This window comes from Kogia breviceps, chromosome 1 (genome assembly GCF_026419965.1).
Source record: "Kogia breviceps isolate mKogBre1 chromosome 1, mKogBre1 haplotype 1, whole genome shotgun sequence".
NCBI classification, from domain to species: Eukaryota; Metazoa; Chordata; class Mammalia; order Artiodactyla; family Physeteridae; genus Kogia; species Kogia breviceps.
Window position 1 is genome coordinate 114,622,188 of NC_081310.1, and position 119,192 is coordinate 114,741,379.

The window sequence follows — 119,192 nt, forward strand, 5'->3', positions numbered from 1 at the left end:
GTGCTGGAAGTCATCCTACACTTGGGATGGGGAGGGCATCCACGCAGGGGAGGGATGGCAATGGTGGATTGGGTAGGAACAGGGAACTTGTTTAAATAAGCAGAAATATTAAGGATAATGGAAGCCAGCTTTCTCATTTTTAGAGGAGATGTTACACATCAGAAAGGGAAAAGACTAGAATAAACTCTGGTATTGGGTTTGAATATAGGGTGTATTGAGTTTTGGTGTGAACTCATGAATTTCAACATAAAGAAATACAGGGGAGCACTGTCTACTAAGTGAGCCGTGGAGCAGCAGTTCCCCTCTTTCTCCAGTGCAGTGCATGCACCTAGCATCCAGATTCAGGCACTACATTCTCCACTTAAAGGAGCCAGGAGTCTTTGGAGAAATGACTGATTCCATGGCTGGGGAGGAAAAGTACAAGATGAGCAAGAAAGCAAGGAAGTACTCAAAAAATAATAATTGCATGTCAAAAGGACACAGAAACCAGCCTTAAGGGACTTACTGGGCAAATCTGGAACAATCTGAGCATCCAAATAATGGCTTATAAATCACTGAATAAAAGAGAAAACTGTGAGTCTATACTGATATGAATGAATGAAGAATGGCATATGTAAGAAATTTCAAAGTACCTCTCCATAAAATATTTTTTAAGTACAGTGGGGGAAAGAGGAGTTTTAAAATGGAGAAGCCTGGCAGAATTCCTCTTAAGTGAACAAAATGGGAGAAATCGAAGTCTTCCACCACTTGATAGGATGCATTGAGAAGAACACAGCATCCCTTCTGTGATATTTCTGCCAAAGATGCAAAACCTGAATGTAATCATGAGGAAGTATAAGATAAATCCAAATTGAAAATTGTTATTTTACAAAATAACAGTCCTATAATCTTCAAAAGTGCCAAGGCTACCAAGGTCAAAGAATAACCAAAGAACTGAAGACACATACATTAACTGAACGAACTGAAGTGGATCATTTTGCTCTCAAGAACGTTATTAGAACAGTTGGTGAAACGAGTCTGAGGACTATGTGGTAGTAACATCAGTGTTAATTTCCTGATGAAGTATTAGGGGGTGATGGGTCATCAGGTCAGTGACTCTCAGATGAGTCAGGAGAAGATTATCTATAATGTACTAACGTTTTTATAAGTTTGATCATTGCAAAGTTAAAAAAAAGTTTTTTTAATGATAGTTCCAAAACCAAAAAAAAATCAGACTTTGGCTTTATCGATTTAGAAAATTTTAAAAATCTGTTTGCTCCATTTAGGAACGTCTTAGACCAGATAGTAATAATAAAGGTATTAAGCCTTCTGGGTTAGCAAAGGAAAAGAAAGCAACAGAAAAACAATATTTTACACGCCTGCACAAAACAAAGTATTTCACTTGACAAGCTCAATGAAAGTAATAGGTAGACCTAGATGGTTCAACAGGAAGGTGGGGATAAGGGGTGTGGCTCCACTCCAAAGTGCTCTCTGAACAGAATCTTACCTGCCAAATAACTTCTGAATGTGGGAAATTCCAGAGAAGTCTGAATTTTAAAAGAATGTACAATAAGAATTGACATCACTGCTTAACTGGTTGTGAAACCCTGAGTTAGAGCAGGCGTCAGCAGACTATAGCCGTCCCATTGTTACCAAATCCAAGCTCACTCTACTCGCCACGTGACAGACCAGTAAATCGAGAGACAAGGTGTTGAGGCAAGGAATAGCGACTTTATTTGGAAATCCAGCAGACTGAGAAGGCGGCGGACTAGGACCCCGAAAAAACCATCTTATGGGGTCGATGCCAGTTTCTTTTGTAGAACAGAAGGGGAGGAGGTGAGGAAGTAAAGTTAAAAGACCATTTATGTTGCAAAATAGGAGGGGATGGGGACTTCCTGGTGGTCCAGTGGTAAAGAATACACCTTACAATGCAAGGAACTCGGGTTCAGTCCCTGCTCAGGGAACTAAGATCCCACATGCTGCAGGGCAACTAAGCCTGTGCACCACAACTACTGAGCTCACACGCCTCAACTAGAGAGCCTGTGTGCCACAAACTAGAGAGCCCACGTGCTCTGGAGCCTGTGTGCCACAACTAGAGAGAAGCCTGCGTGCCGCAACTAAGACCTGACACAGCAAAAAATAAATAAATAAATAAATAGATCTTTTTTAAAAAAAAACAAAAAATAGGAGGGGATGTGTTAATTTCTTTTCTGCAGCCATTCACAGATGGGCAGGGTCAATGTCTCTCTGTGAGCTGAACAAAAAAGCCTTTTAGTTTAACGGTCAGGCAGAGGGGCAGGGTTCCCTGTGTCAGGCTATTATGTATGCTTACAGCTATAGACTGTAATTTGATTACAATATCAAAAGCAACAAAAAGCAAAGCTTAAAGTAAAAGAAACAAATCCAACATGGAGTCAGAACTGGCTCTTCCCTGTTACACCATGAGCCAAATCTGGCCCACTGCCTGTGTTTGCACATGTCACAAGCTAAGAATAGTTTTTACATTTTAAAATGGTTTTTAAAAATCATGACTAATATTTGTGACTTGTGAAAATTATATGAAATTTAAATTTCAGTGTCCATAAATGAAGTTTTGTACACAAACCACCCTGATTCATTTATGTAATGTCTATGACTGCTTTCATTCCACAATGGCAGAGTTGAGTAGATGCAACCAAATGGCCCACAAAGTCCAAACGGACCCTTAAACAGAAAAAGTTTGCTGACCCCAGGCATAAAGGTTGTGTTAGGTATAAAGGGAAAGGTGTCCAAAGGCATTTGATTTGCATTCTATTAGGTAAGAAGAGAAAGTCTCAGAGCAGAAAGTGAAGAATGAAAGCATTGGAAAGTAAAGAATATCAAACAGAGTATTCTAGTCTAAGTAGCACATGCTAAATCCACCTAGGAGTCACTCTGGGATTAGGAAACCTCAGCAAACTGATAAAGCAATTTTAAAATATTTTAAAATTTATGATTCCAATTTAGAGTCTGTAATCAATTTAGACTTAGTAATCAATTTTAAGTTACCATCAATTTTTTGTATATATACAGTATTGGAAGCTCTACACTATTGGAACTTTTAATAATGACATTTTGTTTATTTTATTTGTTTTATTCTGTTTTTGTTTGTTCTCCACTGCAACCACCAGATGGCGAGTTTTCACACAATGGTTGTCACACAGGGTCTCTGGCCAATAAAGGATAATAAAATACAGGTTCACACTCCCTTCTCTGAAACTCCTGTGTTTTGAAATTGAGAATATTTCAGATTTTTAGGAAATACACAAATATACAATTTATTATGTTACACTTGTTCTGGGGCTGTGGAGCAGCATTCCATAATCAAACATGTTGATATTTCTTAAGTTTATTAATACAGAATAAGGGATAAATACAGACTAACAATAGCCTTCCATCAGTTCAGATCAGGTTTTACTGCCAAATTAATTTGTGCCAAACTTTAGGGGAAGACTTTTTGATTTTTAGTATTCTTTTAATTTTGGAGTTGTAGATAAAGGTTTGTAGCTCTAGCATAAGAATAACACAGTGTTTGCTGTGTAAGTGACTTCGTTTTATTTATTTATTACGGTACGCGGGCCTCTCACTGTTGTGGCCTCTCCCGTTGCGGAACACAGGCTCCAGATGCGCAGGCTCAGCAGCCATGGCTCACGGGCCCAGCCGCTCCGCGGCATGTGGGATCCTCCCGGACCGGGGCACGAACCCGTGTCCCCTGCATCGGCAGGCGGACTCTCAACCACTGCGCCACCAGGGAAGCCCTCAGTGGTTTCATTTTAAATGCTTTACACAATTAGCATACTTTAGATCACCTCACAATAACCCCATGGGATAGGTACGACCTTTATCACCATTTTATGGATAGGGAAGTTGAGACAGTGAGGTGAAGTAAGTTGCCCAAGAGTATACAACTCCTAAATTGGTGGAGCTGGAATTAACCCAGGCAGTCTGGCTCCAGGGTTCATGCTTGACTCTAGGTACTACCAATTCTAGGAAACAGCCCCAAAGCAGGATTCTAGTATCAAGAGTCATATATACTGGGCTGGTTAAAAATAGAGATTCCTAGATCTTGTCTCAGACCTACTGAAACAAACTCTCAGGGCTATAAGGAAGTCAAATATCTCTCCAGAATCACAGTGCAGTTGATAGGTAGAGCTAGGATTTGACCCGGGTCTTTCTGGCTTCCTGTGGCCCTTCTCTGGAGTCACCGTGGGACTCCCCAAGGGTACTTTCAGGCAGTAATCCCATGGTACTCATATCTCAGCAGAAGAAACTTAGCATGGGCATGAAGACCCAAACTGCAGGTGCCATGACTTTCCTAATACTTCCTGAATGCAAGCCCCAACCACCTAAGGAACCTGCTGCATCCTAGTGCCCCAGCCTCTGCTTCTCGAAGCTAGAGCCAAATTGGGGCAGAGTTACCTACTCTTGGGACCCCAAAGATTCACTGATAAGCAGTTGGGCCCTTGTGCTCTGGTTGTTTTTAAATCACGAAAGTTACCACACATTTCATTACTGATTCCTCTATTTCAGCACTTAAACACCAAACAAAATGCCCTTCTCTTCAATGACTCTCTTGCCTTTGTATTTCTGTCTGGGCAAATTACTTCCCAATGGCCATTTAGAAGTGTTTTTTAGTCAGTGGAAGTGTAATTTGGAGCTGAAGGTCAACTGAGCAAAGCCTTCTCTGAGGTGCACTAGCTCTCACTGCTTGCTTTTATGCAAATTTGTCAACAGAGGTGATTGGTTTGTGTAAACTTGTTTTCAAGGAGAGACTAATTTATCTCCAGTCTAATGGTAAGATATGAGAAGGAGAAACCTCTCACACATACAATGGGGAGCAAACCAGCACTTGCGGCTTTTTCCTATCTGTGCTGTGGGTTTCCTAATGTCCAGCAAACAAGCTCTTTGCTCTTTTCTAATTTTCCTCTCAAAATCAAATGAAATAGGGACTTCCCTGCTGGTTCAGTAGCTGAGACTCTGCGCTCCCAATGCAGGATGCCCAGGTTTGATCCCTGATCAGGGAACTAGATCCCACATGCCGCAAGTAAGAGTTCACATACTGCAACTAAAGATTCCACATGCCACAACTAGAAGATCCCACATGCTGCAACTAACACCTGGCACAGCCAAATAAATAAATAAATAAATTTTAAAAATTAAAAACAGCACCTTAAAAAAATCAGATGAAAATATCACTAAGTAATATGAAAATGAAGATGCTGCAACCCCTACCATTTTTTCCCAGAAGTATTTATAATATTTATATTCAACTGATTTTTTAATTGAAGTCTTCCTTTTTCATTGTGGAAAAATACACATAACAAAGTTTACCATCTTAACCATTTTTAAGTGCACAGTTCAATGGTATATATATTCACATTGTTGTGGAACTATCACCACCATTCATACCCATAACTCTTCATCTTGTGAAACTGAAACTCTCTACCTATTAAACAGTAACTCCCCATTACCGCCTCTCCCCAGCCCCTGGAAACCACCATTATACTTCTGTCTCTAAGAACTAGACTCCTCTAAGTACCTCATATAAGTGTAATAATACATATTTGCCTTTATATGATTGGCTTATTTCACTTATCATAATGTCTTCAAGGTTCATCCATGTAGTAACATGTATCAGAATTTCCTTCCTTTTTTAAAAAATTTATTTATCTTATTTATTTATTTTTGGCTGTGTTTGGTCTTTGCTGTTGTGCGCAGACTTTCTCTAGTTGCAGCGAGTGGGAGCTACTCTTCACTGCAGTGCGCAGGCTTCTCGTTGCGGTGGCTTCTCTTGTTGCAGAACACAGGCTCTGGCATGCAGGCTTCCGTAGTTGTGGCACACAGGTCAGTAGTTGTGGCTCGCGGACTCTAGAGCACAGGCTCAGTAGTTGTGGCGCACGGGCTTAGTTGCTCCGCGGCATGTAGGATCTTCCCGGACCAGGGCTCGAACCCATGTCCCCTGCAATGGCAGGCGGATTCTTAACCACTGCACCACCAGGGAAGCCCAGAATTTCCTTCCTTTTTAAGACTGAATACTATCCCATTGTATGTATGTACCATATTTCGCTCATGCATACACCACAATTTACCTTCCAAGTTTTCCCCTGGAAGTTGTAAGCATTCAACAGACTCCAGAGTTCCAAAAATAATTACATCAGACTATTCTGCCAGGGCAAATGTTGTCTAGGTGGGGAGCCAGATTCCTGGGGCCTCCTACTCCACTGTATCTTCCCAGAATCCTCTCCCACAATTCCTACCATGTTACCACTTAAATATCATTTGAATATGTTCCACCATCTCCCCCCTACCCAAGTCAAGCCTCCAGAGAAGACCACAGCCTTAGCCAATAGCTTGACTGTAACTTCAGGAGAGGCCTTGACAAAGACTCTCCACTTAACCAAACTCTAGTCAGGCTCTCTGACCCTTCTTCTTGTCTAGGCCTTGACCTTGGCCCCCATCCTTGCTGGGTCTGCATAGCCCAGTTGTAGCAAGAATCCTGCTAAGTCACTTCAGCAAGAATTCCCTTACCCTTGATATCTGATCATATTCTTCATCCCCTACCCATGATATCTGATCATCCTGGCCTGCCTTCAGCAAGAATCCTATTAAGTCAGCTTAGCAAGAATCCCCCTACCTTTGATGTCTCCTCTTAAGTAATTTTTCATCCACTGACCCCTTCATTCCACTTGTTGGCTACAAATTTCCAGCTGTCTTTGTCGTATTTGGAGTTGAGCCCAATCTCTCTCACCTATTACGGTAGCATTGACACCTATCACAATTGTCCTGGATAAAGTCTTCCTTACCATTTTAACAAGTGTCAGAATAATTTTTTTTTAACAGCTTTGAGCTAGAGGCACCCAGCTAAGCCATCCCCAGATTCTTGACCCATAGAAACTATGAGATAATAAATGTTTGGTTTTTAAAAAAACTCCAAGTGTTTTTATTTTTTTATTATTTATTGATATATTTATTGGCTGCATTGTGTCTTCATTGCTGCATGTGGGCTTTCTCTAGTTGTAGAGAGCAGGGGCTACTCTTCGTTGTGGTGCGTGGGCTTCTCAGAGCGCAGTCTCAGTAGTTGTGGAGCGTGGGCTTTGTTGCTCTGCAGCATGTGGGATCCTCTAGGGACCAGGGCTCAAACCCCTGTCCTCTGCATTGGCAGGCGGGTTCTTAACCACTGCGCCACCAGGGAAGTCCTAATAAATGTTTGTTTTTTTAATCCTCTAAGTATTAGGGTAATTTGCTCCACAAACTAGAAACAAATGCATGATGTATCCTGGATACTATGATGCACTGCTCAAATTCCCCTTCCAGGGCTGGGGCTCTCATTCTTCTACTGCCAGGAAAGCTGGATACTGGTAGTTCGCAGCTAAGTCCTCCAGTTATTACCCTTGGTAAAGAAAGCTACCATGTATAAAGATATGCATACCCCTTCCCTAGGGACAGTCTGCCATCCATGGATCTGTCCTGCAGGTATATAAAGGCCTGGCCTCTTAGCCTCCAGTGCGGGACAACTCTGAGGGGTCATCTCAGTTCTAGAGTGCCCTGAAGGACACACTGAGACCTCTGTTGCAGCTGTGTCACAGTTCAACTTCTCCCTCCACCCAATCCTGTGTCTTTCACCTCCTGGTAGGTGTCATTACCAGGAGCACAGGGGCGGTCTCCATAACATCTCCGAACTGCAGATCTCTGTCTGAGAGCCTGCTTTCTGGGGACCCTGACCCAAGACTCTATGTGACCTGGAGCAAATACTTTAACTCTATGTGTCTTGGTTTCTGCATCTCCAAATGGGAGAAATATAAGTGTCCATCCTATAGGGTTGTTGTAAGGATTCAATGAGTTTAAGTCCTTGGCATGGTTCCTGCCATACAGTAAGCACACATAAATATGTGTGCATGCTGTTATTATTACCATCTGTACAAAGACATTTCAGGCTTCTCCTTCCCCCACCCCTGCTGTCACCCTCAGAAAACCAGCAGGTGCAAAGGTTGTGAGGTAGTAGCAAGTTTGGCATGCTAGGGAGATAGGATGGAGGGCATGAGGCTAAAGGAGAAGAGTGGTAGGAGATGAAGTCAGAGAAGAAGGCAGATCCCTGTTGGCCCCATGTGGGCCTTGCATGTTAGGGTAAAGAGTTAGGATTTAAATCTAAGTGAGGTGGGAAACCATGGCAGATTGAGAGTAAGTGAGTGACACGAGTTGGTCGGTGGCTCTAAAAGCTCTGGCTTCAGGGATAACCAGTTATTGGGCAGCAGGAGGGTAAGTGAGGAAGGCTAGCATGACAACGACCATGAATAGGGAGCTCTGGGATATGATTTGGTAGGAAAGTCATGGATGGACTAGATGTGAGGGGTGAAGAAGAGAGGAGTTAAGGATGTCTCCTTGGGGACTTCCCTGGTGGTACAGTAGATAAGAATCCGCCTGCCAATACAGCGGACACGGGTTCGATCCCTGGTCCGGGAAGATCCCACATGCAGCGGAGCAACTAAGCCCATGTGCCACAACTACTGAGCCCGTGTGCCACAACTACTGAGCCCACGTGCCACAACTACTGAATCCCACTTGCCTAGAGCCCGTGCTCGGCAATAAAAAAAGTCACCGCCCACAACCACAACGTTGTGAGAAGCCCACACACTGCGACAAAGAGTAGCCCCTGCTGGCCGCAGCTAGAGAAAGCCTGCGTGCAGCAACAAAGACCCAACGTAGCCAAAAGTAAATTAATTAATTTTTTAAAATAAGATGTCTCCTTGGTTTTGGCTTGGGGAAAAAATGAGTGGTTGGTAATACCATTGATTTAGGTAAGGAAGAGCAGGAGAACAGCAGGCTTGGGTCAATAAAGGGAGAATCCAGAGTTCTGTTTGTAACATGTTAAGTTTGAAATGCTAATGGACATCCAAGTGAGATGTCAAATCAGCCCTTTGATGTATGCTTGGATCCTCTTCTGACCAAGCCATACTGTATATAAGAGGCTAGGAAATTATAAATTAATCTGACCTGAGACAGAGTTAGGCTAGCTGATTCCCTTGGAAGACAGGATTAATATTATTTGCCTTATTTATTAATTTACTAACTAAGTAAAACATTATTAATCTTTTCCTCTTCTCATAGCCGTTAATGAAGATAACTCCACATGGCACTGCAACTAGAGGTTAAGACCTGGCCTGTAGATGCTCCAGGGGTCATGACTTTAACATTGAGCACTTCAGTGACTAGCAATATCTTGGCCAGAGCTAAGATGGAAATAGCCAGAAATAGGCTCACTTTGCCTCCCATCATGCATTTAGGGGTGGATGAATGTGAAGCATCTTGCCCAGTACCTGACACCCTACAGACACACAGTATATGCCAGTTTCCTTCTACAGAGCCCAGCTGGAAAAACTACCATGTTTTTTTTTTCTCCAAACTTGTAATGCATTTATTTATGAATTAGATACATATAATTTTATGTATTCCATGTAACATAAATAAAATTAGGATCTGAAACAATGAGGTTAAAAATAAACATTCTAAAATTTTATTTTTATATCTTCAATGGCTTTTCTTGAACAGCCCACTTGAATCCTGCTCTAAGGGAGCCTAACAAAACAAACAAAAAAATGATGAAAAGGAAATTTTAAAACACCCTGATGGGGAAATAAAAGTGGAAAGCCTTGAAAAAGTTATTAAAACTACACCTCAAATGGAAATGAACTTGAGACCAACCACAGAAAATTCTTGAAGTCACTTCTGGAAAGTTTTTCTCTGAAAATGAATTTAGAGTATTTTCACTGTGATGAAAGAAAAATGAAAATGTTGGTTCTACACATTTCAGGTAACCTATGTTTTTGCTTCTATCTTCAAATGTTCCTCTTTTATGTTAATATAATAAGCCATTAAAAATCCTCTTAAATGTTTGTAAGACATAAATTCTCTCTAAAATTTAAGAGTTTTTAGAAAAGCCATGTAAAATAGGTCCTATTTTCCATTTTTCTTACTACAAAATTTGAGTTATTATCACCAAATTAAAGATGTTTGCAGGAGGGGGTTAGATTGCATGCCAAATGCTTCAATGGTGAGAGTGCTTAGAAAGTACACTCAGAAGTTCTCAAGTCATTCATTTTGAGTATATTTTCCAAGCATAAAATTTTTCCTCCAGTTTCACATTCTTAGTTCTATTCTGGAAAAGTACTTATGTCACCTTCCTTTTACAATATATTTAAAATACAAAGAGATAATTAGCTATAATTTGTTATTGACAACTAGTCCATACAACTTATTAAAATGAGAAAGATCTTTATCAAATTAGTATGCTGAAGACAAAAAGTTTGTGTGGAAGAATTTAAAATGCTGGAAACTTTTATTAACAAAAATTCACTCTGAAGACTACATCATTAAAGAGATAAGACTTACTAGGATAACGGCTTAGCAGTACAGGTAGAACATCATTTTATTAAAAATAAGTCAAGAGACTTCCTGGTGGCGCAGTGGTTAGGAATCCGCTTGCTAATGCAGGGGACGCAGGTTCGAGCCCTGGTCCAGGAAAATCCCACAGCCGCCAAGCAGCTAAGCCCATGCACCACAACTACTGAGCCTGTGCTCTCGAGTCCGCGAGCCACAAATACTGAGCCTACGTGCCACAACTAGTGAAGCCCATGCACCTACAGCCCATACTCCGCAACAAGAGAAGCCGCTTCAGTGAGAAGCCCGAGCACTGCAATGAAGAGTAGCCCCTGCTCACTACAACTAGAAAAAGCCTGTGCACAGCAAGGAAGACCCAATGCAGCCAAAAATAAATAAATAAAATAAATAAATATTTTATAAAATAAAAATAAGTCAAAAAAGGGGAAGTTTGCCACAAATATGACAAAATTTTCACTATCAATATAAAAATTCAAAAACTGATTTAAAATATACTAAGTTGCCAATAGAAAAATAGGCAATGGATATAGAAAAGTCATAGAAGATAGTTAGTAGGTAACTAATAAACATATATTCCAAGTTTAATATCAAGAAAAATCCAAGAAGTGGAAACTAAAAATATTGGCATGGTATAAAAAGGCACTCACATGCTGCTCATGGAAATGTAAATTGGGGTCACCTTTCTGGAAAAAAATTTGGCAATATGCTTTGATCTGATAATTACATTAGGAAATTATTTCAAAATTCAGAGAAAGATTTGTGTAGGAAAATGACATGACATTATTTTCTTTCTGCACAGAAAAATACTGGATAAAAATGTTCTTTATGTTAACAGCAGTTGTCTCTGGGTGGTAGACTACAGATGATGTTTACTTTCTTCTTCATAACAAGCAATTTTTTAGTCCCCCCCAAAATAGTTACTTTTTAGAATTCCTTTAAACAAATATCACCCAGCTCTTTTTATAGAAACAAATAATACGTGTTTGCTATTTCTAGTCCAAATGGACAGGGCTCCTATTTTAATTCTGGATTTTTACCTCCTACTCACCAAAAACCCCCATAGGAACACAACCAGAAAGGCCCTCTAGTCAGAGATAGATCTAAGTTCAAATCCTAGAAACACCATTTATGGCTGTGTTACTTTGGGCAACTTTTCTAAATCTCAGTGCATTCTTAAATAAGATTACACAATTTTAGAGATTAAGATAGCTCCAATACCACAGAGGGCCACTCAGAAAGGGTACAAAGATGAAGGTGCAATTTTGCAGGGAGGGAATAGGCTGGGACTATAAAATGAAATTATAAGAATACAGTTTGGGATTCATCCTCAAGAGAGTCATGGGGGGCTTCCCTGGTGGCGCAGTGGTTGAGAGTCCGCCTGCCGATGCAGGGGACACGGGTTCGTGCCCCAGTCTGGGAAGATCCCACATGCCACGGAGCGGCTGGGCCCGTGAGCCATGGCCGCTGAGCCTGTGCGTCCCGAGCCTGCGCTCCGCAAAGGGAAAGGCCACAACAGCGAGAGGCCCGCGTACCGCAAAAAAAAAAAAAAAAGAGAGAGTCATGGGGACATATGATCTGACATGATAAACATGAGACTAAAAGAATAAGTTTTTCTTCATTCTTCTGTACTGAACACTTCCTATGTGTTGTACACTAGGGACACAGCAGTGAACAGTATAAGAAGCAAACAGTATAAACAAGATCCCTGATTCCTGACCACACATTCTATGTTGTCAGGGATGGAGGGTAAGGTGGGGTGGAAGCCAGGCAGAAATAGACATCCAATTAGTGGTATGTGCCATACATAAAAAGTAATAAGGTAGATGGGGGAGGGGTGCTTTTTAAATAGGGTGGTCAGGGAAGGCTCCCTGCAAAAGGTGAGCTGAGACTTGAAGGAGGAGGAGCCACGGAAGATCTTGGGTCTGAGGGCAGAGCAAGTGCAAAGTCAAAGATGGGAACAAACCTGACAGTGTTCACATACAGCAAGAAGACCACTGTATAAGGAGATGAGACTGAAGTTAGGAGGGATCAGATTTTATGGGGCTGTAGGATGAAAAGGAGTTTGGATTTTATTTTCATTGTGATAAGAACCCATCGATGTTTTCAGCAGAGTAGCATGATCTGGTTGCGCTTTAAAAATTACTCCAGGGAGTTCCCTGATCGTCTAGTGGTTAGGATTCAGTGCGTTCACTGCAGAGGCCCAGGTTCAACCCCTGGTCAGGGAACTGAGATCCCGCAAGCTGTGCGGCGCAGCGAAAATAAGAAAATAAAAATAAAAATTACTTTGGCTGATCTGTGGTGAGGATTCTAGTAACAGGTTGCTACATACCTTGAACTAGTTAGGGGTAATAGCACTAGTGGTGGCAGAATCAAGCAGAATTCCCACAGAGGTTGATTTCAGCTCTTTCTTTCAAACCAAGCATAAAGTCTTTTGTAAAACCGTCCCTGGTTCTCCCAACTTCACTGTGCCACCACTGAACTTCATACACAATCCTAATCAAGTACTGCAATCATGTGTTTACATAGCTGTCTTTCCTGATGGACACATTCTAGGAATGGAGGCAGGAAGCATGTCTTATTTATCTTTGATATACCTAGCCAAGTGCCTGGCACATAAAGAGTGCTCCTTAAACATCTGCTGATTGCAGTAGTGAACAAATACATTTAAAACATTTGAAGCCATTTGTATTAGTCTCCTAGGGCTGCTGTAACAAAGTACCACCAGCTGGGTGGCTTAAAACAACAGATATTTATTCTCTCTCAGTTCTGGAGACTAGAAGTCCAAAATCAAGGTGTCGGCAGGGCTGTGCTCCTTCTGAATGAAGGCTTTAGGGAAGAATCCTTCCTTGCATCTTGGTAGTTTCTGCTGTATCCTAGCAATCTTCGGGGTTCCTGGCTTGTAGCAGCATCACTCCAATCTCTGCTCCCTCTTCAAATGGCCTTCTTTCTTGGGTGTGTCAGAGGCTCTGTGTGTTCTCTCCTCTTCTTAGACAGACTTCAGTCATTGGACTTAGGGCTTGCCCTAATCCATATGACCTCATCTTTTTTTGCGGTACGCGGGCCTCTCACTGCTGTGGCCTCTCCCGCTGCGGAGCACAGACTCCGGACGTGCAGGCTCAGCAGCCATGGCTCACGGGCCCAGCCGTGGGATCCTCCCGGACCGGGGCACGAATCCGTGTACCCTGCATCAGCAGGCGGACTCTCAACCACTGCGCCACCAGGGAAGCCCCATATGACCTCATCTTGATTGCGTTTGCAAAGATCCTCATTCCAAATAAGGTCATATTCTGAGGTTCCAAGTAGACATAAATTTTTGGTGGACACTATTCAACCCATTACAGCTTTCAACACCAAAATGGATTGCCTTCTAAAGTGGTAATCTTCTCATTCCAAAAATGGTCAAGCAAACACTGAGTAGCCAAAATCAGGATGTTCAACAGAAGAGACTTCTGGATTGCCCAGTGTGTCCTTTAACCTCCTTGGTTTCAGTTTACTTATCTGGATGATGAGGAGGCTGACTTCCACAGACTCTTCTAACATTGATGTTCTATGATTCCAGGTCATAAATATTAGAGCAGAAAGCTTATCTTCTCAGCTCTGAAATAGGCAAAGTATTTTTTGTAAACCATCTGCCTCCAAACTCACTTCATTTTTCCATTAAAAATGCAGTGCATTCCTCCACTATAATTCCATTTTAATAAACCACTTTGAATACCTACTATGTGCCAGTGAATAACTCTTTCTGACCAACATATAATAAATTATTAGCTAACTAGACCTAAGTTTCTTCATAATTTTATTTCTACTTAAATGACATTCCACCTGAGAATGTAAGTTACTTTTATTTTTTAACATCTTTATTGGAGCATAATTGCTTTACAATGGTGTGATAGTTTCTGCTTTATAACAAAGTTAATCAGCTATACATATACATATATCCCCATATCTCCTCCCTCTTGCGTCTCCCTCCCACCCTCCCTATCCCACCCCTCTAGGTGGTCACAAAGCACCCAGCTGATCTCCCTGTGCTATGCGGCTGCTTCCCACTTGCTATCTGTTTTACATTTGGTAGTGTATATGTATCCATGCCACTCTCTCACTTTGTCCCAGCTTACCCTTCTCCCTCCCCATGTCCTCAAGTCCATGCTCTAGTAGGTCTGTGTCTTTATTCCCATCTTACCCCTAGGTTCTTCATGACCTTTTTTTTCCCCTTAGATTCCATATATATGTGTTAGCATACAGTATTTGTTTATCTCTTTCTGACTTATTTCACTCTGTATGACAGACTCTAGGTCCATCCACCTCATTACAAATAACTCAATTTTGTTTCTTTTTATGGCTGAGTAATATTCCATTGTACATATGTGCCACATCTTCTTTATCCATTCATCTGTTGATGGACACTTAGGTTGCTTCCATGTCTTGGCTATTGTAAATAGAGCTGCAATGAATATTGTGGTACATGACTCTTTTTGAATTATGGTTTTCTTAGGATATATGCCCAGTAGTTGGATTGCTGGGTCGTGTGGTAGTTCCATTTTTAGTTTTTTAAGGAACTCCCATACTGTTCTCCATAGTGGCTGTATCAATTTACATTCCCACCAACAGTGCAAGAGGGTTCGCTTTTCTCCAACCCTCTCCAGCATTTATTGTTTGTAGATTTTTTGATGATGGCCATTCTGACTGGTGTGAGGTGATACCTCACTGTAGTTTTGATTTGCATTTCTCTAATGATTAGTGACGTTGAGCATCCTTTCATGTGTTTGCTGGCAATCTGTATGTCTTCTTTGGAGAAATGTCTATTTAGGTCTTCTACCCACTTTTGTATTAGGTTGTTTGTTTTTTTGATATTGAGCTGCATGAGCTGCTTGTAAATTCTGGAGATTAATCCTTTGTCAGTTGCTTCATTTGCAAATATTTTCTCCCATTCTGAGGGTTGTCTTTTCATCTTGTTTATGGTTTCCTTTGCTGTGCAAAAGCTTTTAAGTTTCATTAGGTCCCATTTGTTTATTTTTTTTAAATTTCCATTTCTCTAGGATGTGTTTCAAAAAGAATCTTGCTGTGATTTATGTCATAGAGTGTTCTGCCTATGTTTTCCTCTAAGAGTTTGATAGTGTCTGGCCTTACATTTAGGTCTTTAATCCATTTTGAGTTTATTTTTGTGTATGGTGTTAGGGAGTGTTCTAATTTCATTCTTTTACGTATAGCTGTCCAGTTTTCCGAGCACCACTTATTGAAGAGACTGTCTTTTCTCCATTGTATATTCTTGCCTCCTTCATCAAAAATAAGGTGACTATATGTGTGTGGGTTTATTTCTGGGCTTTCTATCCTGTTCCATTAATCTATATGTCTGTTTCTGTGCCAGTACCATATTGTCTTGATTACTGTAGCTTTGTAGTATAGTCTGAAGTCTGGGAGCCTGATTCCTCCAGCTCGGTTTTTCTTTCTCAAGATTTCTTTGGCTATTTGGGGTCTTTTGTGTTTCCATACAAATTGTGCAATTTTTTTGTTCTAGTGCAGTGAAAAATGCCATTGGTAGTTTGATAGGGATTGCATTGAATCTGTAGATTGCTTTAGGTAATATAGTGATTTTCACAAAGTTGATTTTTCCAATCCAAGAACATGGTATAACTCTCCATCTGTTTGTATCATCTTTAATTTCTTTCATCAGTGTCTTATAGTTTTCTGCATGCAGGTCTTTTGTCTCCTTATGTGGTGGGCTTATTCCTAGGTATTTTATTCTTTTTGTTGCAGTAGTAAATGGGAGTGTTTCCTTAATTTCTGTTTCAGATTTTTCATCATTAGTGTATAGGAATGCAAGATTTCTGTGCATAAATTTTGTATACTGCTACTTTACCAAATTCATTGATTAGCTCTAGTAGTTTTCTGTTGGCATTTTTAGGATCCTCTATGTATAGTATCATATCATCTGCAAACAGTGACAGCTTTACTTCTTCTTTTCTGGTTTGGATTCCTTTTATTTCTTTTTCTTCTTTGATTGCTGTGGCTAAAACTTCCAAAACTATGTTGGATAATGGTGGTGAGAGTGGACAACCTTGCCTTGTTCCTGATCTTAGAGGAAATGGTTTCAGTTTTTCACCATTGAGAATGATGTTGGCTGTGGGTTTGTCATATATGGCCTTTATTATGTTGAGGCAAGCTCCCTCTATGTCTACTTTCTGGAGGGTTTTTATCATAAATGGGTGTTGATTTTTGTCGAAAGCTTTGTCTGCATCTATTGAGATGATCATATGGTTTTCTCCTTCAATTTGTTAATACGGTGTATCACATTGATTGATTTGCATATATTGAAGAATCCTTGCATTCCTGGGATCAGCCCCACTTGATCATGGTGTATGATCCTTTTAATGTGCTGTTGGATTCTGTTTGCTAGTATTTTATTGAGGATTTTTGCATCTATGTTCACCAGTGATATTGGCCTGTAGTTTTCTTTCTCTGTGAATCTTTGTCTGGTTTTGGCATCAGAGTGATGGTGGTCTCGTAGAATGAGTTTGACAGTGTTCCTCCATCTGCTATCTTTTGGAAGAGTTTGAGAATTATAGGTGTTAGCTCTTCTCTAATTGTTTGATAGAATTCGCCTGGGAAGCCATCTGGTCCTGGGCTTTTGTTTATTGGAAGATTTTTAATCACAGTCTCAATTTCACTGCTTGTGTTTGGTCTGTTTATATTTTCTATTTCTTCCTGGTTCAGTCTCGGAGCATTGTGCTTTTCTAAGAATTTGTCCATTTCTTCCAGGTTGTCCATTTTATTGGCATATAGTTGCTTATAGTAATCCCTCATGGTCCTTTGTATTTCTGCAGTGTCAGTTGTTACTTCTCCTTTTTCATTTCTAATTCTATTGATTTGAGTCTTCTCACTTTTTTTCTTGATGAGTCTGGATAATGCTTTATCAATTTTGTTTATCTCAGAGAACCAGCTTTTGGTTTCATTGATCTTTCCTATTGTTTCCTTCATTTCTTTTTCATTTATTTCTGATCTGATCTTTATGATTTCTTTCCTTTTGCTAACTTTGGGGGTTTTCTGTTCTTCTTTCTTTAGATGTTTAATTACACTAATTGCTTTAGCTGTAAGGTTAGGTTGTTTATTTGAGATGTTTCTTGTTTCTTGAGGTAGGATTGTATTGCTATAAACTTCCCTCTTAGACCTGCTTTTGCTGCATCCCATAGGTTTGGATTGTCGTGTTTCCATTGTCATTTGTTTCTAGGTATTTTTTGATTTCCTCTTTGATTTCTTCAGTGATCTCTTAGTTATTTAATAGTGTATTGTTTAGCCTCTATGTGTTTGTAGTTTTTACAGATTTTTTTTCCTGTAATTGATATCTAGTCTCATAGCATTGTGGTTGGAAAAGATACTTGATATGATTTCAGTTTTCTTAAATTATCAAGGCTTGGTTTGTGACCCAAGATATGATCATCCTGGAGAACGTTCCATGAGCACTTGAGAAGAAAGTGTATTCTGTTGTTTTTGGATGGAATGTCCTATAAATATCAGTTAAGTCCATCTTATTTAATGTATCATTTAAAGCTTGTGTTTCCTTATTCATTTTCATTTTGGATGATCCGTCTATTGGTGAAAGTAGGGTGTTAAAGTCCCCTACTATGATTGTGTCACTGTCAATTTCCCCTTTTATGGCTGTTAGCATTTGCCTTATGTATTGAGGTGCTCCTATGTTGGGTGCATAAATATTTACAATTGTTGTATCTTCTTGGATTGATCCTTTGATCATTATGTAGTGTCCTTCTTGGTCTCTTGTAATAGTCTTTATTTTAAAGTCTATTTTGTCTGATATGAGAATTGCTACTCCAGCTTTCTTTTGATTTCCATTTGCGTGGAATGTCTTTTTCCATTCCCTCACTTTCAGTCTGTTTGTGTCCCTAGGTCTGAAGTGAGTCTCTTGTAGACAGCATATATACAGGTCTTATTTTTTTATCTATTCAGCCAGTCTATGTCTTTTGGTGGGAGCATTTAATCCATTTACATTTAAGGTAGTTATGATATGTATGTTCCTATTATCATTTTCTTAATTGTTTTGGGTTTGTTATTGTAGGTCTTTTCCTTCTCTTATGTTTCCTGCCTAGAGAAGTTCCTTTAGCATTTGTTGTAAAGCTGGTTTGGTGGTGCTGAATTCTCTTAACTTTTGCTTGTCTCTAAAGGTTTTAATTTCTCCATCGAATCTGAATGAGATCCTTGCTGGGTAGGGTAATGTTGGCTGTAGGTTTTTCCCTTTCATCACTTTAAATATGTCCTGCCAGTCCCTTCTGGCTTGCAGAGTTTCTGCTGAAAGATCACCTGTTAACCTTATGGAGATTCCCTTTTATGTTATTTGTTGTTTTTCCCTTGCTGCTTTTTTTTTTTTTTTTTTTTTTTTGGTGTGTGTGTGTTACGCGGGCCTGTCACTGTTGTGGCCTCTCCCATTGCGGAGCACACGCTCTGGACACGCAGGCTTAGTGGCCATGGCTCACAGGCCTAGCAGCTCCACGGAGTGTGGGATCTTCCCAGACCAGGGCACGAACCCATGTCCCCTGCATTGGCAGGCGGACTCTCAACCACTGCTCCACCAGGGAAGCCCATCCCTTGCTGCTTTTAATATATTTTCTTTGTATTTAATTTTTGATTGTTTGATTAATGTGTGTCTTGGCATGTTTCTCCTTGGATTTATCCTGTAAGGGACTCTCTGTGCTTCCTGGACTTGATTGACTATTTCCTTTCCCATATTAGGGAAGTTTTCAACTATAATCTCTTCAAATATTTTCTCAGTCCCTTTCTTTTTATCTTCTTCTTCTGGGACCCCTATAATTCTAATGTTGGTGCGTTTAATGTTGTACCAGAGGTCTCTGAGACTGTCCTCAATTCTTTTCATTCTTTTTTCTTTATTCTGCTCTGTGGTAGTTATTTCCACTATTTTATCTTCCAGGTCACTTATCCATTCTTCTGCCTCAGTTATTCTGCTATTGATTCCTCCTAGAAAATTTTAAATTTCATTTATTGTGTTGTTCATGATTGTTTGTTTGCTCTTTAGTTCTTCTAGGTCCTTGTTAACCTTTCTTGTATTTTCTCTGTTCTATTTCCAAGATTTTGTATCATCTTTACTATCATTTCTCTGAATTCTTTTTCAGGTAGATTGCCTATTTCCTCTTCATTTGTTTCTCCTGGTGGGTTTGTACCTTGCTCCTTCATCTGCTGTGTTTCTCTGTCTTTTCATTTTGCTTCACTTCTGTGTTTGGGGTCTCCCTTTCACAGGCTGAAGGTTCATAGTTCCCGTTGTTTTTGGTGTCTTCCCCCATTGGCTAAGGTTGGTTCAGTGGGTTGTGTAGGATTCCTGGTGGAGGGGACTGGTGCCTGTGTTCTGGTAGATGAGGCTAGATCTTGTCTTTCTAGTGAGCAGGACCACATCTGGTGGTGTGTTTGGGGGTGTCTGTGACCTTACTATGATTTTAGGCAGCCTCTCTGCTAACGGGTGGGGTTGTATTCCTGTCTTGCTAGTTGTTTGGCATAGGGTGTCCAGCACTGTAGCTTGCTGGTTGTTGAGTGGAGCTGGGTTTTAGCATTGAGATGGAGATCTCTGGGAGAGCTTTTGCCATTTGATATTACGTGGAGCCAGGAGGTCTCTGGTGGACCAATGTCCTGAACTTGGCTCTCCCACCTCAGAGGCACAGGCCTGACACCGAGCCAGAGCACAAAGGCCTTGTCAGCCACACAGCTGTGAGAGCTGCCATGGATTGGGGCAGCTGAAAAGCGCAGAGCTGGAGCTGAAGGTGATGGCTCCTCAGTGGCTGAGGACGTGTTGTCTACCGTGTTTTTAGTACAGCCCCTGCAATGCTATTGTGACTCAAATATGAAATTTCATTTCATCTCGTCTCATTTTTTTTGTTTGTTTTTTGGCTGCAAGGCTTGTGGTATCCTAGTTCCTCTACCAGGGATCGAACCTGGGTCCCCTGCAGTGGAAGTGCAAAGTCCTAACCACTGGACCACCAGGGAATTCCCTTCCTCTTGTCTCTCTCTCTCTCTCTCTCTCTTTAAAAAAATATATTTATTTATTTATTTTATTTGGCTGCGCCAGGTCTTAGTTGCAGCAGGAGGAATCTTTAGTTGTGGCGTGCGGGATCTAGTTCCCTGACCAGGGATGTAACCCGGGCCCCCTACATTGGGAATGTGAAGTCTTAACCGTTGGCACACCATGGAAGTACCCCCTTCCTCTGGTCTCTTGAACCATGTTTGTTTCTGGCAAAAGAAGGGCCTTCTCATCATAGGCTTCACCTCTTGGTAGTAACAATAATTCTCTTTTAGAAAACAATGATTTATAGTTTTTAAAATGGTTTCCCATAAATTAGCTTATTTGGTCCATAGCCTCAAAGAGAGGTGGGATTACCCTCATTTTACAGGTGAGGAAAGAAGAAAGAAAAGAGAAATGCATGAAGACACTTCTACAACTTCCACCTTCTACTGGGTTGTAATTTACTAAAAGTTTCTTAGCCAATATGGGGGGCAGGGGGGTGGGGAGTGGGGAGGTGGGGAGTGAGTTCTCCAGCTGTGCTTCAGCTCCCTCACATCTGGGATTCCTTTTCCTACCAGGTGCCACATGGAATACAGTTCAAGGAGTTTTTGCCAGGGTGAAGTGAGGCCTCTCTGGAGCTCAAAAGTGGTGCCAACTTAAGCAGCTCTCCTATTTCGAATTCTTGAGCTGGTCACAGCTTGGAGACCTTGCATTTCATTCAGGAAAGATTTCCACACAAGCTGAGACAATTCTTATACAAAAGGCATGTTACTTCTTTTTTTTCTTTTAAGTGAGTGAGTTGTTTTTTTAAATTTATTTATTTATTTATTTATTTTTGGCTGTGTTGGGTCTTTGGCATGTTTTTTGTTTTTTGTTTTTTGTGGTACATGGGCCTCTCACTGTTGTGGCCTCTCCCGTTGCGGAGCACAGGCTCTGGACGCACAGGCTAAGCGGCCATGGCTCACGGGCCCAGCCGCTCCACGGCATGTGGGATCTTCCCAGACCAGGGCATGAACCCATGTCCCCTGCATCAGCAGGCGGATTCTCAACCACTGCGCCACCAGGGAAGTCCGGCACGTTACTCCTTTTTAAAAAAATTTTTTTTTTCATGTTACTTCTTTATATTAAGTTTGAACAAATGAGAAAAACTGGAAACAACCCACATGTCTATCAACAGGTGACTGGATAAACAATGGAATACTATTTCTGTACTATTTTTAAAATAAATTTATTTATTTTATTTATTTTATTTTTGGCTGTGTTGGGTGATAGAACTGGTGGCAGTCAGTCTTAGAACGTGACCAAAGCTTCTAAGCTTTTGGTAAACTTTAGAACTTGACCAAACTGTGGTCACTTAAACTAGATGTCAGGTGTTGGGCTGCGTGAGATTTGCTGGTATTATCTAAGAAGCCTCTCAACATCGGTCCTTTTCTTGCAAATTACTTAGTTTTTCCTATCAGCTTGACCCAGCCCAGCTTGGATGAAATGCTAATTTATAAAGTGTATTATTGGATTTGAGAAGGAACAGGGGCAAAATATAGGAAGATAGGTAGGAGGAAGTGCCAGCACAGCAGCTTTGGGCTTATTCATTATTTTGCAACAAAGACTTTTAAAGCACCTACTAGGTGGAACCTTGGCAGAAATCATGCAAGAGTTGCATCACAATGATTTTACAAGAATTGAGATGGGGGTGTGGAGCAGCCAAAATGTAGTTCTGGAGAGACAAAGAGGAATAAAATGCCTTTAAAGATTTCAGAACATAGTGACAGGTAATTATTACGCGTCACCTCTAAGATGTCAAATGGGCACCTCAAACATGACATGTCCAAAACAGACATCTTGATCTTCCCCCTAAATCCATTTTTCTTTCTCCCAGACTCCTCTGTTTTAATAAGCAATACAACCACCCACCCAGTGCTCAAGCCAAAAATCTAGGACTCATCATCCTTTATTCCCTTCTATCCTGCTGATAGGATTCCAGTCTTTCAGCAAATCCTGTTGAATCTACCTACACAATATGGAAATACCGTATCAACCAATCTGCCCTGGTGTAAACCACCATCATTTCCACCTATACAGTCTCTTAACCTGTCTACCCTCACCTATTCTTGTACCTACACTCCCAATCCCTTCTCCAAAAGCAGCCAGATTGGTCTTTTAAACACCAGACCATTACACCTGCCTGGTTAACACCTTTTGCTGGTTTTCCATTTCACTTAGAATAAAATCCAAACTCTTATCCATGACTTTCAAGCCTCTATATTTATCTGGCCCCTGCATTTACAATGGCCCTCATCTCCTACTATTTTTCCCCTGGCTCACTCAGTTCCTGCCATGGCACCTCGGAGCTTCTGCAGTTAGTTGGTCCTTCTGCCTGTGTTACTTCTGTGGATCTTGGTGTGGCCCTCCCTCACTTCTTTGAGAACTCATTCAAAATCGCACTCTCAGGCCTGCCTTCCCTGAGCAGCCTATCTAATATAGCCCTGCCGCACCTCCCCCACCCCCATCACTGTCACCTTCCAATCCCTTACACTTCTTTTCATTTCTTCTCAGCACTTCTTTGTCTAATTGTGACTGCATTGTCTGTCTCTCCCACTAGGCTCTATGTTATGTACCATTAGTGCAGGAACTTGATTTTGTCCCCCATTCTATCGCACTGCCTGGAGCCTAGGAGGCATTCATTAAATGTTTGTTGAATGAATGATTAATTAATGTTAAAACTGTAATTGTTTCATTGATTTACTCATTTGTTTCCCACATCGCCCCCACGTGAATGTAATCTTCGTGAAGACTGGGATCGTGTCCATTTTGTTCACTACAATATCCCCAACCTTTGGACAGGGCTGTAAAAGTGACAAATGCAAAGCGATGTTAAAGGAAGGGGAGGGGCACTAAACTGACTGAAGGGGCTAAGGGAACCTTCACAGATAAAACGACCTTTAAACTGGAAAAGAAACTGTAGAAACTAAAAAGACGTAGGAGGACTAGATTTCAAACAGAGGAAATCTCGCGAGGTGTTGGGCAGCCAAGATGGCTCTGCCACTTGCCGCCACACTTAACATGGCGACCAGGGAGCGTTCCAGGAGGAAATCACGCGAGAGTTGCATCACCGCTACAGTCTGTGAATTGAGCCGGAGGTGTGGAGCAGCCAAGATGGAGCCGGCGGTCGGCAGTCCCGGCCTGCTGATCATGAACAACAAGCAGCCCCAGCCGCCGCCACCTCCGCCGCCCGCAACGGCGCAGCCTCCAACTGGGGCACCGCGGACCGCCGGGAGCCTCCTTCCCGGGGGCAAAGCCCGAGAGTTCAACCGCAACCAGCGCAAAGACTCGGAGGTCAGGAGCTTCGGGGGGCGAGGCTAACACCAGGCAGGCAGCGGCGGGGGGTCCGGGCCCGGGGCCACTTTCGGGTCCAGGCTGGGTTTCCCAGAGATTCGGCAGGGGAGTTGTCATTTACAGCGAAAGGAGCAGGAAGCTAAGGGTGGCATTCCCCGAGGCCGGAGGCGTGAAGGCGGGGTCCCCGCCCGGAGCTTCGCAGACCGGGAGAACCTCCACGAGCCGGTGTCAGCTCGTTCGCTCCTCTGCGGCCGGGGCTGTGAGCGCGACCTCCGGGTCCCAGCCCCTGGGGAATCCGCCCCCTGCCTCAGTTCAGGGGTGAAGAGTCAGTGGTCTGCGTGCGCTCCAGAGGGCGGGGCGGCTGCACCCCCGGCTTCTGGTCGCGTGGGTTCCGCGGCGGACGGTGCCTGTGGGTAGGGAAAGGACTGGCGAGGGTTGGGAAGGCACCTGGAAGACGGACGGAGCTAACTAGCACTAATAGTGTACACTGTGCGCCTCGAGGTTGCGAGAGTAGGAGGGGGAGCAGTCCTGTTCACTCTGACTTTAGCCACTGCAGGTTCAGGCCACGGTTTGACAGTGCCCGGTGGTTGGTGTGCCCAGTGCGCCCGATGCTGAACTGTTAAAAATTAGAAATATATATTTAAACATGCGTTAGGGCTCAGCATCCCTCTTCTCTTGCTAGTGGGCTGTTCCTCCCATTCCGGAGACACCGTAGTCTGGAGCTGACTAGTCACCTCACCCCGAGTTAAAGGATTACTCCCACTGCCTCCGTCGTAGAATTCATGAATGAAGAAGACACGCACGTTGCAGCGCTTTAGGGCTTCTTAATCTAATCACCATGTTCCCAGAGCACTAACTGTGAGGTTTTCTTCACCTGAGAGGACGCCGAAGCTGATTAGCAGTCAGGTGCTCATTAATGAGAGGGAATTCCTCATTGTCCAGACATAATGTACCAGGTCATACCAAAGAGTGATGATGCTATCTTTAGACATGTGAAATCCATTCCTGTCAAGCTTTTGGTTTTTGTTGGCAAGAGCAAACCTCTGATAAAACATCAAAATTTGGCACGTTCCAATCAGATACATTTTGAGCTTGAAGTGAATTATTTGAAAAAGCAATGAAACTGACTTTTTAGTAGCCCTTGCATGGTGGCTTATTGCACATCAGTGATGAATTCTTAATAATTTTTCAAGTATGGCGGATTATGAAAGTGGTAGGGGTGAATCCAACTTCATCATGAGAGGAGTCCTAATTTTTAAAATAGTTAAAAAGTTTCCTAAGTGGCCATTAAATGCACTTGCTCTTTCTGCCCTTTAATTTCTATATAGACCCAACACGTGGAAGGTCAATCAGAGAACACATTTAAGCTGAGAGCCCTGCCTAAATCTGTTTTCTTACAGATACTGATGTGGCTCTTTTTTGAGTCATGGCTGAAATCAGTAGGCTGGGAGCATGAGGAATGCCTGCAGGACAGGGAGGCAGATATTTGATGAGAGTCCACTGTGTGCTACACAGTTTTGATTAGTCCTTAAAAACCTTCAAGATAGATTTTTGTCATCCTCATTCCATAAATGAAGAAACTGAAGCTCAGGAACGTATGAAAGTGTGCACACTGTTGCGTCGAATAAGGAGTAGAGTGTTTTTCGTGTTATTCACTGTTTGTGGGTATATCATTTTGTGGGTGGTCTTTGTCTTCCCAAGTAGATTGTAATTAAGTTCGAGGACTACCTTTCTCTTCACCTCTTCTTTTTTCCCAGAACAAGGCTTCCAAGATGGTGTGTTCTCAGTACTCACCTATCCCCAGCAGTAAAATGATTCTGTTTGTCATAGTCTCTCCTCTGTGTGGGAGGGAACCCATTTCTGTTCAGCCGCTGCCTTCTCTGTCAGTTCTCACTGAAATTTGAGAGAATGGCAGGAAGGCTGAGGGTTCAACACTCATTTTGTTCTGAGCTACTGATAGCCCGCTAGCCAGAAAGAAATGAGGCTTCCAAAATCTTAGCACCATGTGGAATGGTCATTTCACTGCACAGAAAACATGGAAGCTTTAGTGTTCATTCATCCAACCAGTATTTATTTGAATATAAGCTATTCATTCATTCAGTCAGTCAGTCAGTCATGCCAAGTAGTGTGCTTGGCATTGTGGAATAATTGGTGAGCAAGATGGACAAAATTTCCACTCTCGGGAAACTTGGCAGTCTCATGGAGAGGCAGACACTAAACAAATACACATGCGCATATATGATTATGAATTATGATAAGTGCTGTGAAGGAGCAGTGCAAGGTGCTCTGAGAGGGCTTATTAAGGAGACCTGAACTTCCCAGGAGACAAAATACTGTGATACAACATCAGAAAAGTGGAGGCAAAGACATCCTGTAACACATCAGTGTCTCTGGAAGCGTATGTGTTTGTTCCTTTGGAAAACACAGTGATTTTTGCATAACTCTCCTTTTCTCAACAGGGCTATTCCGAGTCTCCAGACCTGGAGTTTGAGTATGCTGACACAGACAAGTGGGCTGCAGAGCTCTCAGGTAAAGCACAGGCCTTCCTATTATTTGGGGATGCTTTTTTTCCTTATTGGCCTTTAATAAAATTAGGAGTGAGTGTCATTTTGGAGATCATTTTTTCCCCCTAGATAGTCCTAGAAGTGATGTGTATATGTAAAACATGTTAATTACTGGATTCAAGCCCGTTGTATCTCATAACTTGAGCTTGTCCTTTACTTTTATGAAGCGTCTCTGCATGATCAGCTTACTTGGCTGTGGCCCAATCCCAGTGTGGACATTGATGTTCCTTGGCCATATGCAATCCCCCTGACAGTGGTCTCTCCTAGAACAGGGGTCCTGAGGAGTGCCAGCAAGTGTGCCTGCATCTGTGCCCATCTGTCGCTGCCACTGCTGCTCACGTGTAATATGAAGTCAGCCTGAGCTGATTCTCATGACTTCATAGCACAGGCCCTATTCTCAAGCCACTTGAGAGACACACTTTCACGGTGGCGGTCAGCCTCTGGCATGGCATGGTGGGGTTGACGCATGTTGAGCTGGAAATGCCTGGCTTTATGCCTAACTGGCCTCTGGTTATCGGCTGCAAGGGAAGTCAGCATTTTCTCCTTTGTGCACATCAGAGCACTAAGACCCCATTAGTAATTAGCATAGTCCAGGAGTCACTGTGACTCAGGGATAGAGCTGGGCCTAGAAGCATACCTTCTCTGCTACATGTGACACCTGCTGTAGGACGTGGACATGGAGATGATGACACTTTGTTCTTGACAGAGCTTTACAGCTATACAGAAGGGCCAGAATTCCTGATGAATCGAAAATGCTTTGAGGAAGACTTCCGGATGCACGGTGAGATGATTTCCCCCACTTCTTGGCTCTTTCAGCTTGCATTATGAGAGCTCTGCAGGGCTTCTCTTAGTCATCTGAATGACTTAAGTCATCCTGGAGTGGCCTAAGAAATCTGCTGAACCTTGACTATTCAAGGCCAGATGTGACATTTAGGGTGGGCTTGCAGGTAACTCTGGTGGGGCCTTTTCAGAATGTGAGTATTGGGGGGAAAAAACTTTATGTGATTAAAATTGCACCCAAAATAGCAGTGTTTCCGTCTGGAAATTCAAATTCATAGGGCAGCAGTGTGACCTCATCCCTTATATAGAGAGTAAATTATCTTTCTGAGTGTTCTGGTTCTGTGGCAGTCCTGAATTTGATGGGTTAACATGGTGTCTGTCCCACTGTGAGGATTTTTCTGGGCTCCAGTGTAAGTGGTCTCTTGCCCGGCAGTGACAGATAAGAAGTGGACTGAGCTGGACACCAACCAGCACCGCACCCACGCTATGAGGCTCCTGGACGGCTTGGAGGTCACTGCCAGGGAGAAGAGGCTGAAGGTGGCTCGAGCGATTCTCTACGTTGCCCAAGGTCTGAGTGGACACCCAGGGACCCCTGGCACCCACTTCAGTGATGCTGCCCAGTCAGATATGGACAGGGGCTCAGTGAGCTGTGCCCTGTGTTTGCAGGCACCTTCGGGGAGTGTAGCTCGGAGGCAGAGGTGCAGTCCTGGATGCGCTACAACATCTTTATGCTCCTGGAGGTGGGCACGTTCAATGCTTTGGTGGAGCTTCTGAACATGGAAATAGAGTGAGTTCTTCTGAGGGGCTTAAGTAGGGAAAGGGCAGTGGAGGGACAGAGCTTTCAGAACTGGTTTTGACAGGGTTATATGCGCCACATGGGGTTCTGTTCTAACCAGCCAGATTGAATAACGGGAGATGCTCACCCAGACGTTGAAGACCAGTGAGGGGCCTCGCAGCCCGCTAATGCCAGAGAGCTCACCAGACACTGCAGCTCCTGCCCAGGCCCACAGTGCCCCTCAGAAAAATAAAAAGCCTTCTCATTTTGAACCTTCAGACTCCATTGTGTTTGCACCGGAAATTTCCCCTCAGCAGGAGGCCAGGCACAAGTCTGACACATGGGCTCAAACAAAGCCTGCTCTAGCCTGTGTCTCCACTAGTCCTTTGTTTGGTGGACAGGTCAGCTGCTTCTCATCTGAGGAAAACACCTCAATAATGAAAGCACTCATTGCATGCTTATATGTCCCAGGCATTGTTCTAAGGACACTACATGTACTAATTCATGTTAATGAATTAGCTGCTATTACCATCCCCATTTTGCAGATGAGGAAACTATGGCACTGAGAAGTTGAGTTCCCAAGGGCACATAACTAGTAAGTGTTAGAGCCGAGATTCAAACCTTGGCAGTCTGGTCTTGGGCTTGAGTCCTTAGCCACCGGGTCCTGTGGGTTCTTCTGCAATCTAAGCGCATAGCGTAGGGTTTTATCCCCCTGTTGGGCGGCACTTGTCGGGGGAGCCACTTCTCTTCCTTCCTGGGGGAAGGCACTGACTCTCACATCTCTCCTGCAGCAACAGTGCCGCTTGCAGCAGTGCGGTGAGGAAGCCGGCCATCTCCCTGGCTGATAGCACGGACCTGAGGTGAGGCGAGCAGCAAGCCCGGACTCCTTGAGCTCTAGCTGGAGAGCCAGGGCAGGGCAGGGCATGGGCGGGCACCTTTGGGTTTCCTTGCTGTGTGTGCTTACCCTCTAATTTGCAGGCGTGATGGACTCAGTGTGATCACTAGGCCCTGCTGAGGGCTCTCCCTCCCTAGGTGGGGCCCTGGGTTGAGACTCCCAATGGAAATCCGGGGTGAAGATGCTTAACAGAGCCACAGTGAAATGTGGCCTCCTGCCCACACTACTGCTGGGAAGCTCGGTGGAGTGGCATTTTGTATTTGGACAAAGCACATGAGGTGGCTCCTCCTGCTTTTACCTTTCCGTGCACAGCTTGGTGCCTGTTTGTGTGGGGTTAGTCCTGACAACTTCATGACTTTTCCTGGCTGTGCCGGAAGTAATAGCAACTGCTAAACAACAAGATCACCTTCCCATTTTTATAAGGATTAGAGTCTGACTCTTTTTGTGAGTTTGGAAGTTTTCAGATTAGATATTGGTGGTGTTCCTCACTGTAGTTACGGTCCCTGGCCATCGCCCTGCTTGCTCCTGATTTCCCCTCCATCATGGTAAACACTTCCTTGCTCTCGCCTTGATCATCCACTGCTTTGTCTGATCCAACACGGGCTTCCATAGCTCACGCCTGCCTCTGTGTTTTTCTCATTCCGGGAAGCTCAGGGTAGTAAATGCTTTTGGCCGTTCGTGTTCATATCCATCCATTCAGCAGCCACTTATTAAGCACCTGCTTTGAGCAAGCACTTTGCTAGAAACGGAAGACGATCTGGTCCCAACCTTAGCACCAGAGACAGAGAAGGAAGCACCGCAAGGTGCTCTGTGGGACTCTTGAAGTTTTAGTTTTTTCTACATTACAGCCCTCCCCGCTAGCCAGCCTTGGTACGCAGGCCTTTCTCGTGTCATGTGGGATGTGAGGAAGCCAGGGGTGCTCCCTTGACCCCCCCATCCTGCTTCATTATAGCTGGCTCTTGTCGCCAGGGTCTTGCTAAACATCATGTACCTGATTGTGGAGACCGTTCACCAGGAATGTGAGGGTGATAAGGCCGAATGGAGGACAATGCGACAGACCTTCAGGGCTGAGCTGGGTAGGACTCTGGGGATCCTGGCTCAAGGCCCTGCCTGGGAATTGAGGCTGGAGGGCTTTGGGAGGGTCCTGTTCCTGCCTGTGGTCCTGATACCTTTGTGTACCCCAGGTTCCCCTCTGTACAACAGCGAGCCATTTGCCATCATGCTGTTTGGGATGGTGACCAAATTTTGCAGCGGCCATGCCCCTCACTTCCCCATGAAGAAGGTTCTCTTGCTGCTCTGGAAGACAGTATTGGTGAGTGCGTCCTTGAAGGGGAATTCCCATGCTAGGGGACAGGGCAGGAGGGAGAGTTTTCACTGTATATCCTTTTCAATATTATATGAATTGACAAAAAAAGTGTCACTTTGGCCTCACTGCAGCCAAAGAGGACTTGGCCTTTGAATCAGAGTAGATTGTTGGCTCCCTGGTTCTTGGAAGCTGTTTTCTGCAGTCATAGGACACGTCTCTCCAGACAAGCTGCTCTTGAACCTGGAGTTTGCAGAGTGATTTGAGGCAAAATTAGAGCTGGTATAATTTGGGGCCCCCTCAGTCAGACGTCACTTGAAAGAAGAAAGAGTGAGTCCTGTGCCTACATTTTCCTCAGGGTATGGTGTGAAAGCTGGCTCTTCTTCTAGCTAGTGAAGGGGTGGGTCCAGGAGAGTGGGCTGGCTAGCACCCTTGGCTTGGGAGCCATTGTCAGCAGCCAGGCTCAGGCCAAACCAGGAGCCCTTCCCGCCAGGAGGAACGACCTGGGAAGACAGCGGAGCTGGAATCTGGACTCCTGCTCTTCCTGGGATTCACCTTCCCCTCTTTCAGGATGGGCCAGCTCTGTGGAGCCAGGGCTCAGTGAGGTTAGGCCTCTTTAGAGTGCTCTACACGTTTGATCTTGGCCACATAAGCCTGTTGATTCCCCACTAAGCCTCACTGAAGCCAGAGAGGAAAGCTGAATTGCTCAGAAACAGTGAAACTAAGCAGCCTAAAACTGCTGAACACTGCTGAGGTTTTGCTTCTAGGGGGATGTTTAGATGAAGGTGGGGTTTTTTTGTTTGTTTTTTAATTTGAACATCCAACACTGTATTTCCAATTTGACTTTGAAAGACTGGCATGTACAGCTTTTGAAGCATTTGAGTCTCACCTACTTTTCTAGGAACTTGAAGGGTTAAGCTCTTCAGATGGCCTTTGTCTCACTTGAGGAGCCTGTCGTACACACAGAGCTAGGTGTGCCTCTGCACTAGGCTCAGTCAGCCTGCGCATCTCCACTCCTTGCCCCCTTTGCTCCTCTCCCAGGCCAATGTTGCTCGTTTCTCCTGGGGGTGCATTCAGTCCCTTGTTCAGAGGTTGTGTGGGTCTCTGTAAAGATATGGGTCATGGTGTCACAGATGCTTTTGAGCTTGACACAGACAGGCACCCGCTTACGGACATGTTGTCCCGGCTCTGCGCCTGTCTGTGACACAGTGCACACTGGGCGGCTTTGAGGAGCTGCAGAGCATGAAGGCCGAGAAGCGTGCCATCCTGGGCCTCCCCCCGCTGCCTGAGGACAGCATCAAAGTCATCCGCAACATGAGGGCCGCCTCTCCCCCAGCCTCTGCCTCTGACCTGATCGAGCAGCAGCAGAAACGGGGCCGTCGGGAGCACAAGGTGAGGGCGACAAGGTCCCTACGACTCCTGAGAGTTCTCAAGGTGCACAGGTGCAGTGGCATAGTCACTGGATGAGCCCCAGGTTGTTGGAAGGTTGTTGAAGCCCCTCTGATCAGAAAGTCAGAATGAATGCCTTTACGGCAGAGACACTGTGTCCCCAGGCCAGGGTCCAGTTTATAGTGGGCTCTCAGAATGTGGCACTTTTGAGGGACTGGGGCAAGGACTGATTTGTCACTTGGGCCCAACCTTGACTTCCTCTCAGGTTTTTCTACTGCTCCTGGCTCTCTTCCTACCACCTTTCTGTGTGATCACTTCATTAGCCTCCCTGCCCCTTTTTATCTAGTTCGTCAGTTGGCTCTTGTCTGCTCTCCCGTCCCTCTGCTCTCAGGCTCTGATAAAGCAGGACAACTTGGATGCCTTCAACGAGCGGGATCCCTACAAGGCTGATGACTCTCGAGAGGAGGAAGAGGAGAATGATGACGACAACAGTCTGGAGGGGGAGACGTTCCCCCTTGAGAGGGACGAGGTGATGCCTCCCCCACTGCAGCACCCCCAGACTGACAGGCTTACCTGCCCAAAGGGGCTGCCCTGGGCTCCCAAGGTCAGGTGAGTCTCAGACCTTTGCAACACTCTTTGCTCCTGAAACCAGTGCTGTCACATCCCCACGCCTGGCACCAGGCCTGAGTTGTCACATGAGGTCCTGTGCAGGGCCATGCTGGCCTTGGCTCTGCGATGAGCCTCTCTTAAAGTGCCCAGTGCTGGCCCTGGGGGTGTCAGGGTGCTGGCCTTGCACAGAGAGGCCCTTATATGGCTCTTGAGTCAGTAACGTGGCTTAGCTCTTGGTTGGACATGATACTAGTGAAAGGGAATGGGAAGAAATTAAAACAAGGACATTTAAGTGAACCCATCTCCACCTACCCTGGGGTTGTATATGATTTTTGACAGAAAATTATAGATTAAGGAAGAATTTCTTTAGAACCATAATTAAGATGTTTGAGATATATGTGCATGAATCAGTGGATGTCAAGGTTCCTGGATGTATATAAATGGTATCTGTTTGAAAGGGCACCAACTTAAGAAATAGATGAACATGTGAAAAGATATAGGGGTCATTTCCTTGGTCCAGGTTAAAGCCCCAGTTTTCAGTGATCTGTGATGGGAATACAAAATAAGTCATCAGAAAATGCAAGCTAGCCTGATTGTCTGAGACAGGACAATATGACTCATATGAAAAAATCAGTAGCTTACAGCTCTAATTGTAAAAATTGTGAATATTTGAGAAATTCTGTTGTGACAAACTTGTTATTAATATCTGAATAAAGTATGCTTTTAGGTTTGATATATCACCTTAATTTTATGAATAAACTAGTTACACATGATCCAACAGCATTATGAGGACCTTAAAATAGTCTGAAGATTTCAGTTCTTTGTTTTTTTATTTTCTTTTTTCCAAAAAGAAAAACAATTGTGGGAGACTTTTTCTTTTGGCTTCACAGTTTCTGGACATTCTGTGTTTTCTTAACAATGATGCCTTGAGATAACATTTAAGAAAGCTGCAGTCTTTTCCTTTGGCAGAGAGAAAGACATCGAGGTGTTCCTCGAGTCCAGCCGCAGCAAGTTCATAGGTTACACTCTGGGCAGGTGAGTGTGATCCGAGTTCCTTTTGAAGAAAGGTAGTGGGGTCACCCTCCCAGCCTTTGGTGTTTGGGGACCCAGGCCTAACACAGGGCCTTTGTTATTCTCCAGTGACACGAACACAGTGGTGGGGCTGCCCAGGCCAATCCACGAAAGCATCAAGACTCTGAAGCAGGTAGGTGGCTTTGGGTGAGCTTTTGGCCTAGGTTGGTCCCAAGTGAGTAAAGTGAGACCAGCCCTTTGGGAGAATCCTTTTTAGACTTCTGTCTGCCTGAAGGAACTGGGGGTGGAGGAATAGGTGGACAGTGACAGCATCCTTTAAAACAGTTTTTCATGCGTTTTACTTTTGTTGAGCACTCACTGGGGGTTCGTGAAAGATTATATTATCTGACAGTTGGGGTTTTAAGGGGCTTAGTAAATAGCCTGCCTTTTCCTTGCCCAAGTTCTAAGGCAGTTGAGTTAGGGGAGTAGGCAGAGGGAGATTGACATTCCAGCTTTATCGCCCATGGAGTGATTGGAGAATGAGGCATGAGAACACAACAACAATAGGTGTCCGGATACCTCACTTCCATAGTTAGGCAGACTCTGCCTACCCAGACCAGGCAGTGCTAGAACCCTGCTGAGCCTGGTCAAGGAGCAGAAGAGTTTACAGGCTTTTCTTTTTTTCTGAAGAGAGAAGAGAAGGAGGGGCTGAGACTGTCCTGTTCCTCCTCGAGTACTCGCCAGTCCGGGAGGGGAGGAGTGAGTGTGGGGGGAGGGGCAGGGAGGGACCAGGAGTGCTCTGTGCACTCGTGTCCCTCCACCTGGGAGGAAGCAGCACGAGTGGGGAAGAGGTGTGGCCCCTAATAGCATGTCTGGAATGTAAATGTTTATATGTTTTTGAAATATATTTTTGAAATTCGTAGTACCAAGTGGGCTTCATGCAGGGGCTTTTTGAGCATTTGAGTACTTGATTCTGAGTACTTGGGTGCTTGATTCTGCTTTTTGTTTTCCTCCTGTCATTGTCACTACCTGAAAACCCCCTTTTCTCCTTTAATTTGCTTTTTTTCTGATCTATAGTGTGCTTTTTTACACTGGTTTTAAGAGGTAGGTGCCCACTTAGAAAAATATTTCAGGTTTGGGATTTTAGTTTGGGATCTGTATGGTGACTTAGCGCTCTTTGAGAAGATGGTGTTTGAAGAAAATTGTGTGGGGTCTTTGCCAGGTTGGGCATTTGGCTAGAGAATGAGGGGTGTTTTCCCCAGCGCCTCTTTCCCTCTCTCTCCAGCACAAGTACACGTCGATTGCAGAGGTCCAGGCGCAGATGGAGGAGGAGTACCTTCGCTCTCCTCTCTCAGGGGTGAGTTGGAGGCCTTCCTCTGTCCGTAGGATCCCAGCTGTTCCCAGCACTGTGCTGGGCCTAGACCGCAAAATGCCCCAGGCCTGCCCTCAAAAAGCTCCCAGTCTGGCTCCCACTGTAGGGCTGGCGAGTGTCAGGTACAGGGCTTAAGAGCGCAGACTCTGGGCCAGCCACCTTCCTCTGAATCCTGGTCCACCATTTAGTGGGTGGCGACCTAGGCAAGGTACTGGCTCTCCTGCTTTGTTTCCTAGCCTGTTAAATGGGAATGACAATAGTACCTTCTCCATAGAGTTGTAGTAAGGATTAAATGTGTGTTTACAAGTAAAGTGTCTGGCATGTTGTATTATTCAAGGTTTGCTGTCATTATCATCATTTACATCCATACTTACAGATTCTCCTCCAGCCAGCCAGGAGGCTGGCTCTGGAGAGCATCCTCAGGACCGGGCTTTGTATTTGTACCCATTGTACCCATTTTGTTGAAAGGGAGAAGAGGAAGTCGAGCAAGTCCCTGCAGAAACCCTCTACCAAGGCTTGCTCCCCAGCCTGCCGCAGTACATGGTGAGTACACTTCCCCTGAGTGCTCTACCTGCCATGGGGTCCCCTCCCGACAACACTGGCCTTGAGAGCATGCCCGCCAGTGTCCTTTAACCCCTCCTTCTGCTGCCTGGGCACCTCCAGAAGGACCACCTCTCAGGGCCTAGTGCTGCCCCTGGCCCCTCTCATCCATGCCTTCTGAACAGTCTGCTCCTCCCCAGATTGCGCTGCTGAAGATCCTGCTGGCCGCAGCTCCCACCTCAAAGGCCAAAACGGACTCAATCAACATCCTAGCAGATGTCCTGCCTGAGGAGATGCCGTGAGTATCAAGTCTTGAGTATTGAGTGTGTATGGTTCCTATGAATGGAGCAGGTCAGGGGCAGAAGGGTAGAGGGGAACAGGGAAGTGTTTGCCTTTTGGTCCCACTGTTTGCTCGGTTGTTTGCTGTTGTCATTCTTTGTTTTTGTTGTTGTTGCTGCTGCTATTGTTGTTTTGGCTCAACTTCTCTGCAGATTAAGTTTAGGGTACTCCTGGCTCAGAAGAAAGAAAACGTACTGGGTGAAATATTTAGTTTTACTGCTTGGGGAGGTGGCTTAATCTGGTTGGCCTGGATTCTAGTGTAGACTCTGCCACTGAGTGAATATCTGAGTGAATTGGTGAAAGTCACATCCTCCTCTGTAAAATGAATCAGACTGTGTTTGACATTTCCCCAAAGGCTCCCTTGAAAGCTATGTGATTGGGACATCCAGGACGTACAGTTTTAGCTTCTGGACAAAAATCAGCCAACAGCTGGACCTGAGCTGGGTGTAGATTCTTTCCTATTTGCCAGTGAACTGGCATGCAGAATATTTTTGAATGTCTCAGGGTGATAGTAAAATCCTTAGGGGTTCTTCCTCCCTGGGGCACTGACCTCATCTTTTTGATGTGAGAGTACAAACCAAGATCACTTTGTGCCTTGAGAAGGACCTGGGCACTTGATCTCCTGCCTGCCTACCAGTACCACCCAGCTCTGAGGCCAGTTCCCTGGTGGGTGGGCCCCTTGCGTCTGGTGTGGTGACAGCCAAGTGAGGGAGGAGGCAGGGTTGGCTAACACCAAAGGGAATGTCATGGAGCACCAGGAGGCCATCGTGATGGTCCTTGGGAAAAGGACTCCACAGTCAAATATTGTTTTCCTCTTATAAAGATTTATAGTGAGAGCTCCTAAATTTGCGAGAAACTGATTTACGTAAATGCTTCCTAAATTTATCTGACTCCAAAACCCCTTTTCCCCATAATATGAAACATCTCAATATACTGGTATTCCACAGAACACACTCTGAGGAACACAAGTTCATATGGTGGCAGAAGCTTAGGGGAGATCTTGAGATGAGAAGTTCATTTTTGGAGGAAAAGCAAAGAAATAGGCTAAGAATGTGTTTGGGGCATCACAAGGAAGAAATCAATTGTGCTGAGCTAGATTGCTTGGAAGGTGGGTGGGTGGAGCTGGGCCTAACCTCTGAGATGTCCGTAGGGTGGGGGTGAGGTGGGAGCTTTGCCCAGAGAAGGCTCAGGAATCCCATCTCTCCTGGGACCACCAGAGAGGAGGGTGCTGCACCTGCTTGGGGCCCACCCGGGTGATTGTGCTTCTAGCACCACAGTGTTGCAGAGCATGAAGCTGGGAGTGGATGTGAACCGCCACAAAGAGGTCATTGTTAAGGCCATTTCCGCGGTCCTGCTGCTGCTGCTCAAGCACTTTAAGTTGAACCACGTCTACCAGGTACCTGCAGCCCCTTCCTTCTGTCCACTGGGCCAGGGCCTCAGGGAGTGTTGCTCCTCTAGCCCCAAAGAACAGAGGCCTTGGCCTTCAAACTTCCTTGAATGTTCTAAGACACAGTCCTCCAACCAAGGCCTTTTATCACTGGAGGAAGGAGGGTGAGGTCCTATGGGGCATGCTTATAATTTTCCCTGTTGCTTGCAGTTTGAGTACATGGCACAGCACCTGGTGTTTGCCAACTGCATCCCTTTGATCCTGAAATTCTTCAATCAAAACATTATGTCTTACATCACTGCCAAGAACAGGTGATAAGGACCAGGGATCAGGACGGGGTGGGTATGGCCAGATGGCAAGGCTCCCAGCTGGCCTCTCCCACTGAGCCCGTTCAGCACCCACAAGCCAGTGCTCTGCCAGGCGTCAGGACCCAAAGATGAATGAGACATGGTCCCTGCCTATAGAGAACGCCAGTTTGTCAAACCTGAGTCTAGCTAGTCTAGTGACAGGTGACTCAGTCTGTCTGCCTGGATGCGAGGGTTCTCATCCTGGGCTCCAATACTGCCCTCACTGCCCTTCTGTGCCCTTTTTTTTGAGGAGACTGGCTGGGCGCTTGCTCTCAAAGGAGTTTGGCCTAGTGCACTGTAATGTCTTGTCCCCACCCCATCACCTGGCACCAGCTGTACTTGACATTGACGGCTCATCAGTGTGATACACAAGCTGAGCTGTTAGCCAGACAGTCTCCAGTGGGGGCTTGGCATAAATTAATTGCCTTGAGAAGTCCGCCCCCTGCTCCAGATTTATTGCTGTGAGGGACACTGTGCTCTCTCCACCCCTTACAAGATTACGAGCTTGTCTCTGGCTGCAGAGGGATCTTACAAGTTCACTTGTGGCAGGTATTTCCCCGTCTTAGAGCTGGGGAAACTGGGGTGGTGCGGACAAGGTCGATCACTGCTTCTGCTCCCACAAGAGAGGGAGGGAGGCCAGGAGCCAGCGGCTGCTCCTCCAGACCGCAGCCCTTGCTCAGGGTGGGTGCCTGTGCTCTCGCCCTGTGCAGCATCTCTGTCCTAGACTACCCTCAGTGCGTGGTGCATGAGCTGCCGGAGCTGACTGCCGAGAGTCTGGTGAGTAGCTAGCCTCTTCCCCGGCGGTCCCTTTGGTGTGAGGGTTGTGGTGGAGAGCCTGCCTCCCCCTCACAGGGGTAGAGGTTCTTCACAGGTGCGGTCACTGTTGAGTGCCTGGCTTTTGAAGCACTGTAATTGCATAGAAGGGCTGAGGGGCGGACCTTGCAGAGTGGGAAGATTTGGATTTAGGGCTTATTTCAGAAGTGTGGTCTTCAGGTGCTGCTGACCCAGAGCTCACCTGGTCGAGTTGTTTCCCTCTCCCCACACTGGAACTCTCTGGGGCCATAGCTCTGAGGGAGCCTGGGTGCCCCAGGTAGTGGGGGCCGAGGCCACAGCCCCCAATGTCATGCTCCATGTTTCCTGCAGGAAAATTCTAGGGAGCACCCCTTACCCTCTGCCAGCTTCTGGGATGGAGGTCCCCCTGTGCTGAGGGGAGGAGAGGGTTCCTGGTACACGCGTGGAGAGACTGAGCAGTGCTGACGTCACAGATGGGAGGGCCTTGGAAACTGCGGAGCACCTGCAGCTGTGCAGGAGATGATTGTTCCTGGGTTTTCCCTGTAGGAAGCAGGTGACAATAACCAGTTTTGCTGGAGGAACCTCTTTTCTTGTATTAATCTGCTTCGGATCTTGAACAAGCTGACAAAATGGAAGCATTCGAGGACGATGGTGAGTCAGCGCAGTCAGCAGGCATGAATCTTGGAGCTCAAAGCAGCGTGCCACCCGCTGTCCGGTCCCCTTCACGTTGGAGGGCAGGGGTCCCCAGGGTGGGCTTGCTGCTGCAGCCGCATCCTTCTCACCTAACTTTCCTATAGCCACATCCTTGCATTTTAAGGGCTGATCTCTGGTGCCTTGATGAGTTGAAATGGAAGCTGGAAGAGGCTCAGTCATGTGCTGAAACAAATCTACATATATAGAAGGAATTTTCTGTATCCTCTTACTCTCCACTGGTTCTCCACCAAGGTTCTGAGAGTCTCCTTAACCCTGAGTCTATGGATACCTTTGGGGTAGAGAGGTCCATGAATCCTCTGAAATTGTGTATGTGTGCATGTATGGTTATTTCTGGTGAAGGAATTCATAGCTTTCTTCAGATTCCAGAATATGACCCATAATTAGGACGACCAACCATCCATCTTTGCCTGGGACTCGCCTGGTTTTAGCAGTGGAAGTGTCCCAAGTCCCAGGGAACCCTTCAGTCTGGGGAAAACTGCAACAGTTGGTCACCCTGCCCCTAACCCCAGAATGGATAGCAGCATGGTGGTGGTGCAGGCATTTATTTCTGCCCTCAACGTGGGCCTCCCTTGTAACCCTTCCCAGATGCTGGTGGTGTTCAAGTCAGCCCCCATTTTGAAGCGGGCCCTGAAGGTGAAACAGGCCATGATGCAGCTCTATGTGCTGAAGCTGCTCAAGGTGCAGACCAAGTATCTGGGGCGGCAGTGGCGAAAGAGCAACATGAAGACGATGTCTGCCATCTACCAGAAGGTGCGGCATCGGCTGAACGACGACTGGGCTTATGGCAATGGTGAGGCTCCCCACAAGGCGAGGTGGGGCGGGGGTGGAGGGCCGCGGGGAGGTGACAGCTTTCCCTCTAAGCTTCCCTCTGAGTAACCTGGAAGAGCCCAGCTCCTGCTTCTGTAGCATCAGGATGGGAGCCCTGGGAAGGACTTGGAGAAGCTGCCAGGCTTGGCATCTGTGATCATACCCATTCCTCTCTGTGCCTCCCCTTTCCTTTTCCAGAAATTGTCACAAGACTTTCTCTGTCCTCTCGTTCTCTCTCCCCCCCTGCAGCTGCCGTGGTTCTGGTCACTGAAATTCTCACAGCTCCTGATGGATTCCCTGCCAGTTCCTTTATCTCCATCAGTGCCTCAGACTTTGCTCTAGTGATCTTTTTAAAATACAGATCCAGTGGTGGTACCTCCCTGAATAAAATCCTTCATTGGCTTCTGATTTCCCTAAGAATTAGTGCCAAACTCTTAACATATTTAAGGCCCACACTTTGTCCCTCCCTGTCCTCATCTAATCTGTTCCAGCTTCCCCTCAGCCCAGCTTCCATCACACCTAGGGCTCTGGGCACAGTCAGTGCACATTGGCCATGCTTTCCCCCAGTTTTGTACTCTCTCCCGGCAGCGTACCTCCCCGTACCCCCTAATTGTTCTGTATCTGCATGTATCCCTCCCCTCCCCACCTTGGCCTCTCTGGCAGAGTGGGTCTTCCCGGTGTCCCCTGAGCATGCTACCGCACCCTTACAATTCCTGGCCACAGCACCAGGACCATATGGCTGCATCTGCACTCCCAACACACTGAATTTGTGCAGAGCCAAGGTGGCCCACAGCACCTGGTCAGGGAATTGAGAGAACAAGCAAATGAGGGGATCTGCAGGTTCTTACCTCTGATCCCAGAGAGCCAGGGAGAGCGTGACTTTGAGAGAAGCATGTTGTACCCCTGGCTTTCCCTCACTGGATCCACATAAACTGCAGTATAGCCTCATTCTCTGTAGCTCTGGCTTTTCGCCTTTGACCTGACTTACCTGTGTGTCTAGGAAAGAAGTCCTGTCAGTTTTCCCAAGGGTGGGGCTTGGAGGTTTCCTGCTCCTGGTTGACAGTCAACATTCCAAGCCCAGGCCGGTGTGGCCCTAAGCTGCAGTGAACCCCAGGGGAGCTGCCACAAGGGCTTGGCTCCTAACCGTGGCTTCCTGCTTTGTCCTAGATCTTGATGCCCGGCCTTGGGACTTCCAGGCAGAGGAATGTGCCCTCCGTGCCAACATCGAGCGCTTCAACGCCCGGCGGTACGACCGGGTCCACAGCAACCCCGACTTCCTGCCTGTGGACAACTGCCTGCAAAGTGTCCTGGGCCAGCGGGTGGACCTCCCTGAGGACTTCCAGATGAACTACGACCTCTGGTTAGAAAGGGAGGTCTTCTCCAAGCCCATATCCTGGGAAGAGCTGCTGCAGTGAGGCTCCTGGGCAAGAGACTGAAAATGAAAGAAGGGGTGATCTCCAGGTACCCCAGGGGCTGTCCTGTTTCCTTGCTGCAGTGCTCCCATCCCCCTCCAGGTGGCAGCACAGCCCCACTGTGCCCTTCCCAGCCAGCGCTGGGCTGGCTGGGGAGTCTGCATCTGACCTCTCATTGATTCCCAGTGTCCTGCTCGGGAGTGGTCGCCTCTCTGCTTGGGATCCTCTCTTCCTTCACTCCTCCGCGCCCTCCTCTCTTGGACATAGTTGGTTGCAGCTCATTTGTCATTCCACCCAAGGCTGGGAAAACCTGGGATGGGCTGGGAACCCGCTGCATCTGAATTTCAGGGGTCATGCTGACTCTTCCTGAGACACACAAATCCTTGGCATGTCAGCTTGCCAAAGAGGAGGGCTTAGGATTAGAGCCAGACCAGAAAGTCAGAATCTTGGTTTTTGCTTTGGGGGGTTTCTGATGTCATTCCAGCCTCTTGCTAAGTTTCATCCAGAAGCAATTGCAGAGGCTCCTGCAGCTGCCTCAGCAGTTTGGTTTTGGATGGGGTTGGGACAGGAAGAGAGGCTTCCCTGAACCAGAGGTGCCATTTTTTTTTTCTTGGTGTGCAAGGGTCTGTAAATATATATGAATCTGTGTGTGTTCTCTTGTGTCATGTTGGGGTTTTTAATGTGTTTGTGTATTCTGTTTACATTAAAAGGAAGCAAAAACAATGCCCATTGCCTTGTCTGCAGGAAATATGGCCCCTGAATATCTCCTCCAGCTCTAGAAAGAGTTTTCTTGCCAGCATTGATAGGTCACCCTCTTGTCCCTGCCAAGCTGCCCGCCTTTCTCATCTGAGGGGGAAGGGGACGGGGAGTTGGCACTTATCCCAAGTGTTCTATCCGCACATCAGTCTGGTTTTGCTCCAGGGCTCCCAGCCTCAGGGCTCTGGGTTGCTGGAGCTGTAGCTTGTCTGCACCCCTGGGTTAGAGGTATTACAGTAGGCGCCCCAGGTTTCTCTGGATCACACCCCTGAGCTGGACTCAGCCAAACCAATTTCAGTATTAGGGAGGGAGGGGCCAGGTCAGAGGGGGGGGGTCGACTGTGCTGGACCCTCACTGGGGCAGGTGGGAACTGAGAGGAAACTTAAGTGCTCAGAGCCTGGGGAAGCAGACCATCAGCAGTCCTGGGAAAGGGAGTGTTGGGAGGCCCAGGAGCCCACGTGGCTGAGGGAGAAGCAAAGAACACCTTTGTGGTCGGTGTCAGTTTGAGGCTTCCGGAGCCTGCACCTGGCTTTCAGATCCCTGGGCATATCTGCCTCCACCTTGCTCCATCTTGAGGCTCTGCTTCTGAGGATCTTACAATTCTGATGCTGAGAAAAGGAGTGTTTCCTTTTAGGAATTGCTGAAAGTTCCCTTATTTTACCTGTAGGCCACCCATAGGGGGTTTTAAGTCTCCAAGGGATCTTGACTAATAAAAGAAACGTATTCTGGGGAACATCTCCCCTTTGTTGGCTCTTCCGTTCAGTACGTGTCCACTGAGCCTCAGTTCAGGCCCTGAGCTGGGCTTCTAGGATAGGCCTTTATGCGCCAGTGTGATTATGAGCAGCCGGGTAGGAGCCAGCGGTGGGTTCCATATGTAAGTCACACAGCCTAGGAGATGGGAAGTCCCTGTGATTGGCCTTTGCCACAAAGTAACTTGCACAGGACAAGGGGCTTTGACACAATTTATGTGTGCACAATGGATTCTCTGCTGTTTCTTACTAGGGTCAATAGGAAGTACGCATCTTGAGGTGGCAGTTTGAGTAAGTTGTATTTTCACATTCTTGTTTGACCACGCAGCCTGGCTTACTGAAGCCGTCTGGCTGAGGCTTTGACCTCCTTCCCATTTTTTGATTTCCCCAAATCTCTCCTCTGAAGCTTCTCTGAAGCTTCACCTTAACTAGAGGTGCCATTTTCTCTCTTGGTTTGCAAATGTCTGTAAATATCTCTATAGAAATCTGTGCAAAAAGAACACAGAATATCAAAGCTGCAAGGGCTGTAAAGCTTGGGCAGGTGGATCCTGCAGCTGTGGGCCCAGGGGCTGGCCCAGGAGATGAAGTGCCTTACCATGGCCACAGAGCGTGCTCTGGGCAAATTGGCTGTTTGAAGCCTGGTCTTTGTACAGAAATATCTCTGGAGCATCAGCCCTGCCGTCATACCTTGGAGGCCTGTTCTGGCGGTCCCCGTTCTGGGTGCCCTGAGTGTCCAGGTGAATAGGACACCACACTCTTACTTTCCTTGACAAGCTCACGGGTTGATGGAGAGCTGGTCATAAAAGCAAGTAAGAGCAGTAATGTGCTAGGTACTGAGACAGACATCTTCAGGGCTCCACAGGACCCATTGCTCCCAGCTGGTGCCCACCTACTGGAGAAGCGACAGGGCGAGGGGAGGCTGCAGTTGTTGAGGGGAAGGCAAGGGGGCTCCAGCATCAGGAACGAGGGCTCCAAGAGCGGACGCTTTGTGCTCATGGCTGGGATGAGCCCGTGGCCAAGGCTGGAGCAGGGGTGAGGTATGTTTTCCCTCTGCCGGGTACAGGAAATGCCCAGTTCCTGGGGATAGTGGGCTCTGTTCCCGTCTGGAGCTGCAGAGGGGCTGCACTTTGGGGTTCTAATTCAGGTTGATGTGTAAAGGATTGGGGGAGGCCGGGGACGAAGACTGAATGCCTCTAATGAGAAGCATTTCCTGATGCTGGACTGAGGCTAGAAGCTGGGACTGAAGGGCGATCTGGCTAGGGCCCTTCTTTCCGGGCCTGGTGTCCGGGCCTCTGCCAGGACCAAGATTTAGGGCTTCTCTGGGTGGGCCTCACAGGAGCAGAGAGGAGCCTTAGCAAAGGGAGACCGAGCCTAGCACCTCTCTTAGGTTGAGATTCCAAGTGGGGCCACTTCCCTTTTCTTTTTCAGAGGGGCCGACCAGAGCCCCAGCCTGGCCTTGGGAAAACATCGGGCCTAGGCTGAGGGCTGAGGTTGCCTCTGGAGTGAGGCCATGGGGGCAGGGGCGTCTGGAAACCTGGGGGCTGTCTTAGGGGTGAGACGCCTAGGGTGTGGAGGAGGAGGGGAAGATGGAAGGACGGCTAATGGGAAGCAGGTGGAAGGGCTGCCTGAGACCCAGCCAGGGGACAGGCTGGCTGGGATGGCCCAGTCAGTGGGAGAACCCGTCAACTCACAGATAATCCTAGGGAACAGGCTCCGGGATGCCCATTCATATTCATTATGTGTGAAGTGGGCGGTTGTAAAGTTAGCTTTCTCTTCATTTAGCTGTCACTAGACAGAAAAATATGAGCTGTGGGCAGATGCCCCTGGATGGGAGCCAGTAGCTGGTCTCTGGCCTCCCTGTACCCTCCCCCACCAGGGCCTCCCTCCCGCACAGGGCCCGCTCTGGCCTCTGCCCGCCTCTCCTGCCGTTGCTGCATTGATCTCTGACTCAACTTTATTTTCTTCTCTTGCCTGTCTCTTCCCCACTTCTGCTTCCTTTGCTTTCACAGATTCTTTCCTCTTCCCTCTTTCTAAGCTGTGAGAGAGGGAATCATGGCTTTTCTTGACCATCACTCTATCTCTGGCACCCAGCACAATACCCAGGACAAGTGGGCACTCAATATTTGTAGAACAAACTAATCTTTCTCTCTTCATCTCTCTTAACTTTTGTGAGACAAAAAGTCCAAAATTTTGCTGGCCACTCCTTGGGTGAAGAAGCTTCTAGTGCAGTTCTCTTAGCCCTGGAATTAGAAGTGTGGGTTTGTACCCCAGTTCATTATTGACCAGCTGGGCGAAGGTGGTTCTGTTCATCAGCAGTAGCTGGGGCTGCCTCTCCTTACTGCCAGACTCTTCCCTTCCTGATGCACATGGGGCTCATACCTGGACCTCAGAAGCCAGGCCCTCAAATGAAGGGAAGGGAGGAGAAGGAGGACACTGGTTTCCTCTGGGTGATGCTTGGGCCTTGTCACAGTGACTGTCTTGGCCGGCAAATCCGATCTGATGGATTTGTACTCTCCTTGGGAAGAAGCACGGCCCTGGCCACTGGAATCTTTGTGTGCTTGGGTTTCTCTGGGCCTGGAGGAGGAGGCCCAGGGTCGGGGGAGCTGGGCTGCTAGCTGAGGCTGAGCTGCTCTGAGCAATGTGGTTGTGTTTACTGGGAGGGTGGGAGGGCCAGGCCTGCTTTTTTCCTGCCTTCCAGGAAGATAAGGCAGAAAGCGGGGATGAAGGATAGAATGGGTAATACTCTCAAACCACAAGAAAGAGTCCTGGCTTTTGTCTCTGCCCTACAGCTCAGACATGCTCCTGGGCGTCTGGGAGCAGGGAATGACCACACCCCCACTACTCTGGGGTCCCAGCCTAGGGGAGCTCAGAACCCTCGGTGGGGTCACTGGACTTCCATTGCATCTCCCCTCCAGTGTCCGTTCAGCCACAAGCTTATTTCAGCTCTCTCACTCCCCTTCCCATGCCAGATTTTCCCTTCCAGATGAGCCCAGCAACCCTAGAGCTGGGCTTTTCCCCCTTCCTCCATGTACCAGCCGAAGCCACAGGGACCCCGAGCAGGTGACAGAGCCAGGCATGGCACACATTGAGGGCTGGCCACAGGCCCATCTTCCCCTAGCCTCTAAGATCCCTGCTTGGACCCCGGGCACAGACCAGCCTTAGAGCAACCAAGTGCCAAACCCTGAGGATACACAATCACCTGGTATAAAAAATACTGCCACCTTTATTATTATGCTGGGCAGCACATTTTTTACAAAGTACCTTTACAAAAGTGGGGTTTGGAATCTCAGGGGCTGAGTCTGTGGAAATCTGTTTTATTCTTACCAACAGCCAATGAGTAAACCAAGGGAGCCTAAGGTTTCCATGGCATTGCTCTGGCCTGATCTCATGGAAGAGAATCCAAATATTTGGTGGTTTCTGGTGGAATTTCTGCCCCTTGGAGGGGGAAGAGGACTCCATAGCATGTTGCAGGAGGGGGCACATGTTGCAGGTCAAGAGTAGAGATAGCTGAGCAGGGGAGAAGGGGTACCTTTCACACTGACCTCCAGTTTACAGGCCCTTGTCAGCGCCAGACGCTGGGTGCGTGCCCCCTTGTGGTGGGAGGGGGAAGTGAGGCCGGCCCTAGGTTGTCAAACAAGACTGGTTTCCCCTAAGAGGCAGGGAACGGCCGACCAGTCCTCCCATTTTCCTGCATTCCCTGAATGAAGTGCCAGTTAAGTTGTTTCAGCTGGAGGGATGACAGTTAAACTCAGACAAAGTCTGAAGGAAGCAGGGCAGTATCTTTTTCCCTCTGGCCCAGGGTTTGGGGGAGGGGACCCAGTGTGTGGTAGGAAGAGTCCTACCTGCTTTGAAGCCCCTTTTCTCCTGGGCAGCCTCACCTTATTCTAACAGAAAAGATTCTGTAGCTTGTTCCCTGCGGAAGCCTGAGGGTCCCAGCTGCTCTGCAGGGGCCTCCAGGAACCATCTGGGCCTTGGAGGCAGAGGTGTGTCCTCTCTGGCATCCAGGCCCGGGTGGGGTGGGAGCAGCTGGAAACAGAAACGGGGTTGGGCAGCTCAGTCTGCATGTCCACGTGACAGATCATGTGGTCCAGTTCAGCAGGCTGGGTGGCTCCTTGGACTTCACCCTGAGTGAGATGAGGCTTGGAGACTTATAGTCGCCATCCGGGGAGGGCTCAAAGCTGGGGCCCCCTAGGGCAGGGGAAAAGCCATGGATGGAGTAGATGCCAGGGTGGGCTCCAGGAGAGGCTGGTACCCCCATGAAGCCAGCCACATTCCCATGAGAGTGGGAGTATGGAGACATGCATGGGGAGGGGATGCCCTCTGGAGACATGAGGCAGGGCCCCCTGGGGCTCCCAGACCCTGGACTGGGCCACAGGGAGTTCTGCAGCTGAAAAGAGAGAGAGAAAAAGAAAGCCCATGAATCAGGAGCCTGGGGGACCTGGACCTCCTTACCTAGGGACTCTCTCTTTGCCCTTACGGCTCCAGAAACTTTACAAGAAAACTACACTTGGTCCAGGTCTAGAATCTGCTCCCTCCTACCCCCAACACTTGCAGTGGCATCTCAGAAGGCCCCTGCCATAACATCTCAAAATGAGATTTCCTCTAGTGATTCCTTTGTACCAACTGCTCTGCATACATCATTCATGAGACTGGTAAGAGCCCATTTTGCAGAGGAAGAAGTGATCTACCCACAATCACTTGGAGCCCTAATGCTGCTCCAGGTCTCCCTGGGGCCACAGTTGACACTCTTGCTGGCTTCCCCACGGAATTGCCAGGCCCCGAGTCTGGGTGGGGAGGGGTCTCACCTGGGGATGGCTGTCGGTTCGGGGCAGCATGGAGATGTCATAGGCAGACGTGAAGGGGTTCCGCCCCTCCTGGATCTTCCCATAACGCTCACGCTTCCGCCACTTGGCTCTGCGGTTCTGAAACCAGACCTGGGGACAGGTTGGGAGAGGTTGAGGGGGTGATAAAGCAGCCCTGAGGCATGGAGCCCACTGGGGAGAGAGTTGATGGTTGCATCCTCCTGTGGGGTGGTGGGGAGCTGGCTCCAGGCTGGAGGATCTTTAGTTGCAGAAACTTATAAATTCACATCATCCTCAGGGCCAGCGAGGGAGCTGGGATGGGGCCTAAGAGAGGCCCAAGCCCAGCCTGGGTTTATTGGCCACACAGGCCCTCCCCCGCTCCCCGGGCTGAGTCACTCTCTGGTTCTCAAGCCTGGCTGTGTCTGGTAAGGGTATCTTTGGGGTCCGTGGCCTCAGAGGCCCTGGACCAGTACACATATGTTGGGTGTCTGGCCCCCCTGCCTCATCTCTTTCCCAGTGCTCCCACCTTACCGCATCTGAGAAATTGTAAAGATATTTCTGTTTGGGTCCTGCTTCTGCTTAAACTCTCAGTGGTTCCCTGGAGACCTCGGCCTCGAGCCCAGCTCCTTCACAAGGCCCCTTGGCACTGACCCCTGCCCCTCCCCACAGCCTCATCTCCTGTCAGGCGACAACACTCAGTTCTTCTCAATTCTTCTTAGCTGCCTCTCACCCCAGCTCGCCTTTAAAACACTCTGCTATCTTACTCCTCCTGTCTTTGCTCACGTTTTCCCTGCCTGCGCTACCCTTCCCCCCCCCACACACACACACACATACATCTGAGCTGGGCATCCTCCACTGGACTTCCTAAATACCCCAGCACTGCTCTCATTATACTTACCACATCCCACTACCATTATCTGTTTTGGAATCCACCTTTCCCATTCACTTGTGAGCTCTTGGCGGGTGGGGTGGCATACCTGTGTGCTGTGCACATATCTGGGGTGGATTTGTCATCTGGTATGTGCCCTATGTGTATTGGTGCACGTATTGTGTATTTCTATCATTTAATAAGCTTTTATGTGTCAGGCTCTAGGCTAGACATTGGCAATATCAAAACCAAACCAAACCCCCAAAATCCTCCTGCTTTCCAGGGATTTAGCTGGGAGCCACAACAAAAGAAGCTGCGAGTGTGTAAAAGTAACCCTACCTGAGTCCCTCACTCCCCACGCTGCCTCTCATGCAGGCAGGATCCCAGAGCAGGCGTGGGGCAAGGCTGAGGAAGGACCCGCAACCGGCTCTCCTTTCCCTACTCTCCCTTCCCTGCAGGAGATGAAAGAGCCTGGAGTTGCTGATGACTTTTCTGGGCATTCTTCCCTGTTACCACCTGCTCTCCCCTCCTCGCTCTGAACCTGCCCCCTGCACTGTCCCGTGTGTGGTCCCCTTATTCCTCCCAACGGGGTGAGGTCTATGGGTGGTGTCATGCGTCTGCCAAGCATCCCTACTCTCGGGCTTCAGTCATCACGGAAGCTTCTAGACTAGGTCTGGGGGGCCTTGTGGCCACGCCTCCACGCTTTTAGGGTTGAATGGCCTAGAAGAGCAGTGGGGGAAGTGGGCTCTGCTTCCCCAAAGCAGTTGCACCGGGGCAGCTATTCAGAGTCCCCCCACCCCCACTAAGGCCTGCTGGGGTGTCTGGATAGGTGACATTTGGACTTCTACGGCTTATGTGGTCTGGGGTTACCTTGAATGCTTGGCCTCTTACCCTGATGGCCCCAGGCCCTGAGGAGCCCTGGGGAACAGTTCTGGAAGTCTGTTTTGGGTTCCACCTGGTAGGAACATGGAAGCAGGGAGACCCAGCAGAGAAGGGGAAACAGCCCAACTCGCTCTGATCCTATGCTGAATCCAGCTGTAGGGCCTTCTCTGCTAGGCTGCAGCTGGCCTCTTTATAGACTGACTGCTGGTTCCCATATTCTGCCAGAGCTGGCCCCTGCCCCAGTGCCCTCGGAGCCTCTGGAGGGGCCCCACCCAGATTGTGATAAGCGTAAGCTCTGCCCCTGCTGAGTCTCCTCTGCCGGGAGAGGGACTGTCCTCTGTTTAGAGGTCACCTCCTCACCTTTCCCAAGAGGCCCAAACCCAACCCTTCTCCCAGTGCCTCTTATTTGGCATCAGGGAGCCTGCTGCACATCAAGCAGGTTCAGAGCAAGGCAGCAGTGACCATCTTCCTCTTATGCCAGACTCTTATTGACGCCTCCTTTTCCATCCCCACCTCCTGTCTGCCACCTTCATGTTCTTGCTCACTTCCAGCATGCCTTGGACATGGATTCCCTTCCCTTCTTCCTTTCCCAGCATTCCTCCATCCTCCCACCTTATCCACACAGGCTGGGCTCCACCCTAGTGAAGCTGGCAACAGCCCCACCCTGCCCCGGGGCCTGATGTCTGTTGGGGAAAAGTTTGTTGTGGGCAGGGGCTCCCGGACAGGCTCTACCAGCCACAGTCTGGGAGTTGGCAGGACTGAGGTCACTGGTTCAGGATGGCTTTAAGCATCATGGATCCTGAGACCCCCCCACTCTGGGCAGCTACCTTGGGAGAAGCCCTGATTCGTGTTTTAGCATTTCACATCTTCCAAAATGCACACATCTGTGATCTTCAAAGGTACTCCTTATGTAAGTAGTACTATCATTCCCTTTTCTTAAATTGGGAAACCAAGACAGAGATTCAGTGACATGCCCCAAGTTACCTGGTCAGCTAGAAGTGGCAGAGTTAGGACTCCCATACAGGTCTTTTGACTCCAGGAGCCTGTCACCCCCATCCCATGCAGGAGCCTCAACTTGGGCCGCAAGCCTGTGGCTGCATTAGAGCAGGGTGTGGAGGGGAGCCCAGGAGGGCCGACGGGGGCAGGCCGACTCTGTGGTGCCAGCATCCACCTCTCCCAGCCCCTCCATGGCCCGGCTTATGGTCTGGATGGTTGAGGCAGCCAGAGAGCCCTGTGGCCGGGGTGCCCTCACCTGTACCCGGGCCTCGGTGAGGTCCGTGCGCAGAGCCAGCTGCTCCCGGGCATACACATCAGGATAGTGGGTTTTCTGGAAGACTTTCTCCAGCTCCTCCAGCTGGAACGTGCTGAAGGTCGTGCGGTTACGGCGCTTCTTGCTCTTGTTCTTGGCCAACTCCATGGAGTCAGGGAGTCCCGGGGACAGAGGGACACGCAGGCTGGCCAGGCAGGGGCCTGGGGAGCCTGGCAAGTTAGAGGGCCCGTCTTGGGGGCCCCCTCGGCAGTCCAAGGGCAGCTGGGGGAAGCTGGCAGCTTTGGAGGCCTTCTCCTCAGCTGCAATGGAAAACACAAAAAGGAGGATGGAAACCGAACCGGGGGGTTTTGTGGGTGGAATAGAGGGAGGGGGAAGAACGTTGACGCTTCAGTCCCCGCCTCCCCCTTCCTTTTTCCTCCCGTCCTCCTGGCAGCCACCCTTCAAGGGAGCCTGGCATTCGGAGGCCTGCCTGCTGAGCCTCCAGCTGGGGAGGGGGCCCTGGGGAGCCATGTGCTCTGTGGTCTGGGTGGATCTGCTGGGGATGGAGGGGGGTTCATTTCGGGGAAGTATTCTATGGTGGCGTGTCCCACAGGGTGTGGAGGTGCCAGGGTGGACACCATGGCAGGGCCTAGCACAGGGGCGGGAAGAGGGGGTGGCCTCCTTGCCCCTGACTCTGCAGGCCTTGGCTCCCATGCCCATGCCTCTGCTCCAGGACTGGATAGGGACAGGGATGCTCAGACCACCTTTGGCTGATCTGGCTGGGCCTTATTCTCTGAACCCCAAGTCTCAGAACAATGTCAAATCCCCCTGCCCTGGGGTATGAAAGGCAAGATGGGGCAAAGAAGCTTCAAGAAGGATTGTCAAACTCCTCTGAAAATATTGATGTTTGGGCAAGGACTTAAGCTCCAGCATTAGAGAGCAGGAGATAGGAGACAGGCTATGCTCGGAGAAGGAGAGGTAAGGGACAGTGTGGAAACAGGGCACAGTTCCATAGCCCATCATTCTTGTCATCGTCTGCCCCCGCCCCCAGGAGTTTCTGACGGCTCCCCGATTGCCCAAGATTAACAAGCAGCCCCACTCTGACGTGCTAGCCCTCACTCAGGAAACTTGATGGAGCTCTACCACAACTGGGGCATGGTGGAAAACAGGTCACCCTGATCACCCCACCCTCTCCCTCTGGCAAGGACCCCAGCAGCGTCACCATGAAATCTCTTCTTAACAGTCCTCTGGATGGCAGAAGCAGCGCCACAAAGATGCCCCACTGATTCACATAGCCCCTTGCCTGGCCCCAGGCCCATCCCCAGTGGGGGCCTGGCCCCCAGGAGGCCCAGCGAGCTGGCACCAAGAGGCAGTTTCTTTCCCAGGACTTAGTGTTGGGATCAAAGCTTGGGGGGTGGGGGTGGGGGTGGGGGTGGGGGTGGGGGTGGGGGTGGGGGCAGGGGGCGGGGAGAGAACTGGAGAGATGGGCTCTGGAGTTCTGGGTCTGATGAGTCCCAGTCGGCCTGTGGAGGACAAGTTGGGCAAGGTCCCCCCCCCCAGCTGGAAGGTGGTGGGTGACCTCCCAGGACCACCCAGGCCGTGAAATAAGCTACACTTCATGAGTGTGTCCTGGAGGCTGGGGCCAGTGTATAGTGACAGCCCAAACACCAGGCTTCTTTCATAATTCAGGTGGAGCATAGGTGGGGAAAATGCTTCAGTCCCTGACTTCTATTCCTGGGCAACACATTTTGGTTCTGGGGTGGTTCCACCTGGTAGGACCCGAGGAAGGAGGACTCAATGGAAGTTGAACCAAATAATTTTAAATCGTCAGGAAGACCAGGGACACTGGGAGGGGGCACTGTACACACAGCAGGCCTGAGAGGGAGGGGTCTCGGTATCTTGGATTCAGAGGGAGGGACAGCTGGACTCCAGGCAGAAAAGGGTGAGGGTGGCTCAGGGACGGGGTCAGAGGAGCACTGATGTCACTGCAGAGGGCTCCCCAAAGCTCTGGGGCTTGCTCATCTGACTCTTGGTCCCTCAGTGACTATCTCAATAGGATCTGCCCAGATTGGAAGGGATCAGACCTGGAGCTCTGGGACTTGCCTTCTTGACCTTAAGCCAGCCAGCTACCAGGGTAAAGGATGAAAATGCAGCAGGCCATCTCAGAATAGCTATCCAAAAAAAGAGCCAAGCCTGCCGGCCTCCTGGGACATGGCCTCCCAGGACTGCCCATTCCTCAGCCCTCTCAGAGGACCACAGAACTTCTTCCCTTTTCATTGTCATTGTCCTGGAACCTCCATCCGCCTGGAGGACTCCAGTGTAAGGGCAGCAATCCCCCACTTTGGAGACAGGGGCATGCCTCATAGAACACCAAGCAGCCTCCTGAGGAGCAAGGCCCAGAAGAGAAAAGAGATGGAGGTGGGCTAAACGAAGGGCAGCAGTCAAAGAAAGGCAGAGCAGGAATAGAAGCCAGCAGTTTGAATCTAAGCTTATGGGGGAAAGATGCACTGTAAGCACGGTGCATGTTTAAGATGTGCACAGGCTCTGTACAGGAGTCACCTGCACCTGGTGGGGACACTGGGTAATTAAGAGGGTAGTGCTCCTGTTGGAGATAGGAAGCCTTGGAGCTCAGCACTGGGGTGTCCGTGGCCTGCACAACCGCAGAACCACAGCAGCAGTCTGTTGGGCCTGAAAGACAAGAGTTAGCAGGAACGCCAGCAGAGCTCTGTCCCGGCCCTCACAGCCCGGGCACTCCCCCACGCGGGGGGCTGCCAGAGCCCCTACTAGCGGTTGCCTCGAAGCCTTGGCACCTCGGGAGCCGCATGGCTTGGGCTGCCTACCGGGAGCCCCACGGGCCCCATGGATGGCGTCCATCGACGCCGCAGGACCAGCCATCCGGCTTTCAGCTTTCGCGGCAGACTTGCTCCGCGCGCGCCCTTTCCCAAGCGACCCGCAGAGCTCTCTGAAGCCTGGGCTTCCGCTGCTCCGGCTGAATATCCGAAGCTGGTGTGGACCTACACGCGGTTTGTAAAATCCCAGTGGGGCCTTGGTGCTCTCCCTCGAGGTTCCCAGCCTTGCCCTAGAGGCCTCAGCGGGGGTCAACGGCTGAGGACTCTTCTCGAAGTCCGCGGCCGGCCCGGAGACCGCGGTCAGCCTGATTATCCGGCTCAGGGCCTCAGCGGCGGCGGGCGCGTTCCGAGATCAAGAAGCCAAGCTAGGGGACAGACCCCGGCAGAGCAGGAAGGAACAGCCAGGCACTTCTCCGTCCCTCTGAGCAGCCACGCGCTGAGGGCGCGAAGATGGCTGGCGCCGCCAGGACGCGACCGCGGTGCAGACCAGGTCTGGGCGCTCTCCGCACAGGGCGGCCAAGGGCTGGAGAGGAGCGCCGTGCCAGGCTCTCGAGCGCGCAATTGCCCGGCCTCCCAAGGATCGCGCAGCAGATGGGCGCAGCTGCGCGCTCACTGGTCTGAACTTGAAACGCTCGGAGCTCGTTATTTTAAAAGCCAAGAAATTAAGCGGGCTCCCCCTTTGACCAACATCTCCCACCAAGCAGACCGCGCGGGCCCAGTCCCCGGGGCTGTCCCTCCCTAGCAGCTCAGCTCTGCCACAGGGCCGCAGGCCACCCGCCCGTCTGCCGAGTTCAGGCCAGGGCACTGGGGGGGCCAGGGCACTGAGGAATCCAGGGACGGCCGGGGTCTCTACCCAGTCTCGGCTCGCACCCGCCGCGCCTCCTTTTCGTTTGGTCTGTCCTCTGCTCAACTGGAATCGTTCATTTCCTTCTCCCACTCGTTCCCATTTTGCTATTTTCTACTCTTTTAGGATGTCCTTTTTTTCTTTCGTATTGTCTGCTGCTTCTCTCTTCCTCCGTTCCCTCCTTCTCCATTGACCCGCTTCGTTCGATCCTCCCCTTGCTTTCTTTTTTTCACTCGTTCATTTATTCCTTTCCGTTCTGCCCGGTTCGCCGACCGCCTTTTAGCTCTCCTTCTTTCCTCTCTCCTCTGTTGTTTTGTCCAATTTCCTTTTCCCTCTTTTTGGTGGTTGTTTACACTTTTTGGTTTTCTTTCCACGCATTTCGTTGTTATCACCCTCGCCGTCGCTAAATTCCTCCCCGCCCCTCGTTCTGCTCCACCGCTCTCCGTAGTTTGCTCGGCGCCGGGGCCGGGGCCGGCCGCGATCCTGGCGGTCCGTGCGGGATCCGTCGCGCCCAGCAGGGACTCGGACCTGCAGGGTGGGTCCTGCCGGACGCGGCGCAGCAAGCCAGGCCGGGTACCTGTCCCCGGCGGTGCTCACGGCGCTGCGCGGCCGCCGCCGTCTGTCTGGGATCAGAGGAGCCAGGCCAACTGCTTCTCATTAAGACCCAACTGTGGTTTTTATCAGGAGAGCCTCTTTCAAAGGGCACAGACACGAAGCTCCGCGGACTCGCTCATTTCCTCCACTGACCCCCACACACCTCCCAGCCCTCCCCTCACATTTCCACCGCCCCGACTGGGCGAAGGCCCGAGCTGCCTGGCCTCTCCGAGGAGGCCCGCGAGGCGCCAGCGGGGCGGAGGCGGATTGCAGCCGATCTCGGAGGATCCAGCTCTGGGCCTAAGCTGCGGGATGTGGCAGCAAAGATGAGGCGGGCGCGGGCACCGACATTTCCACAGGTCAGCCGGTGCAGCGGGCGGCGGCGGGGTTGCGAAACCGCCCGCCAGGCCCCGGAGTTCAGGCGCGTTCTTGGGAGACGGCGCGGTCCAACTGGCCTTAGCGAATAAGGCACTGGCCCAGGAGCCGGAGGCACCCAGGGGTTAGGCCCGCTCCCGACGGCCCCGCGGTGACGATCCAGTGCGAGGAAGCCAAGACTGCGAGAAGGGCGGCCATCGCCGTGCATAACGACGGGGAGGCCAGGTTAGTCTGGGAAATAAGAACACAGTTATTCCGTATTGAGAACGGCCCCGGAACTGCGGCACTAGCCGCGGCCACTGCGCCGAGCGCCTAAGGCGCAGGCAGCAGCGCCTTTCCCGGGGAGGCCAGGCCGCAGCCCTCGGCTGAGTCCCGGCTTGGCCACTGTAGGTCGGCGCCCGCCTCAGGGCCCTCAGTGGGCGCCAGACACAAAAGCAGCGCTTCTCTCCCCGCATGGGGGCCAAGAGGTAAGTGTGGCGCCCGGGCCCTGGGCCCGGTCCGGGCTTCTGGGTCGGTGTCAGTTCTAGCCCAACTCCGGCCAGGTACGATCTCTCTTTCCCGGTTCCGGCCGCCTTCGGGCCCGAGTGGGCCCCGGGCCGTCGCCACTCCACCCTCTCTCGACCTCCCGCCTCCCATTCCCGCCACCAGAGGCACGCGTGGCTCTGCCTCCAGCACCGCGCTGGCTTTCGCCCGGCGGGGACCAGCGCCGGTCCGGCTTCAGAGGGAGCCGTGGCGAAGGGCGAGAGAGGTAAAAAGTTAAGAATAGGCGAGCGGGAGAGGGAAGCGGGGTGGCCCCTGCGGGCCCGGGGATGGAAGACGGAGAGCTGGTAGGGGCTGAGCGCTACGCCCCGCGCCGCGCTTTACCTTCCGCGGGGCCCTCGTAGAAGTGGCCGCCGTTGAGCGCCGGGCTGGGGCCGAGGTCCTGCAGGTACTTGGCGGGCGGCTTGGCCGGCTCTGGGAGGTAGGGCTCCAGGGGCCCGCAGGCCGGAAAGCGGGTCAGCCGCGGGCCGCGGGGTGGCGCGGGGTGCAGGTGAGGCGCGGCGGCCGGGGTTCCCTGGGGGCCCGGAGGCTCATCCCCGGCGGCCGCGTAGGGGCGAGGCCCGGGCCCCACGCCGAAAGGCGCGCAGCTCTCCGGGTCCATGCCGGCTTGGGGCGCACAGGCCGCCGGGGGCTCCGGGGCTCGCGCTGCCCGCGCGGCCTGTGAGCGCCCGCCAAGGGGGAGGGACCTGGGCGCGGGGGCGCGGAGCCCCCGGGAGCGGCGCGCGCCGCGGGGGGCGGGGGGCGGGGGACAGGGGAGGGGGCCGCACTCTGACTTAATGCTGGAACCATCCACGTCACGTGCGGCCCCGCGCGGGTTAACCCCTCGGAGCCCGGGAGCCCCCTGATTCACTCCAGTCGCGGTATCAGAAGCAGTTGGAGAGGGGGAGGAAACCACCCCTTCTCGAGGGCAGGGTCCCTTTTGTCTGCCCATCTTGGTGAGTCCCTTGCTTAGAGCAGCACCCTTGGCTCTGATATCTGGCCCGGAGGCTCTTGACCCTGGAGGGGTGAGGCAGTTCGGGGGTAGAGATCACCTCCACCCACAACAAATACTTTTAGGCCCGGTCTTCTGACATTAGTCTGGGATAATGGCCGGGCAGCAGGTAGGGGCTGGGCTGGGACTTTATCAAACTCTCTTTACTGGGAGTTGGAAAAACTTGCCTCCAGCAAAAACACCTCCGTTAGAGAGCTCTTGTTTCGGGGAGAGGAGTCATTGGGAGTGTTGTGTGGAAACAGCTCTTATCTGGTAATGGGGGCTGGGAGCTGGGCACGATCATTTCTTAGCTGTGGAGCCTTGAACTAGCCACTTAGTGTCCTCATCTGACTGTGGAGGTTGGACAGAGTCAATCCTCATAGTCTTTCTGTATATTCCTGGTGGGTTTCAGAAGCAGAGGCAGGGCCAGAGCAGACAGGGGGCGCTCCCAGGGGCAGTTCAGGACTGAACAGAGTCCAGCAGAGGTTACCTTAGGAGGAGGTGGAGGAATACCTAGAGGGTTTTGTGTTTGAACAGTAGGCAGAGAGTGAATGCCTTTTAGTGGGCAAATGATCTGGAAGTGCCTGGGGAACCACTGGAGAGAGGCTGTCTGCAGCTCAGACCTTGGGGCTCTGCTGCCCCAGGCCTGCCACTTTGGAAGGAGGCCAAGGTAGGAACTCCATCTCCTAAGAGTTGGGTCTCCCTAGCCAAAAGGAAGCAGAGGACTAAAGCAGTAGCTTAGAATTTCCAAAAAGTGAAACAACCTCCACCCTACCTAAGATCTGGGAAGAAATACTCAAGGGCTGTAGGACCCTGCTTACTTCAGTGGATTGAGGAGTCCCTAGGTCTGCTTACACCGATTTTTATTTTCAATGCCTCCAGAGACTAGCAAGAGGGGTGGGGAGTCAAACATCGTTTGTATTTCATTTGAATTCTCAATTTTTAAAGGAATCCAAGGGCCCTGGTGTGAACACCTCCCTCTTCCGCTGGGGGCTTAGAGGGGGTTTCTTGGCTGTCCTCAGCCAGAGTTGGGCTGTAAATCAAGGCCAAACAGGAACCAGAAGCCTTGCATCTCACAAGTAGTCATTAAGCCATTATTAAATGTAACGTAATTTCTCTGAAGCCTTATTGGTTTAAACACCACATTGGAGGCATTATGGCCATTAGGGCCCCTAATCACAGACTGCAGACTGGGGTAGTGAGATGGGAGCACCTGGGACTGCTATTTCCAGCCAAGAGGGAGGCTTAGCTTGGAATTAAGCTTCCTCTCTGGCCTCACCAGGGAGATCCATTCTCCAGGATCCAGTGGATCCAGCTCTGGGCAACCAACTTGTATTGATAACTTTTGCCCATTAATAAGGGTTTTTCAATAGTTATTGGGTTAGTAAGTCAACTATACCTCAATTTAAAAAATAACAGATATGGGGGTAGGGCTGTAGATATTGTTGACTTTTTTAGGAGCATGTTAATGTCAATTCAGGACACCTGTTTAACAAAGTAATCAAGCAGCTTACTGTGCAAGATGGAAGTATGACACAGGAAAAACATCATCAACAGTCTAAACAAGGCAGCTTAGCTTAAATGCCAAGTGTTTTGCCTCTGGTGATAACCGTTCTGAGGCTCAGTTTACTCATCATAAAAATGGGCCACACACGTGGACGAGGGATATTTGAGAAGCACTTATTTTGATGGCTGTGATGAACTGTGTTCATTTAAGAGATTGTAATTATCATTAAGAGATCCAGAAACTGCAGCCCAGATTTCTGGGTTACATCACTGAATTGGTGGAAGGCTCCTGACCCAATGGAAGGGGCCAGAATCTGGGGCTGAGCAGAGACCTAGGGACCCGCACCCCTTCCCGAGCCCAGAAGTTCCTCCTGCCATTCTCCCGCTCTTTGAACAGAACCAATTTCCATACTGAGATGGTGTTGCCAATTGAACTGAGGTGGCAGGAAATCACAGATTACATTTAAGTTGGGTTAGGTAGGTGGGGTTGCCCCTCTGGGAGGGTTTTCTTCCAGGACCATGCGAAACAGAGTACTGACAGGAGGCTTTCCTTCTCTCCTTTTAAACCACTAGTGCAAACTCTTACCTTTATCTGTATATGGTCCGGGCAGGTGCATAGAAAAAAAAAAATGCAACCTCAGAGTTCCTAAGTTTTCCCTTCTTAGGAGAGCTGAGAGATCATGAAGTATAGGGGCCCTCATTTTACAGATAAAAACAGCAGCTAACACATAGTATGTACAGTGTGCCAGGCACTATCTAATGTATTCTCTCTATATTGATTTACTTAACTCTCACAACAACCCCAGGAAGGAGGCACAGTTATTATCCCCATTTTACAGAGAGAGACTGAGACCACAGAAGGGAGCCATCTGTCTAGTGTGGATACAGCCATTTAATGGCAGAACCAAAATTTACGCTCAGATCCATGGTTTCCCACCTGACACCAGCTGTCTCTCAGTCATTCTTCAGCTAACGTAACAAAGCTGGAATCATTCGATGTACATCCTCCTTCTCCCAGAGGAAGGTCAGAACTTCCTGAGAGGGAATTTGAGGCCAGAGTGGATGAGGACAGTTGGTCCAAGATGGAGCCGTACTGCTGCCTTTCTGATCACCAAGTGACAGTTTATTGAGACTCGCCATACCCAGCTGTGGTGGCCAGGACAGTAGGTGGAGGGTGGTTTCTGCTAAGCTGAGACCAAATGAAACAGAGCATCTAACACCTGAGAGGTTTTATGACCCACCAACACAGCCAGATGTGGGGCAGGGTTTTAAGAGAATTTGTGAGTTCACCATTCATGCTATTTAATAACCAGCTGAATTACAATAGTATTTTGTCACTGATGTAGTGTCCAAAGACTCAGTGAAATGAGCTGACAGGATGATCCAGACAATTCTGGGTCCTATCATGTAAAAAAAAAAATATCTCCACCTGCTGAGGAAAACCTACTTTAAAAATGGGAATGAAGGACTTCCCTGGTGGTGCAGTGGTTAAGAATCCACCTGCCAATGCAGGGGACACGGGTTCGAACCCCGGCCCGGAGAAGATCCCACATGCCGCGGAGCAACTAAGCCCCTGCACAACTGCTGAGCCTGTGCTCTAGGGCCCACGAGCCACAACTACTGAGTCTGTGTGCCACAACTACTGAAGCCCGCATGCCTAGAGCCCGTGCTCCGCAACAAGAGAAGCCACCAAAATGAGAAGCCTGCGTTCTGCAACAAAGACCCCACGCAGCCAAAAAATAAATTTTAAAAAAAAAAAAAGGAAATGATACTTATTGCCTGTTTCTAGGCAACTGTTTTACAGTGACTGATTGTTTCATTCATTCATTCATTTAATAGGAGGACCTATTATATGACAGGCATCTGCTGGCAGTGGGATACAGCAGAGAGCAAGACAGACATGATCCCTGCTTTCATGGAGTGTAAACTTTGCTGGAATGGAAATGTCTCCTCCACAATGAAAAAAAAAATCGTCATTTGGATGTGAATGAGAATGGAATCTGGTCTCCAGAGCAGAGTTCCTGGCTTCTAGGCTCAACTGTAAGGTCAGTTCTTGAATTAGGGAAACATCAGTCCCAACTTCAGCTTTCCTTTCCTTTTCGACTTCTCTCAGCCTACACCACATGAAGGCGAATGTGCTCCTTTCTCTCCCAGTGGATGTCCAAAAGCAGTCAGAACAACGGGAAAGATGGAACCTCAGATCTGACATTTGTTTGACATATACAAAACTTCCTTTCAGACAGGAAAAACTCAGTTGCTTTTTTTTTTTCTTTGAAGGCAAGACAGTCAGTATTACCCTTGTCCTGTTTAGACTTTGAAATCCTAAATTGATCCCTATGAAAATTCTGGGTCGGGGAGCCCAAGTAGATTGTTTCTCATTAGTGACATTCTTCCTGGAAGGTCAGGCTAAGGAATGGTAAATAAACCTTCAGATCCGGTACTTCCTCCTCATCCATGATATTTAAAAGAAAGAAAGGAAGGGGGGGCGGGGGGCGGAGAAAGCAGCAGCTTTGTGCTGTGGATACCCAGAATCCTTGGCTTTCATTCGGACAATCCAGGCTGAAGTCTGTGCTTTGGGGTAAAATTTCTGGGAAGTTAGGGAGCTATTTTTTCTCTTCTGTTGATCTCTTTCATTGGGAGAGCCAGTTAACCTATCTGTACCTCAGTTTCTCCCCTGGAAAATTGAGAGGGATGATTCTGTAGTTCAGCTTTTCTGGAATGAATGAAACAGTATCCATAGAGATGTTTCTTGAGCCTGAGTCCCCCTGAACCTGTATTTGTCTGCTCATTTTATCCACCCACCTCCCTCGGGTCGAGTTGGAATGGGGGCAGGGGCCAGAGAGGTGGAGCTATGTCTGGGATGTGGCAGTGTCCCAAGGGTCTGGTTTGCCCTGATGTGTGCTTTACTGCCTTTGAGTGAAGGTGAATAGGTTCTGAGGCAAGTGCCGGCACGGACCAGGGGAAGTCATTTTGTGAGGGTGTTTTTGATGAACTCTTTCTTGGTGTGAAACAGAGTGGGGCAGGTTTACACTTCTTGGCAATTGTCACACTTTGATCAATCAGTTTTATGTATTCGTTTAGTCATCAAGCATTTGTTGAATGCCTGCCATGTGCCAGACAGTGGGGCTGTGCGGTCGGGATAGACTCGAGACACAGACCACTTTTTTTCAGGGCTTTTCCACACTGGCTGGAGAGACACAGAGCGACAGACACATATATAGCAGGGTATGTTGTCCTGAGGCAGGAGAGCACAGGGGACTATGGGGGCCATGAGATGGGCACTGTCCCAGCCTTGGGCTGAGGGCAGCTGGCCATGGAACACTTCCAGGTTGAACCCTAAAAGTTGAGTGAGGGTCAACCAGGGGAAGGTGTATGGAGACGGCAGGGAGAGGGGGCATTCCAGAGAGAACAGTCCAGAGATGAGAAAGAGGAAACCAAGTTTGGGGAACTTGGATTTGTTGAATATTGCTGGGGCCTGGGCAGGCAGAGAGTTTGGGGAGGGGGGTGTGGGAGGAAGACAAACAAAGGCAGAGGAGTCCAGAGGAATCAAGGGAAGGTCTGGGGGGAGGGCAGACTGGCACCTCAGGTGTCAGTCCCTAGCATCTGCCAAGCCCAGCTGCAAGTGCTGGATTCTCTAGTGGGAGACGTAGAGGAGGAAGCCCCAGTCCCTAAGGGCCTCCCTACACTAAGCGGGAATGCAGGAGCCACACCCAGAGGGCGGATATTAAGAAAACATGAAAACAACAGCAACAAAAAAGCACACCTGCTCCCCGGAGCCATGAGGTGGAGAGCTGAGTGGAGGGGCAGAGGAGCTGAGGGATGTGGGCGGACAGGTGGTCTGCAAGGCCTTGTGGGGCAGGGCTCTTACCGGGAATGCTGGTCAGGGCACCCCTTGAACTCATTTCAGCAGGAAATCCATTGGTTCCAGAGTGTAGATTCCAGATTTGTTATTTTACAGGGCTAACAAGTATGTAATTATCACATTTGGGGCCCTTCAAAGGAAATGCAAACAAACACCACTGAACACCCTTAGAAATGTGAGCAGAACCCAGCCCAGAGTTCTGGATGGAGCTCACCACCATGTCACACATACATCCACTCCAGCCCAGGGTCTGCTCCTGCGTTGGAGGAAGAGAGAATATGAAGGCCGGGCCTGAAACTTACAAGGGACTGGGAGAAAAGCAAGTGAAGAGGGTGGAAGGACCTCTGCCCAGCATCTTCTGGAGTCTCCTGGGAAGGAGAGGGAGCAGGGTGGGTAATAATAATAGTATCCACCACTCACAGAGCAACTACAGTGTGCCAGGCACACACCATCTCCTATCCCCTTTAACTGTGTTATAAAGTCGGTATTAATATTCCCATTTTACAGAATGAACAAGCTGAGATTGGTCTGTGTATTAGTTACCTAATGCTGCATAACAAATCACTCCAAAACCTAGTGGCTTAAAACAGCAATAGTCAGTGACTGTGGGTCAGGGATCCAGGAGCATCTTGGCTGAGTGGTCTGTCTTGGGGTGCCTCATGACCCCATGTCAGACATTGGCCAGGCTAAGGAGGATTTGCTTCCGAGGTGGCCCGCTCACATTGTTGGCAGGTTGGTGTTGACTGTTGATGGGAGGCTTCAATTCCGCCCCATGTGGGCCTTTCCACGTGGCTGCTTGTGTGTCCTCATAACCTGGCATCTGGCTTGCCCCACAGAGAATGAGTCAAGAGACCAAGGTAGAAGCTGAGATGCCGTTTATAGCCCAGCCTCAGAACTCACACACCATTACTGCTGCCACATTCTACTGGCCGCACAAATCAGTCCTGGTTTTGTGTAGGAGAGTATCCCACACTGTGGCCCCTTGGGTGCCACTGTGTATCCCACCATTGCTGAGTACTGCTCGGATTCCAACCCAGGTTGCCTGACCCCGAAGGCAAGGCTCTAATGTCAGATGCTGGGTCAGGAGGAGTGGCTGCACTGATGGGTTAAGAAGGGGACTTCAAGGGGCATGATGGGGTGCCTGGCAGGCAAGTGGCAAAGCCCACTGGGCAGTGAGACCCACGTTGCCTGTCCTGAGGGAGACTGGGGAGATCCCCAAATGGGACCATACATGTTTTGTGTACTCTGAGTGTTCAGCCGTCACGGCAGGCAAACTCCTAGGGGGCTCCCTCAGTACAGTGAGCTGATATCAGGGCTCCACGGGGGGGCTCTGTGTTCACATGGGTGAAGGAAGGAAGCAGACTCACCTTTCATCTGGGAAGGGTATTCAGATTCCCTGTTTGCCTTGCTGTCAGCTTAGCAGAGGGAACCCTGGCCTTAGAGCTTGAGCTGAGCGATGGGGAGGAGAAATAGTGTTGAGAGCCCATTGTGAGGTCTGTCTGAACGAGGCACTCTACATTTTAAAACTTCATATAATCTGCTCTGGAGGTAGCTATTATTACTTCTACTTTACAGATGACAATATAGAACTCAGAGAAATGAAGTAAGTTGCCCAAGGTGTCACATACTTCCTAAGTGACAGAACCAGGAGGCTCCCAGGCAGGTGGTCTGGTCAGCTTGCACCATCTCCAGCTGGCTCACTGCCTGAGTCTTCAAAGACAGACAAGGGCCGCACCTGCCCCAGCCATTCAGTGGATCTGAGCATCCGGTGAGGCAGAGACCGTGCTGGGCAGAATTGCGGGCCGGGGGGATGCACCCCGACTCCAAAGCCAGAGTGGGTCCTTCTTCTGAGATTTTTTTCTCCTGGGGAGGTGAGATTTGGACACGTGAAGAGTAATCCTCTAAGATAACTGCTAAGGGTGAGACAGGCTGCCCTTGCTGAGGAACAGACGTGAGCAGGGAGGGGCTGCTGCACTCCCAGATCACTTCCAGGTGCAGAAGACACCACTCGGTGGTCATGAGTACATTAGCACTGACCCCTGGACTCCCAGCTGCACACCCTGAGGACCAAGGCAAGGGATCATTCCCCCTCTCAGGGAATCCTAGGAGATCTCTGAGCAGCCCAGGAAAATGTAAAGGGCCAGGAAAATGTGGGCCGATGGAGAGGAGGGTAGCTGCTGAGCGTGGGTCAAGTGGGCAGGGCGCGTCTGGGTACAGGGAGCTCGGCTGCCTCCTGCAGGGGGTTTTGTGAAGGAGTAGCAGACGTGACAACACATAGGCTGGGCAGCACCAGAAGGTGGCACATGCAGAATATGGAGCCTACTTTCTTTGGGGCAGTGGGGAGGGTATTGAGAGGCACTTGGAACAGGGCCTGGCCCATAATAAGTGTTCAGTAAGTGTTAGTATTATTACCGTTGTCATCGTTCTTGTTGTTATTTAGCAGGAGAATGAGAGCTGTGCTTTGGGAATATGATTTTGGTAGCTTGAGCAGAATAATGATAGTAATGATGGTACCTGACATTTATGGAACACTTACTGTGAGCCAGGTCTTTTAAGTACATTGTCTTATGTAATTCCTTATGAGGCAGGTACCATTATTTACCAAGATGAGAAAACTAGGGCACACAGAGCGTAAGTAAATTGCCCCAAGTAGCCAGGGGACATACGAGAGAGGGACATAGTCAGCATATAGGAAAGTGGTCCAGGCATGAGGTGACTAAGGCCTGACTGGGGTGTGCCCAAGGAAATGAAGAGGGACGGCTGAAAGGAAGAGGTAGTTAGTGGGAAGGAGTGACCAGACTTATTGCCACATGGGTGGTGGGGTGTATGGATGACCCGCAGCCCAGAGAACGGGGGCCGCAGAGACAGGGCACACAGACATGGCTTCAGGGGACGTTTTGAACCTCTGAGCCAGATTTCCATCCTGAAAGGGGTCCTTCACTCAGTACACGTTGTCAACTGTAAAGCCAGTGCATCTACAAGGCCCCAGGCTACCTGCTGGATGTTGGGGATCTCCTTAAGGGGCAGAGGAAGGAGGGCACCGAGTGGATTTTCTGGGCTCTGGTACCCTGTGATCAGTGCCATCCTGGTGACAGCACGGGGCATCCCAGGTGCTGAGTGAGAGTGGGCCTGGCTACTGACTCTCAGGCCCTTCAAAGAGCCCTGGCTGCGAGGCTGCAGGGGCTGTCGGAGTTAGGGAGCCCAGGCCTGGGGATGATTCCCGGGAAGCGAGCAGGATGCTTGAGGTGCGGGGAGAGCAGCAGAGGAGACCTTGTTCTGAGTCGAAACCTTGGTCCCTTTAAGTGGGTGGAGAGGGCCTGAGCCCTCAGCTGCGGGAGAGGTGGTTCCCTCCACCAAGCTCCCAAACTTCAGGACTGAGATGACAATGATGATTTTAGAAGCAGATCCATCCTTTGGGACTGGGGGCGCTCTGCCAGTCCTGGGGAGGGGGCGCGGGGGCGAGGTGCCGGGTTGTTAGTCCGCTGTGGGCGCCTGAGGCTCTGCTGGTGGAGTGAGAGCATAGTGTGTGCACGCGTGGAGTACGGGTGGCTGGGTCTCCCTATTCGGGAAGATGCCGCGAAGCCCTGCGTTTGCTCTGGGGGCCCCTTGCAGCATAAATAGGCAAGCCCTGGATTTCGTGGGGTCCTCAGAGGGGAGGGTATCTATAACCACACACAGACCCCAGGGCATCTGGGGAAAGGCAGCTCTGTAGGCACATTCACACCAGATCCATTGGACAAAGAGACCGGATATTTTGCTGTTTGATAAACTTCGTAAAACAGTGGAGCTGAGTGATTTTGCTGCTGCCTGAATGGAAGTATTCTAAGAACCCATGCCAAGAAGATAAATAAGGCTGTGGCTCCAGGAGAGGAGCTGAAACAAATGTGCGGCGAGAGGTACATCAAAGTAAAACTAGTTCTCCTGACGACCGGGGTTCTCTGTGTGACGGAGCGTGCGCATGTGTGTGTCGGGCCAAGTGTTTGGCAGATACTAGGCTACATCGAGGGGCCTGAAGATGTACCCTGGGCTCTTGCCAACCCCTCTGAAGGCCTGCTTGAGATTTAGCTAGGATTAGGCCCAGCCCTGCTTGGTACAAAGGGAAAGAAGCATTAGCCACTATTGGAGATTCAGGCCCTGCAGTCAGCCAGCTGGGGTTAATTCAAACTGGAATATGTGTACTGAGAGGGCAGGGATTCCTCAGTGGGCAGGGTGACCAGTCCCTATTGGCCAGTGAAAGATTTATCCTGCACTGATGACAGGGGATACAAGCTTGAGTGCGAAAACATCAGCCCTCTCTTATGTGGCTCCAAACACCTCAAGGAATGAGGGGGAGATACAGGGGCATGGAGATAGAACAGAGTGTTAGATCTGGATGGGAGTTTAAACATCATCTAGCCCAAAGATTATCAAAGTATGGTCCTCAGGACAGCAGCAGTAGCATCTAGGAACTTGTGAGAAAGGCAGATTACTGGTGCTCCCTGAGACCTACTAAGTCAGAAACTCTTGGGGTGGAGCCAGCAATTTTTGTTTTAACAATTTTTTTCCGGGTGATACAGATGCAGACTAACGCTTGAGAATCACTGATCTAGGTTGTCATCTTCATTTAGAAATGAGGGAACTGAGGCCTAAAGAGGGAACTTTTGCCAGGAGCAGAGAGCTAATTAGGACACAGCCACTTTCCCCCTCACCCATATGGTCTCAGCTATTTATCTTGCAAATAACACTGGGGGATTTTAATAAGTTTTTTTTTAGAGGCAATTGTTATGTGTTTATATATTTTCCATTTGTTAATAAACTATTTAGATCAGCAGTGTCGCTGGGGCCCAGACCTTGGAGTTATTGGTTGTAAAGTTTAGGCTCGGGGAAATGGATTCTCCTTCCAGTTTGGCCCCAAGTCCAGGCAGCCAGGTCCCATTCCTGCAGCTGCCCCCAAGTCACCAGCACCTTCTTCCCCTGTCTATCCCCAGTTGCTTTCTCTGTAACGGCACCACCAGCGCCATAGGCTCCCTCTATGTGCAGATGTTTTGGTCAAAAATCCCTCCCTCAATTTGCAGGGCCAAGCAAGGGTGGACCTGGTGGGATTAGTTTCGCCCACTGGCCTTCTCTGCCTTCCTGAGAAGACCTGCCTCTGCTTCCGGCTCTCACAGTGGGCCCAGCATGTTTCCAATATTGCATCAGTGTTTTCCCCAACAGAGTAACGCTTTAATGGGGCAGATTTGTTCTCTGTACGGGAAACATGTGGGCCCTTGTCAGACGCCGTGGGAGCGAGTTGCCCTCCACCATGGCCATCGGGTCACCTCTTGGGGCTCCCGTACCTGTGCTCAGGAGAAGGGCAATTTCCTAGATCCGGTGGTGTGAGGAGGATGAGGAGCCCTTCAAGACTTTGGGGTGAGTAACTCCTCTAAAAGAGCAAAACCATGAATAGATGGCATGTTTACATCAGCCCAGATTCCTGGGAAATTCATACAAAAAGTCTGTTGTGGTCTAAATTTCCTAGCAAAAGAGGAAGGAACCAGTTTGCTTTGTCCAGTGTAAACTGGACCTTACTGAAGGATTTTAAATGGGAGTGGGGTGGGGTAGGAAGGGAGAAACCCACTCCCTTCCTCCTCCAAAGGTCTAGATGGAGATGGTTTGCAAGAGGGTGAGGGGAGGAAGCCCTGGGGAAGGACAGAGTCCCTGGCCTCTCTGTTAGAGAGCCCTCCCGGCCCCAAACGTTAATAAACTAGCTGCTGCCCTCCTGGGAACTTGACTTTCTTTTCCGGAGCCTGGGATTCTTTCCTGAGCCCTGAAATCTCTGAAGCTCACCTTCAGGGAGCTGTGACACCCAGGGAAGTTTTATCTGATTCACCAACCTTCTCCTCTGCTTTTCCTGCCAATTAGGGGTCCATAACCTGCAGTTAAATAATTAAAGTTAATTAAAGTTAATTTCATTTTGAGCATTTCACAAAGCCCTGGAGATAATTGGAGTTTCCCTAGAGTGCTGCCAAAACAGGTTTGGAAATCTCACATCAAGAGGACATGGGGCAATGGATGATGGAGACAAAGGAGGAGAAAAGAGAGCAAGAGGTGGGGGGGGGCGGGGGGGGAGAGGCAGAACCTTTTGTTTCCACTGGGTCTCCTGTCTGGGCTGGAGGGCTCTAGTTAGTTAAACAGTGATTCAGTCCAAAAATGGTTGATTCCGTTCTGATGTACCGGGAGCAGAGATAGAAAAGACAGCCAAGGAGCGACGGAAAGAGACAAAGAGAGGGGCTCTCCGGGTCCCCCAACACAGCCACTGACAGTATCATCCCAGGAAGAGATCTCTATTCTCAACTCCTTCGCGTCCCCCAACCGTAGGGATTTTAGGGAAGCCTCTCTTTACAAATGCGAAGTCTGCTGATTTGAATTAGGCCCCTGAAAACTTGCCTCCTGCCCCGGAAGATTTATTTTATTAAGTGGTCCACACCTGAAAGTAATTGAGTGTCTCGGCATGGGTACAGGGGCTGCAGAGGGAGAACGGAGCTGCGGCGGCGGCGGCGGCGGCTCCCAGGTCCTCTCCGGCCCCATGCTCTGCGCCTCTCCGAGCCCCGGTCTCTCCGCCGCGCCTCAACCGTGCTCTGCCTCCCGCGCCGGCGTTGCGGAGAGAGCGGCCTGGTGCGCGAGTGGGAGTAAGGAGGGATACGTGGGGCGATCGGGATTGCGTGTGAAGGTGGGTAGGTGGCTGCGCCCGGCGTCGCCCTCGCGCCGACATGCCATCGGGCCCAATGACCCCGGTGCCCTACTCCCAACCGCGCGCCCTTGCCAGCCCTTAGACATTTTCGCGTTGCCACAGGAGTCCCCGCCCAAAGTAGGAATAAGAGAGAGATTGAAATAGATAAAAGCTTTCGAAGTTTAATGTCAGCATCAAATCTCTATAAAACCAGATCAAAGAGAACAGGCGCTTGGTTTCTTCCGGGATCGCCGGGGGCCTTGGGGCTCAGGGGGCCCCGGGGGTTGAGCCCGCGGCCGCCCGGCGCGTTCTTCTCTCCACCCGGGGCCGAGGATTCCAGCACCGCAGCCCGGGGCCTGAGCCCGGCCGGTGCGCACGCGAGCGGAACCGGGGCGGCGCCCGTGAACTTGGGGCCTGGTGAATTAAGAGCGGCCCGCAGGTTGTCCGCCGCGCGTTGAGGTTCTCCGGGAGCCGAGCTGCAAGCGGCGGGCAGAGGAAACGCGCGAGCCGGGAGCGCGGCGCGCGGGGCCCGCGACCCGCGACGGGCACACGGCACGACCGGAGGGTGGCAGACAGGAGGGCGGGTGCCGGCTGCTCCGAACCCGCCGCTGCAGCTCGCGTCCCGCTCTCTTCCGGGCCGCAGGCCGTGGCGAGCGGCCCGGCAGCTAATTGCCACTTTCCGTCGGTTGTGCGCGCCGAGCCGCGCCGGCTCCCGCGCCTTCCCTGGGTTCCTGCGGCGCGGACTGTGCGTTTGCTTTCGTTTTCTCCGTTCCGTTCTTCCATAAACATACGTGTGTTTCCCTTTGCGTCCCCAAAACGATTCTTCTAAGGTGAATGACTAAATGGAGCTTTCTTCTCGTGCTTAGTCACCGACAACTTTTGCAGGGTGGAATGAAACTCCCCGGTGTTTCCAATGAGACGTGCAAATTGAGCTCTTTTCTAATTGCAAACCTGCAATCTCATAGAGGCTTCAAAGTTACGACCACAAGAAATATGAATGAAGATAAACCCTCACATCTTGAGGATAAATATGGAGAACTTTATTAGTAGCAAAATTATAGTCTCTTTCTCTCACTCCACATAAAAAAGAATTGTAAATTACCGACGTTCTCTGCCTGTATCAATTTTATGTGCTGTAGCATTCCACCCCTCCGGACATAAATTTACATGTCTGCAGAGCCTGCTCATAGGTAAAACCACATGTCATTTTGTGTGCCTGTGTATGCTGGCACAGTAATCTTGCAGCCATGGACAATTCATGGCGATGGACGTTGGGACAAGAATCCTTCGATGAGCTTGCATGGAGCACTCTGTGTTTGGACACCTGGGAGAAATACCCAGGACTCATAATGGTAAATACACTAGCCAAAGAGGATTTCCTCTCATACATAGCCTGAAATGACAGGAAATCCACGGGCAGAAAAAGGGCAGAAAAATTAAAGAGAAGATGAAGAAAAGAGGTTGTTGCTGTGAAAGAAAGAAAAAGGAAGAGAGAGAGAAAGAAGAGAGAGAAAGAAAGAGAACGAGAGAGACAGAAAGAGAGAGAGAAAGAGAGAGAAAGAAAGAAAAAGAAAGAAAGAAAGAGAAAGAAAGAAAAGACAAAATGTAAAAAGAGAGATGCAGTGCTGAAAGACAAAGGGATAGAAATTCACAACAAAGGTATGGAAATGTCACAAAAAGACAGATTTTGAGAGGGAAACGGGAAAAGGAGAGAGGTAGAACAGTTAGGACAAGAAATATATAAAGAGAGATGGAAGGAGAAGAGGGACAGATGGAAGGAGAAAGAGTAGGCACGAAAAGATGTAGAAGAAAGGCATCAAGAAGGATGGAGAGACAAAGAACGGAGCCCAGAATGGGGGTGGGGTGGGCTGGAGAGGAGAAGATAGAAGCCTTGGAAGCTGGGAGCCTTCCCAGGGCTAGGCGCCTCCCCAGGGCCTCACTTCTCAGATTTCCTCAATGCAAGGGAAATCCAGGGAAGCCTTTGTGGGCGCCGTTTGTTTGCTCCAGACCCAGATCTGATGATGCCGTTGATTTGGTTTTTAAACAGTGGGTTTGCAGCCTTCTGGGCTGGGGCAGGGGTCTGCTAGCCATCCTTAAACCTGCAGATTGGATTGAATTTCGACCACTTTGATGGTCGTGTAATCGTCTCCCAGTTTTCCAATTTCCAATCCCCTCCACCCGGCTGGGGGTTGAAAAGGAACTTTAAAGACGCCTTTGATAACGTCTCACGGTTACATATTTCCATAACAATTTTCTTTACCAGATCGTTATGTCTGATGCAGCCCCAGATGTTCTGGGGGAGAAAAAGGGAACCAGTCCCCCTGTCCCAGCCTGTCAGACACTGGAGACGTGCGTGGGGAGGCGAACTCAACTGCCTCAGGACCCAGGACCCTCCAGCCCTTCTCTCGTCTTGTGGCCCCTTCCTCCAGCTCTTCCTTGGCCACATTTTTCGAATCTCTCTCAGGGCCAGGGACCCATCCTCTGCACACAGCTCAGGCACTAGTGCAGCTCTAGGTGTCTCATTTCCACCCAAACTTGCCTATTTTGGATCTCCTTCCACGCTCTCTGCTTGGTGACGGTTTGTGAAGTGGAGAAACCATTCCATGCTCGTGTCTCAGTAGGTCAAATTGATTCCAGGTGCCTTTCTTGAGAACTTTAACGGGCCTTTCTGGAGACACAGTGTCCTTAGGAGTATCAGGAGACTTCCTTCTTCCTCAAACAAATGTATTGAATATTACTGTTTGAAGGCACTGAGATGGAAGCAAATGTCAATCAAACGTGTCCTACCCTTAAGGAGTGCAGCATCTGCATTGTTGGGGAAAGGAGACATGTATGCAAATAACTTGGGCTGAGGGCTGAGTGTGAAGAATGCAGGAAAGAGGTGTAATAAAGTGGCCCCAGCGTTCAAAGGCAGCAAGATGACTCTGGCTGGAGACATCTGGGAAGGCTTCATGGAGGAGGTAGCATCTGCTCTGGGTCCTGGAGAACATGTGGGGTTAGACTGTGTGGAAATGCGGAACAGTAGGCACTGTGGTAGGCTGATGGGGGAGACATTTGGAGGCAGAGGCACTTTTTGGTGCCCTCTGTCCAAATCAGACCTGGGCAGTTATTAGAGCAAGACTCTCTCATTCAATTCATTTCACCCAACATTTGTTGAAACTGGGCACCGAGAGCTGGGCATGTGCTGGGCACTGGGGCATAGGAATGAAGGAGACAGGTTTCTGCCATCCTGGCATAGATCGATCATGTTGCTATAGATCATGTTCCACAGAATTCTAAGGGGCTACTCAGGGCCATTGGGGCAGTGAAAGGGAGACCAAGCAGCCAGCAGCCAGCCCCCACTGCAGCCAGGGCAGTTCCACTTTTTATATACCAGGGTTCCTGTGAAATTTCCTTTAGAAGAAAAGCGGGGCTCTACCACTTGAAAAGAAAGAAAATCCCTAGTTCATAGGTACTTATGAATTATGAGAAATAACTAAGTGAATAGTTAACTAAATGAAAGCATGAGTGTGTGTTTGCCAAAGACTGTGACAATCCAATTCTGGATACCTAAGGTTTTTTTTTTTTTTTTTTTTTTTTGTGGTACGCGGGTCTCTCACTGTTGTGGCCTCTCCCGCTGCAGAGCGCAGGCTCCGGACGCGCAGGCTCAAAGGCCATGGCTCACGGGCCCAGCCGCTCCGCGGCATGTGGGATCTTCCCGGACCGGGGCACGAACCCGTATCCCCTGCATCGGCAGGCGGATTCTCAACCACTGCGCCACCAGGGAAGCCCCTGGATACCTAAGTTTTGATTTAAAAGATCCAAGGTCCCTTCTGTGCTTTCACTGTCTGTCTGTGGTCTGTGGAGAGCGTGTGCATCAGGTCCCAGGCTGCTGTTTTCTCTGAAGTTGTCTTCCCACATCCTGCTCTTTTCTCCCACTCCTCAGCTGGTTGGGAGTGGCTAGGTTCCAGCTATTCCTAGAACACTCAGAGGGTCTTATCCTAATGATATTCCAAAACCTGGCTCCCCAAATGGGGGGTACAGTGGGCTGAACTCAGCCAGTCAGAAATCCTACCCTTTGCTTTTTGTTGTATCTCATGAGTTGCAATATGATCAAACGCCACCAGGGGGCAGGACAGAAACGTGGGGTGCTGCTCTCTAAGGGCATTGTCCATGGACAGTGTGGAGAGTCCGTAGCCCATCTAAGCACTGCCCTTCGGGGTAGACTAAGATGAGTGCACATAGCCCCTGCCTGCAAGAAACTTACAGTCCCATGGTGACTTCAGTAATATAGTTCCCTACTCCTTAAGTGGGCAGAGGAGTCAGTCGGAGTTGTAGCTGGCACCCCTAGCCTCTTCCAGCACCACCCCCTACCCCAGCAATCCCTGCTGTGCCCCAGAGGCCTAGCCTCCGCTCAGGGTCCCCACTGGTTTCTCCAGCTGCAAGAACCAAGGCCAAGGGAGCCTCGGCTTGGCTCTGCCTTCCCGTGATGACCCCAGACATACGTGGGGTACATTGACTAATTGTGGGCTCCTTGCAGGTGGGACCCCTGAGGGAACAGGATGCTGGAGCCCGAGGCTAAGACCTCGCAGCTAGGGGAAAACAAGCCAGCTCTGGTCCCCCTCATCTAGGGGACCACGTTTCCCTAACCTAGGCTGGCATCTGCCTACAGGCCTGCCGTGTGTCCTCTTCCCCCTTCCCAGCTGAGAGGGGAGGGTGCCCTCTGTGCTGGGTCAGGAAGAATGTCGCTCAAAGACTAGGTGGGCCCGTGTGCATAGGTGCGTGTGCTTGTGGGCTGGTGTGGGTGAGAGGCTGTGGGCGTTCACCGATTGCCGAGGTGTCCCCACTTCCAGCCTGCCCTCGATGCCTTAGCCCCTCAAGCCAAAGGCATGTATTCAGCACCTGTCCCGCTCAGGGCCCAGGGCCAGCTCAGTGGGAGGTGGAGCCATGAACTAGACGCAGTCCCCACGTTCGGGGCCCTGAGCTGTAAGGGAGGCCCAGTCTGCGGGCTTCAGTGGCAGGTCATGCCTGTCCTTTCACTGCTGAGCCTCCTGTGCATGGCAGCAGGCCTGGCACAGAGGGGACATTTCATTATTTGTTGTGTGGATAAAGGGAGGGGGAGAAGTAAGAAGGCATTCCAACAGGGTAGCATGGTGAGTCCCTAGGCAGGACTGCTCCTCGAGTGCCCAACCATACAGGTTTTAAACCTGGAAGTCTGGTCTCTCAGGAAGCCCTTCGGTCGCAGGCAAACCTGGAGGGTTGGCCACCCTAGCTTCTGCCCACCCCCCAAACCCTTGGGAAAGGGCCAAGCAGCTGGTTCCTCCTTGGCCCTCCTCTAGTCTCCCACCCCTTTCTCCTTTTCCCCCCACCCAGCAGGGTCTCCTCTTAGGTCTCCTGGGTCTTACCCTGCCCCAGCCATGACCCCCCAGCCTGACCTCCAGGTCTACCCACTTCCCTTTCCCTCGGCCATTCCTGATAAGGAGACTAGAAGCAGGTTTGCCCTTTCACCTCTGCATATCTCTCCACGGAGCCCCCGGGTCCCCACATCCTATGTCACATCCTCCAAGTCCTGTAACTCCCCCAGGCTGCAGGTTTTAGGTGGGAGAGGACTGCGGGGATGAGTGGGCTGCAAAGGCCACAGACCTTGGGACACGAGCCTCTCCCTGTCCTGGCCGAGGACGGTCCAGGCGCCTGCTCCCAAGACACAAGAGCTGCTGGGCAGGATGGCTGAGCTGACGGAGTCCTGCGGTGCATTTTGACTGACATTCTTGGTGGAATTGGCCGGATGTTTCTCCTTCACAAGAGACACAGCCTCGGGCAAGACAGCTGTGCCTCCCTCAGCCCAGCCACGCAGCTGGGGGTGCTGAGAACCCAGGACCCACAATTCCTACTTTTGGGATGACGTCACTGGGCCAAGAGGTCCCCAGGGAAGGTGTGTGGTGGCTTCTTTGGGGTCCTAAGAGGTCAGCAGGACTCGCATCTGAATATCTTCTGTTCTTGTTCTTCCTGGGCTCTGTTCTCTACCTGGGTCTATGGACTGCACGTGGACACTGTCATCTGACTTGGGCAGGCAATGCGGTGCGGGGACCACCTGATACACAGAGTTATCTGAGGTCTGGCCTAGGCCAGGCCCTGCTCAAGGCCCTGAGTCATGCCCAAACCCACTCCTTATTTTCGGTAAGTGCATCATTTGGGGACGTTTTGGTCCAGAACTTCCATCCCCATGAATTAGAAGTGTGATCAGACGCAGCTGTTATTTAAAGGGCACGTGATAATCTTTGCTGATTCAGAAGGCATTTTGTAAGTTTGCAGCGTTTGGGGAAATAACATTGGTAACATCAAATTCGTGGCCTTGAGATGGTGAGAATTCTATATGCGGAGAATTTTTGCCTTTGGTGAAATCTAGCCACAGCAAATACCAAAAGCAACATGGAAGAGAAAAAGTTACCCACCTGCAGCCTTTATAGCAGGGCTAAAAAGGGAAAGGAAAATGCTCTCGCCCTTCATCTTGGGTGATTATGAGCTTTGTGTATGAATATGAGGCTCAGGGCTCTTATTTCCATTTCTTTTCTTTTTTTAAATAAACTCATTTATTTATTTATTGGCTGCATTGGGTCTTCGTTGCTGCACGCGGGCTTTCTCTAGTTGCGGTGTGCGGGCTTCTCATTGCGGTGGCTTCTCTTGTTGCGGAGCACGGGCTCTAGGCGTGCGGGCTTCAGTAGTTGTGGTGCACGGGCTCAGTAGTTGTGGTTTGCGGGCTCTAGAGCACAGGCTCAGTAGTTGTGGCGCGTGGGCCTAGTTGCTCTGCGGCATGTGGGATCTTCCCGGACCAGGGCTCGAACCTGTGTCCCTTGCATTGGCAGGCGGATTCTTAACCACTGCACCATCAGGTAAGCCCTCTTATTTCCATTTCTGCATCTTTTATAGCCATGGTTTTTCAGGCTGTAGTCATATGAGTAGCACCTTCATGATTTTGGCCACATATGAGTGCCACTTGTACTGTTAACATTTTTCTTTAAATTAACTGACTACACACACACACACACACACACACACACACACACACAAATATCTTTCAAAAGGACATTGTACATTCTTAACTCCAAATGGGACACCAGTAGCACTTGTCTTAAACAGAGGGTAGCCAGAAAAATAAATAAAACTAAAGCATAGAATGTGATTACATTGTAGCTAGAGTTGCCTTTGGAAGGCTTTGAGTCTAAGATTTGCTTTCATCCCTTAAACAGGAATGTCAGCAAGTTAGAGGCAGTTAAAGTCCCATCGGCCACAGTTTTAGTGACCAGATACAGCTGTTATTCAAAGGTCACGTTGTGATCAGGTCCGAGAGAGAATTGGACCGGAATGATTATTTCACTGTCTCTTCAGGGCACCATCTAAGATTGTCTCCAGTTCTGCCCAGAGCACTGAGTGGTTCTGCCCAGGAGGTATTTTTTCTCTGGCCACTGGCCCAAAGCATCCCTCTCAGCTGATTTCCTGACCACACCTTTCCTGGAGCTCCTGCCATCAGCGGTCTGCTCACCCGCCCACAGGGAGAGGACTGATGGAGTTGCTGGAGACAAGGGGTGCTGGTCTCCCCTTCTCTGATGTTGCGCAGAATATTCCAACCTTAATGAGACAACCCTAGAAAGAATGTTTCCACTTTTCTTAGCAGAGCTACAGGCAATTTTCCATGATCATGAGAAAACCCCAAGCGTGAGGACAGGCAGGGCGTTTGAACTCGACTTCCTGCTGCTGCTGATTCCCGGTGGTATTTTCCGCTCTTCCTGCTCGCTTGAGTTCTAGACTGGTATATCCAGCTGTCCGTGTGTCCTCTCCACTTGCAGGCCTAAAAGGCGTCTCAACAAAGCAGAACTCTCCACTCTGACGCAAACCAGCTTCTCTCACAGGCGCCCCCCCTCAGCTACAGGCACTGCCTCTCCCCGGTTGCTCAGGCCAAAGACCCATGTGACCCCTTTCCTCACACCCCAGATCCAGCCCATCCCTCATCCTGTTGGCTGCGCCTTCCAAAAGTATCCAGAATCCAATGACTCTCCCCACCCCTCTGCCCCCGTCCTGCTCCGTGTCCCCACCATCTCTTGCCCGGACTCTGCCCCGTACCTGGTCTCCCTGCTCCTCCCCGTTCTCCACACACCAAGGCCAAGAGTGATCTTTGGAAGTGAGAGGCCTTATTGTATCACCACTCAGCTCCGACTCCTCCAGTGGCTTCTCCTGGCACTCACAACCAAACTCAAACTCCTCCCGTGACCCGGGCTCTGGGTCTTTCCTTCTTCACTGCACCCTCTACCCTGGGCTCCTCATGCTCCAGCAGTGCTGGTTTCATTCCACTTCTCCAACACCCCACCAACCTCGGGGCCTTGGCCCCTGCTGTTCTCTCTGCCAGGCGCGCTCATTCCTGATCCTCACAGGGCTCCTGCTTTGCTCCTTCCCTTTATTCAGGTCTCCATGGAAATGGCGCACCTCCTTCGGGAGATGCCCTGACCTCTCTGAGACAGCACCTTCCCTTTATGCTGCTTTCTTTTTCCTCACAGCATTTACCACTGTTGACATCGCTTGCCTGAGAAAGTCTATTTCTCTTTCACTTTTCAGAGATAATTTCACGGGATACAGAATTCTTTCAGCACATTAAATATTTCACTCCCCTTTCATCTTGTTTGTATGACGAAGAGTCTGATGAGAAGTCTGATGTAATTCTTACCTTGTTCCTCTTTGGCTAAAGCATTTTTTTTCCTTCTGACTTCTTTCAAGATTTGCTATTTGTCTTGATTTTCTGCCATTTCAGTGTGGTGTGGCTTTGTGTAGATATTTTGGTATTTATCCTGCTTGATGTCCTCTGTTGATGCTGTATTATATATTTATTTGATTATTTCTGTCCTGACTGTCTCTCATATGAGAATGTAAATTCATGAGGACGGAGACTTTGTCTAATTCACTGCTTTATTCCGCTCTCTGGAATAGTTTTGGAAGCTAGTGTCATTCAATAAATATTTCTTGAGTAATGAATGAGTAATCAAATATAGAGCCTCTAATAAGTTTGTGTAAGAAAGCAGTATCATGTAATGTAATTCATACTATAAAATGTCACTTTATGTTTTCTTAATTTGAGGTTGTTTAATCTATTTTTATATTTCAGCATGAAGTTGGCAGCTGCACTTTCTTGGAATAATATTAATAACAATGACTAGCACTTACCGAGTGATTACTACATGGCAAACACTTTGATGGGCTTCGCATGTATTAACTCAGTTAACCCTCACAAGAACTCTTTAAAGTAAGTATAATTATTATCCTCATTTAGAGATGAGGAAACTGAGGCACAGAGAGGTTAAGTAATTTGTTCAAAGTCACACAGATACCAAGAAGTGGAGCTAGAATTTGAACTCATGAAGCATGGCCCCAAGTCCATGAGCTTCCATGAACCTAATGTCCGACTTCTGTCTCTATTTGCTCTTTTCATTGAGGTATAACTTATGTGGGCCAAGTGTACTAACCAAGAGTACAAATCAACAAATTTCCATGTACTCCCAGATCTGGAACTAGTACTTGCCTGGTGCCCCCCAGTCCTCCTGGTGTCCCTTTGATCCAGTTCCCTTCAAAGTAACCCTTAGTCTAACCTCTATCACTAACTGATATTGGGAAAAACTGTCTTTTATCCTCTTTAGTTTTTTTAAAAAGTGTTAAAATACTTTTCTTTTGTCTGTTCTTTAATATCCTTAGTTGATTAAATGAAAAGTAAGAACATTGAATAATAATTTCAAGCAACTTAGACACCACCCCCTGCCTTCCCCTGCCCGGCACTACTCTCAGGTGCCTTCCTGAGTCTCTTAGATTGAGGGAGAGATAGGCCTTTTCGAGAAAATTCTGCGTGTTTGTCACTGTGCCAGGCCTATGGCAGGTATTTAAAACACCTGCTGATGGGGGGACAGATGGATTGGTCATCTGCAGAGATGCTCTATTCCTGCCCTTGAGGGGTTCCTGGAGAGAGACCTGTCTTTGTCTGGGGTGAAGGTTCCAAGCTGCTAGCTGGTAAGGTCGGAGGCTGCCAGCCTGGTACCAGGACCCGTCCATCACCTTCTGGGGTCCCCTGGCTGGACTCCCACACTCCCACCCTGTACTCACATGGCTAGGATCCCCCTCAGACCTATAGCTGACTCCCCTGCTCCAGCCCCATCTAATGTCTGCTCAGAACTCACCGACTTCACAATCCCTAGCCTCCCCACTCCCAGGGCCCTTCCCTGAGTGTCAGCAGCAATTTCCTGGCAGGCCTGGTGACAGTAGCCTGAGCCAGCCCAGGGGAAACCCAATGCCATGGTGTCAGCGGCGGGTGTCCCTTGGTGTCTGGGGAATGGGGCTGAGACTGTGCAGAGCTGAGCCGCCCGAGGGGGTGGAAGGGCTACGACCACCCTGCCCCCACGGCTCCCTCCCTGTTCCTTCCATACTCGGTGCAGGCATCTGTGCCCACTGGCCCTGCACCCAAGGACCCTGGCAAAGACATCTCTTTCCTGCTTCACAACTGGACCAGGGCTAAAAAGTCACCCACACGCTGGAGACAGTGCCTGGGGTGACAGTGCCTGGCTCTGGGCCGGCACACATCCTTTTTAATCTTGCTCCGGCATTCAGAGAGATGGCTGCATCCCAGGCGCCACGGATGGCCCACAGCCGGTGCCTTCTGCCTCTGCTTTTACCTTGTTGCTGGGTCTGTGCACGACACCCACCTTTTTCTGTCGTCCAGAATTCTCGTTAGGGGAGGACTGGGTCTCCTCTCTCCTCTATATCCCCCTCAGGTCAGTAGAGTTATTTTCCGAGGACTGGTCCTTGAGTGTGGAGACTGCTCGTATTTTGTTTAGTCTAATTGCCTCTTAACACACTTGGATACTTATGAATTCTTCTATTCTAAATTTAACTGATGTGACAGTACTGTATGCACCGTTTTCCTGGATAATGTGTGTGTCCCCTGCCCTTGGCACAGAGCAGGGGCTAAGTGGAGGCTGGCTACATTGGACTGGATCCACTTGACCTACAGAGGGGTGGAGAGACTCACGGTGGAAGGACGGCTCTCAGCCTGGTCCCAACCTGGCGGGGCTGGGAGATGCATCCAAAGGCGTGGGCCAGTGGGCATTCATTTGGTTTGGGCCTAAGTCTTGGCTACTGTCCAGTTAAGCTCTTTTCTCATGGCCAGCAGACCCCTGGTTGTTGTTACCAGAACTTCTCTCATGTGGGCTGACTGAACAGGTGCCTCTCCCCGACCCCCTTCAGGCCTCTGCCTGGAGCAGAGCTGCAGACTCAGTGCTTGAGACTGGCCAGTCTCTTTCCGGGGAGCTTAGTCACCCTTCCCGGAGCCGTGGAATGTTGCCCTTGGGATTCATCTTAGAGGTTTCCTGAAAGTCCTGTCTCCTCCTCTGTCTCTTTCTCCAGAAGAGGAAACTGAGGCTGAAAGTGCAGTAATTTGCTCAGGCTTGGCCAGCCATTTGAGATTATATGGCCCAGATCTCCCCATCCCAAGTCCCTGCTGACCCAGGCTGTAACATGTCCCATGCTCCACATGTATTAAGCACTTGCAGCGTGCAGAGGTCTGAACTGTGCCTCAGGCTACGTAAGAATGTCTCCAAATAAAATAATAACAGTTGTTCCCAAACTTGTGGATTTTATGGACCAATTAAAAATTAAGGGGACGGACATAGGTTTGACAATTATAATTTTGCCAAGAATAGGTTTTCTAGAAGTCCTACTTTCATCATGTTTTGTAACAAGAAAGAAGAACATTTTAAAACAGAAAAGGGACGATATTTCAAATTTAAAAGCTGACTAAATGTTACCATATACAGAATTCATTATCGATTTTTCTCTTTCACCTCTGACTGGAAAAAGCATCATCATGGACAAAAGCCCTTCCTTGGCCCTGAATTAGAAGACCCAGTTCTTCCCAAGGAGCCCATGCTTTGGTCTAAGGAGGAGTGGGGATTGGCCCAGAGGTCCAGCTATCACCTCATAGTCGCCTCCGGGCAAGGGTCACCCAAAGTGTTGGAGTGTGAGTGGGGCATGGGCAGAGCCAGTCCAGGCCTTTCTCCTGGTGCTCGGAAGGCTGGGGAGCAGGAGGATTCTGGGAAGTGCCTCTGGGGGCTCTGCCCTTAACTGTCTGATGTTATTGTTTCCATCTGGAGGCTTTGACCTGAGAAGTAGCCGAGGCTGTTCCGTTCATGGGGGTTGGAGCACTGGCTAGATATCCTGAGCCTTCGGTGATTGTACCAGCTTCTTCTCTCCTTGGCTGTGTGACCTTGGACCAGTCCCTGAATCTCTCTGGGCCGCTTTCCTTGGCTCACAGGGCAAACGTGAGGATAGCCACTCAGATAGCAAGTGTACAGCAATGTAGCCACAGGGGCTTTTTAAAAAGCAGTTGCAGGCTTCCCTGTGGCACAGTGGTTGAGAGTCTGCCTGCCAATGCAGGGGACAAGGGTTCATGCCCCGGTCCGGGAAGATCCCACGACGCGGAGCGGCTGGGCCCGTGAGCCATGGCTGCTGAGCCTGCGTGTCCGGAGCCTGTGCTTCGCAACGGGAGAGGCCACAACAGAGAGAGACCCGTGTACTGCAAAAAAAAAAAAAAAAAAAAGTTGCTTCAGGATCCCAGAGCACCCACTGGCTCAACTTCAGAGCCCTTCCTCTACACCCCACAGCCTCCAGGTCTTCATCAAACCTGAGATCTGCCCAGGGATGTCATTATTTTAAAAGCCTCTTTTGCTCCTTCAGGCCTTGATTCCCTCAACCTGACCCTGACACCTCGCAATTTCCACTGGGTTCTGCGTGTTTGACTCACCATCAGCACCTGTCCTCTCTGGTGCTGGCACATCTGGCATGAAGCTTGAGTCCAGACACCATTGCTCAGACTCCGTGGTGACCCCTGGCAGGGGTTTTTCCTGCCATTGGGTGGTGGAGACCACGGTTGACTCTCCCTCACCTTTTTCCCATCATCCCTCATTCCAAAGGCCAGGAGGAAGCCTCTTCTCTGGAAAAAATGACTCCCCGTTGGCTCTTCTGGGCTCCAGGGGCCTCCCCCAGCCTCACAGCATCCTCCCCTCCTGCCTCACACGAGTGCCTGCACGGGAACTGTAGGCTGCCAGCCCTCTGCACTCTTAGGGAAAACCTGTGTCTTTCCCTCCCTCCTTCCTATCCTTTTCATCCTCCCTCAGGCCCCAGCCTCCTGGCCCCCCAGGTCTCTCCCTCTCAGCCCTTATCTGCCCCAGGATCTGACCTGCAGATGCACTCACTGCTCGGCGTGCTCCTGACCCTGGGATGGCATCACCGCCCAGCCTGCCTGCCCCGGGGCCAGCTCCGGCCTGCTCTCCTTCCCTTTAAAAGCCCCCATGTCTTGAAGCTGATTAAAACAAACACAGCTCATATTTTTGTTCTTAATCCAATTGTGCGCTGGGCTAGGGTTGGGGAGGGAGGATAGGATGACAAAAGCACATTTCTCGCCATGCCACGGGGGCGGGGGGGAGAGCCAGACCAGGTACCCGCCAAGAAGTCCCCAGCAGCTGGGGAGGCCATGCGTCCAAGTGGGGTGCTGTCCAACAATAGTGGATGGACCCCTCCCTGAGCAGGATTCAGCTGCTGCTCCCTGGGCAGGTCAGGAGGAGGGACAAGTTCTCCAGGCCTTCCCAGAAGGGGAATGAGAGGCCCTTCTGGGAGCAGAGTGGCCAGCTGAGGGACAGGGGCTCCAAATAGAGGCCTTTATTCTCTCTAGTCTGGAAATGAGACATAATCCTCTTGTCTCAGCCGACTCCTGTGACATCCCTGCTCAGCACTTGGCCTTGGAGTTCCTCAGGACACACAGACCCAGACACACACTGTGGACACCTTCCCCTGGTAGGCTAGGCCTATAGGCCCCTAAGAACTCTGTTACTGTGTGAGCCAGAGGTGATGCCTCCATCACCCTGAATTTCCTGATGAAGGGACCACCTGCTGTAGAGCATGGAGAGGAGGGAGGGCCCAGTGATGGTGCAGATGGTGCGTACAGAGTATGGAGGCCAGGTGCCTGGGCTTGAATCTGACTCTGCTACTTACTAGTTATGTAGGCAAGTTATTTCATCTCTTTGCACTTCAGTTTCATCATCTGTAGAACGGGGTAGTAACAGCAGTACCTACCTCATAGGGGTGTGAGCTGGGAATGCAAACAGTCAGAACAGTATCTGGCCCTGTATTGTATACTATACTAAATATACCATCTGTATTTGGCATATACTATACTATATTCTGGCACTCTACTATATACCGCTACTATAAGAAATCTTGATCATTGTTATTATTGAAGACAGGTGGAGGTAATCCTAGATCAGTCATCTAATAGCTGTGTGGTTCTAAGCAAATCATGCCTGTTCTCTGAGCCTCAGTTTGGCACCTGTAAAATGGGAACAGGCTCAACCTCAGAGAATGATGGTGAGGTTTAAATGTAATAATAACCACGAAAGTGCTGTGTTTATTGAATCTTAAAAATTATGTGATTTCATTGTTAAATGAGACCTTAAAGGACAGTCTTGTCCAAGAGAGGAGGGAATAAGATGGTTAGATCAAATTAAAAACATAGAAAGGGAAAGAGGAGAAAGAAAAGGTAAATACAACCATGGAATGGTCCAGAGAATGAGAATAGGGATGAGACTAATGAAAAGGAAAAGGAGAGAAAGAGGAGGGAGAGGAAAAACTAACAACAGCAGCCACAAAAATAGCAGAGAAAGAGCTTGATAGAGAAGACAGTCAAGAAAGGAGGGGCAGTGAGCAGGATGGAGAGGGGACACAGGCAGACCTCAGTGAGGTGTCTCGGGGTCTGCCTTGGGAGCCTGTAGGGCTGGGCTTCCTCCTTGGCTGAGGTCTCCAGGCAGGAAAAGCAGGGAGACCCTGGGAGCAGGTGGAGACCCTGGCCACTTCTTCCTCTCCACCAGGCTTCTTTCAGCTCCCAGGCTTCCCCACCCCATCCCCACTACCCATGCACTGAGCCAGAGAGATCTCTGCACCGAGTAGGATCAGAGGCCCAGGTGGGGAAAAGTCTCCTGGGCTCTTCTGTGAGGCTGCTGGGATGAAGCTCTAACTCTACGTTGGAGAGATGCTTAATGATCTTTCCTCCAAATCCTTAGATGTCTATAGCTTCAGTCTTTCAGGGCTAAACAAGATCTTAAAAATCCATTGTTTGAATGATAGTCTGAACAGTTCGCCTGCCTGGCCAACTCCAGAATGGGCTGAATACCTCTTAGGATAAGGCCCTCCCTGTCCTTCAGGGGAGTTTGCTGGGCCCTTTCCAAGACTGACCCACAATTACTGTGACTGCAAATCAGTCAGTTGATCGATACCAACTTTGTGCGACCTTATTTTGAGCCCTATCCGAAGGACAGAGGGGCCAATCAGAGGGACACCCTGGCAGGCTGCCTGGCGCATTGAGGGTGGGTGGCCAGCTTGGCCTTGCTGAGGCATCCTCGCCTCCCAGGTTCAGGGCTCTCTCATTCTCCTTCCCTGCCCCATGATCACTTGCCTTGGGCTGTGACAATTCCCCACACCACAGCTAGAAACCACGATGTATCAGTAGGTCAGTGAGAGGAGGACTAGAAATGGCCCGTAAAAGTCTCGGGCTCCCCATAAATGCAGAGCAGGCCTTTGAAAGCCCAAAGCACTTTTATGTGCTAATTAAAGGGCCTTCCTGTTGTGTCGCCAGGATTTACAGGGAGGTGGGTGGGGGAATGGGGTGAGGTGAGGCCAAGTACCGCCTCCACCTACTGACACTCCCCAGGCTTTTCGGAGCTTCAACCCTCTGGGTCCCAGAGGAGAAGGGAGGAAGGGGAGGGCTTAGCGACTTCTCAGCTGTCACACTCCATTTACCAAGCAGGGGCTCTGAGGCTCTTCCTCAGTTCTTTGAGATCCTGAACCAGCTCGCTGGGGCAGTGGTGACCAAGACAGGGACATATTCCAGGCCAGCAATGCCCACAGCCAGGGGGAAGGAAGCCCTGGAAACATAGGCAGAGGCCAGGCTACCTGTGTGGTTTTCAAGCACGTAGGAGTAGGACAATCCAAATGGTTTTGTTTGGAGAGTTTGTTCCATGGCCCATCTTGCCATGCCCTATGTCTGATGCCAGCATTAAGGGATCATGGGGAGAGCGCTGGGCATCTGTCCCCATCTCGACTCTGTGTGCTAGGGATGCCTGTCCATCAACCTGTCTCCACAGGGCATCCTGTAGGAATGCGATGTCCATGAATTTAAACTTCAAAAAATAAAAATAAAAAAGGGAAAGGCCCCATAAAGTGAGTGTGCTATTCTGGCCACTGTCCCTCATGGAGTGATGAGTTTACTTTCCTCTCTGGGAGAGCTGAGAAGGACCCTCCCTGACCTGCGTGGAGGGGCAAGCTGCCCCTCTCTGTTCTTCCACAGCATCCTGTGCTCACACCCCTATGCGGACTGCCAGCATCATGTAAAGACGCAGTGTGTTCTGAAGGAAAGAACCAAAGAGTCTGGCCATCCCTGGAGCCAGGCATTGTGCCGGGTCATTCACTCGCATCGTCCCATTTCAACCTCCCACTGTCTTGCACAGGAGACACCAGCATCCTCCGCATTTTATAGTTCAGGACAGAGAAGTAGCATTTGCCAAGCTCTTCTCCTTTATCAGAACCTTTTCAGAAACAGTACGTTCATTCTCTCCCCACCCCCCCCCCCCCTTTTTTTTTTTTTTTTGCGGTACACGGGCCCCTCACTGTTGTGGCCTCTCCCGTCGCGGAGCACAGGCTCCGGACGCGCAGGCTGAGCGGCCATGGCTCACGGGCCCAGCCGCTCTGCGGCACGTGGGATCCTCCCGGACCGGGGCACGAACCCGCGTCCCCTGCATCGGCAGGCGGACTCTCAACCACTGTGCCACCAGGGAAGCCCCATTCTCCCCTTTAATCGTCCCGGCCTCCCAGCTGAATAATATCAACCCTGATGAGGAAACTGAGGCCCATAGAAGTTCAGTGAGTCAGGGAAGGTCCAGGTGGGTAGAGCCCAGCCCAGAACTCTTTCCCCCTACCTTTGTTTCATTTGAACTGTGAGTCTTGAGCAGTCCTGGTGGTCAGAGGCCAGGGGGCGGGGGCGGGGAGAAAAGCCCTGCTGATGTCTGAGTTGTCTCAGCCTTTGGCTCTCAGGCCTGACTTGTTTTTGTCTTTCTAACAGCCCCATTCCCTGGCTCTAGCTGCCCTCTTCTGGATCGCTCCTCCTGGGGAGCAGCAGACCGAGCACATTCAGCCTGAGCACATTCAGCCTACTCGGCTTGGGGCCCTGGGGCCCTGTACCCAGGCAGGAGGATTTCTGCATTGACTTCGCTCTGACCCCTGTCCCTTGGCCTGCTGGCCCCAGGTGCCCATTGTGGCCTCAGGCCTCTGGCATTCTTCCCTGGCGCTGCAGCTCCCCTCTGCTCCTCTGTGACCCTATTGAGTTTCCCCAGGTCTGGCCAACCAAACATTGCCATATGGGGGAGAGTTACATTTCCTGTATATGTGTCAAAATATCTGAGAGGATGTGAAGTAGATCAGACATGTATAAAAATAAACTTTTAAGGGGTGACTGACTACTCCCCTCCAAGGGGAACCAGCGATTCACTCTTCATCTGGGGCCCAGAAGCTTGGCTGGGACCTTGGGGACCATTCCCCACACCCAGCTCTCCATGGCTGTCCTCCCTCATTTCCTTGGGCTGGGCTTCAGCTCCTCTCCTGGAAGGCATTCTCCCAGGGGTCCATGGGCATAGAAACCCCTCCAAAATAGGGCTGAAAATAGCAAGTTACCTCTCTGGTCCCAGTGTCTTGATAGGGGTAGCAGGTCTTGTTCTTTGAGCTCCCCTTTCTCTCTGGCAATCTGTGATTCTACCACCCAGGGGTCCCCAGGCTAGGCCACAGCAGGACCATCTCATCACCTCTTCTATTGAGCAGAACACAAGGATTACATCTCAGTTGTTCTTTTCCTGTTGCATTAGGCTGAGGCCTGGTGGACCGAGTGCAGGGGTCTTTCTGTCCTGGCACGCCTGCTTGAGTTTACCATGAAGGCTTGTCGAGGGCATCTGCTTGTCAAGGTCATCTGCATCTCCATCCTCCTGCTTCTGGCTTACTGGTTCCATTAAACAGGGCTTGTTCTCTTTATTGCTAGAAGTTTACACGAAGCAGCATCCCAGTTTCATATCAGAAATTTCTCCCTAAATGTTACCTTAAATCCTTCTGAACCCAGATCCCCTTTTACCCTTCTCCCCAGCCATGAGCTGGAGAGGGTGCACTGTGGTTTTGGATAGCTCAGGCGATTCCTGCACTGACCACTCTCTGACCCCTCAAGGAGCTGGGTGAGAAGAGCCAATCTGCCAACCCATGGGATTCCCACCAGACCCTGTTCTTGGGCCATTGGTTCCTGTCTGGCAAAGAACCCAGCTCGGTCGCTTCTGCCTTTCCTCAGCCGAGGGGCCAGAGGGTCTCAGGGCTGAAGACCAGATCCCCAGCACCTAAGCTTAGTCAGAAGCCATAGGCCAGGGCCTTGTTTCCATTTTCCCACAACTCTCCAGGCTGCAGCCTTCCTCTTCTCGTCTTGGCTCCCACACCCTGCTTCCTGGCCCCAGGGTTGCCACTGCAGACACACCACTCCTGACAGACACTGGCGTCTCATGGGCAGCTGCCATCCTGCCAGGAAGCCAGTGTCCAGAGCTAGGGTTGCAGGACCAGCTCTCAGCCTCTATTCAGCCTGGCCCTCCCATCACCCAGTCACCTACCTGCCCACTGCCTCCCAGGCCTCTTTTGAGCACCTTGTGTCCAAACCAACTGATAATGCCAGACACAGCCTCAAGCCATCAGTTACTGAATCTGAGGTACAGAGTTCCGCTGGGTGGGGAGACACAGGTATATTAAGGGTGTCAATGGGGGACAGTATTTTGGAGAGGCCAAGGGAGGGGCAGGGCTGACAGCTGGCTCGTGGCTCCCTGGACATTCTCTAGTTCTCTCCAAGGCAAAGAGCCCCTGCCACCCTCAGATCTGGTCCTGCTGCTGTGTGCTCCCTGCCTGACCCTGAGTCCTGCTATCCCCGACACTTAACTCTTAATCAGTCCCCTGTGAGTGAGAATAATGGGTTGACTTGTCTAGGAGTCCCAGGAGCATTTGTTAGGAAATGGACTTAATGTCCAAAATGTCCAGGGTGATATTCTTACAGCTGAGAAGCTCTTGAACCCATGTTGGTGACCCTGGGAAGGCCATCAGCTGGGATCTCAGGCTGCTGGTCCAGCATACCAGGACCTGGTATTGGGTTTCCATACCAGGACTGACCCAGTTGAAGAAATTCTGATATCTCCTAGGAAGGGTGAGGCAGCTCCTGACTGGGCCCGAGTTTTTCCATTGGTTGATACGGCCCATGCTGCTGCCTGGAACATCCAACCAGCTGTTGGTTGCATTAGAAGTTTTCCCTCTTGCTTTTGGCTACAGCCTTTTCTAATGACTGGCTGCATGTGGTTAGTACTGCCAGCTGGAAGAGCAGGAAGTCAACAACTACAGGATCAGCAGTCTGCCCAGCCCAATGTCCCACCTGCCAGCTGGATCTCCTTGGGGTTATCCAAGCCCAAATCAAATCCAAGTTCACTAGGTCCTTTGTCAGCTGTAATTCAGTCCCTCTTCTCCTGACAGAGGCCAGCCTGACAAGTGATTCAGTTCCTCCAAGCCCAGCCTCACCTGGTCTGTTCCCAGCTTTCTTTCCTCTTTTCTCTCTGGACCTCCATTTTGGTCCCAGCATCTTTGGGGTAACGGTCTTGTGGCTGGTTACATGCCGTTTTCTCTGGCAGGAGAGTGCCTTTAGATCAATTCAGGGAAGGGTGCTGGTGGGCAAGAATCTCAACCAAGGGCTGACCTGAGCATCCTTAGGTCAACAGCCAGGCTGAGATGGTGGAACAAGCTGCCCTGTTGGAGGACCAGCCTTGGCATCTCAGCAGGAGTGGCAGGGGGCCTCTTTGGTCCTGCAGAATTAGTGTGGCAGCATATGATGGCCACTGACTTCTCCATCCAGACCCAGTGGTGGACTCACAAGACCAGAAAGAGCAGGAGTTTGTTCAGGGCAGGGCTCTGTGGGCACCTCCTCTGTCCTCAGTTTTAATGCATCATGTTTGATCTTTGCTGCATGGTGGAGGGTTCCTGCCACTCTGATTGATGACACAGATCTTCAAAGAGCAGTCATCCCTGGAGGGAGGGGAAGATTAATCAAAGCTGTTCCCAGGGGGGTACCCGCCAATGCTAGGCCCTCCAGGACCACTCTGGCCCTCAGCTGGATCTATGGACCCAGCTACCACCATTTTGCCTGGCCCAGGAGCCCCTTTGCTTCTCCATTTAATCTGGCTTAGATGTGAATAGATCTTTTTTTCTTATTGTTGCAGCCAAGACAAAACTATAGATGTTTTTCTTTTTTAGGAAGCGAAGGGGGAAATAGTACTCAGGAACTGAAGGACACATGATGGGTTACAGAGCATCAGTCCTAATGGAACCAGAATCTGCCCCATAATGCTCCACGCGGCCTGGCATATCAGGCCCTGCCTCAGCCACCAGGACCCTGTAGCTATCTCCACTCCCTGGCCCCAAGTGAGGAAGGCAGTTTCCTATTTCACCCCACACATCCCTCCCCAGATCTCTGACACTATCTGATTGTTTGCTGCTCACAGCCTCCCGGAGGACTTTAAATTAAAGTTGGCCTGGAACAAGGCTTTTCACAGTTAGCGCCCCCATGCTTCCCTGATAGATATTGAGAAGCTGGTAATGGCTGGTTCTGCCTTAGCTTTCTTCCCAGAGCCTCATGCCTGTCCCTTTTTTTAGGACAGAAGAAAACTGCTTCTCTCCCTCTCACCTGCTCTGCTGGTGCCCCACCTGCCAAGTCAGAGTCCAGCCTGAGCCCCACCTTTTGCCTCTGCTAGATTTGCAGAGCAGAGATTACTCCTCACCGTCTAGCGCAAACGTCTGGCATGGATTTAGTGTGTGAGGAATGTTTGTGGAACGCAGGCGCGGATGCAGCATGAATAACCAGCCCTGGCTCACGCCCCTCACTCCCAGGGCCCACTGATGGTTCCTTCTCCGAGGAGTCATCTTGCTGACTTCTGAGGGTTTATAATACACCCCTTTAAAGTTTAGAGCACATTTAGTATGTTTAAATGAACGTCAGATACCATGGCTACAGGCTGAAGCAGACTATCTTTTATCATCTGAAATCACGCAGCCCCGGGGTGTAGATGGGCTGAGAGGACACCCAGTGTGGATCACAGTTGAAGCACCCCCAAACTGAGATGACAGGCCACCAGCCGCGCCATGTGCAGCGTCTCCACCAGGATCCACCGGGGAAGGCCCTGGGGAGGAGGGGACTCCCTCTAGGCAGCAGTGCTGGGTGGGCGTTCCTGCAGCCCTGGTTGAGCACAAAGATGGCATGGGAAAGAAAGCCCCTTTGCAGATCCTAGCTTAGGTTGGCGGCATGTGTGTGTGTGTGTGTGTGTGTGTGTGTGTGTGTGTGTGTGATCAGGGGGCTGCTCCTTTGGGGCTCCTACGTGCATTGCAGGGATTTAGGGTGAGACGTGGATAATTCAGAAAAGTTTTAGCTGCGGTGAACACTTATATGAAGGTGACTGGCCCCTGCCTGGCTATCCTGCCCCATCTCTCACCCCTGCCCACCATGCTCCACCTACACTGAGTCCCACACTCTTACACGTGGGCTTGTGCATGCTGGACCCTCAGCCAGGGTGCCCTTCTTGCCTTTTTCACGGAGGGAAGCTCCTGCTTCTCCTTCAGACCCACCCAGGTCCCTCCCTGGTGAAGCTTTCCTGGCCTGGCCCCCGCCTCCTCTTGGAGCTGGGAGTTCCTTCTCCTCCATTGTCAAGTTTATGCCCAGTGCTAAAATGACAGGTTTATGTGTATGTGTCCCCCACACAGGGACGTGTCTTTCTATCCTTTCTTCCTGCCTCAGCACCTGGCACAGCGCCCAGCTCAGGGTGGGCACTGATGTCTGTGCTCAGAGCACGGCTGCCTGGAGCATGACCCGTGAGGGTCGGGGTCGGGGATGACGGGCATTCTGTGGGAGGACGGGGCTCATCTCCAGATGAGGCTCTGGGCCCAGTCCCAGTCCTGTGCGCCCAGGCCCCTAGGGGGCGGAGGCCCTAGACCCACTCCGCTGGGGCTGCTGGAGCCGCCCAGGGAGGTCACCAGTGACATCTAGTGGTCACAGCAGGCTGCAGCCCCACAAGGTTTTCCAGAAGGTGTGAGTCTGAGTTGCACGTGTCTGCTCTGGGCTGGGCTTCTGAGCGGTTCCCAGCCAGGGTCCAGCAGGCCAGCAGCGCAGGGCAGGACCTAGGTGGTTGGGTGCAAGGACCGAGGCCTGGAGAGAGGCTGGGCAACCCACAGTCAGAGACTGCAGTCCACATCCGCTGGGCTCCGAGGCCCCCTGCCATCTCCCTCCCTGCTGCTCCAGTTCCCTCTCCCTGCCTGCCCAGGCTCGGGCCCATCTGCCTCAGCCTCAACCCCTTAAGATCATGTCGGGGGGCTTTGAGGTCCCCACTGGAGCAGCCACAGACCCACTTTGGTACAGCTGCTGAGACAACCGGTGCCAGCCAGTGGATGAGGGATGAACGATGGGCCTCATTTACCTACCAAACACCTACCCTGGAGGGCACCCAGGGTAGGGGCCACCTAAAGAGCTGCCTGCCCTGTCCTGGGCCAGCCCTCGCTGGCCTGCACAGAGCAGCTTTGAGGAGGGCCTCAAAGGGGCAGGGGGTCCCTGGTCACAGCGACAGGCGGTGGCACGGGCCGAATGGGGTGTTGAGCAGCGCGGTGGTGGACCTGAGGGCAGCCCTTGCAGCAGGGCTGTGTCGGGGGCTCGCCCGTGTGCCACCTGCCTGCCTGCCGCTCAGCGCTCGCTCCTGCGGGCCTTGCAGAGTGCGCCCTGTGCGCCCAGGAAGTGCTGGATGGGGGGGCTGCCGTGGGGTGCTGGAGGCATGGGGTGCCGGAACCAGGATTTCAGGCTTTCCACGCCCCGGACTCCACTTTCTCTGCCAAAGTTTTCCCGTGAACCATTTGCATACTGTAAGGAGAGGGCGAGAAGGATGCTGCTCTCAGCAGGGAGGCCTGCAGAGCCATTTATTGTCCTTTTTCTGCAGTAACAATTCCTTCCCGTTGCTTCTGTTGCCCCTCTTTCCTTTTCTGGCACAAGAGTCCTTTTGTACCTTCTCCCTGCTGCCTCTGTGTGGCTCCTCCGCCCTGCCCCTCACTCCTACCCACTTCCTCTAATCCCTCTGGACTTCTCCCCTTTCTAAGCATCTCCTGTGCTCAGCCCTCTTGTTCTCCACCCATCTCCCCTCTCCGCTGTTTCTGCGGTTCCATCTGCCTTTCTTCTGCTTGCTTTGTCTCCATCCCCGTTTCTCAGCGTCTCTTAGACCCCCTCCACCCAGCCTTTCCCCCGCCCCCCTCGCCCCCGCCTCCCCTGGAAGGTCAGTTTGACATTATTAAAGTGTAATAATAACTTGATAACTTGCTCAGGGAGTGAGGTGGGCAGGAGCATAGCGTACCTTTTTCATGAGCCTTTTGCGGGGCACCCCTGCCACCAGCTGTCAGCCAGCGTCTCTCGGCCCCTTCCTCCCTTGGCCTGCTAGGTCTGCAGAGGCTGCTCTGTCCGCCTACCTGCGCCAGCAGGAGAGCTCAGCCTGCCTGTGGGGAATCACACTTGGGCATGTGTCTTTCATGCGACGGGGTCTTCCTTGACAGTTGGGGGTGAGCGCTCACATTTCCAAGTTTTTATAAATACACACTGAATGTCTTTATGGGTCAGGCACTGTGCTAAGGTCCTGAGGGCAGGACCTGCCTCTTGTGACCTTTACAAGAGAGGGGAGGCGTTAGACAGGGGACACAAATGAGACGCAAGGAGCAGGCTGCTCTAGGCGGCCCCAGCCTGGCAGCTGGACCCTTGGCTCTTATTCTACAGAGTTCAAGCCCTTTGGGTACCAATGTCTAGGAGTCCTGCCGGGGGCTCCAGGCATGTAAGGGTTCACAGATCTGTCGCAAAGCACCCTCTCCCTGCCCACTCTTCCCCTCTTGCAGACTTTGTGCTGGTTTCACAGTGACACAATTGCACTTATAGTTGTTTGTGAGAAGGGTTGGGACCCACCACTGACCAGCGCTCTCTCTGTACACATTTGTTCCTTCCCCTCAAGTCTCAAAACCCACTCATTCCCATTAATCTTCCCCCCTAATTATGGCAATCATTGTCTGATTGCCTGTTCTGATTACACAACTACATTTTCTCATGCTAACTGCATAATGAAGACAAGCAACTGCATGGGAAAAAGTTATGAAATTTCCAAGCTCCAAATACAATTTGAGGGCCCAGCAACGTGCCTCCACTGTCCCCCTCGGGCAATTGGGGCTCCAACACAGAGGCAGAGGTCAGTGGTGACCGTCTCTCAGCTTCCGGGGACACTGCTGATTCTAAAGCTTCTCTGCTCATGGCCTACTAGCACACTGGGACTCTCTAGACCAGGAAGCCTGATTTGGAAAGTGTGACCCAGCATCTGTGGCCCTTGAAGCCCCTGTCGCAGAGGTGCCAGCCTGCAAGTGGCCACTAGCCTTGGGGAGATGGACCCTGAGCTGTAGTCTTACCTGCTTCTAGAGGCCCAGGCCCCAACGTTTTTCCCCCAGTGGCTGCCAGTGTCGCGGGCAGACGCATCGAGGAGGGCAGGCTGAGGCAGGTGGCTGGTTCTCATCTTCCTCCAAGCTCAGGACTCTGGCCACTGCCACTTTCCTGAGATGTCCCATAGCCTGGGAGAGAGATTGCAGGCCACTCCCCTCCCCAGTTCACCTTCCTTTCATCTCCTGCAGAAGACGACTCAAACCTTGGCCCCCAGGAAGCCTTCCTATGTTAGCTCTGCTCAGGGTGACTCCCACCGAAGCTCCCCTCCCTCCGATCCTGTCCATCTCACGGTTTGTCCACCACAGGGTCCTCCCATCCGGGGGCTGGGAACTCCCAGGTGGCCGAGGAGAAACCTCACCCACACTTTGCTCCCTCAGCACAGACAGACGCTCTGCCATCACGGAGTCCATGGGGACCACCACACACTGTATGTACATCTGCAGATTCCATCTTATTCCAAATGCACCAAGGGAAGTGGCTATTTAAAGAATACTACTGAAGATCCTTGAGTAAAGACTGGAATCACTTTCTGATTTATTTTCTATGTAATTTCAGATTGTCGTCTCTCTAGGGAAGAAGGAGAGGCTGCAGGCAGGTTCATAGCCTTCCACAGGCTGCCATACTGGACACTGCATCCTCCTGCATGGCTCGACCTGTCTAAATTTTGTCGTCTTCATTCAGCAAACATGCAGGCGAGGCCTTCTGTGTACCAGGCTCTGTATGCTGGAGGCAGGGGATACGAAGACAGATGAAACCTGTTCCTGCCCCTGTGAGTCACTGAGGGAGACAGAGACACATGTAGGTGCATCAACACAGGTAGCATTCAGGGCGGGTAATTGTTGCACAGAGAGAGGTGGGATTATCTCCACCCAGGACTGAGGAAAGCAGGGAAGTCTTCATGGAGGATGGAGGTTTTTTGTTTTTTTTTTTAACGTCTTTACTGGAGTATACTTGCTTTACAATGGTGTGTTAGTTTCTGCTGTATAACAAAGTGAATCAGCTATATGTATACATATATCCCCATATCCCCTCTCTCTTGCGTCTGCCTCCTACCCTCCCTATCCCACCCCTCTAGGTGGTCACAAAGCACCGAGCTGATCTCCCTGTGCTATGCAGCTGCTTCCCACTAGCTATCTATTTTACGTTTGGTAGTGTGTATATATGTCGATGTGACTCTCTCACTTCGTCCCAGCTTCCCCTTCCCTCCCGTGTCCTCAAGTCCATTCTCTACATCTGCTTCCTTATGAGGAAGTTTTTAACCAGTGTTTTGAAGCATGAGTTGAAGAGTTCAAATGAAACAGGCAAGTTGAGGAAAAGGTGGGTTGATGTGGCTGGAGTGGAGGATGCAAAGTGAGGAAGGCTGGGTGGAAGCAGAGCCAGGTCATGACGCCCTTGGATGCCAGGCTGAGGAGCTAGTTTTGATTCCAAAAGCAAAAGGATGAAACCTGATGGTGTCACTTGGAGGAGTGCCACCCAATCAGCTGCCCCTTCCCTGCCTCCCTCCTTGTCTCCTCTCCCCAACCAAATGAGCACTCTTATTTTGTCTGTCCACCCCTCCTCTGCATCTCCACTGACCCCAACCCAGTTCAGACTGTCACTGTCCTCCAGCCTCTGGCCCGGAAGTCACATTGCATCTCCTCCTTCCGGTCCCGCCCCCTTGGGGCCATTCATTCTTGGGGGAGATTCCTGACTTTTGAGCTTAGTTTGTTTATGGACTAGAATTTGGTCACCTGCCAAGAGTGAGAACATGGGGTTAGGAGGAGAGGGGAGGGCTGCTGAGTCTGTGGCCTCCATGGGTGTTTTCTTCCGCTGCCCAAGGCTGCCAGAGCCAGAAGAGAGAGGTGGAGGCAGGAGCGACCAGGGTGGGGAATCGACCCGGGGCTATGGAAGGGCAAAGTCTGGAAAGTCCAGGACGTTGGCAACAGTGTCAATCAAGTGTAGCCCAGGCTGGAGCAAAAGGAAGGAAAGGAGGAGGGAAAGAAGAGGGGAGGAAAGAAGTAGGTGCTTGCCGAGCGCAGCCCTGGAGCATGGAGGGCTGGGGGGAGGTGAAGGTGTCCCTGCCAGTATCCCCCCACCAGCTGTGGACATCAGCCAGGCCTTCACACTCACTCATTTCCAAAATGAGATGATCGCCTTCCTCACGGGCTGAAATGTGCCAGCAGTTACAAAGGGCTTGGCCCAGGAGAGCTAAAAGTTGAACTGAAAACTCCCAAGGCAGCAGCAGTGGCTGACACCGCGGAGGCCCCGTCATGCCCCTTCCTTACTGGCCTTGGAGCCCTGGGCGCCTGCGCTGTGCCTGGCACACAGAGGGCGCTGAGCAGGCTCTGCGGGAGGCAGGACTCGGTAGAGGCAAAGACGTGAGCTCTGCTGCCTGCTGGCCGTGTGAGCTCAGCCCCGTTGCCTCCTCTGGCAGGTGGAGGAAAGGACAGTACCCACCCCGGAGGTTTCGGGGGGGTGGCTAAGGCCATGCCCATGCAGCGGACCCTGCTGGTGGCCCAGCCTGAGCCCCTCAGTGCTCCCGTTCCTTAAGATGGGCTCTGGTGGATTCATTTCAGCAAAAGGGGCTGGGCCGGGGTGGGGTCAGTTGACTTTGGGATTCAAAGGTCATAAGAGATTTTTTAAGTTCTAGGGTTTTGTCTTGTTTCAAGAGTGGGATCCAACCCATGAGAGGACAGGGTGTCATCCCTGGCAACCCTCCAGGGGGTAGTCTGTCACTGGGATGGGAGTGGCCAGCTGCCATCACCATACTTCATAGCTACTTATTTGTCCTGGCATCTCCCTCGGGTTGTCCCATTCTTTTGGATGAGTAGGTTTTAACTGGGACAAGAGAGAATTATTTTTGAGTGGGGGATGGGGGGGAATGGGGAGAGCTGAAGTTGCTGCCAGCACCCGCAAGTCTCTGCCCAAGGGTCTTCTCTGGTCATGGGAGCGTGCTCTGCATGCATTCAGACCACAAGTGCCAAGGAGTTAGTATCCCACTGACCAAAGGCAAGACCAAGAACACATAGATCCAGCCTCTTTGCTTCCCCGGCAGCATGGCAGGTGTATTCCACGAGGCCTCCCAGAGCGCCTGGCGGGACTGAAAGCTCCCAGGTGACCGGAAAGGCAATCTGCTCACTGATGCAATGGGGGCTGCCCTGTCCCCCATTGTCTTGCTTTGTTGCCCACCTACTGGTGCATCCTGGGGTCACCTCCCAACTAAATACATGCACGGGAATCCCTGTCTTTGTGTCTGGAAAACCCAATCCAAGAGAGCATGTCAAGTGCGTGATAGAAAGACACTTGATAAATTAGGGCAGAAAGTATTTATTGTGATACGATCTCTCCCCAGGGATGGGTCCGGCAGAGAGGGCACCCAATATGTAGTGCTGAATGAGTCAATATGGACATGTTTCCTTCTGCCACCCTGTCCTTTGGGCCCTCCCATTCCCCCTCCTGCTCTCCTTTCTCCTAGCCCTATGTTTTCTTTCCTGACCCTCCTTTTCTCCTCTTCTCTCCTCCTTTCTCCTTTCATGGAGGAAGGATGTTCTGTGTCCCAAATGCCCCTCTCACTTCCCTGACATCCCGCTCTGGAAATGAGCCTTCTGGCAGGCCGCGTTGTGACATCACCGTGCATTGGCCAATGGCTGTCTTCCTGGGCTGGGCCCTCCTGGGACCACAGCCCTCCATTGATAAGGAGAAGCCACCTTCTCTCGCAGAGCCCCTTAACCCTCAGGGCAGCCGCTGGAGCATGAATCCCTCCTGATTCCTCCGTCAGCCCAATGTTCCTCAAGGTCAAGCTGCTCCTGGGCCGGAGATGTAGCCTGAAGGTGTCAGGGCGAGAGAGCGTGGCCATGCTGAAGAAGCTGGTGTCCGAGCGGCTGCGGGTGCCCTGGAACAGCAGCAGCACCTGCTCTTCCGTGGCCAGCTTCTGGCGGATGACAAGCATCTCTCCAACTACTGCATTGGGCCCAATGCCTCCATCTATGTCATTATGCGGCCCCTGGAGAAGACGGTGCCCGAGGAGGCCCACCAGCCCCAGCCCCTGTGGCACCATCTGGGCCAGGTCCTCGCCAAACACTTTGGGCACCAGGACACCGAGGCAGTGCTGCAGCTGCTGAGGCAGGAGTGGGGAGCTGGGGCAGCTAGTGCAGGACCTCCTGAGCAAGGAGCTGCTCGTGGAGCCCATGGGGGAGAGCGAGCCTGAGGCTCGGAGACCCGGAGACAAGGAGGAGGAGGAGGAGGAGGCTGATCAGTAAACCGACCATCCTACCCGTTTGCGCGCTCAAATTCACCCAGCCTCATCCTTAAGTGTTCCCTGGTGATTCCCCACTAGTTCCTGCTGATGTAGACGCACCTTCACCCCTTTTTGAAATTTCAAAGTAACTGGAGGGATTTTGGACCCTTCTCTCCTCTCTTGGGCCTGTGATTTCCCCTCTGAAACACAGAATGATCCCCTCCCCATCACTATCACCTAGAAGGGGCTCTGATCGCCCCATGGGCAGCCTGAAAGGGAGAGCTCAAAGGTTGCTTCCCCCTTGTAGGCTGGGCACTGCCTCCTGGGCAGCTGTATGCCCAGCAGCAAGCCAGGCTGTCAGCACACCTCCATGGCTCTAAACAGACCCTCTTTCTCCTTGGGGACAGAAAGACAGATAATGTGAGTTCATTTCTTCCATCCCCAGGCCATGGCGCCCACCCCCGAGGCCTCCTGACAGCCAAGGGTAGAGAAGTGCCAGGTAGCTGTCCCTTGCTCTTTGGGTGAGGCTCTCCCTGCTGTCTGCCTGCTTGTGCTTCCACAGTTTAAGGGGCAGGGGCAGCAGGGGTAGGAGTGGGGTTGAGAGCACCTACAGTGTGCCAGGCCTGGAGCTCTCAGGGAGACACACACAGACCAGGAAGAGCAGGAAGCTTAGGCAGAAAAGGCGGTTGCATCGTCGCACACTCACCGTGACCAGTGTGTACGGAGCCATGCCCCAACCTCTCCCTGCCCCAAGTCTCATCAATCACCAGGTTTCACTGAGCAACCCCCATTTCCCGCCCACCACTGCCCAGGCTTCCCAGGAGCAAAACTGGTACCAGCCTGGATCCTTTGCCCTCACAGAGCGTGCAGCCTAGATGGAGAGAGAGGTCATAAATGTGACAAGTAAAGCAGCAACATAAAACCAGAGTACAGCCTGCGTGACTAAATGCCCAGGCGCCAGCTACAGCCTTGCAGGGCCTTGGGCTCAGTGTGGAGGGCCCAGTGCCCATAGACTACAGGAAAACCAGGCCCCCTTCTCTGTTCTCGGTGTGAGAGAATGGCCCTTGCCAAGGGCTGAGGAGCCCTTACACCCCGTGTGTGAGGGCTCAGGAAACTCACTGAGAGCCTGGTCCCCCTGAAGTCCCAGAAGTGCTGTTACCGTGGTCGATCCATCCTGGGAGATGGAGACAGAAGGAAGGGGATGAAGGCACAGTCTAGAAAGGAACAAGCAGGGCCCAGGTCCCTGGGAGGCATCCTGTCCTTGGCCTATGGGGCCCCGCATCCTATTAACTGGGGCACGTTATAATAGTATTTACTTCCCCCCGCCAGGTGTTCGTGAGGGTAAGGCGTGAAGACTCTACAGTGAAGAGTCGGGTGGGGCAGTGGCAGTGGCTGGGAGAGACTCCTGAAACCGTGTCTATGCCTCCATTGGGGCTGCCGGAGCCTCTGCCCCTGGTTCCTGTCTCTGCAGGTCCTGGTCCTGCTCTCAGGTCCCCCGGCCTCCACAGGAGAGACCTCCTGACGGGTCTTCGAGTGTGTTCGTGCTGGGGCTGTGCCATCTACCAAGGGGGACGAGCCTGTTATTTTACATTAGGGGAACTAATAGCCCATTTCCCGGGAAATCTGTCAGTGATAAAAATAAGTGGGCCGTTTTATTCCTTTTGCTGAGAGAGAAGCTGGCACGAGGGACGGGGAAGCCTTTGTTGTCTCTGGTTAGCGGGAGTGTCAGGGCTGGCTGGGAGCAGCCACCTCCACTGCTTGTCCCCGAGGTTGCAGGGCAGGGTGACTCCAGGCCCAAAAGCGGGGGAGGGAGAGTTGTTCTGCCCTTCTGTGCCCATGATTGCCTCTCACTACTGACTCCACCCTTCCCAGGGGGGCCCTGCGCCTGACCCTCCCCACAAAAGCTGAGCCTGGGAGAGGATGAGCCACCACATGGAACTGAGCAAGAACTTGCCTCCGTCTGTTCCCCCTCCCAGGGATATTTTACTCAATGTTGCGTTTCTCACTGCGGGGTGACAGGCTTTGTCCCCTAACGGGTGAACTTACAGGTATTACGGAATATTGGGAGGCTGGGGGCAGAGTGGCCCCTCATACTCCAGCAATGGGTTAGAATCCTACTCTGTGTGGAGAGCCCTAGCTCCCGGACTGCCTGCCCTGGAGATCCTTCCCTGTCCCTGTTTCACCTTATTTCAAAGGCGAATTGAAACCTGTGCCAGCAAACCCCATGTCTCCTCCTCTGCCCTACCACTTGAAGGGTGGTGGGAATTGGGGGGAGGGCAGTCTTTTTAAACTGCAGCCTTGGGCATGTAGCTCTGCCACTTAGTTCACCACAGCACCTCTCTCCTGCCATGAAAGGACACAAGGTCCCTAAAGGTAACAATCTTGCTCAAGTAGGAGGCATCTCAGGATGGCTACCACATCCAGGTTTCCAGCTTTGTATTCTTATCCACAGAGAAGTCTGGCTTCTCCTTCTAGCTCCTTCCTGCAACACTGCAGGCCAGCACCCTTGGTCGCCTGGTCCCTGGCGAAATCGTCTTTCTGAGAGAAACAGACACAGCACTCTAGTTTGTGTGTTATTTCATAAGTCCTTTATTCTTTGATGAATAAAGATTGATGGTGATCCTACTTTGTGCCAGGCTTTGTGCTAGGGACTTAGGTTGGTGGACAAGGAGCCCTATCTCCCTGAGAAGGCCGTTTAGAGAGAAGCGCACCCCCTGCTGTCCCTTGCTGCATAGTGCAGCAGAGGGGCCTTGGGAAGCCCAGCCACATCCCAGGCTAGAGATTTGGGGAAGTGTGGAGAGCTCACTGCATGGTTTTTACCCATAGCCCTGAATGATGGGGCAGGGAATGGTCTGTCAGGATGAAAATTCTGGTAGATGTTGGAGAAGGAGAGAGCTTACAATGTCCAGAGGTTCCAGAGACTCTGGATGCCTGATGCTGCAGTTAGAAGCAAATCACAGGTCCTGCCCAAGTTCAGAGGGAGGGGATCTCACAAAGGGCCAGAAAACCAGTGAAGGATAGGAAGGGGGGCCAGTTAAAGGGCCCCTGAGGGACTTTTCCTGTCACCCAGGGGTCCACACGTCACACTTGGAGCACGGTCGCTTGGCTCAGCACACCCAGCATCCGACCTGGCTGGGCGCCCCATGACACCCCGAGTCACATGATGCACCAAAGGTGCACACCCACAAGCACAGACACCCAACACCTCACTCCCATGGGATGGGGTCTATAGTGGCAGAGCCAGGTTTGCAGAAATGAGTTCTAGGTTCTGTACCACTTGCAGTGTCTGGGTCCACACCCGGCCTTTTGGGGTTCAGGCTGCTGGAGCCCAGGCAGTCCAGCCAGAAGATCCCTCACAGTAAACGTAAGGACAGAAAGGGGAGACTTTGCAGAGCCAAGCCTAGGAATGATTGGGGCTGCAGGAAGAGGTGGCCTGGACCAACTTTGCTCTGTTCAAGTGATACATCGTAGTCAGGACCCGAGCGCTCATAGGACACGTGGGAACATGGAGATGGACATGTGTGTGCACACACTTGTGTGTTGGGTGGCAGTTGGGCCTTGCAAGGGTGCCGCACAGGCATGTCGGTGTCAGCCCACGTACGTCCGAGGGCAGAGACTCCCTTCTCTGTGTGAACTCTCCAAGGTGGCGAGCTTGCTTCCTATCTTGGCCCCAGCCTGGGTCACTCTCTCTGTGCTCTGAGCTGGGCCTGTGTGGCTGCCAGCCTGTGGCAGGGGACTGGCCGGAGGGCAGGCTGCCCTGTGTTCATATCCAGCTGCAGAGCCAGCTGTTGCTGGTGGAGACGGCTGAGGCGAGAAAGCTGCAAAGCCGGGTCCCGGGCCCCCGGAGCAGATGATGCTCCCGCTGGCTGCCTCGCCCCACTCCTCCCTCTTGGGTCACCTTCCTCCTCTCCTTGTCCTTTCTGCTTTTCTTCCTGTACTTCTTCTCCACCCTTTCCCTCCTGTTCGCTCTGACCATGTTTGGGGCCGAGTTGGCTGCATTGTGTGGACATCTGGGCACTTCCTTTGAGCTCTTTCTCTAATCCTTCTGTCTCTTTCCACCCACCCCTGCCCACCTTCTCTTTCCTCCCATTCCTTGCATCTGCAGTTGCCCTTCTGTTAAACCCCACCAGCTCTTCTCCCTGTCCTCCTAGTGTCCTCTCTCTTGTATTCTTGTATTTGCAGACTCACCCAGTAGGCAGGCGTGGACAAGGACCCAGAACCCACTGCCTTTGATGATGTCCCACCCTCCACCCCACCTGCACACACGTGCAATACTAATTCATAGGCACAACTACCCAGTCCGGTGCTCGAGAATGATAGGCAATGGCCTCATTATACGCATGCATCTTGTTTGGCTGATAGAAACCCCGACACAGACACACACCCAGAGAAAGGGCACAGGTATCTGCACACAGAGGGTTGTGGCGAACAGCCTTGCTCGCAGATGGACGTGCCGCCGGGAGGGTGACGCCGCGCAGGCAGCGCTGGCCAAGGCGGCAGGCTGCCCGCTCAAAGGCACCGCGGCCCGCAGGCTGGCTGCCAGGTCCGTGCCCCCTCTCATGGCTCTGCCTGGCCCAGTCCAGCTGCACTGGCACCCTCATTCTCCTTCAGCTTGTGGTCCCTATTGTCTCCCACTGGGGGGCGTCGTGACTCCTCTGGGCTCCAGGGCTCTAAATCCCCCTCTGGAAAGGACTGTGACCCAAGGAGCCAGCAGGAAGCCCAAGCCCCCAGGATGGCTCCTACCTGCCTGCCCGCCGCTGCCTCTGACAATGTTTCCCATCACAGTGATTTAAGGGCTCCCTGGCAGCCTTTAGCGGCTCCCCTTGCCCTCGTAGAAGGGTGATAAATCTGAGGTAACTACTGTTGGTTGCTGGCCATAAACCCGTCACGGCCCACTGCAGTGGGGCTAGGCCTGCCCACGAGGCCTGCCCAAGTTGGCCTCGTCAGCCAGCCGCCCTTGGAGAAGTCCCAGGGCACCCGTGCTTGGGACGTTATTTATGAGCCTCAGACCCCAGGATCAAAGCTGCTGTCCATCAGAAAGGGCCGGGGGGAGGCCCTCAGAGCCCCCTCCCCGGCCCCTCCTCTCATCCAGACAACCTCAGGCCACTGCCGCTACTTAAACTTGAATGACCACATGTTGGAGAAAGCCTCAGTCCTCTCAGTCCTCCCCTGAGCCCCCTTCCACTTTATCTCCCTGACCAACTCCAAGTGCACCCCCCTTACACACACACACGCACACATACACGCACACACATGCACACACAGGAACACGGACCCTGAAGAGGCTTTGGTGACAGAGTTGGGGCGACAGAGTGGGCTTTAGCCTGAATGGCCGTCTTTCCTGACCACATCTGCCCCTCCCTCCAGCACAGCCTGGCTGAAAGGAGAAGAGTGTCGGGGTGCTCAGACCCCAGGACTTTGTCCAAGTGGCCCTGTTGCTGACATCACCAGGCAGAGAGGTTTGAGGAGGATGCATGTTCATCTTACACAAAGTGAGACATCTTTCTATAGCCTCTACCATCTCTCTGTGCTGCCTTATTTCCCGGGGCCATCTTAGCCCCAGACACCCCTCATCTGTGCTGTGAGTCTGGCAGCCCATGAGGAGAGGGAGGCGGCTGGTGAGAGAGAATGGTGTGAAAGCTGGAATCTGAAGATTTGGGGTTGAGTCTTGAGATAGTGCTTAACTAGGAGATTTGTTTGCTTGGTCTGACTCATCTGTTCAGTGCCCTCCTTGTGGGGGTAGTTAAGAGCACCCAATGTATGTGAAAGTGTTTTATAAACCCTAAAGTGCTGTGCAGCGTTAAGGCTTATTCTACTTCCCCCACCCCACATTGATTTCTACTGCAGTCAGCAGAATGCGCTCTGACCAGTTCACACCTAAAGGGATTTATTGCATGGAGAGGGGTGGCTTACAGGATCCCTGGGAGGGCCAAGGGACCAGGCTTGGACACTTAGCCAGGAGCACTGCAGCCAAGAGGGACACCCAGACTGCCACCCCACCTGCCACTTGGTTCCTCGGGTTCCAGAGAGGAGAACCCAGAGTCCCCAGCACGGGTGCCCCCAGGGACTCTGCTGCCTCCAGCCCCACCCTGAAGAGCTGCCTCTTCTTACCTGGCTCACTTCCACCTACAAGTTCCATGTGGGTGGTCTGCCTGGGAGAAAGCAGGTTGTGATGAAACCTTAGCTGAAAGAGAGTCTTGGAAATGTGGTTTTTAACTTTCCAGCAAGCTAGATAGGAGGGGTTGGTCTGTGGGAAATTTTATGGAACAAATGACCCAATTTTTTCAACAGGAAGAGAAAAATAGAGAGAGAGAGAAAGAGGGAGGGAAATGTATAGATTAAAAGAAACTTAGATGTATCAACTAATTACAGTGTATAGAGTTATTTGGATCCTGATTTGAACAAACTGTTAAAAAACAAAAGGCAAGACAATGGGGAAATATGAACATTGACTGGATGTTTGACGATATTAAGGAATTAGTAAAAAAAAAAAAAAGGAATTAGTGTTAACTTCTAAAATGTGAGATAATATTATCGTGGTTATGTTTTTAAAAGTCACCTTTTAGAGAAGTACGCTGAAGTACTTCTGGTTGAAATGTTATATTAGATTTGCTTCAGAACAATCCAGTGAATTGGGACAGAGGAAGTTCCCGCAGTGACAATGATAGGGGGATGACTGTAGAAACTGGGTGCATGAGGGTTGATCATGCAACTCTATTTTGGTGTTGGTTTGAAATTTTTCACAATAAAAGTTTATTTTAGAGGTTTATCTCAGCAGCTGCCAAATTGCTGAAGCCTTGCCTTCCACAGACACCTTATTGTGGAGACCTCAGAGTGAGAGCAGTAGCTGTTTCACCAGGAAATCGTCCACCGCTAAAATCCTGTCTTCTGATGCTAACCAGCTCTCTGTTGTCTGGAAATGCAACTCGTTCAGAAACCAGTCCCAGATTCTCATATCCTCGAGGGTTTCTTGCTTGGAATCTCTTCCAATACCAGTCTGGGAGAACAGATTCCACTCCGGCTGATTTAAGCAGAAAGGAATTTATTAGAGGACATTAGGTAGTTTATAGAACCTTGGAGAGGGCCAAGACATCACAGAGCCAGGAGAATTCCCTGAGCATCCCACAGGGCTGCTCTGGTGGAGACACAGCTCTGCTGCCCTCTACCCTGGGAGCAGGCGTTGGAAATCTCCTGCAGCTCACCCAGGAGGCTTCACCTTCCCTGGCCCAGCTGCTGCCTGCTGCTTCTTTCTACTTCCACGCCTCCCCTCCCCAACCCATCCAAGTCTCATGTACGAATTTTCTTAGTGGAACTCGGTCACATGTGGGCCCTAGCTGCAAAGAAGTCTGGGAAATGTAGTTCTATGCTTTCCAGCATCTTTAGGACAGGAAAGCAAACTCTCTTGTCTCTCTGCCTCAGCCTCTAAGGGAATTTCTTACTTGGTCTCCTAACTTCCAGCACAATGACCTAACCTTGGCACCGGGCTGTCTTTCGTTTGGGGCTGCCAAGGCTGAGGTTATTACGCCCAGATGCTGGCGAGGCACATGTTCTGCCCCACGCCCTTAACGTGGAACATCTACAGAATTCAGAGTTAACAAAGAGCTCTCACGTACTTCTTCTCTTTTTGTCCTCTCATCAAGCTTGGAAGGTTGGGATCACCATCCTCATTTTATAATGGAGATAATGGAGGAGATTGACACTCAAAGAGGCGAAGTCAGGGAGCTGGTAGATAGTAGAACCAGCATCTTTACTCCCCTTCCCTACTCCCCACCCACCTGGGTGGGATAATATATTGCAATTTTAGTTTGTGACTTGATTTTGCTTCTGTAGCTAATTGTCCTTCCTCCATTCCAAGATCACAGGCAGGCTTTTGTGCCACCTTGCCTTACACCGATTTGGGGGAGAAATAGCACAGAGCGGTGTTAGAGTGCAGGCCCTGGAGTCAGAATGCTGGGAGGCGCTTGTGAGCTGGGCTGACCTTGGACATGTGACTTCAGCCCTCTGTCTGTTTTCCTTGTATGTAAAAGTGGTTAATAATAATAGCACCTTATTAACAGGATTAAATGAAGGAACAGCAGTGAAGTGATTAGTATACCATAAATGTTCAGTAAGTTTTGTCATTGTTACTGCTGTGTTGGGGTGGTAAGGCCCAAAACACCAGTTAGTTGTCAGGCACCTAGAAGACCACGCTTACCATTTCCTGGATTGTGTTTTGTAAAAAGGTAGGTTCATTGAGGGGATTACGCTGGATTGTCTTGTATGGGGAGATGATGGGAGGGAAGTGTGGAGGAAAACAGGCTAAAGGGCAAGGGATGGGGGTTCCAAGGATGTTGGGAGGGGCCACGGTTCCTTGTGGTGCTCCAGGGAGGTGGCAGGCACTGAGGACAATGGCAGGAGGGTGGCCTGAGAAGGTTGACTCTCAGCAGAGACCAAATGAGGATTGTTCATGAGTGTAGCTGGTGGACAGTGGGCACAGAGGCCAGTGGACCCTTTCCTGAATGTGCTGTGATGTGGGCAACCCCAGGGCCTTTGCTGTCCTCTGATGGATAGTGGACAAGGAAGCTCCAATAACAGCACCTTGAATTCCCCTCTGGACAGGTAGGATAGAGTCTTGGAACAGATTAAATTTAATTGGGGGAAAGAAATGGTACCATTTTAGCACCATATGTAGGAGAGTAAAATCCCCTACTCGTGACACCTTATCTTGTTATCATCCAGAATAGACCCCAGCAAAACCAAAATTTAGGCAAAGATTGTCTTGCAAACCTGGGTCTCTATTCCTTCGTCCTTCTCTAAAATGCATCCAGAAACCAAAGCTTTTCTCTCCTCCCTCCCCTTATCAGACTCACTCTCTGGTGAGGATGTGAATGAATCAGGTCAACAGAGACTCAAGTCCCAACTCTGTCACTTAGCAGCTGTGTGTGAGGTTGGGTAAGTCACCAGCAAAATAAAATAATTATATTCCCTTCAGAGAGCTGTCAGGAGGATTATGTGAGACAATGGAATTTAAGTGTGCTTTGTAAACTGTGTCTGTATGTTGATGAGAAGAGTGACTAGTGTGTCTTTATGCAGATTTAAGCCCATGGGGTATGTGATGGCTTCCTGGTAGCCTGGCTTGGCTAGAATTCCCATGTGCTAGTCTCTCATGGAGTTGGAGAACAGAAAGGAAGCAGCAGCTATTTTGTAGCATACACTCCGCATCTCCCAATTATTCAATCAAACACTAACCCAGGTGCTGCTGCAAAGGGATTTTGCACAGGTGATTAAAATCCCTAATCAGTTGACTTTAAATTATGGAGATTATCCTAGCTGGGCCTGGCTCACTCTGTTGGAAGCCCTTTCAGAGAAGGCTTGGGTCTTCCCTGAGAGGGACTCAGGCCCGTGGCCAACAGCTGCAGCTGGTGCCTGTGGGTTTCAGCCTGCCGTGATCTTCCCTTCCTGCTTGCTCTCCTGCCCCGCAGACCTTGGACCCGCTTAGCCAGCCCCACACTCATGTAAGCCAATTCCATGTAATAAACTCATATAAATCTCCTACTGGGTCTGATTCATTGGTTGATACAGGGTGTTCCTGCTGGCACACAGCATGGCAGGAGGCATCGGTGAACGAGTGGGGAGGTGTGTTTGGTGGAAGAGGCCCTCGTGGAAGCTCTGCAGTGGTACCAGGGTGTCATGAAGGCGTGGTGTTGGGAGTTCTGCCTCTGCCTGCACTGCAGCATTTGTAGTGCTCCTGCCAGCCCCCCGCCCAGTGGTACACACAGGGTCACATCACGACCTTTAAACAGTGGGTGAGACAAGCATTGTTATTCTCACCTTTCAGATAATGAGTCATAATTGGAGACTCAGAGAACTCAAGTGACTCAACCAATAAGTGGCAGAAATGAGATCTGGCTGGTCCCCAGGGGCCCTCCCAGCCCCCTCCCAGCAGCACTACCCATTGTCTTGCTAGCTGCCTTTGCAACTGTTCAGCATCTATGTGTCAAGTGCCTCTTGGGGGCCAGGCCCCAGGGCTGGGGATGGAGATCTAATAGTGAACGATCAGGTACTTCCCCTGCCCTCACAGAGCTCCTAGTCCAGGCATCTCTCTGGGGCCTACGGCTGGCTGAGGGCTGATACTGGGCCTTCAGAAAGCTGTGGTTTGGACTTGGCTTTCCTGCCTGGACCTGGTTGTCCTGAGCAGTACCCAGGCTCACAGCCTGTAGGAGAAGCCATTGCAGAGGTAGGGGCTCTGGGCCTGCAGACAGCGTGGGGAGCTCTCTGGGAACGAGCAGAAACCCTGGTGGCAGTCTCCCAGGGTCCCCTGGGCGTTGTTGGAGGCACTGGTAAGGGCGCTGGAAAATGCCATCCAGAGGGAGATACGGAAGGAGGAGCACAGGAACGTGAGGAACTGCCTTTCATCTCCCTCCCACACAGTGCCTCCCAGGGCCTAAGCCCTCCTATCCATCCAGCCTGAAAGAGCCCTCCACTGATGTGGGGGAACTGAGGCAGGTAGGTCCGCACCATCAGCCAGAGTGACACCTCTCTGACTGTGTGTCCTAGCACCTTGGGAAATGAAAGCCGACAAGAGAATATCCCCCGATCTGGGTGTTTTAGTCACGTAGTGATCTTGTGAGTATAACTTTTAAGTCGGTTTACCTATTCTGGTTGTCTACACAGATCAGAGACAGGCTCCTTTCTACATCCTGTGGTACGTGTAGACCAGCCTCTTCCTCATGGATTCAATAAATATCATTTGAGGGCCTGCTACGTGCCCCAACATTCTCCACCCGACCCTGCAAGGACTATAGCTGATTGAGGTACTTGCTGAGGGCGAAGGGAAAGGGGACCGTCCAGTGGAGGAAGGGAATTATCAATACTCTGCCAGTTGTAGAAACTAGGACAGGATTTCCTTATGAATATGTTTATATGTATATTTCTATTAAGCAAATATTTTACTTTTTTTTCCTCTCTCATTCTCACCATCTAACATAACATAACATAAAATAGTAGGTAACTTTATATCTCAGAATTTAAGTTACAGGATATTAAAGGGAGGAGTGTGAATCAACTAGGAGAACAATGAGAATCAAACAGATAAAAGTTCCTGCTCTGATCGAGTCTCCATTCCAGTGGGGGAGAGAAATAATAAACAAACAAATAAAATATATAGGTATTAGTTGGTGATAAATGATAAGAAGAAAGCAGGGAAGAGGTAGAGGGAACATGATTGTGTGTATATGTACGTGTGTGTGATTTCAGATAGGCTGATCAGGGAAGGCCTCCCTAGAGGTGACACTTGAGCCATGGGACAGAGCAGGTGCAAAGGTCCTGAGGTGAGTGTTGGAGGAGACTTGCTGTGGCTGGAACAGGAAGAAGGAGGCGGAGCACAGCATGAGACAGGGTAAGAGATAATGGGGACCCGATCACACAGGGCTTTGGGGTTTTGCTAAGGACTTTGGTTTTTACCCCAAGTGAGGTGAGGAACAAGGGCAGGGCTTTGAGCTGAGGGATATGCTCTGACTTAAGTTTTCATGCAAATGTCTCTGCTTCCCACCCAGTCTCACCCAGGATTGTCAGAGCTCTGAGGTCCAGGGCTTTGTGGACTGGCAACCAGAGAAGGGAAGTCTGATGACACTTCCAACTCCCAGCCTAGGGCTCCAGCCCTTGGTTGTCTTTTTGGGGTCTTTGTGAAGATAACATACAAATGAACCCTGTTTCGTTAGATTCCATGAAAGTGAGCCAAGCCCTCCTGGCTGGATTGAGCTGAACCCTGAAGGTTGCAGAGAGGACAAAGGCACCTCTTTGCCCTGGAGGAGCCCTGCAGGAGGAGACAGATATATGTGTGACACACTAAGACGCAGTGTGAGGAGGCCCATCTGTGAAGAAGCTCAGAGGAGAGAGCGGTTTGTCCTGGAGGGGTCATGCTGCTGGGGGCAGGGAATGAGGTGGGGGCATTCAGAGAGTAGGCAACACTGGAGCTGGTGTGCTAAAAAGAGAGGTTGGAGGGGCAGACCAGAAGAGGGAATAAGACACAGGGATAGGAAAGTATGTAGAAGGTAAGAATCTGAATCTGCAACTTAGGGGTGAGATGAATCAAATTTTCTTTATTTTCTTACAACAGCTCAAATTCTCTTTTGACTCTGTTGCCATGACGTGGTGAAAATGTAACCTCGGTTGCTTTGGTGGGGAACCCCTGTCACTTTCCCTGGGACTGCTTTAATTCTTGGGGGCTTATGGAGAGCCAAGATGGGTAGGAGCAGGGATGTCTGCCTTTGGCATCGCTGGCCCTGAGGGCCCATTGCTGGTTGTCCCAGAAAGCCCCAATCCCATGACCAGCCCTCAAGGCCTGGGCCTCTTCTGCTCCTTTCACACCAGTCTGAGGGAGATGCTTGGGCATCTGAGGGTGATGGGATGTCTGGTCTCTGAGAGCCTCATACTGTAGAGGATTCTGGGCCCTCCCTGACACGAACTGCCTGTGGGGTGGACACCAGGCCACCCAACACAGCTCTGGACCTCAGTTTCTCCTATTTAAAGGGGCAACTCTTATGTACTTGTGAGAGCGGGTGGGTGGAGAAAATGGGGTGGGAAGACAGACTCCCTGGGCAGGCTGCATGTCAGAGCTTAGTGCCATCAGGGACCTTGACCTCCACACCAAGGCACTGGCCCTGGCTCTCTGGACCCTCTGGGTGTGGTTCGGGAGGTTGTGTCACCCACCACACCACAGCTTAGCCAGAGATGCCCTGGGCAGGGGTGGGTGTGGGGGAGGTGGCCAGGACCACCCCTAGATTCCCTTGGTGGCCCTCGGTTCTCAGGGCATTGGCTGCTCTCAGGAATGCGGGTAGTTGCGGGTGCCCTGGCCCCTGAATGGGACACTGGGAATCCCTGAGACCTCTCGACAGGCAGTCTAGAGGCTAGCAACCCCTGCTGTTTGGAACCTCTAAAGAGCTGGGATTTATGTCCCTTCCCCCCTACCCATGTCTCTGGCTGGGGAGAGTGGCTCATTTTTTCCCTGTGCTGCGTGACTTTCCAAACTATATTTTCAGCCTCGGTTTGACGTCAGTCTCTCTCGCTCGGTCCCTAGGGATCGGCTTTGTGCATTTCCAGGCTGTCCGGGCCGGAGCCTCCCCATCCTCCTGGGCCTCTCTCGTGCTGTCCCTGCAGTCCCTACTGCTATCTTTGGCCGCGCTCCCTGGGCAACAGCAGGTGGGGCTCCCTGGGCCCCCTGGGAGGCCCATGGATGTGGAAGCAGGGAGGGGAGTTGATGGTCAGCTGGAGAGAAGGCCAGGTGGACTGGTCTCCGATGTGGTGGGCTGTCCTGTGTGGCATGTGAGTGTGTGTGTGTCGGGGGTGGAGAGCCAGAGGCAGGAGGAGGGAGCTAGGCTGGTGGAGACGTGAGGCTGCACGTTTGTTTCTAGGCTGCTTATCTGCAGACACTCCCTGGAACAGGCTCTGTCCCAAGGCCTAAAAAGAGGGGAGAAAAGATGAGAAAATGGGAGGGCGGAGTGGGGGAGAGAGAGAGGAAGATGGAGGAGGAGGGAAAGGGTGAGGGAGTAGTGGCAGAGGCAGAAGAATGGAATCATAGCACAATCACAGATTTCATTGCATGGCTCATGGCTTTCCCATTTATTTAACTTCATTTAATCTTCCAAACAACTTTGCTGTGGATATTGTTCTCTTTTTACAGATGGAGAAAACTGTTGCAGAGACTGTTTTGGCTCACAGTGCCTAAAACTCAGCCCAGCTCTGCCCTCAGTTTTCGTTTCGGAGTTGAAGGGGCACAGTCTGCTCTGAGAGCTGAGCGCGTAGGCACCGCCTGAACCCGCATCAAACAGTGGCCCCCAAATACTGGTCACGACTTGTGTTCTGGGGTGTCTCCATTCCCCACCCCATCTTTGAACCTAGACCAGGGCTCTCTCTGTGCCAGGCGTCCCAGACACAGTCAAGAGACTTCCGTTCCAGTTCTTTCCCTGGCATCTACCTTCTGTGTGACTCCAGCATAGTTACGTAACCTCTCTGGGCCTCAATTGCCTCATGGTCTTGCACCTGATAAGTTGAGCATGTCCTGGACTAGGTGCCTCTTCTCTCCAGTCCCTCACACCGGGGGCCCAGATGCCCTGCAGCTTTTTGTCCCCAGTGATCTGTGGTTAATGTGGCCCTCAGCCACCCCAAACCAGAACCGTCGAGTCCTCCTTCACTCCATGTGCAGACGACCACTGCGCCCCGCTGACTGTGCCTCCTAAATACCTCGAGGATTGCTGTGCTCCCTGCCTGGTGGTTGGTAGATGCTGAAGAGATGCTAGTTCTTTTTCTTCTGGGCCCCTCTTCCTGCTTTGAAAATACCAAGTGATCTGAAAATGTGTCACCATGGTTAAGCATGTGGGCCTTGGACTCTAACCTCAAGTCTGCCACTAACTAGCTGTGTTACCTAGACAAGTGACCTAACCTCTCTGTGCTGCTGTCTCCTCACTTGTAAAATGGAAATGATACTAGATACTACACCTTGTTATGAGAATTAAACGAATTTATATACACAAAATACTTAGAACAGTGCCTGGAAAAAACAAGCATTCAACAAATATTAACTTTTGTAATTATTGCCTGGAATATAATCACCTCCTCAATGGTCTGTGCTTCCAGGTTTATCCCCTACAATACATTATGCACTCAGTGGCCAGAGAGCTTTCTCTGTCACTCCAGGCAGGGTTGCCAGTTAAGATACAGGATGCCCAGTTTAAATTTAAATAGATGGTTGGTATTTGCTAAATCTGGCAACTCTTCTCCCGTGCTTAAAATTTCCCCCTGGTTCTCCATTACCTTTAAAATAAAATCTAAGCTTTTTAGCATGACATTCAAGTGTGATTCAGACCTCTGCCCTCTCCATTTAATCTCTCACCTCCTTATTTCTTACCATCCCCAGCCCCCTCCTCTTATGCTCCAGCCATCTCCATCTGCCTTCTTGGAATCCCAGAGAATGACTCTTAGCATTTTGGAGCTAGGATGGGCCATTTGTCACATTTTTAGATGAGGAAATTAGGGTCCAGAGAGGTTAATGACCTGCCCAAAGCCACACAGCGGTTAAGTGAAACTCACATCCCCTATGTTCTTTTGTGTGTGTGTGTGTGTGTGTGTGTGTGTGTGTGTGTGTGTGTGTATGTGTGTGTGTGTGTGGTACGCGGGCCTCTCACTGTTGTGACCTCTCCCATTGCGGAGCACAGGCTCTGGACGCGCAGGCTCAGTGGCCATGGCTCATGGGCCCAGCCGCTCCGCGGCATGTGGGACCTTCCCGGACCGGGGTACGAACCCGTGTCCCCTGCATCGGCAGGCGGACTCTCAACCACTGCGCCACCAGGGAAGCCCCCCCTATGCTCTTGATAGGACCTCAAACCTTGGTTCTGCAACACTGAAAGCCAGACTCAGGACAGAGAAAGATCCTCTTGGAACAACAAATATACTAGGTTTAAAATTCCTGGCCTCAGAGGACCAGCCGTGTGTTTCTCTTAGGGTCTGAGAGTGAGGGAAAGCTGGATCTGCTGGCCTGGAGCAGTTCCCAGGGGCCAGCCTCTGCAAGCTGTGATGCGTGAGAGGTTCTGGGGAGTTCTGGGGGGCAGAGAGCTGACCTGGAGGTGTTCCAGGCTCAGGTAAGGAGCTCCTCAGGGTATAGGGAAGTGCTTCTGAGACTCAGGGCTAGGGAAGCATGGCCCAGTTTGCAGCTCTGTACTTGGGGTTTCCCCAAGGCCAGGCAGCTGAGAGTGAGGCTGGGGATTATGAAATCGACAGAATAATTCTGGCTGTGAATAATCCTGCCCATAAGACTTGTGGTGGCTTCAGGGCAAACAGAGTGGAGGCCATTCGAATGAGAATGGGGGACCTTTCCCACCGGGCTCCTGGGGCAGGTCTCAGCACTCTGCAGTCACCCTGGCATCAAACTTGAAGTTGACCAGCTTCCCAGCCTGGGAGGCTCTGGCTCTGTTTTAGCCACTCAATGCAAATATCTCTGCTCAGTGCTGAGAACTTGGCCTCAGTAATTGACTTGTATGATGTCCAGAGACTCCGTGCATATAATAAGCTCAAAGTGAAGCATCATCTTTAGCAAAAAGAATTATCATGGAATCTGTGACAGCTTCCCATTTGTCTGCAGCAGAAGTAGGAGCGACTCTCCTTGCCAGGAATCATCCTTTGTCTTCAAAGCAGATTTCTCCCAGATTGGAGTCGTCCTGGGCCCAGGCTGAGACCTGTGGCCGACTTCCTGGCCAAGGTCCCAGAGTCCTGGTGTCTCCATCTCAAGAACGTCAGCCACAGGCAGCAGGGATGAGGGAGAAAGTGGAGCCCTGGGTTTTGGAGCCCCGAGTTCTAGAACTGACTCTCTTAGCAGCTGGCTGTGACCTTGGGCAAGTCACTTGATACCTCAGGCTTTTACTGCTCTATCTGTAAAATGGAATTTGTGATTCCTGTTTAACTATCTCACAGCAGTGACGGAAGAAGAATCATCCATCACCTACTTCGCAGGGAAGCAGTGTGGCCAGTCCTCTGTGTGGGCAGTCTACCCGAGGAACATCCTGTGGGTGATCAGGTGTGACAGCAGGGAGGAGTGACACTGAGATGGGGCTTTAAAGGACAGAAAGGCTTCTGATGAGGGGAGCCAAGGGGGAGGACCTTCTAGGCAGAAGAGATGATGCTGGGGAAAGACTCGGGAGAATGCTGGGGCCCGTGAGCATGGAAGCTGGAACCCATGAGGAGATGCTTCCATTCATCGGCCCACTGTAGTAGAGGCGACTGCCTTTTAGAATGGCTTTCTATGTGCCGGACACTTTGTAATCGCTCTAACTTTCACAGCTTTCTTCAAAGTAGATAACATTATCCCTTTCACAAATAAGCAGCTGAGGCCCAGAGAGTCTAAGTAAGCTCCCCAAGGGAGTCACAAGTGAGTGACAGAGCCAGGACTCAGATTCAGGTCTGTCTCCCCAGGGTGCTGTGACACCCCGCCATGCTAACTACCAACCAGCGCTGAATGAATGTGTGCCTCCATCCCACACCCCCTGCTAGGAGCCAGGGGCGGATTTTCTAGAAACACGTTGGGCGCTGGTTCTGCACTCCAGCAGCTGGTGGCCTTGGTAAAGGAAACACACACAGCTTGGGTACTCGGCTGGCGGTGAAGCACAGAGGAAGCGTGGCCTGCATGGCACGGCCTCCCGGATCAGAGTAACTGCTCTCCACAGCCCCCCGCCGTGAGCTTGGGCACAGGCTCGTATGGTCAGTCCACTGTTAGGCCGGCTAAGAGCCGGTGGGGCAGGGACAGGCGGGGCACTCTGTCCTCAGCTCCACGGAGACTGCACAGGTGAAGAGAGTTAGGGAGACAGAAGCTCGCCCTGGGCCACTTTGGCTGGTACTGGCCTCCAGCCCGGTGGATTTTAACCTCTGTGGAGCCTGCTGGACACCCATCCAAGGCCAGGTGGTGACAGAGCCCATGGCTGATGCTGACAGAGGCAGCCCTATGATGACGTTTGTTTTTCTCTTCTGTCTCCTTCAAGAATACGTCAATGCACGAGTTTCTTTGTCTTCTCTGAATCCACCTCCCCCTGGACCCTCCACTGCTGGCAGCTTGAGCCCACGGGATTGAACCATGTGAATCAGGTCTGTGGTCGGGATAGTGTCCTATCCCAAGACTTGGCTAGTGTTTCCTCCTCAGCCCACCTCAGTCAGAGCACTGTCCCCTTCCCCAGGTCCTGTCCCAGCACCCGGTACCCCCTGAGAATGCTCCTCCCCATCTGCCTGCCTGGCTGTGCTCTCCCTTCTCATCCTCCAGGAAGCCTTCCCTGACTTCTGTGGCCCAACCCTACTTCCAGACCCAAATGTCCCCAGAGCGCAGCTAATGGTTAACAAGATTCTCTTCTATTCACTTATCCATATGTACCTAAAGCAGGGCAGCTCTGTAAGGGCAGGAAGAGTCCTTTCCTGCCTTTTCATCTCATCCTCAGCACCAGTCAAAGAAGGGCAAAGGACTTGGTGATATTTAAGGGATTCAGCTGGATGGGGGCAGATCTAGGACATTCTGATCAAAAAAAGATTTCCATAGATTACCATGGCTTTGCTCAACACTGCAGGACTTCTCATGATATATTAGCCACTCTCTCCACGTGTATCAGCCAAGGGGCCAGGGTCGAGTCTCGGCACAGAATAATTAAGCTCTGTTCTCCTCCTTCCTTGGAGGACCTTTGACTCCAGCCAGGTGGGATAACCTGGGAGCCAAGGTACCGAAATCCCCACTCACCAGAGTCACACTTATGTCTCAGAGGGCCCTCGCAGTCCCCAGTCCAGAGTGGAGCCCCAGTGAGGTGGTGGGGAGCCTGCTAAGGACACGCATGCTGATTCTTGCCCCAGTTTTCAACTGACTCGCCGCGTGACCTTGGATAAGTCCCTTGACCTTTCCGGGCCTGCTTACCTTCATCTGACAACAAGGGGATTGTAACAGTCCTCGAGGGTTGTTAAGGTGCTTTATGGCTCTGAACTTTTGCTTCTCTGACTCAGAGGTAAAGATGTCTATTGCTTCTCAAATAAAAATATTCCTCTCCTGACAGCCAGCTTGGGAGATCAATAATTCTGTCAGAGCATCCTTGCAGTAAGGCTGGAACTCTGCAGTTTTCCCCAAGACTAGACACTTTATCTTTATTCATTGTTCATCCCTTTTCTCCCTCTCCTTAGCCCTCCTTCCAGCCCCCTTCATCACCCCACCCCCAACCCAGGATGCGGCAACCTGCCTTGAATGAAGAGTGGCTGATCACGTGACCTGGTCACCATGGAGACGGATCCCCGCAGACGAGGTAGGCATCAAAGTCACATGAGAACCCCAGAAAACTGGCTGAGGTATTTATAGAAGCAGGCTGGTGCTTTTACGGAAATGGGTCTATATTTGACTCAAATACTGAAAGCTTCATGCTGGCTCTGGGGCGAGGCAGGTTTTGCACCAGATTCTCCCTCCCCAGGTCTGGTGAGGCAGATAGCCCCCTGCCTTCCTATTGTCTCCTGGCACATTCCGCTCCCCACCTCACGCCCAGCTGATGCTGCTCCTACTAGAACAGAGCCTCCGCTCCCTTCTGTTTACATTGAACAAGGCTTCTTCCCAGGCTGGGAGTTTGGGGCTCCAGGATGCCGGGCATGTAGGCAGATTGAGACACTCTCTTTCACTACCCCCCCACCCCAAGTACAAACCAGAAGAATGTCCTCGCTGCTCTTCATAAATGTTAGAAGATACTGTCATTGCTCAAAGCCTTTGCCACTTCTTTCTTCCTTCAAAGTTAGCAGCCAAAGGGAGGAGGGCTTCAGCCACCCAGCCCTTCGTGGGTGTAACAGCCGTGTTCCAGAAAAGCAAGTTCATGCTAGCGGGAGCCATTATTTATTAAGCACTCACCTTATACATGTTATCTCATATATGCCCGCCTCACACGCCCTAGAACATAGATACTGCCGTTATCCCCATTTCACAGATGCGGACGAGGAAGCTCCAAGTCAGGATGAGAACCCCAACCTATCTGATTCCACAGTTCCTGCCCTTCCCACCATGCCCCGCTGTGGAGAAGGCAGAACAAGCCTGAGCAGAAGGGATAGGAGGGGAGGAAGGGCCAAGGAGAGTGTGGCAGACAGTTGCGGTCTAGGGGAGCAAGGAGAAATGCATTTTGCTATTTTAATGAGCAGGTAATACATGCCCACGGTCAAGAAAAATTAAAACAAAAGTAAGTTCAATGCCAAATGTCTGTTCCCAGGGCCCTCCAGCCCCCAGTTTCTTTCTACAGAGGAAGTCACCATGGCCAGTTTCAGATGTCCCTTTCTAGAAATCTCATATGCACTATAGAAGCAGATATGGATATACCGAATCGATGTGGTACGGACATAAGGTATAAAATTCAAAAGATGAAAAATAAATCTTTCTCCCATGCCTAACCACAGCCATGCTCACCCTACAGGCATGCACTATTATCAGTATCTTATGTATCATTCCAGAAATATTTTATGCCTCTACAAGTATGTGCAGCATACACAAGTGGTCACACCCTCTCCACGCTATCCTGCATCTTTTTATCATTTAACAACACATTTTGCAGATGTTTCCAAATCAGAACATGGAGCAGACTTGTTCATTTTAATGGCTGCAAAAAGTCTGATTGCCTGATGGTACCGTAAATTATGTAAACAGTTTCTTGTTGATAGACAGCTAAATAGTTCCCATTTTTTAAATTACAAATACTGCTGAAGGAGAATCTTTAGATGAATGTCTTTAAACAAACACACACGCAAGGGCTTCCCTGGTGGCGCAGTGGTTGAGAGTCCGCCTGCCGATGCAGGGGACACGGGTTCGTGCCCCAGTTTGGGAAGATCCCACATGCCGCGGAGCAGCTGGGCCTGTGAGCCATGGCCACTGAGGCTGCGTGTCCGGAGCCTGTGCTCTGCAATGGGAGAGGCCACAACAGTGAGAGGCCTGCGTACCGCAAAACAAACAAACAAACAAACAAAAAAACCCCCCACATATGCAAAATGAGTTTGTACTTCCATAATTTTGACAGATGTGGCCTAATGGGCAATGGGATGCACCCTTGTAATTTTTATAAATATAGTCTAATTATCTTCCATAGAGATTGTACAATTTAACTCTTCTCCCACTAGCAACATGTGTGTTATCAACCTTCTTATACTAAAAAAAAAAAAAAATTGCCAACATACTAGGTAAAATATAGTATCTCATTTTTCACTGTGCATTTCTTCTATTATGAATGAAACTAAACATCTTTTTATATATGTAGGAGCCACTTTTATTTTCCATGAACTTTCTATTCACATCATTTTCTCTTTTTCTTACTGATTTTTAGGCACTCTTTATATATTAAAAAAATACCTCCTCCACTTTTTAAACAGTCACTCCATAGATATCCCTCAACACCCACTATATGGCAGGACTGTTCTAGGATCTGTTATAGGGAATACAGAGTTCATTTGTCTAGTTGGGAGCAGACAACAAGTAAATAAACATGAATGTGAATTGAGTGCCAGATGTGAGAAATGATATGGAGAACAATAAAGCAGAAGGAGGTAAAGGGAGTACCAGTCATTATATCAGACTTAGAAAGGTCTTCCCCACTACACGTTGTGACAATTTTTTTCCCCATGCTTTCTTTTAGTACTTTTAGGTTTCATTAAAAAAAAAATTAGACTTTTCAAAGGACAAACTTCTGACTTTGATGATCCTATTTTATGTTTACTTTCCTAGTTCATCAGTTTCTACCTTGTCTTTATCATTTACTTTCTTCGGGTCTATTTTCGTAAGTTCTTGAGATGGTTGGTTGATTCATTGATTTTCACTGTCTTCTTTTCTAATATATCTATTTAAGGCTGTAAATACCCCTCTAAGTACTGCTTTTGATGCCGTCTATGGATTATTTTTTTCTTTCATTTATTATCTCAATACATCTACAATGTATGTGTGTATAAGGAGTAAAGCAGGGATTCAAATTTACTACTTTTCAGATGGCCAAACCAATACTGTCTATTAAAAATCCATCTTTCCCCTACTCATTTGAAATGTAATCTTTATTATATTTTAAATGACTGAATCTGGGTTTATTTCTGGACTATGTTCTGTTTCATGTATTTCTCATAACTAGGACTACATTAATTTAAACACGTAGCTTTATACTATGTTTTACCACTTGGTAAATTCCCACACCACACCCATTCTCTCCCTTAATTTCCCTGGATATTTTTGCTGGTTTATTTTTTCAGATGAAGTTTAGTATCCGCTTGCTTAGTTAAAAAGAAAAATAAAACCCCTTTGTTATTTTCATGGAGGTCATTTTAAAACATAGATTAATTTAGAGAGAATTAACATGTTCATTATGTTTTGTCTTCCAATCTAAGAACGTGGTGTTTCTTTTCTTATGGTCAAATGTCCTTTTGGAGCTCTAGTGGCATTCCGGAGCTTTCTACACATCTTTTAAAGTTTATTTCTAAGTATTTTTCTCTTTTTTGTTGCTATTG

At 50.3% G+C, this 119,192-nt stretch overlaps 3 protein-coding genes and 1 long non-coding RNA gene across 7 annotated transcripts; 3 read left to right on the top strand and 1 right to left on the bottom strand.

Moving 5' to 3' along the window:
- The first annotated feature begins 23,424 nt into the window (after nucleotides 1-23,424).
- Nucleotides 23,425-41,499, top strand: STRIP1 (striatin interacting protein 1). Of its 3 annotated transcripts, XM_067041627.1 has the most exons (22): nucleotides 23,526-23,740; nucleotides 26,200-26,269; nucleotides 27,011-27,085; nucleotides 27,518-27,652; nucleotides 27,751-27,871; nucleotides 28,651-28,719; nucleotides 29,724-29,830; nucleotides 29,939-30,066; nucleotides 31,267-31,449; nucleotides 31,838-32,055; nucleotides 33,025-33,090; nucleotides 33,196-33,259; nucleotides 34,352-34,423; nucleotides 34,907-34,981; nucleotides 35,179-35,276; nucleotides 36,587-36,713; nucleotides 36,915-37,015; nucleotides 37,762-37,828; nucleotides 38,390-38,494; nucleotides 39,143-39,347; nucleotides 39,614-39,730; nucleotides 40,479-41,499. In XM_067041627.1, the coding sequence occupies exons 1-22, from the start codon at nucleotides 23,561-23,563 to the stop codon at nucleotides 40,505-40,507; spliced, it is 2,412 nt and encodes an 803-aa protein (XP_066897728.1). In that variant the 5' UTR covers nucleotides 23,526-23,560; the 3' UTR covers nucleotides 40,508-41,499. The 3 variants fall into 3 exon arrangements, with proteins under 3 accessions (XP_058922278.2, XP_066897728.1, XP_066897727.1); XM_059066295.2 differs by lacking the exon at nucleotides 39,614-39,730 and having other exon boundaries at nucleotides 23,425-23,740; nucleotides 40,532-41,499; XM_067041626.1 differs by lacking the exon at nucleotides 40,479-41,499 and having other exon boundaries at nucleotides 39,614-40,235.
- A 3,988-nt stretch (nucleotides 41,500-45,487) lies between these two features.
- ALX3 (ALX homeobox 3) lies at nucleotides 45,488-55,940 on the bottom strand. 2 transcript variants are annotated; one of them, XM_059068015.2, is made up of 4 exons: nucleotides 55,609-55,940; nucleotides 50,086-50,402; nucleotides 47,087-47,215; nucleotides 45,488-46,668 (listed from the first exon to the last, which is right to left on the bottom strand). In XM_059068015.2, exons 1-4 carry the CDS (start codon nucleotides 55,883-55,885, stop codon nucleotides 46,360-46,362), a joined length of 1,032 nt encoding a protein of 343 aa, XP_058923998.1. In that variant the 5' UTR covers nucleotides 55,886-55,940; the 3' UTR covers nucleotides 45,488-46,359. The 2 variants fall into 2 exon arrangements, with proteins under 2 accessions (XP_058923998.1, XP_066897734.1); XM_067041633.1 differs by having other exon boundaries at nucleotides 45,525-46,307; nucleotides 55,609-55,930.
- LOC136794769 (uncharacterized) lies at nucleotides 55,413-114,794 on the top strand. Its single transcript, XR_010841976.1, has 5 exons — nucleotides 55,413-55,492; nucleotides 59,600-59,805; nucleotides 77,441-77,578; nucleotides 93,533-93,775; nucleotides 114,698-114,794. It is a non-coding gene; the product is annotated as an uncharacterized lncRNA (long non-coding RNA).
- UBL4B (ubiquitin like 4B) lies at nucleotides 96,739-97,215 on the top strand. Its single transcript, XM_059063979.2, is given in 3 exon segments — nucleotides 96,739-96,849; nucleotides 96,852-97,084; nucleotides 97,086-97,215. Coding segments are annotated over 3 exon segments (474 nt in total).
- Nucleotides 114,795-119,192: the final 4,398 nt, after the last annotated feature.

Bases quoted from the DNA above. Each gene is read 5' to 3' on its own strand.
- STRIP1 (XM_067041626.1), top strand. From the start codon at position 23,561: ATGGAGCCGGCGGTCGGCAGTCCCGGCCTGCTGATCATGAACAACAAG. The intron at 30,067-31,266 runs GTGAGTGCGTCC...TCTGTGACACAG, and splicing joins TGCTCTGGAAGACAGTATTG to TGCACACTGGGCGGCTTTGA. The intron at 39,348-39,613 runs GTGAGGCTCCCC...CCCCCCCTGCAG, and splicing joins CGACTGGGCTTATGGCAATG to CTGCCGTGGTTCTGGTCACT.
- ALX3 (XM_059068015.2), bottom strand. From the start codon at position 55,885: ATGGACCCGGAGAGCTGCGCGCCTTTCGGCGTGGGGCCCGGGCCTCGC. The intron at 50,403-55,608 runs GTAAAGCGCGGC...TTTCCATTGCAG, and splicing joins CTACGAGGGCCCCGCGGAAG to CTGAGGAGAAGGCCTCCAAA. The intron at 47,216-50,085 runs GTGAGGGCACCC...ACCTGTCCCCAG, and splicing joins TCACCGAGGCCCGGGTACAG to GTCTGGTTTCAGAACCGCAG.